Raw genomic sequence first — 121,896 nt, forward strand, 5'->3', positions numbered from 1 at the left:
TTTGATCAACCTTTGCGTACAACTCTGCCTGTGAGCACAGCAGCACCACCTACGTGGTGTGAGAGTGAATGAATAATGATATTGTACAGTTTGAGGTTCTCGAAAAGCGCTATATAAATGCAATCCATTATTATTATTACGTTCTGTTTACAGTTTTTGTTTGCAAGAGTCAGCCAATCAGAGTGGTTAGTCAATCAACAGTGGCTACCAGGGATGAACTTTGCGGTCGCATGCAGGCAGTGTGGGGTGTAACATATTCCAAAGTAACATCTTACTATAATCACATTAAATCTTTCAGTAGTGCAGTAACGGGACGTTGTTACTGTACTAAATTCAGTAATTACAATTCAGTTACAATAATGCTGAACTTGACTCTTAATAAATAAGGCATTAAATAAATGAATGTATTAAATAATAATACATTTTATTGCATACACCTGTTCAATTGTTCATTAAGACAAATACCTGATCAGCCATGGTAAAAACATGGTCAAGACTTTGAACCTCCTGAAGTTCGAACCAAGCACCAGAATTGGGATAACGGTGATTTAAGTGACTTTGAATGTTCATGGTTGTTGGTGACAGACAGGCTGGTCTGAGTATTTTAGACACTACTGATCTACTGGGATTTTTTCAGAGAATGGTCCAAAAGAGAGAAAGTATCCAATGAGCATCATTTCTGTGGACAAAAATGCTTTGTTGATGTTAGAGATCTGATAAGGAAGGCAAAAGTAGCTCAAATAACAACTCGTTACAACCAAAGTATGCAGAAGAGCATCTATGAACACACAATATGCCAAACCATCAAGAAGATGGGTAACAGCACCATAAGACCACAGACCACACTGATGCCACTCCTGTCAACGAAAAACAAGAAACTGAGGCTCACCAAAATTGGACAAAATAGGATTGAAAAGAAATTAGCTGATCTTTTGGGTCTCAATTCCTGCCACAATACTTGGATGCAAGGATATCTCCAAGTCATAAAGCTCTAATCATCTCAAGCTGGTTTAGTGAACATGACATTGAGTGCAATGTACTTAAATGATCTCCACAGTCACCAGAACTTAACCTGACAGAGCATCTGTTGTATGTGGTGAAATACAAGGCACACATCATTAACATGCAGCCAACAAATCCCCAAAAACTATATGATGCTAAAATGTCAGTATGGATCAAAATATCTGAGAAATGTTTTCAAACATCTGTTTAAATCTATGTAACAAAGAATGAAGGCAGTTCTGAAGACGAAAGAGGTCAAATCCTCTTCTGCCTTCAGAATAAGGTGGTCAGTGAATGTACAGGGTGGGCCATTTATATGGATACACCGTAATAACATGGGAATGGTTGGTGATATTAAAGTCCTGTCTGTGGCACATTAGTATTTGTGAGGGGGCAAACTCCTCAAGATGGGTGGTGACCATGGTGGCCATTTAGAAGTCGGCCATCTTGGATACAACTTTTGTTTTTTCAATAGGAAGAGGGCCATGTGACACATCAAACTTATTGGTAATGTCACAAGAAAAACAATGGTGTGCTTGGTTTCAACGTAACTTTATTCTTTCATGAGTTATTTACAAGTTTCTGACGACTTATAAAATGTGTTCAATGTGCTGCCAGTTGTGTTGGCTTGTCAATGCAACCCTATTCTCCCACTCTTCACACACTGATAGCAACACCGCAGGAGAAATGCCAGCACAGGCATCCAGTATCCGTAGTTTCAGGTGCTGCACATCTCGTATCTTCACACCATAGACAATTGCCTTCAGATGACCCCAAAGATAAAAGTCTAAGGGGGTCAGATCGGGAGACCTTGGGGGCCATTCAACTGGCCCACGACGACCAATCCACTTTCCAGGAAACTGTTCATCTAGGAATGCTCGGACCTGGCACCCATAATGTGGTGGTGCACCATCTTGCTGGAAAAACTCAGGGAACGTGTCAGCTTCAGTGCATGAAGAGGGAAACACATCATCATGTAGCAATTTCAAATATCCAGTGGCCTTGAGGTTTCCATTGATGAAGAATTGACCCACTATCGTTGTACCCCATATACCACACCAAACCATCACTTTTGTTGTTCCAACGGTCTTGGAGGGATCCATCCAATGTGGGTTAGTGTCAGACCAATAGACTACAATTTTGAACTGCTCCTCGCGTGTTAACCTCTTCGACATGTCAATGGCTGTGAAGAAAGAGAAACTTGTAAATAACTCATGAAAGAACAAAGTTACGTTGAAACCAAGCACACCATTGTTTTTCTTGTGACATTACCAATAAGTTTGATGTGTCACATGGCCCTCTTCCTATTGAAAAAACAAAAGTTGTATCCAAGATGGCCGACTTCCAAATGGCCACCATGGTCACCACCCATCTTGAGGAGTTTGCCCCCTCACATATACTAATGTGCCACAAACAGGACTTTAATATCACCAACCATTCCCATGTTATTACGGTGTATCCATATAAATGGCCCACCCTGTACATTTAATGAATGTCAATGGCTACAGAAAATAACAAAATAAATAGAAAATTACCTGGACAATAATCACAAATATTACTAATGATATAATACACACACACACACACACACACACACACACACACACACACACACACACACACACACACATATATATATATATATATATATATATATACATATATACGTATATACGTATATACGTATATATATATATATATATATATATATATATATATATATATATATATATATATATATATATATATATATATATATATATATATAAATACATATATATATACAAGTATTATAAATAGAGGAAAGTGAAAAGTCAGTCAGTCTCGTTGTCAAGTTAGCACTTTCACAAAGTTGGGTGTCCACACTGCTAGCCCACCCGGCACGGTGACAATACCCCATCAGCCTTTCACGGCTGAGGGGTAAAAGTGAAAATATCTACTATGATATCCCAAAAGCTAATGCTGTGTTTTTGCAGGTCTCGCTTTTTAACAGAAAAAAATAGAAACTGGTCATTTTTCTTTTTACTAAAATTTAAATTGGCCTCTTTTTATTGATTAAAAATTGTGGTGCTTCAGGCAGAAATTTTTCTTGGAGTAGGAAAACTGGAAAAAGTTTGAGAACCACTCTTCTAATGCAACCTGAAATTGTACTGTTTTTGTGGAAGAATGAAAAATATTTTAAAAGGCCACAAAATCTCCCATTTGAGAAGCTGTAATGAATATTTATCTAATTTGATTTGATTTGTTTTATCAGTTGACTAATCAGCTGCTTGATCTCATAAATGAACTCTGCATATGCTGTCGTGCAATCCTTACTTATTAGTGGCTTAAAGCTGATCTACTTCTCGGTGTAGTAAGTTGAATCCATTGAGTTATTTTTTTAAATGAGTTTGTGATTGATCACAAGCATGATCATCAGTATGTGTTGTTCTCAGCATTCCCTATGGATGAAATCAACTTTGTTTTGTTAGTACATTAATATCTTTCATCACCAACAGATACCAACACCTTTCCTCTCAGTGCTGTCCTGGCAACTTAACGGGAGAAAGAGGTTTATCAGCTTGTTACGTCAATCTCCATACCCCCTGCTTTGAGGTTTTTTAGCCTGTATGTGTGTGTGTGTGTGTGTGTGTGGTAGTAGTAGTGCATGTGTGCGTTTGTTTGAGCAACTGTGCGTATCAGCATACTCGTGAACAGAGTCAGTCGGCTCGCTCGCAGTCCCAGTTTCGCTCCCATTGAGTGATTGTGAGCGTTCGTTTCCTGCAGAGCAAACATGTTAGTTCGTCTGTTCTCACAGTGGGCAAACAGTGAAGGGGGCTCATGAGTGATGTTAATGGAGAGAAGATGGAGCGGGCTAAAGGGTAGATTGCGGAGGTGCAACGGAATATGATAGAGGGAATAGGGGTTTATAATCTAATGTGGAGCAAGAGTTGCGTCAGTATTTAATGCAAGTGATCACTCGCGTGTGTGTGTGTCTGTGTGTGTGTATAGGTGTGTGTAAGGGGCCACAGGGCAACCTTGGAGAGACTTCACTAATTGCGACCACTGGGTTTTACCTGAGGGTCTACTCTGGCTAATATCATTAGCTAATCTGCTGTGTGTTGTCCCCTTTGCCCTCTTCATCAGAGCAACCCACTCTAGTAACACAGCCAGCAGCATCCACATCCTTCCCCCCATCCCCCCCGCCTTACACCCCATGCCTACTTCCCAGAGCCCAGTGCAGACTGCTGAGTCCGGGCTTGTGCTGCTAGAAGGGCCCTGCATCTGGGCTCCACTGACAAAGAAGATTAATACCTCAGACACACACAGACACACAAGCGAGGGCATACTCACACACATTTCGCGCCCACGCAGCAAGGTACCCTCGTAGATCGTCACCAAATGCACACAAACACTCCAACCTCAATCTGAACTCAAAACAAAAGAGGGGTTCGGCCCAGGGTTCTCCTAACTTCCCACCACCCATACTCTCTCCTTCATCCCACCTACCTTTCTCCAGGCTGCGGACCACTCCACACTCCAAGACTATCTCCAAATTTCCCCCTCCTTAGCACCCGCTACCCCTAGACCCCACTTTAAATAGAGTCTCCGGGCCACAGAACAACAACTTTCTGCTGATGCGACTACTCCTTCATCCTTCCCATCTTTCCCCTCTTCCTCCCACTCTTATCACACACCTATGGATATGAATATTAGCTTTGAGCTTTGTTGCAAACATTATACCCATGTGGCTTTCAGCATGCTCCCGATGCCATCGGGGGCATCCATTTCCATTCAAAGCCAACAACATCCAGATTGTTCAGTGAATGAAAAGAGTAGCACAACTAGTGAAAATAACTGGAAGCTCCAAAAATAATTAAGACATTTTATAAAATAAAGAAATCTGTGATCACAGTAGGATAAATAACTAGATTTTTTTTAATGCCAATTTTAAAGCACTGATGTTGTATTAGAATAAAAAGGAAGGTTATGTTACTTACTGATATGAATATCTCGTTTAAATCCGAAGCTTCTGTTGTTTTATGTTTTGCTTCTATCCACTTCCCTCTTCATCCTGTTTTGCCTTCCTCTGATAACGAGTGTTCTCCTTTGCTCAGGTAAAGTTTCATTGTGCCGTCTCATTGTCTTTTTACATGAGCAATGTAAAAACATAAATCAGTGCTGTTGTCTTCCTGTTTTGGTTGTGCAATCGAGCCCTACTTTTCTGAGGTTTGGTAGCTGGTGGCAGATAAACCTGCATAGGTTAAAAAATAAAATAAAAAAACTTCTAAACAAGAAATCCAAACATTGATGGTGTCACTATTCTATTAACAGTCACTGTTTAATGCTAGGTTGAAGCAAAAGGAAAAAATTAGCATGTCAACTCTTAAATTCCCGCAATGTGGAGATGATGATCTCAGGGAGTAGTAAATGTGAAACTACTGACACCTATGTTAGCTAGAAAAGGTCAAAAAGGCAAAAGGGAAGTGGCGAAGTCTTAAGGAAACAGAGGAGAGGGTTATTTCCAGATGTGAATTATTTCTATACCTCATCTCTGTTCAAAGTGGAAACTCCCTGGCAATCCCCTGCCTCCTGCCAAATGTGTGGTTTGACCCATAAGAGAGTGGAGAGACGGGTGTCAAGGGGGCTAGAGGTGTTGACATAACCTTCTTCACCCACATTCACCTGTGGCAGCCTGCGGGACTCAAGCACCACACCTGCCACTGGAGTCCAGGTGTATATGTATATGTATACAGTATGTGCGACTTGGAGTTGTAGGAGGAGGAATAAAGAAAATGGGATCGAGAGAGAAAAGGAAAAAAAGAGCTAAGTGAGTGGAAAAATATTTGACCGTAACATCAGAGCTAAGGATCAGATAAAAGAGTAATCACTTAGACAAGGACGACTCTGGCACATCGCTGCACGCTTAAACGCTTCCCGGTGTCAGCACATTGGCTGCTTGTCAAAGCACAGAAAGAGAGCAACAGAGAGACTGAGATGGAAACACCGACCGAATCTACCACTGAAGCCAAAACTGTTTGGGGAAAAACACGGACAGGAAAAGGGTGAAGCGTCTCTCCTGGTGACGGTGTAAGCGCTCACTCAGCCACAGAAGGTGGTTTAAGGGGTGAGCGAAATTGAAACAACCAGCAGACACTTCCAACAGAAATTCAAACTCCTGGAGAGGAACAACAAGAAGGCTTTTAGATTAATTAAAAATGAAAAGAACTCCAAAGAGAGACGAGCTGTTTAAAGCACATGAAGCAAGGTGCTAAAAACCACATCCACCCTGGCCTGTGTATTAGGGAAGTTACAAAAAAATAACACTGCACTGTATTCCTCTTAAAATAGCTCTGACACTTTAACACAGAAAAAGCTTCATCTTCGTCTCTTTGTCACACTGTTTGTTTCTTCTTAAAATTTTGTCAGATCATCAAAAATCCTACCTTATAAATTTACATCCTTAACAACAGAGCTTTGATTTAGTGTACGAAACAATGAAACCGTAAAGTAGAAAAACAACCCGCCTGATGTTTTGCGAGTTATCAATAAGGGATTCAGTCTTTCCCTATATGTGTATCATAGTGTGATGCACTATACGATTCATGCACCAGAGAGAGGTGACACGAAAATAGCAACAAAAGTGGGTTTTAACTGATTTGATATCTGGCTTTATAGCATCCGTGAAAATATATCAAACTGTCTTTTAGACCGCGCGTGTGGGTGAGGCGGTGAAAGCAGAGGTAATATTATTCGAACAAAAATAATAAACCACTTTTACCATGTAATTTTACCATGAGCTATATTTCAATATCAGAATAAAAGGGGAACATTTGTGAACATTATAAAAATGAATAACTACAGTATGTGTCATGATCAAAGTTGTAATGTTATTTGGGATATATTGTTGGTGTATTCTTCCAGTCTCTGCACCCTGTCGGACCGGCTTTCCATGTCCTTATAAATAATTCATTTTTTAATCTGATTTACCAGAGCGATTCTCAGTGTGTTAGTCACATATTCAATAATGGCGTACCGTGAATAATCTGGCTGTGTATTTCTGTGATTTTCCCCCGTTTTCAGCGTAGGGGTGGGGAGGTCTGTCGGAGTCTGAAAGTAACTGGAAGAGGAGAGGAGAGGATCAGGTGCATCATCAGTCAACATCCCTACAAGATGACAATGAACAGATGCATGCCGTTTTTCTCCACATCCATGTTTAGGATTACTTGTCTCTCTCATCTGGAGCTTGAACATCAGTGCTGTCGCTCCTAACGCTTTCTCGTCGCCACACATCTGGAGGGCCTGGGATGGCTTTTTCAATGATTAAACAATTTCTCATCTGACAGTGAGAGGTAGGAAATTATCAAGTAAAAAAAATGAGGTTGTGTTTAAATACTATAAAACTTCTGCATGTATAGAGTGTTTTTTAAGGATCTGCATAAAAGCAGAAAATAAACACATTAACAATACAAATCAAAATCTGAAACACACATGAGACATTTTCATTCATTTCTGGTTCTGGAATTTTTTCCAGTGTTTCGTCACAAAAGCAAAACCATGGCAAACAAGACAAATGATTTATAGTGGAATAAATTGTATTGGGGAAATGGCTTCAACAATGTAAGACAAACACATGCTAAAAATCTTCTTTTTTTTTTGTGCTTCTTGAAGCAGCGCAAACTTAAAGAGTGTGACACAAACATTTTGCCCAGGGTGCTGTATCCTTTAGCCACACTGTCTGGCCACAAACACAGGCAAACATTCAAATGCAGTTAACCAAAACCTCGAAACACTGCAGAAACTGATTTTAATAAGTTTCCATATTGTAGCTATGTCTTTCAAAAAATATGTATCTAATTTACAATCATGCCAGGATTATATTTTTTTCAGCCACAGACAAGTGAGTCCCACAACAATAGAGCTGGAGGTCAATGAAAGGGTTCATACTGTGTCAGTACAAATGAAAGACAGTGCACGAGATGCCACAAAGCTGGAAAAATACGCAAAAAGAAATACTGCGTTGAAACAATGGGGCCGCAATGTTGTGCTTCTATAAGGACAGCTTAATCATAGAGCATTTCCCCTAAAGGCCGCATGATTGAATTACTGAGTTTATAGGTTTGAAGAGATACACACACACACACACACACTTACTTGTTTTAGTACTTCACTGTACTGAAACTGAGAAGACACATCTCAAACGTCGTGAATTAGTGCGTGAGTGTATGTGCACAAAAAAAAAGAAAGGGCAAAAAGTACATAATTAAGGACAGAATTAGCGAGTCCTTCCAATTCGGAAAATGCATAAACAAGACTAACAGTATATCTTTCAAATACCCAATTAGAGCACTCACTCTTTGTCCACTCAGCAAGTTTTATTCATATTCAGTGGTATTAGGTAACTAAATATGAAGCTGCGGACCAACTCCTGGAAAAGCCGTCATCTATTAACTCTTTTCTCACACAATAATTTGTAACTTAGAAGCTTAACCTCTGACCGTTCGCGGACATACACAGGGACACAGGGTTAATCATAAATATGTCTTGTGGAAGGATGTGGTGTGACAGGACTGGACAGCCAGTCCTTTCACATCTGCATGCACACCAACATTCTGAACATACAGCTCCAACTGTAAGCAGCGTGAAGCCTCAACAGTTGGCTTGACAAACCTAGAGCACCCCCTAGTGTCACTTTTCCATAATCCACAATCTCAACAAAATGCGTTTTTGATGACGGTGTTCATAACAACCATCAAATTCTGCGAGCCAAAGTGCAGCAACATAAGGATTAAGCATAAGCATTATTATAATAAGACATTTATTTTCTAAAAACTAAGAACAAAATTAATTATAAAAGAAAAACTACTCAGATCGCCACTGTCTAAGAGCAGAGCTGTGACTGGCCCACACAATATCATTTTAGATATGTGAATGAACAAACCTTTAAACTCATTTTCCCTGTATTTAATCCTAAGAGGTCAGATTGGAATGATTTTTAACATGCACTTTAACACAGCCCAACTTCTTTTTGGGCAGTAACATTTGAATAAATGAGTAGTTTTACAACACCCAAGTTGAAGCCTGACCTAAGATCTTTCTCTCAGGCTAGAAGGCAAAGATCCCACTTAGATTTTGGAGGGCTGAGTGCGATCTGAGACCTGGCTCGGCATCCAAAGAAAATCCTTGGCTAAAGCCTAATGTGCGTTTCCATCCAGACTCGTCTAAATGTTAGTGATTAAAAAGGGAGATATGAGAGCCGAGGCGTTTCTGCAATCTTGCACATCCTAATTTGGTACTAGGGGAGTTAACGCACCTGCCAGCTTCCTGCTGACGAGGGTGATTTCTCAACTGTTGTTGTTCGTGCCGTCAGTTTAAGGAAAGGTGAAGACAGTGAGATAGGGAGAGAAGTCTAGGCTGGGCAAGACAGAGCAAACACACACGCACACACAAACGGATCTCTGGCTGCTGCCAATGAGAGCCAATCCTAACATGTGAAAATGTTGACTGCTTGATGATTGATGGTAGTTATTTGTGGCTTTCTAACCCTCCTCCTTTGCCTCCACTCCCCTCCTCTTCCTCCTCTTTCTTCGTCCTCCCCCTCCTCATCATCCCCTCTCCTCCTCCTCATCTTTGCACACCCCCCCCCCCCCCCAATTCCGAAAATGTGAAGATGATTAATAATATGTAATGTTGCATAAACAGCCTTCTGTCCATCACTCCTGCATTGTCTGACATTTTTTAAAACCAGAACAGAGTTAATACTTTGTGTACTCTCTGTGTTAACCATATGTAGGTAAAATATAAACTTGCAACAAACATCCCTGAAGATATTAATAATAATCCATCAGAGTGTTATAAACATTTTTGTTCAGAAAATAAAACTTCTAGAAGCCTTCTGTGAGAAAATTTTGATTTTTCTCATTATGTACATCGATATTTAGATGTGCAAAAGACATAAAGACATGGAAATGAAAACAAATCAATGAGCAACAGAGCTGTTCTATTACTGCCACACTGCCATCTCTCCATCCATCATTGGCTAACACTGTGCATTGAAGTCAGCGTGTGTCTGAAGGAGGAAGAGGAGGAGGATAAGGAGGGAGGAAGACGAGAGGACATCGGAGGCCACAGTGCAAGCTCCTCATCCATCATCCTGTAAGACCAAACTTTAGAAGCAAAGGAAAAGGGCGAGGGGAGAGGATGAGAAGAGATGTTTTCTCAGAATGATTCTTTGCTTCCTTCCACTTTTCCTCAAGTAATCAATGAGGCAAAAGCATGCCCTCGATGTTCCAACAGCACAGGAATTCCTCCGTTTCTGTGACTCACCCTCTACAACTAACAGTCGCTGCCCCTTCTGGCCGGCCCGCTACAACGTCCTTCCTCTGGCTGGTCTACAGACAAACGGGGGAAGGGTCACAGAGAGAGAGAGAGCGAGCGAAGGAGGAGGGAGGGAGAGAGGGGGAGACAAGACAGGACAGGGCCTTTAGTCTAGAGATCATTACCTTTACATTATTAATGTATGGCCAAACCACAAAGGACATTCGCAGACAATGAGGAACAGAGTGACTGCTTCTCTGCTCTTTACACCAGAACCCATAGAGAAGGTAGATTTTAAGATTAAAGTAGGTCGTGTGCCACCCTAAATGACTTCAAAAGGCCACTCATAAACAAGTTATTCAGTGAATTTCTTTGCTACAAAATTAATTTCTTCCAAATTTTATAATCAGGGCTGACTATCAAACTTCTTCTAAACCAGAATCTGTGCATATCTTTAAATGTATATATCCAAAGGGAAATACGCTTAAGAAAACAACAATTAAAATCAAAGAATTTTTTTCCCCAAATGCAAATAAATGCATGAAAAAAACCCGCCTGTGTGTTTTTGTATGTATATGCAAGGCATAAACGCAGGTTTGGCAGACAATTTGGTGAAGCAGTGAGCATAATTAAGGAGTGTGCTGTGTGTTTCATTAAATGCTCAATATATCTTGTGTTTTCTGGATCATTTAAGCCCCATTACAGAACAGTGGCACTGCTTTAATTTCTAAAGTGCCTTTGAAAGGCATCACCTCAGGCGCTTATTTCTGCTCCGTCACACACACGTATGCACGTGCACACTTCTATATGTATACATCATGTGCACACACTTTTGCTAGCGTGCAAGAAATGGCCCTGCCCACACACCTGCATTTTTACTCACACATACAACAATTTAAAGAAAAAAATCAGACCCTTCTTATAGTTTAAAACTTTATTTGTCTCCTCTCTGCTCATTATCTGCAACCGTCCCACTGTGTATCATGCTGCATAACAGATGACAGCAGCCTTGCAGTGGCTGAGGCCACTGTCTTGGCTGCCAGAAGCATTTGACTTGCCAGCTTGGCCGGAGGATGAACTCCCGGACTAACTGCTGCCAAGGTCAGATTCTCCCCGAGTGTGTTTGTGTGAACACAGGAATACTTGTCCATTTAGCTCGAGGTGTTAATGCTGATGAAGTTTGGTTTGGTTACTGTATATGCACCGTTGTTAACATTACAGGAGAGAGAAAAAAATCCTTTTGCGCTACTGCAAATTTGAGCTCGAGTCGCTGCACGTGAAGGTATGTGAGAAGTGTCTGCTGAGCCAGCTGCAGATTGAAGGGAGGTGGAGGTAAGAGGAGTGTTGTTCAGAGCAATTGATACATTGTGAATAGAGTGGGCTTCCTGTCCGGGTTTTGTGGCTAAGGTGCTAAATGCTTCAGGAAACCAGATACACTTGCACATCCTCTAAACAGACAGAGGTCCAGGGTGGAAAGTTGGAGGGGTAAATGGAGTAAGAGCAAAAGTAGAGAAGGAGCCAGTCACTCTGAGGTTTCACTGTAGCCCTCCTGCTTCTTCTGTTAGCGCAAGATTATTCAAACTGTTGGCACTACAGCAGCCGCGATGGCAGCTTGAAGTCAAAGAAGGGTTCATTTCTCGGCGAATGCCTTTGTTGTTTGTTCGCCTTCTCCTCTCTAATGAGATGGAATGTGGCTAAATTAGCAGCTGAGAGGCAAAGCTTCATTTACAAGACAATCAAATGATCCTTTACAAAACACACTCAATATGCATTAGATGTCGGCTTTGTGAATATAGGATGGCCTCTTTATGCACTCAAATGAGGAGGGGGGGAGTATTTGGATGGTGCGCGGTGGTGAAAAATGCCAAACTGAAATCATCCATCACCATGCAATATAAAGGCCTGCAGCGCTCTGAGTGGGTGAGAGGAGTGAGATGTTTGTAGTGGCCCACTGGGTTTCCCCTCTGTGAAGGAGGGAATGCGTAAATGAACGTGTGAATGTTAAAAAATGTTCTTTTTATTAGACGAATTGCATCATTAAATCACATTATAAAAACAAAAAATGCACCATTAATTTCCTTCCCAAACAGCCGTAAGTACACGTCTCTCTGTCCCAGTGCCCATCTCTGTGTACCCCCATGGGGCGTCAATCTCAAAGCTATTCCATTCCATTATACTGATCAGTCCAGTAGGGCAGATCTATGAACACATGTTCGGGAATAGAGTTAGAAGTGAAGACAAAAGGGGGGGAAAATCAACTTTTTTAACTAATTGTGTGTAGGCTTCTTCGTCTGAAACAGACATGCCAGCAAACAGGTAGTATCTCCTTTCCACTTTTTGCCCTTCCTCCATCAGGACATGAAAGGTGGCATGAATAATAGATGAGGGAGGTGATGAGATCAATCAGAGGCTATCAGTCCAGGAGATAGGAGTGGACAGAGTAGGATGTAGATCTGCTGCGGACTAGAACAGCAGGGCTGCTGTCAGTGATAGCAGGAAGAGGCACAGATAAGCTCTGATCTGTAAAACACCAGGATGTCTTGACTAGAGAGTCCAAATATATGTGCAGAGCGGAATGAGAAACATCTCATCACGAGCCGGCATCCACACCCATCCCCGCATGCATTGACCTCCTGCACCTCTGCATCTCACATCTGTGACAATGCCACCGCTGCATGACAAATGCAAACAAAAGGTTCACCTATTCATCACTGTAGAGAGGAGGGTGGGGCTAATTATACAGCTGTGAAAATTATGACATTCTGCTGTTTGTTTGTCCTCTAAGAGATTACAATGCTGAGGATGAAGGTGTAGAGGGGAAAAAATAGCCCTACAGCTTCTCCTCCTTCATGAAGAGACACACAAAAAAGACAGACTCGCTAACACACACACACAAAATACAGTTTGCATCCGTACCACCTCGTCTTCGCTTGCGGGCGTGATTAATCCAGTGCAGCGTGAGAAGATTTTGACCCTAAACAGAAAAGTCCTGTTGAGGCTGCAAGAGGCACTGATTTATGTTGGTACCACTCCATCCACATTAATTATCCCCATGCAGGTGCAGGCCCAAATTCTTCATCCCCCCAGCTGTACCCGTATGCTGGGATGCACTGAAATACACATACACACACACACATATGAAGACTCAAATAAATAAATAAGGCAAGCGCATGCAGCCTGCCCTCATTGTGGTGCCAGGCTGTACTTATGGTGTCTGGGTGGCACAGAGAACACTGGCCGTCACAGCCGTGAAGGATTGTGCACCCAGATTTAGCACAAACGCAAATAACAAACCAACTGCAAACACGAATAGACGCACACAGAGTTTGTCCTGAAACGTGGTTTTCCTGACTCCACTTCTTCTCTGAGAAGCTTACCATGCTCCAAGAAGGCTCCACTGCAAGCTTTAAAGCGCTAAAACTGACCTTTAGCAAGTCCAATTTCCAAAGCAACAAAGTTTGTTTGAATTTATCAGTTGTGTAACTATATTCTATTGTATGGTCATGATTCTAATAGTGTGCATGGTCCAAACGGTGCTCTATAATACTACTTAGTTACAGTTATTACAGTACTCAAATTATGGAAATAATAGTGCAGCTTCAGAAACATACTAGTCACCTCTGCCACCTATTTCAGCATTATCCACTACAACGCATCTGTGATCCTCCACTCCTTTATTTCTTTCCCTTATATTGATTTTGTTCTGAAGTTATTGTCCCAGGTGTCACCAGGCTCGCAGTTACACCTGCATTTGTGTCTGCATGTGTGTCTGTGTGGTACTAGCAGCTCTACCACTGTGCTTCCCACCACTGTGTTAACAGAGCTAGTGGTGTGTGATGTGTCACTGAGAGCTCAACTCATTATGGCCTACATTAGCACCCTACCTCGCCCTGATTACTCCCCTGCTGAGCTCAAATCCACAGTACAAATGTGTTTGCGTGTGTGTGAAATCAAGACGAGGCAAAGGAAGCGAAAACGGAACACAGGGAGAAAGAGAGAGAGACCTTTTTTCACTTTAGGATGAACACTGTCTCTTCATCCCTGTGACAGCTTCCTCATTTTTCTAATACAAATGGCTGCCAGTGCTGGTCGGCATGCATCAGGAGCTTGGGAGTGGGCCCCATCACTGCTGCTCTGTCGCTCTCATTTATTACCCAGTTTGTTTGCACTCTTATCCGCGGCCTTGCCCTGCCGGCCCATCCATCAACACGCAGACACACTCAGGCACACATGTATACATGTCTACCCACCGACTGTCAGCACATAGTATTCCTGGGTAAGAAAAACACAGACGTATATGTGTACGTAATGCTTTCACATTTACATAAGCTTTTATATACTTATCGCCACACCAATGTGATTGTAAGGGAATATTACACCACACACTTACATGGCTAGATCAAATGGCGAATTCTCCCACATTTCTTTTTCCAGTAATACCACTTCATCACTGCCATCTGTTCTTTAGCTCGTTTTCTTTCCCCGCTCTCATTTTCAATACGTAAAGACTGTCTCCCAATCACAAATTCCCAAGAGAATAAGTTATGTGAAAGAGCATGGCGCTGGTCAAATCCTCTTTTATCAATATCAGTCAATACACATAATCTTACAGATTCATCAATCAATAGCTTCAAGAAAGCCCAGACACAGATCACGCTATCCCTCGGGGGATCTTTGAACATGTTTGCACAGAGGACAAGTGTGTAAATCCAACCAATCACAACAGCAACACCTTTATAATGACTGGGAGAGTGGTGGGGGCTATCTTTGTGGAAACAGAGATTTGAAGATGGCAACCCTCGTGCAAAGAAAGTGACAAGTGCGATTTAAGCATTGTTTTTTTTTAAATATGTAAAATTTACAGCTTTAAAATACTAAATAATTTTTAATCAAGCATATTTAAGGACCTTTTAAGTTTCTTCTTTCATACAATTAATCAGAAAAACATTGTCTGTGAAATTGGGAACATTTTATAAAATATTATCTTAATCTGTATATTTTTGCTCAGTTATTTGTGAAAATAAGATGCACTAAAAAACCTCTGACCAAATAAGAAACATAGTGAAGGCTTCGAAAAGTTTTATCCATTCTGAATCCATTATTTAAATCAGAAATTTAGTGTGATCCCTCCAAACCTGATTTAATCTAATTTGTTGACTTTTAAAAGTTTCCAGAGTAAATTTTGAAATTCAAGAGTAAATTTTAAAATGCTAACAACCAGACAATCCAGCTAAAATTTGTAGGCCTTGAGGAGATTAAGTCCACTTCACACTTCTAGCTATAACCTCAAAGTTGAACAGCTTCACATACAGCGTCAAAGAAATATGTTTGCAAAGGTGCTCAATATATTGCATAGTGTAAATACAGACAACGTATAATGTTCCACACTTTAATTTCCAGTGTACTGAAAATACCTAAAGTCATGATCGATCACATGACCTCCCATTGATTACAAAGCTGAGAGACGTTTATTTGGGGCACAAATAGTACACCCATACTTTATGTTAAAAAAATGTAAATAATTTTAAATAATTAAAATCGGCTTAATTTTGGCCTGTCATGAAGTTAAATTATTAAATGATTACTAAGATAAAACCTGTTGTTAGTCATTTTAACCATCAACCCAATGAATGAAGTTGCTCCCGCCTTTCACATATAAGTTGCTTGCGATGTTTGTGCTGTAGAGCCCCAGTGTATTTCACAGACTGTAGATTATTGGGTCATTTAAACACTTTGTATGAGCTATAGCTCAAATAGAAAACCCCTAAAAGAGGGAGGACTAGATCATCTGATGCGTTATTAAACAAGTATTACAAATTAAATTTTACCGAAAACCTTAAATGCACCTCCTGTTCAGGGCACTAGACAGCACTGAGACCAAAGCATAGATTTCTCATACTGTCTCAAGGTCACACCACTGCACAAAAACCCATCACCTTCCTGTTAAGTGCTACTTCACTAAAGCCATATTTTTCTTTTCCAGGGACGGATTAGCCAGAGACAATCAATAACATTAATTATGTCTAGTGGAGGTCTTACCTAAATAGACAGTTCAAGTGGGAAATGTTAAAAAAAAATAAAGGTTGATTCTTTACACTGAGTATAAAAAATTCACAGTACAAATCCTTATAAAACTTTGTGGTTTACATAACCCATTTATAACAGTGAAGTATTCGTCTTTCATATGCAAATTAAGCACAAGGGGGACTTGATGAAAAATACTGATATGCTTCATCATTAAGATATTCTCACATTCAAACCAATCACTGTGTGACCACACATACACAGTCCCCCCCTCACAGACACACAAATACAGAGCATGTTTTGGGGGCCAACTGCCAGCAAATGAAGGATCTCCTTCCCAATTCACTTGTTATTGTGCTGTCTGGGTGACAAGTATACCTATAGAGTGAGTATTTATTTCCGGAATGTTTTGTTCCGTTTTCCTGCAATGATGAATGTTTCTTTTATAAATCCATCGCCAGGCCTTTTAAACCATAAACAATATTTCTCGAGCCCAGATTCCTTGTGCAGCAGTCTTGGGGAACCTTGAGATTTCCAGGCTCTGATTTAATGGCTCGTAATTCTTGAAAGGCAATCCTTCTTCACCCTCTGACGCGCAGATGCACCATCGTTCGGGCAGCCCACCATGCTTGCCCTGTGCTCCTCTCCAGATCCCCAGGCCAGGCCAACGCCAGATAAAACTATTCAGCTGGAAACAGCACCAGGTCCCTTCCATCAGTGGCACTGGATGATCTGCTGGGGGCTGACAGGGCAGGGCTTCCCGGTAAGGTTTTTTTGCAGACTGTGTGAGGAATGCTGCTTGTGAATCTGAGATGTCTACTGTGTGCTAACGGATCGGTGAGAACAGGAAGATGAGTAGTACGGCACATGGCTAATTAAACAATATTATAAAAGGTGTCTTTTAACCCCTTGAAATCCTACTAGTGGTAACCCTTGAAGCCCTTCTCACAAACGTAGGATTTCTATCATATTCCAGACCCGATCATAGGAAAAATAGTCAGCTGTCGGAAGTCAATGATGGTGCCTGTCGATGCAGCTAGCCTCGGAAAAATCTGGAAACTATTCTAATGGTCGTTAAATCACGTCTTTATTAATATACCCTGAGGTGTCAAAACCTATCATTAAAGGTACAGAGGAGGTCGTGAAACATTGTCTTTAAGGCAGGACAGAGTTCAGACTAATAGGCTTTGCTAACCGTGTGCTTATGATGACTGAAGAAACCTCTAAATTAGAATCCAAGCTCAGACGCTCTAAATAATGGACTCCTGTTTACACTAGGACACAGTGATTGCCTATATTTAGCCAATAAACACTGAAATACTTTGTGCACCAAACAGATAATGTTGAAAATGGGCAGACGACACATGACTGAGGAAACAAAAACGTGTACTTGATTAATTCAAAAGCAATGTTGAAATTAAGTTTTAAGAATTGATTGAGCAAGTACTGCACAATAAAAGGACACCAGTGGATCAAAGGGGACCGGCGCATATGCTGCAGGCCCGGATGCGCTGTCTACACTGGCTGTCTCTCACCTTTTACCCATCCCTGTTGCTTGTCATGTGTTTCTATGGTGGATTAAGAGTTTTCATGTGCTATGCGCTGAGGTGTTTTTTTTCTGTTCAAACTGATCTCCCTGTTGGAGCTCAGTCTGGGGGGAGTTCTTTTTTCTCCTTGTCCTTCCTGATGTTGTGCATTTTTCCATTGTTCGGTTCCAGGTCGCTGCTCGTGCAGCTGACCGGCCAGCTACCTAGCCTGACCTGTCTCCCCATTGTGATGTTTGTGTATTGTATGTATGGTCGACAAGGTCAGTCTCTTAATTGCCCCTTGGGGATAAATAAAGTCTTCTGAATCTGAAACCAGGGTGGATTAAATATTAGACTGTTCGGAAGGGAAGTTGGGCAATCAGAGGGCACAAAACGGAAAAAATCATTAAAGCTTTCTTTCGCATCTGGATATAACATGAGACAATTAAGCACCAACATACAGAGAGAATATAATTTGGTGCTTCATGCTGTTTAACAAGCTTATAGCAATAATAACTAAACAAGGATCCTTGATAATGCCTGCAGACATGCAGCTCAGCTCGTCTCCACAAGTCTGTGCAGTATTTAAAAACAATAATCAATTGGTGGTTTTTAATGGCATAGGCTGTTAAAACATTAGTGAATTTCACATGACACTGAACTTTACCTTACCACTTCTCTAGACGCCTTTCATCGTGGTGGCACGTGGCAGAGGTTACGCTGATTTGAAAATATGCAATAAAAGCACCCCAGCAAGTCAACTAAGTACAAGAGGAAAAACAACAGCAAGTTAAAAAAGCAATCATTAAGCTGGTATCACTAATTGTGTTCCTTCCTCTCCTTGTGTATAATCTCTGGTTCCTTGCTTTGCCTTCATTAACAATGGATGAATTAATTAGAAACCTTCACAGGATTTCTGCACAGTGAACCCAGGAGATAAAAACATCCTATTCCTCAGACCTGCTCCTTTCCTTCTTTCTTCTTTTCCGCACTCTCTCCTCCCTCTGCTCTTAATTGTATTGTTTGCTTGTTGTGTCGATAGCAGGATTAATTTCACTATAGATCAGGATTATTGACCTTCTCGTCAATGTTATTTCATTTCTGTAAGGTGCTAATTATAGAGAACAGGGAGAAGCAAATTGCACTGTAACTTGCCTCACTTGCTTTCCAATAAAACAGAAAGAAAACAACATTAATTTCCTCTTAGCTGCTTTCCTTGGCGAGGTAAATTCAAACATTATCGCCCTATCTATGACAAATAGAGGGGACGCTGTTAGCGACTGTTTTACTTGATTGGTCAACTTTATATTCACAGCACTGTTGATTACTCTGACCTATTCCTCTCAGACAAATGCCATTCTTGTCACACTGCTCCCTTCTTGGTTCCCTCACTTCATTTTAGAGAAGGGGAGGGCACAGTTCATAAACAATTAACCGGCTGGATAAGTGATACACTCAAGCGCTAACAGACCTGAAAAACATTGTGTTAAATTCTGGTAATTGACTGGAGGGAGGTGAGCACCAGGCCACCGAGACTGAGCAGGCAGTATCTTAGAGCTGGTGCTTGGGGGGGGGGGGGGGGGGGGACACTTTTGAACCATCATAATCTCATGAAAGGTGACAAAGGACCACACTTTTTTCAAAGGGAACGTGAAAGGCAACAGTATAAATGTCTTTAAATAGGCAATTACAGCCAACAAATCAAAAAAAGATCTCCAAGTCCAGTAATTTGCCACCATTATGGTCGTTTTGTGATTGAATCTACTTCCAAAGGTCTACCCAAGTACAATGAGCCCTAAGACCCTCTTATCCACCCTTTTCTTCCCCTCTCCACCCCTCCCTTCTCCAGCAGTCCTCTAATGAACTGAAAGGTCAGAGCACTAATAAAACTATTAGCAGAAATGAATCTCTCAGATGTGTTAATGCACTTTTAATTCCTGTTAGCAAATTTCATCCCCCAGCAGTTTGCTGCCCGCTAATGAGAAATAAAACGCCCCGCTCTAGGGAAGGGGGATGGGGGAATGGGTCGATGCTCCGGCTACTCCATAGCAGACTCCATACGCACACACACAAGTCATATACACTAACACTGCACCTTACAACACCCTGGATGTGCTGGATGTTATTCACGGACCGAGGCCTGTTTTCAGCCCTGTGATTCCGCAGGGTTAATTAAAGAGCACATCTCCATCTGTTCTCATTCAGCCTCAGCTCAGTCTCTTCCCATCAAGCACGCAAGACAGTCTCACACACACACACCCAAACACACACAACTGAATCGCGTTTTGACTCTGCTGGCGCTCTTCGGCACAAAGACAAGAAACTTGACAGTACGGTGTTCACAGGGACACAGGTAAACATGCTGGGTCTTAAAGACATGATCTGAGCTCTCAGCCTTTCCTGACCTGACTAATGAGGTACAGACAGATGATGTGACCCTGATGTCAACCGCTAACAGAGCTGGAGAATATACAGCCATTGTAGACAAGATGTTCCCTGTGTTTGTGTCAATGTGTCTGTCAGCTCAGCTGCCACGTGTGACCTTTCCCAGGAAATCAAGTGGGCTTTTTTTAACAACTTTTTTCCACTTACAAGGTGCATATGCTAGTGGAAGAAATCAATTTGAGCAACTAAGTCCATTAGTAAATAATTAATGTATCACTACAACTGGAAGCAGACAAAATGTGTTAGGAAGTTGGATTTACTGAGTCAGAATGAATGAAATATATATCTGAAATATGACTACAGCACTGTACAACAGTCTTGAACCACACTCTGTCAATATTCTGTGTGACCACCTTTATTCTTCAGCAAAACTATAGTAGCAAAACTTGGTTGCACTTTCTTGTTTCTCTTGTAATAGTTTTCATGAATAGTTCTCCAGGCTTCACAAGAGTCACAAGACAAAACCTGAACTTTTTATAAGTCCCATTACACGTGGCATAAAACCATCAAAACATTTCATAAAAAGAACATCATACCAGTAGAATTAATTGAATCATAAATTCTGCTCTCTACCAAAAAATCCTGCAGGAGAATGTCGGGCCATCAGTTGAGCACACCTAGATTATGCAGCAGGACAATGAAAGACACATATGAATCTTTTCAGAATGAAATCAGCATTTAAAAACTGCATTTTATATCAACTTGATTGATCTTTGTCTAATATTAAAATATCACTGATGATCTAAAACATGTAAGTGTAACGAATATGCAAAAACTAAGAAATCAGGAAGGGGGCAAATACTTTTTCACTGCATTTGACAACAAGTAAAGTGCTTTTGGTCCCATCCCTGGCTCCTGGGGTGGCACAGTTGTTTTTTTAATTGCATAGATAAAATGAAACACATAAATTTGCAAAACAGACAATTAATTCACAAAGTGATAATTATCCTGTAACAGAGGTCAAAAACTGACCTTTCAATTTGACTGGCTGACAACTTGATTTGGTTTGTTGAAAAACTTAAAATTAAATATATCTTTTTTTCACAACCACAGAGGGGTAACTGATAAAACTGAGAGCACAAAAATGAAACGAAGAGCCCAGGGGGGAGGGGCAGAGAATTCTATTATCAAACTAAGCCTTTTAATCAATAAAGAGATAAAAGATATTTTAATCAAAGACATATTTCCTTGTTTGTATAATGCTTCTGCCGCCAACGTGCACATAATCTTTAAATGCTGAAAAGGATGCATAATGCTCTCCCAGAGAGCCACTCATCCATATAAACACAAAATAGGAGCAGTCAGCAGAAATACACACCAGCCCGGCCCGGCTCACAGACACTCCATAGACGCCAAATTACATTAGGATGGGCATATTAAGGGGAATTGCATCCTGTAAACTAGAATATTATTTCTACACACAAACATGCTGTGTATCCATACACACGCACACAAATAATTTTTCAACATCATACTCTCCCGTCCTGTGCTCACTATTAAGTAACAGATCCATATTGTTATATGTGTGTGCCTGAACATACACACGTAAACCATAAACACAAAGCATGGTGCTATTAGTGTGAGGGCTGTTTGTCGGACATGCAGGCATCCGCTGGCCGTGGCTAAAGCGTTTCAATGAGATTAGAGGGGTAACCGGAACCCTTCCAGGCCCACTGAACTGAGCTCACACCAGGATAACAAGTCCAGAGGTGGTGAGCAGGCTGGATCAGGTTCCAGGAGCTAATGGGTCAAATACTAACTGACACTTAATTGCGTGATAAAGTGTGCACATTTAGTTTTGTGTGTGTGTGTGTGTGTGTGTGTGTGTGTGTGTGGGAGGGGGGGTGTTTTCCTGTTTAATTCTCCTTTAGATTCCTGTATATGAATACTATTCTTGGTACAAACAATCTGTCTGTGTGTGAGTGTGTGTGGTCAAGAACAGTACACTCCTTGCAGTGCATCAGAGTTTGCACTTCTCCACTGGGGAAGCAAACAGCAGCTCCAGTAATGGTGATTCATGCTTTCCGTCAGGCCCCCTGACAGGCTGGGTTCGATCCCCTGCTCAGCGCGCTGTAGCGGCAGTAACAGCAGCCGAGCCAAGCGCAGGACCACGGACATCATCATAACTGCTGAGGGTGTGCTGGGCTGCTGACATATTGATCGACCCTCAGTTAGAAGATTTGATAGATTGACCCGAGACTCTTGACTTTAAACAGTAAATCGAGGAGGACAAATCAAAAAGTCTGAGAAAACAACTGAGGGAAAAGGTTAAAAGTAACAGATATAATTCAATTCATGCGTTTAAGAATGCAACTGCAAATTAACCTTTAGCCTGTTAAAAAAAGAAGAAGAAAGAAACTATATTGGTTTCTAAGAGCCCAAAGTCACCTTGACACAATTTCTAACTGCTTACTGATGACCAGTCAAAAAGTTTTCAAAAAGTACTTATACAAGCAGATAAATAAAACACTCTAAATCAGACTTCATGACTACACTACAATAATCTGCATATAGAACCACACCAGCAGTCTGCAGGCCCAATAACATATCAGACAGCCAGGCAAAGCTTAAGCCCTTTCCTCCTGTGGGTCCTGTGGGGCTCAGGGGCCAGGAAGGACCAGAGAGGCTACGAACTCACACTAACGATGGAGGAAACCGTGTCCAGTCGGCTGGAGCCTGAGATGGAACAGAAGACCCTGCACCATTGTTCTGCCAACACACTGACAGTCGGTGATTTAGGACCAGGGCTGCCCAGGAGCGTTAGGGGAGGGACAGGAGCAAGGGAGGTCAGAGAGAGGCTCCACAGGCACCCTTCAACAATCTTACCCGAATGCCTCCATCCATGAGATGGCAGAATTAATCATGGCTGACCTAGTGCGAGGCTTGGACCTGGCTCCTCTCCACCACCCCTATCCCCTCCATCGACCCCCTCTTCTCCCTGGACAAACATGACAAATCTTGTGTTTATTTACTTAAAAAGACCAGGAGAAAAAGCAAAAGGGGGGCAGATAAAAAACTGTATAAAATCAATACAGAGTTAGTAGTTCCTGCCCTGCTGCTGCTCTTTCTTGTCTGAGCAGCAGAAGAAACCTAAGCTCGGGATAATAAGGACTCCAGGAGGAAAGGGACGCAGGTGCCTTCAGCTACCTCCACATAACTGGAGGGAAATGTGGTAAAAAAAAAAATTTAAAAAAAAGCCAGCAGAGAATGAGAGCCTGGTACAAAATCCACCTAAAAATTACTTTACTACAAACATACCTAATTACCACCAAATAGGAATTTTAAAAAGCACTATTTAATTTCTCTGGATCATCTCAGGATCATCTTAAAAAATATGTAAGACAAGGCCTATGGTGTGCGCAATGTGTGTGCATAGTCAGGCATGTTGTGGTACAGCTAGTTTCTAAGTTTGAGTGCAGGCAGCAGAGGATTGAATCCACAGAGCCTCTGCTCTCGCCACATGACAGGGAGAAAACAGATAAGGCTTGCTCTCAGGGGAGAGGGAGGGTGGCCATCAAGCTAAACCCCTAAAAAGAAATAGCAGCAGTGAGTTGTCAAGGTTTCTGTCATATCCTACATCACGTCAGCCGCCCATTCCATCCCATCTCCTGGCAAGCCATGCAGACTGCTACGGCCAAGGATGAAAGTGCTTGAAAATGGGAGTCATTGTAAACCATTTTCTGCCCTGGAGCCCCACCACCAACACCGCCCCCTCACCCTCACCATCCCCTCCATCTCCACCCCTCTTCTTCCCGACTGCTCTTGAAGACAAATGGGTCCAGGGCAATGACAGAGTGCCTGATCCACAAATCACCAGCGGCCGGTCTGCTCGTCCACTGCTTCCTCTTCCCCCACTGCCTCCTCCCTGCACCCAGCCTCACCCCCTCCCCGTTCCCAGCCCCTCCATTAGTCATGTGCACGCGGGCAGCAGCCAGCAGCCATAATTAGACAAGGACAAATAGCCAGCCGCGGACACGGACGAGTCCGGCCGCTAAATAAGGGCCTGTTTCCATACTGAAAGGTGGGCGGCAAGTAGGGCCAAGGAGAGGACTGGGGTGTCAGAGAGGGAAGCAGAAAGGAGCTGGTACTGTCCAATACACCCTGTGACCATCTTGCCCTGGCCTGGCAACTCATTTATTTTCCTACAGGCCTATGAGTTGAACCTACACAGCTAACCACATACCCCAAAACTAAACCCCCGCTCCAACGCCACTGCACACCTCAACTCCATTCACAATTCAAACTGAGTTGTATTCATGGTCTTGGTTACTCTTCTCAAATGATGGTTAGTTTGGAAGGCTATCCTATAAACAGATTCATTTCATGACTGTTAAACTTTTTTCAAAGTGTTGAAAGTGTAAAATTCAAGATCAAATTGTTTTCTATACAAAACCCGAACACACCGATTCATCTGTCAAGGCAAGGGCAAGACAGAAACCTCATACAACTCTCTATCACATTCCTGTCAATGTACCACCACTACGTCACTTGTTTTTGTGGGTGGTCAAACCAACTCTAAATAAATAAATTGAGTAAGTAAAGCAATGCTGGAGCAATAAAGCGCAATAAAGAGGTTTCAGGGTACATTAGTTGTAACATTAGAAGGGTGGAATTAGCAAAAATGAGAACTCACAGAATCTGATTACACACGGCCGAAGAAACCGGCAGTCAACAAAATATAAATTACAGCCATATGAGCGTAGGGCAGGCTGAATCCACAGAGGAGTATCAGTAACAATTGCTTTGGCCAGGTCAGAGCTGCAACACACTTACTGGGCAGAAGGGGGTCGACAAAAAATGACCGCCACGCATACACACACACATGCGCACACGTACACATGCACACAGCATGCTCCACCAGAGCAAACCTTATTGATCTACCTCCTAATTTCCTAATTAGTTTTTATTGGATTTCATAATCGTCATCAGGACACATCAAAAGAAACTCAAAACCCCAGCAAGATTTTCTGCCCTCCTCAACATAATTTTTTTAAGCTGTGAAAATGAAGCCATGTATTCAATTCCAAGTCCCCAGCTGTGAGAGCGATCCTGTTTTTTTTTTCCCCCACTTTGCTACCAGAACTCCTTGGACAGCAAACACTGCACAAACACACATTTTCTCCCATGTGTAGTAACCGATGTTTAGCATTGCACATTTTCTGCATGATCTGCTGCTATTTGTCACACTGCGCTCCTCTGGTTGCCTCTCACTTGTAGGATTTGTTAAACATAGAGCTGAAAGAGGAGAAGAAAAATGTGTTCCTCACTAACACTGATAGTGGTCACTGTTCATTCAGCAGCTTGGCTTTCTTAAGTCTTTTACAGCTCATGTAACCTCACAAAACTTTTGTCATACCCCCTGGTGACTCTAAATTATTATTGGAATTTATCCCCATCACAGGAAATTTCTTTCTGCATTATAAATAACGTGAATACCACAGCTGCATGTACAAGAAAATACTAAAAGACTTCATTTTGAGCAGTGAACAGAGCAGCTGGCCAATAGTTTCTACACATTTTAATGTGCCAGACGTTATACTGAGTAGAGAAAGCAAACGGGGTTCAGAACATAAAAACATGTGGTCCTCATTCACATTTGGAACACTTGGATTCACTAGTGTCTGCTTATGAAGAACTAAACAGACACAAAGGCTTCCATGGGCTTCAACTTAACTGCATCTTTGCTACCCTATCCTCTCCAGATGATCCTTGGTCTGCAAAAATTGAAGACCAAGAGCATGAAAAAGAGGGAGTAAGAAACTATGTTCCATATAGCGCTGTTCTCTCTATTTGCAACACCCCTCTAATGCCAAAGTGTGCCAAAGTAAGAAACTGTAATAATACTAAAAACCCTCCTTTTCCAGGCTTTGCTGCACTTGCTAAATGTTCACACCCAGATGTTAAACAGCCACAACAACTAATTTTTTCTTTTTTTTTCCTCTTTGTTATGGCCCCATTTTGAGACAAAACCTCTGGCATGATGACACCAACACAGCTGCTTTGAAATGAGGGTGATGAAGATAAAGACAAGAAGAGAATGAAAGATGTTGCAGGATTGTCATTGTTATTGACAGCAGAGCACCAATAAGAGCTGATGAGGCAAACCTAAAAAGTAATCTTTGTGAAGTATATAAAGCTTTGTGTGTTGGCTCTTTTTGTGTTTGATTAAAAACAAGTCTGCTATTACTCAATGATCCCAGAATGACAAATTATTTTTTAATATTCACGATACTTTGAAACACATATTAGGGTTAGCTATTTTTTAAATCTGTGTAAATTAAACAGTTTAAACAGGGATAAATGATTTACAGTCCATAGAAAGGGCTAAGTTGAATAGTCCAGGTTGTGTTGAAATGTATCCTGTCGGATCATTCTTAAGATCTTGATGTACACTTGTAGGTAATTAAAATTAATCATTAAAAATAAAGACGTGTGTCTCATCAGATAGAGTTAAACCAGGTATCAAAGCCAGCGACATCCTGCTGGCTACATCTACCTTCTACATAGCGTTTGGTGAGGTCAAGAGAGACGTTCTCTCCCTTCTTCTGTCTAGTTGTCTCAAATAATCGACACCTTCACTCCACTCTGTACTACAATTTCTTACTGAATAGGTGAGCCCCGTCTGAAGAGCCTCTTAGTGACCCCACCGCTTCTATCACATCATCCTTTGCTCACACTGAGGTGTATAACGGGGGCACAAGAGAGCAGAACGAGCTTAAATCCCAGTGAAGATGTTTTTGGCCTTGATCACCAAGCCCATCGATCCCTGGCTGATTCCCACTCAGATACGTCTTATTTTATTAGTGGCTTCGGCCTTCTGCCGCCCCATTCCGCTGTGATCAATACCAGCATGGGGATGGCCCTTATTTTTCACTTTTAGTGCCTTAACGCTGTTTAACCGTGTCACCTGATAAACGACAGGCCTTCCCCAAACACTGATTTCCTATTGATTTCTCCCTCATTCAGCCATCCCTTCCTTCGTCACTCTCCTATTGTTTTTATCTTCAGTTATCTTCTCCCCCCAACCTCCATACCTTTAGTTGAAACTGGTCAGCTAACCACCTTTAGACTATTTCAGCCACAGAAACCCATTTTGTTAAGAGTTAGCTGAGGTTCAAGAGGGTGGATCATCTCCTTTAGAGAGCTTGTAAAAGCGTACATCATTATATCATTATGTAAGATCACAGTAATTTCAAACCATTTCTATGTGGTGCTGAAAGGTAGGTTTGTGTTTCTCATTTTACATCATTACCCACCAAACGGCCCACACACAAACAGTGGTAGAGGTCTATCTGTGTGCATGCAAGCATTAACCATGCAGGATACAGTGAGCACCATGCAACAGATGCTAAGACAACCTGGAGGGAGACAGCTCCATCCATCATCCACTGAAGTCCTGATGATCGAAGCAGGGCTTGGACGATGGAGGAGAAATCTCTGGGAGTTCCAGTAGGGCAACATAAAATCCACTTACTGGGTTTCTATTGGCTATAACTCTATAAACAGATTACATGTGTGTACAGCAGAAGGTGAAATTAATTCAGAAACAGATGAACAGCACTGATGAACAAACAAGATAAAATGAAATAAACTGCACCTGAATACTGGAGGAGACATATCATAAAAATGGAGGACTGACCCACAATCTGGCTGTCCAACCTCTATTGCCCTCTCTCTTCTCACACTGTACATTATTTATGCAAAATTAAACCTGCTCCTATTCCTGCTTAGTCTGGCTTATCCACTCAGTTACCTCTTTATTGATCTCTCATCTAAGGCACTTCTGTAAATCCAGTCCACTCCTTCCAGCCTTGCTGCCATTAATGCCATTAAATATGGGTCTCTTATCACCAGATACTTTGAAGATATCTATCTTGTTGTCTCCAGATTATAATTCTGGGTTCATTTTCTAATTCAAAGGATAATAAAATAATCTTATCTTAGTAAAACTATGTTTATTTAAAGTTTGTGTCCTGTAAAAACACATTCTTGTGATTACCTGAGTTGTTTACTACTTTACACATTTACAAACTGTTCCTTATAACAAAAGAGAAATAAGCTGAGGTTGATTGGACTTACAAACATAATGACTTTTGAAAATTACAAAATTCATGTTACTCAAATACAGGGTTGGATATGTGATCACAGATTTTGGATACACAATCATTAGATACACAAACAGGATGAATGATCTCTTTATTATTCAAGGTGATATTTAAAATGCAATAAACAGTGCAAGCAGAACACCACCAATTTGGTAACATCATGAACTTAAAATAACTGTGTAGCAGTTGGATGCCAACCACACCGTGCACACCTTTGAAGCGAAGGTGAAAACAGGTAGGAGGCGCAAAGTGGCATTTTGGTGCAAAATGTGTCTTGGACTTTAACCAGAAGCTAATCCCCATCTCACATTAATCTGCAGGTGCTTTGGTGATTTCTAACAAAATAAATCCATCCACTTTCTTCAGCTTATCCAATTCAAGGTCCCAGAGCCACTTGAGTCTCTCCCAGCTGCCCACAGGGCAAGAGGCAGGGTAGACCCTGTCCAGGTCGCTAGCCTGTCACAGGGCCAACACAGAGAGACAGACAACCGGTCACACTCACACTTATGGCCAATTCAGGATAACCTAAACCCACAAACTGCATGTTTTTGGACTGTGGGAGGAAGTTGGAGTACCTTGTAGAAAACCCACAAAGACACAGGGAAAACATGCAAACTCCACATAGAAAGGCCCCGGCCAGGTAATGGATTACAATTCAGGACCTTCTAGCTGGGAAAAAACAGTGCCACAAACGATTATTTTGATAGTCGACTAGTCACCGATTATTTTTGCGATTAGTCGACTAATCAGATCATCCATTGAACACAAAAACGTACAGCTTATTGCACCAGCAGCATCTGCTCTTATATAACTATCATTAGCTTACAGTTTTAAGTGTTTAAGGTATGTGCTAACTAAAAATAAAGACAAGATGATAGTTTATTAAATTTTAATGAAGTTTGCAGATTGTTTCGGTGAAGTTTAATAAACTCAGCCGTCTGCTCCTTGCTATCTAAAATATAACAGGACACTGGAGTATATTCTCGAGCATCTCACACTTCTGATAATCAGCTGTCTGCTTGATGTTTATTCAGCTGTGTAAAAACTATAACTTTAATCTCAGCCAAACCGATTTACTCAGGAACAAATAAAATACTGAAAAAAGCCAAACGATAACATTTTTAAGTTATCTAAGTGACTTATATATGTTTAACCTGAGTAGCGAAAAATGGCGGTGGGTTTGAAAACTATTTGCCGGGAGTCCGGTGTTCTCACGGGCTCTAGTGAGCCTTGCCCCCGGCTAGCTAACAAGCTAGTGGGTAACAGACGTCTCCGAAAACGTCGGAGCGCTTTTGAAAATATGTAGTCTTGATAAACTGAGCAGATATTTGAAGTTTACACAGCTACATTCTCGCCTGAAAATATGTTAAACGTTTATTTTGTGACCCAGAAAGAATAATAAGAGTAATATTAAAACTAACTAGCTCAGCCATGGGTTTCCATGGCTGAGCAGCTCCTGTAATGTGCCGCTGTCCCAGTACTTTTGTTGATGCAGAGTATAGTGTTAAATCTGCATCCTCTGATTTGAGAAGTGCAGTGCCATAATTAACTACTACCCACTGTGTTTTATCTCACAGTGGACAGTCATGTGCAAATACCACATAAATCAGACCAGATGATGCTGAAAAACTTTCTGATGAGTTGTTGTTGTGTCGCTTTGTACTTTTCAGGCAATTTCCAAGGAGATGCTTCTTATCGTTTGTTGAACTATCACGATGCCTCATACTCAACTTCTTGAGCCAAAAAAAACAGGTGTGCTTGAAAACATCCAGAGGATGCGTGTGCTCGGGAAATACTGCTTTGGGTGTGTCATGAAGTTTGTGCCTTTAAATTAGGGCTCTACTTGCTTTGGAATTGAATATGCATAACATAAAATTAACAATTTAATTTGAACCTTGGCTGTTACCATTACAAGCTAAAGAAATGTTCAAAGTCAAATGTTGCACTGTAAAAAAAAGTGGTCCCATTTCACATCCATGCATGAAGTTTGAATAAGTAAGCTTACAGCATCTGTTAAGGTGTCTGCTAACATCACCTGGCATCTTTCATTAGTTCCCCCCACCTTTTCACAGAAGGTTAAGTGATAAACTGGCATTTATAGCATGGCCTGCCAAGTAACACGGGTTAGAGAGCACACTGAGAAACTGACCGTGAAGTAATAACAAGCGAGCGTAGGCAAGAGATTTTCTATTAACACAAGGGGAGATGAGTTAAAAGGGTTGCTGGCTATGTGAAGACCAGTTTCTTCAACAAAACTGCCCCGCTTTAACAGCCTCCCCCCACCCCTACAGTACCACTGTGCAAACTTATCAGACTACAGCCATGAAGGAGCTTGAGCACCAGCTAGTGGTAAAGCCGTTTCACTGCCAAGACAGTCCTCACCAAACACATTAATCATGACCAGGGGAGTGTAAAATTCAATCGGCTCCTTCCATCCATTTCATGTGAAGCAGACTGAAGGCCGGCCTTGTAGTGCCTGAGAAAGGAAGGATGAAAAAAGGAGGAAAAAAGAAAAAGGAGCTCCCTGCACTTCATCAGAACCCCTACTTCATAACAAATGGAGTGTCTCTCTGGCGGAGGAGTGCCATCAGAAACACGCGTTCTCTCTATCCATTTAATTCCGGCAGTGGAGGAAGGGTCAGGGAGGGAGCAGTGGGTGCGTGTTCTGCTCTCCGCTCGCCGCTTCGCCAGTCACACAGTAAACTACCTTTTAGGAATTGTTTCTCAATAAGAAATGATCAGTCCATTTATCTGCACCAGGCGGGCCTGTCTCCTCACCCAGACCTCCAATATTTTTCGTTTGACCTGATCAGGGCTATAAACTAGACCGAGACACTTTCAATTTGTCACCCGAGGAGGCCTCTGCAAGTCCCACGCTACTGATTGCATCCTCCCTCCCAAATGTAAAAATTCCTCCTGTGCTTGAAGGCTTCTTTTTTTCGCCCATGCATACAGCTGCTTGGAAATAAAGCCTCTGATGCTATAAAAAATATTCAGAGAGATAATCGCATACATATATCCCAGAACATGTTATTTCTTCTAATGAATATGGTCAGATAAAATAGGTGCTAGTAGTTTAACAGATTATTCTTCAAGATTTTGCACGTGATTGCAAAAATTCCTATCTCTCTGCACAAGTACACTAATTACCATCTTATGTTGCACTCTTTTTAAATGCACCAACTATAGAAGCGTTCCCTTTTTTAAATAGCCTTATTATCAAGGTAATGACAGCAATGAGCATCAACCTCTAAGCGGATTAAACTTTTTAACTGTGTAAGTATCATGAAATTGTTAATGTTTAAGAACATTTACTGAGAAAAATCTTAACAGACTCAAATAACAAACAAGAATGTATTTCCCAATTTTTGGTCAAGCCACACAGTAAACAGGTAAAATAGTAACATCATCACATTTCTAATCATAAACCTAATCTTAGTACACTGCGAACCCCTCTGACAAACAAAATCTTGCAAAAGCTGTAAAAAAGCACTCATTACCAATTAAGTGGGGAAATATTAACCACAATGTTTTCTTTCAAAACACGTCTAAACTTTGAACAGGGGGTAATTACAAGTCACACATGGCTTGCTTTCCCATCAAGCGCTTTAAAACAGTTAAACATTCTTTGAATTGGATGGAACATGTCAATGATTTTTTGACAGTGCTGAAATATGGCGAGGAACGCTCAACCACATACGCACAACCTGTTCAAAACTGCTGCCTCGTCCGAGTCACATGCATGCTATTAATCACTGATACCTCCGGCTGTCAGCTAACATGTATGTGGTTATACAACACTAATGGGCAACTGAGTGGAACTGAAAAACACGTGTAGTAATGTAGCCTTTCATCTCTTACTTGTTTTTGTCCTCCACGAAGATGTCAGGTTGAGAAATTCATCATTCCCGTCAGCTGACAGTGAGACAGAAACACCATAGCTTAATGCGCCGTACCACCGAAGATCCTTAAAACAAAGAGCACACCAAATGCATAAGATGCATCAGCAGTGCCTTTGTGACAATGCGACTGAGCAAACTATGTTATAGGTGCATTGCATTGCAGTGCATTTAGTGTTTTAAAAGACACTCAAATGACCACATAACCTGGCATCACTAGATAACAACAGAAATGGCTATGAAAGAGCACAGGTGGGTTAACAGAGGCAAGAAAAACAAATAAAAGCAATCTGAATTTTAAAAAATGAATAACAGGAGGTAATGGAAATTATACAGTTGCAGTAATTTATGGAAATATTTGGTCGAATGGTCAACTAAGGGCTAAAATTCTGGCCTTTCTTCCAGCTTCTAACAATGATTAATAAATCATATTGATCATATTAAATCCCTCTTATACTAGGGAATTTAACCTTACAATGTAAAGTGGCTTGAAATGACTGTTGTTGTGCACTGGCGTTATATAACTAAGGTAAAATTGATCCATTTATAGACTGAGAAAGTATTCGCTTTAAAAAGACATGTGCAGTGTAAATGCTGGCCATCTCTGTGGAGACTGAGACATCATATGCATTATTTGAAATTCTCATTTAAAATATTGTCTTATTGTGATTATCTACACCATGGAAAGATATGTGTCTGCACCAACCCCCCCTCTTTATTTAGGCTGGCTACTGGCTGCTACAGCAAGTATGTAAGCTTTCTTCCTTGCTTTCATTTCTACTGTAAACTCCAACTCTTTCTCAGCATGCTTCATTTTGTTATCAAACCACAACCACCTGCATTAACTAATAATAAATGTGCAGCACAGGTTAGCCTCAAGACTTTAAGCAAAAAATCAGGCTTTCAACCCCAACCGAACTCACAGAAAGGTAAAAAAGAAAAGAAACTTTTACTCCTCAGGCCTGTAATTTTGGGACTCTTGTTATTGTTTGTTTAATTAGGACTCCTTCATAAAGTTTGCCCTGGCACAAGCTACCGCCTGAAAGTTAACATTATCGTCTCATCTTAAATCCGTCAGTTAACATCAGCAGCATCAGACTAAAAGCATCACTTTATGTAAGCATTGCCATAAATCTAGCCAGCTACATTACTAGCTAACAGCTTAAAGGCAAAATAGTTCAATGAGCAATAAAGCGTCCATGCTGTACACAACATCTTAACTTTATACCTTGTCTGTGTTGGGGCACAGTCTGGGGAAGCACTCAGTAGATATTCAGTAGATAATTGATGCAGTGAGTTTGGTAGAAATGCACGTAAAGATGGCGCCTGCTGCTCAGCCTGCATGTCAGGTGTGTGCCGTACACTGAAGCACCTGTAAAACGCTCACCTGCCATTCAGCTAGCCTTTGTATGCGAGACCTGGCTACCTTAAACCCATATCCCTCTTGTTCCAAGTAGCTTTCAAAAGACATACAATTATTGGTCTTAGAAGTTTGTTCTTCAAATAATTCACATTATTTGAACCCCTGGACCTTTCCACCCTCACTAGGAACTCCAAAGAGTTTTGTTATTTTTGTTTGATTGGTTTGTTGTTTGTGTGTATTGTAAAATTTTGTATGCAACACATATATCAAAAAATAAGGTTGCGACATGCTGTTTGGATTGTTTTGTAGTATCTAGTAACATGTGGCCCAAAGAGCATTTGCTGCACACTCCTAGAAGTTGGAGGAAAGCTTAAAGAAAAAAAGAGCATTTAAAAAATAAATAAATAAACCAAACAGAAAAGTCTCAGTTAAACAAAACTTACATCTGTGCCAAATGCGCTTAAATATACTCATGCAGTGTCTACATTTCCGATTGTGTACACAGATTACTGCAGCTAGGGCCCAGGCGCTCATCAGACCGCACCTCCAAATGATCCACAAAGCAAGTTGTCACAGCAAAAGCAGCCGCTTACAGCACACGCACGTACCACAAGCGGAACAAATACACATACAGACACTGATAAATGCCTCTGCACTTACTGATGAGCTTCTGAATAATTGTGCCTGGGCGGCACTGTTTGCGGTGCAATGGTGACACCCCCCGGCGGACACATGTACTGCAAGAACACCAGTTAACCTTCTAAAGCCTGAAACATTAAATAATTTATAAAATTCAAATTTTCTGAAAATAGTATTTATTGAAACTTCTGTTGAAATTTAAAAGTCTATATAAAGACATTAATTTACATATATGCTACATCAGGCTATTTTGGGGGTAATTTATTCCTTATAAATTTAATGTGACATTTATTTTGGTTTTTCGGGAAGGGACAAAAAAAATAAAAAAAACCCAATATGCTGATGATGTAAAAGTCTCAAAAAAAATTATATATCAAATATAATGCACTTGGCTTTAAAGAGTTAAGTGAGCACAGCAAATGACACTCAGCACTTTAGTGTATGACAGTAAGGCTTTATTTGATGATGGGAGGAAGAGATGGCAGGTGGCAGGTTGTATCTCAGAGGTAAGCTGTTACACGGGTCTACAGATTACTGCTTTGGCTGCATACATACTCAGTGTCTGCACAAAATAAGAGAGAACAAGTCACCTCAAATATTTTCATCTGCAACAAGTCTACGAGGTGATCTTAAATGTACAGGTCTACATCAGAGCACAACTTAGCATGCAGAGATACTTTTAATCGTAGTCATCTAATTTGAATTTGTTTGCCTACCTACTGTTTGGTGTTTTGTTTGCATCTACAGTTATAACCTAAAAAAAGAAGAAGAAAAAACAGGCATGTAGATGTAAAATTTGGTGGCAGGAGTAACTGTACTGGTTTGATGCCAGCAGAGTATAATATCAAAACCTTTATTATACAGCTCACTGAAGCTTTCAGGGCCAAACACCTCTGAAGGAAAACAAAAAGACAAACTCATGAATCCATACATGTGGAATGTAAAAACCCTTTTACTAAACAGCTGCTTAGACAATACTCATGGACACAAAAACAAACAAATGAACTTGTTAAAACCATGAAACCATAAGAAGAAGTCAGATGTTTGCTACAGTGTCTTTTGAGGCTTTGGATGCACTTTACGTCATCACAGGAACAAATGGCACTTCATTTGTTTTAGTTTCACAGCTTTTTGTTTACAATGTTTGGGTGTAATTTTCCCCCCCTTACATCTACAATTACATTTCAAAATGAAATGCAAAACACACTGTCAAAATAAACTGGCACAAAGTGGTGACAAGGCCACTATGTCTGAGCTATACTGTAGTCGAGCGGTAAGAGTGTAAAACGAGGATCCAAAAGTAATGCTATCCCTTCACAGTATCATTATTGGAGGATCTCAGGTTGACTGAACAAAATCATGAGTTTTGGTATGCTGTAGATGTGTTGGAAATATATACCACTACATTCTGTATGAAGGAAAAGAAATTTATAAGACATCAAAATTAAATCTGAGGTTAAGTAAACTAATTTAAACATAAAAGGCACCCAGTTTGTGGGGAAAGCAAAATAACTACAAACAAACAAAAACCATGCTCTTAAAGGACACGCCCTCACAGACCAGGGTCTATCATCCATCGGCAACAGGAAACAAAATATAGCACTTTTAAAAAAAAATGCAGCCTGGGACCAGGTGTGGACAGGCCTGTGGCACCGAAGCCCTTCCCTGGACCTGAGCCTGCTATGATTATATATATATACACACACATATATATGAATGAACTACATGACCGTCCCAGAATGGACACTGGGTCAGGCACAGCCTAGACTCATTTCACATTCATTAGCATTTACTCTCATAGACTGAATATACACTACAGCACAGCCAAAACCGAGACACACTCAAATGGAGCAAGTTTAAATGTTTACATCAACATTTAAATTATACCGCTGAATCCCAGTGTAGCATGGCCACATAGTGTAGATGGGGTTGTGCAGGTGGACAATAAATATACATATATATATTACATCTTTATATACAGTGAAATGGAGAAGGGGCACAGTGGTAAATTATTCTTCCTCTTTTATTGTGGTGAAGTGATGAGGAGATTTAGAGGACCCTGGATCTCTTGCTGGCCAGCGAGCCATGCTAAAAGACACAAAAAAATAAAAATAATAATAATAATAATAATAATAATAAAACAAAATCAAAAAAATACAGAAGCTGTGAGCTTGTTCACAGACTGTCTCCATACAACCCCAAATAAGTTGTTAAACTATGTAAAATGTAAATAAAAACAAAATGCAGTGATTTTCACATCTTTCTTCAAATCAGATGGAACGTAGAAATAAAAATAAAAAGTTTTTTTTCTTAAGAAAAAAAAAAGGGTTGTTTTGAATGTCATAGCACCAACATGTCTGAGAAAAGTTAGAAAGAGCCCACATTTACCACTGCGTGGCATCCCCGCTGCTTTTAACAGTATGTAACCATCTATGAGCTGAGGAGACCAGCTGATGGACTTTGGATGGATTGTTGAGTAATATGATTGTCATAGGGGAGTCATATGATTGTTGGGTTGTAGGATCTATCTTACAATATAAACTGCCTGTTGTTGTGATTTGGCGCTGTACAAATAACATTGAATAGAACTGAATTGAATAGAAGTCACTTAGATGAGAGACTAACTGTTTCTCCCACTGAAAATGCTACGTCAAGATTAACAGTTGTGTTCTACAGAATCGTTTGTTCTATGGATGATGATGAATCAAATTATTTGCAATTTTATGTTGAAGACCATTATTCTGAAACTCTACAATCTGTAGGCGCAGTCCCAGTTCACTTAATTACTTGCAAAATATTCCACCAGCCATTTCTTTTCAATACCCCCTTACTTTTCCAGCTTTTTGTTACGCCATCCCAGTTTTTTGAGACACGTTACTGCCAACAAATTCAAAATGAGCCACTGTTTAAACATTTGATACTTCCTATGTTCTCTTGTGAATAAAATATGGGTTTGCGAGATTTGCGCATCATTTTTATTTACATTTTTACACAGCATCGCAACTCTTTTGGAACTGAGATTAAAAACAAAACACAACAATTATTGCACAATATATATTTGAGATTAATAACAAATAATAAGCTGGTCAGCTTTAATTGTTTGACATACCTTGGCTTGCTTGTAAAAGTGAGGGGCCAACTCAACCAGCCAAGACGACTCAACAGCAGTCACGTCACGCATGTAGTATTTTGATGTCTGCACCACTTCATTGAAGACAACCCTGAAAGAATGCAACACAGAAATGTTTACAGCATGTTTCTCTCAAACATGTCCAAATAAAAGATGCTTTTAGAAACAGTTAGGCATTTCAGTTCTCTGCAAAGCCTTAAGATCATTACTGACACTTCAGCAGCTCAAAGAATGAACACTGACCACTTTGGAGGTTTCTCTCCGTACAGCACAGAGTTTGGGTGGATGTGAAGCTCACGATCGTCTCGTAAAGTCCTGGCAAAGGAAAAAGAATGACGGAGTGCACCAAGTGGTTTTTGTAAAAAACAAAACAAAACATGAAAACTGTTAAAACCCCTCAGGTGGGAAAACTGAGACATCTAATAAAGTGACAGACGTTTGTCCTTACCGGTAGGAACCAGAATGGTGAATGCGAGCTGCATTAGCAAAAAATCCAGAGACAATGCACTTCAAGATCACATCTGGATCACCTGTGCGAGACACACATCAAGAAGATTACGGTGAAACAGCTTAAAAACAGGAGACTTCGTGCCTAACAAGTCAGAATGTGTCTTGGACTGAATGTGTGTACTCGGCTGGTACAAGCCCAGAAAGAAAACGCATACCTTCACTGGATGTTCGCGGCACTTTAAACTTGTTCATGAGGCGCCGGAGCTGCTCTCGTACAGTCACAGCTCGCAGCAGACCCTTGTAGTTGAGAAAATGCTCCTGACACCACTGGGAGCTCTTCTGGTGCTGCCGGAAAGAAGTAAAAACACAAGGTCAGAGTTGACTTTACTCCAGGCTTTGGCAAAGTTCGTGGTCACAGTCTGAGGAATGTGCATACGTGCGCTCACAACTATACCTTAATGAATGCTTCATACACATTCAGCATGGTGAGGTGGTCTCCTTCTGCGACTGCAAACTTCCTGTGCTCGCGGGCCTGCAGGCAGAGATAACAAAAATAAATAAATAAATAGGATAATTATTTTGCTGACTTAGCATTTCTGCTAAAAATACAACATGCTCCGTCTGAGGGCCGGTTTCCACTTACAGCAGCTTTCTTCTGATTGGGTGGCACGACAAATATATTCTGAATCTGCATCATTGCTGCTATGGTAACAATCTCTTTGGAGCACCCAAAGTTTCCCGACTCTAGGAGCATCTTAGCAAACATGGGGCTGAGGGGAAACTCTGCCATCCGCACACCCATGGGATCAGTCAAACGGCCGTAATGATCCAAACCTGCCAAGAGACACAAAATTAGCGACGAGTCTGCATTTTGCATGAGGACATTTTACCTCGAAGAAGCTTGTGAGTGCAGGATTTTGAAAGCTAGTCCTATAGTTGAAGGACAAACTTTGCTTTTCCACTATTTCACATAATTTTTAAGGACCTTGTTTCTTACCTCCCAGAGCGTAGAGAAGCTCCAGTGCCTGAACCATAGTCTGAGCTGGAGGAGGCTAATAAATCATAATAAAAATAAAGGCAATTTTAAGCACAATATTTACTCTAAACGACACAATGGAGTGGTAATTAGCACTCTTAGGAGGCCATGACATCTTTAAAAACACAAACTGCATTCATTTTATAGTTGCTATGCACATTTCTCTTTCTAATAAAAATATAAACTACGATTCCTTTCACAGTGGCTGAACACATCACAGCTACTCTGTGGATTCAAAGCGAGCCACTCACAGAGAGAAAGCTGAACCGCAGCACGTTGTCAATGCCCAACGCTTTGAGCTGCAGGATGACAGGGGCCAAATTGGAGCGCTGCATCTCTGGCACAGTGGAAGCCGGCAGTTTCTCAAAGTCCTCCTCTGACAAAGGAACAGCAGCGATAAAGTGGACAGGGAGACATGCAGACAAGAAAAGACAGGGAAAGGGAGTTATAATGAACAAAAATGTAAATAAAAATATGTTCATTGCGTGTATCATATGGCTGGAGGTTCACACATACCCGTGTACAGTCGAAAGCATTTCCCAGGTCGGTTGCGTCCAGCTCTCCCCGCCCTCTGACTGGCTGAAGCCTTGGAGATGGGCGTGACCACCAGCGATTCAATGGCAGTGCAAGGATTATAGGCTCGCAGCTTCACAAACGCACAGTCAATGACAAATACAATTCCATTTATAGTGATGGAGGTCTCAGCTATATTAGTGGCCACCACAACCTGGAAGAAAAATTAAATGATATTGTGTTAATAAAGGTTTATTTGCTTGTGCTGGCTCATACGTCACCAGTCTGTACCATTTCTATCATTACAAGAAATTCATCATAACAGTAAAAGATTGTTAATATATGCCAAAAATGGCAGTTATTTCATCCATTAACTAAAAATGTTGATATGATTATCCAGCCTGACTTGCATCTTGGATTGTCCATATAAACACACAAAAACAAGATTTTTACCTTGCGAACAGAAGAGGGCACCCGCTCAAAGACCTTCATCTGATCGGCGTAAGGAAGACCAGAATACATGGGCAAAATTCTCAGGTGCTTCTTCATGCCGTACCGTGACAGAGTCCTGGCCTGATCCTGCAGCAGGGACACCACCTTCTCCACCTCCTCCTAAGGTGAAAAAGAAAACAATCGAAACCATTAAGAAACCTGGTATATGGGATGATTTGGTTTTTACTGTTTTCACACTGATGTCGAATAAAAGCTAGGTCAGTAAATGATATGGCTGCTAACCTGCCCAGTGAGAAAAGCCAGGACATCTCCATCATCCTCAGTCTCGTGAATCTTGAGCACAGTCTCCACCGTAGCTTTCACATAATCTGGGACAGGACTGAAAGCAAACCAAACATACCTCAGGAAAAACAACAACAACAACAACAACAACAAAAAGGAATATGCAAAAATAACAGACTATTTGCTCAGTTTGGATTCTGTGTGTTGCCTACCTGACGGTGTAGAAGATATCCACCGGGTAAGAGCGTCCCTCTACTGTCAGAATTCCACAGGTGTCTTTGCTCGGATCGCCGGACTCATTCAGGTTGAAGAAGTCATGGAATTTCTTCACATAATATTCGTATTTCAATTAATAAAATGGACATTAATAAAGCATTTAACCACTAGTTGATTTGTTTCACGTTTGAATGGAGGCATTATAATTGCATTAACATTAAAGAAGCCAACTACACTGCTTCCACAGCTGGCAGGCTTGGCAAAGATTTAACACATTAAACATTTAAAACTGAATTTAATGTGTGATTCACTTTAACCAAACCAAAGAAACAGTTGGTGCCCTCACTCTGACATTTGAGAAAGTTCACAACTTCCAGCGCCGTTTAGCTGAAAAACATGGCACGTGTAGATAAAAGCCTTTTTAAACTGAACGTACAGAACACATCTGATATGACATTTCAGCTGACTCGGGTAATGCTTAGCACAATCGTGGCCTGATTGTGTCTTTCTATCATCAGGGTATCGCAGATGTCAGTACAACGTGATCTGACCTGACATCAGCTTTCCCTCTGTCGGTCTTTTGTTTATCTTTTCTGTCTAATCAAGCAAATCTGCTCATCTTAATGATTCAGTCACCTTGGCATCAAGAGTGGCAGAGGCCACAATCAGCCTCAGGTCTCGTCGCTTCTTCTGAATCTGCCGAAAAATCGGAGAGAAACGGATGAAAGTCAGAGGAATGAGCCACAACTTTCTCTCCTACTTAAACAGCTGTAAATTAATGAGTGACATTAACGTAAAATTTAGATTCGTTTCAGCGGGCATTACCTTCTTTAGCAGACCAATCGCTATGTCTGTATAGAGGGTCCTCTCATGCGCCTCGTCTAGCATCAACACACTTTGGGTGAGGGTACAATGGAGAACATTAGTTGCAAAAAAGTAAACATTAATTAATACTTTATAACAAAAACAACTTTACATGTAAGAGTTAGGATTTTTAGCAGATATCTCAGTGTGAAGATCACAGGCCAGCATCATGACAACTCTGTGTCCTGGTTTTGTACATGCGGCCTCCCTAGTAACGTATTTGCCATGCAGAGAAAAGGGACTGCTTAATGGCTCTATTGCAATCATGTACCTGTACTTTTTCAGAAGTGGATCAGACATCATCTCTCGCACCAGCATGCCATCTGTTAGAAACTGAAGCACACAGGTGCAGTTAAGCACTGAAGGACATTTACAGAGAGATTCAATGAAATTTCTGCCCATGGGTTACAAAGATCCAGTGATCACAGCCACACACTTTCCTGAAAACAAGGTTTCTTATCTTTAGATTATGAGATATTTTCCCCCAAATAATGACATATTAGTGTTAGGACTTCCCCCCAAATATCAGTATTGCTGAGGCTGATCCCCAATTAGCCTCTTAAAATATTGAGAAACATTCACAATTCACATCCGATGATAAGTCTGAGTTGTTTTTCTCAAATACGACCTCTAAAACATTTTTCCCCCCCCACACAAACAGAACTGGGCTTTCCTACAACCACACATGTAAAACGCTTATCGCTGAGGCCACAAACACAACTGACAAGCAAATACCTTGATCCTCGTAGCGTGGGGATCAGAACAGTCATCGAATCTAATAGTGTAGCCCACCTCATGGCCCAGCAGGGCCCCTCTCTCCTCTGCCACACGGTTAGCTACCTATCAGCAGGAAACAAAGAGGGGCGAAAATACAGAGTTTAAGGAATGTGTGTGACCTTCGGTGTGAGCTGAACTGCTGTGAAGGGAATGACATTGGCAAACAGCGAAGGAGCCGCGCAATAAGAGGAGATCAGTGGGGTTCTTACAGAGATAGCAGCCACACGTCGAGGCTGTGTCACTCCAATCACCTTCCCCTCCGCTGCCCAGCCAGCCTCCAGCAGGTACTGATGAAAATCACATGAAAAAAGAGAAGGTAGATCCAAAAAAGGAGGGAAGTACAAAGCATGAAAAGTGGACTGTGCATAAATTACATTCTAGCTGATGTGGTCCAAACACTTGCTTTCAAAAGAGGCTCCAAAAAGCACCAAAAAACAAGGTCATGTTAAACCGCTGTGGGAGTTAATCCACATGAAAAGGTGTGAGTCACTGCAGCATGACTTTGAAGGTACCCCACCACCCCCCCTTTTTTTTTCCTGACTGCTATCATAAATGCAAGAAAACGGTTTTTTGTCATTCATCTTTTATGCCATAAATGTTGCATGGAGTAAATCACACTAACCTGAGGTATCTGTGTCGTCTTCCCACATCCAGTCTCACCAACTATGATTACAGTCTGGAAGCTCTCAACCAAGTACAAGATGTTGTTTCTGTGCTGGAGGGGCAGCAGTAACGAGAAGCACTTAATGAACAATTAAACAACAAGCACAGGGGATCACAAAATAACCCTGTAACATTAGAGCAGGTGCAAAAGCGGTTTAAAAACCTTAAAAACGGGGAGTTTCTGTCGCTGCTTCTCTATGGAGAGTGCGGTGTGGGGGTTGAAGATGATGGGGGAGCCGGTGGTCTCTGAGTTCAGCTCCCGCTCCTCTGAGATCCCCGGTGCCTCAGAGCCTGAAGCAGAGCAGATGGTGAAGGAGGAGAAGATAAGATATTTTATTTAAACGCAGGCAGGCTGAGGAAAAAGGGACTTAGGAGGATTTGATTTGGTGCAATGAACATGTCATGGCAGAGCGATAAAAGAAAGGTTTCGGCGCACACAAACTCCATCATGTGTGTTATTGTACCCTGCTCCACAGTGCGTGTGTCTGTTTTCCTCTGGAAGGTTATAGTTTGATTCCGCGCAGTTAAACCGAGCTGATCTGCGCCGGCTGCAGAAATCACGCAGCTGCCGTGAACGCCGCTGCAGCCGCACCGAGACTCGCTGGTCGACGTTAGCAGCTCACGCTAACAAATACAAACCCAAACAAACCACCAACAAGCTAATCTATCCTCTTTTATTCCTACTTACCCGGCTTCCAAAATTTCATCGTGGAGAGGGGAGCCGCCATCTTGGCTTCTACGTCACATATCCCCCCCTTTGCATAGCCGGGGGATGACGTCACAAGCTCTGTTTCCTTCGTTTTTATGAACGATGTCAGCTCGTTCAAAAACAGGTGCAAGGGGAAGTTTACGTTGACTTTTCAAGCTGTTAATTACATACGTCATAAATACTACATTTCAATATATACGCACACTGGACATTTTATTAGGTACATCTCGGTAGCACCAATTTGGAGCCCTTTTGGCTTCTGACCCGCCTTCATGGCACGGGTTCAACAAGATGAACCCCCTAAACGGGAAGGGTTGTTTAAAAACTTTGTGCTTTTTATGCTGATGCCACCATTGTTAACTTGGAAATCTAGTGTCACTTTGTGTCATTGTGAAGTCATATAATATTGTATTGAGATATTGTTTTAAAAGCTCAAACAAAGAAAGTGCTCATGTAAAGTTCGGAGATGATCCAATAGAAACTAAAGTTTTTTCCTAGCCATATGATTGGAGCAGAACTGATGATGCAGACAGCATGTTAACACAGAATTCATGCAGCGTGTGATTTTGTGAAACTTTATGGTATCATTGTGACATCGTAGGGCGTGTGATATAAAGCTCAGTTGTTCAGTTTACTTTTTGAAATTTTTTAGCTTTAGTTTTTATTAGTTTCAGTGTTAGTTCTAGTCTTTTTATTTATTAATGTATGTCCGGGGTGGGGAACTCAAGGCCTCAAGGGCATATTTGCACCGCACAAGACACTAAATAATGTGAATTGCACAACACTGGTCATTATATTCTTCATTTCCAGTTAATACTTGTACAGCTGCTGTTATTGTGTATATATATATTTATATTTCTTCATACATTCTTATATAGTTCTATACTGTGTACTGTGTATTTTGTTGTGCAGTTATTTTATTTTTTAACTTTAATTTATATATTTTATCTTATTCCTTCCTAGTTAAATTTACCCTTTTTAACTTTCATATTTATTTCCTATCTTATTCATAGCCTTTTCTTTTTAGGTCACGAGCAGTTGTCTAAGAAATTCACTGCATATCGTACTGTGTATGACTGTGTACATGACAAATAAAATTTGAATTTGAAATCAACACTGTGGCATAGCAACATTTGCACTGTCTGGGAATGATCAAGGAAAAGCTGCTGGTGACCTTTTACCACTCCACAATAGACCGTGTGTTAACATGGTGCCTCACAGTGTGAGATGCTGACTGCTCAGTAGCTCTACAGAAGGTCACCCCCAGACCGGCCCAAAAATTAATAAATCAAAAAAAAAAATCACTGGCGGCCTCTTTAACATTAAACACACGCTACCGTTACACAGAGCCCAAACATTGTAAAAGACTGCTCCCACCCTGCCTACCTGCTGTTCGACCTGCAGACACCGCAGGTAAATAAAAATTTGTGGCCATTACCTCTCGCAACTATACATACAAAACAGTCACAGTAAACACTCACAAATATTCTTCCAATGACAGTTTCAGTTTTCATTCAATCACTTTTTAAATTTAGATTCAATAAACAAGAGACCACCTCTTTGAAAATGGAGGCCAAATAAAGCCCATGTTTAATGATTCCCAAAATTTTGATCAGAAAATACAAACCTTTCAAACACCAGCTGCATATCTAATATAACAGTACCATTGCATTAACTTTGCATGAACTGCTTTTTTTTTTTTTTGAAGTTCTTCATGATAAAATACTGAAAAATGTTTAATCAAACAAGGCATAAATACAAATAAATCTGCATAATACAAGCTGGATTTAAGAAAGGGGACAATGCAGACATTTTACAGACAAGTTTAAATTAATTTCAACACAAGAACTAAGACTTTCTCATACGTAGCTTCCAGATCAAAGACATTAAATTAAAATAATTCTAACAGATCAGGTTTGACTTAAATCTGTTAATTGCATATGACCACAACATGCAAGTTTCCTCACTTTTTCCACTGAGGAACATGTATGGAGAGATAAATTTGATAGTTATCTGTTCCTGCAGCACATTGACACTAATGACACTGAGATAGGATATTAGCCAATACACGCTCTTACAACCAGCATTTATTTCAATATTAAAAGTTAGACTCCAGCTACAATTTTCACATTCGTTAAATTTGACAGCAGATCTTTAGAAATACTAAGAAATTGAAGGTTTATATCCACTTGAGGGGGGGGGATGGAGTTCTATTTCACAAGAAAACATAACTCCAGCCTTCAAAATACAGACATACATATACTGTAGCTGGTAACCATAACAGTAAGCTGTAATATGCTGTACTTTAAGGCAGCTAAGATCTTAAAAAAAAAAAAGAAAGAGACAAATATACATAAGGTAGATTGGGGGATTAACAGTGAAGCCACAGATTGAATCTTTTACTAGTACTTCTGTTCATCCGGTATGGTGGATTTTTGTCCCTGAAATAAAAGGAGACATTTAACATTCAACCGTGGACTGATTGAACCCTCTCGACTAAATGATGACACGCTGTTTTTACTGTCCTGCACCTGTCACCTGACTGGCCAGCCCGTGAGCAATAACCCACGAGAACAGTGGCCATGCTCGCTATTCGTTTCCGCTTCACCCCGAAATCGATGTTCATGTCGCTCATCAAGCTACTGTTTATAAAAATTTATACCGATTCAACCAAATGGTTTCCTGTGCCTTTAGTGTTTTAACAGACAAGTGTTGAAGGAAATGAATGAATCAAATATGCCTTCAATAGAAACTCAAAAAAAAAAAAAAAAAAAAGACAGTATTTGAACATTTTCATTGCGGTGTTCTTCCTGGATCTTCCAAAGACAATTCCCATGATGCACTGCACACTGAGAAGCCATACTTTATGTAGTAGCACTGATAATCCCATACCACTGAGTTCTTGTATCTTGACAATTTACTTTAGCAGAAATGTTCAATGTTTTTAGTGTCTTACAGATTCCTCCTCAGTCAAAATGTAGAGCTGTGTAAAAGATTATCCACACCACCTGATCAAGAGAGAGAGAAAAAGATGTGATTACACTGACAATCAAAGCGTGGGCCTCAGACCTGACAAATTTCAAACTGAGCTGAAGAAAACCATCAGATAGCCTTAAAAACACTGATGTAATACAGAACTTTTGGTACCTTCACACTGTATCATATTCATCTCTCACAAGAACATGTATTTATGTTGTAAGGTAGACCCTACAATAATACATACAGAGAAAAACCCAGCAATCACATGACCCCCTATGAGCAAGCACTTTGGCAACAAACCAAAATTTTCTGGTAATGGTTCTCAGCACATATTCTCTCTTTTTTTCCAAAACAAACTTCCTGCTGGGCTGTGAAGCTTAATACACAGAATTAAAACATAACCATCACAAATTTGGATTGAATTTTAACAGAAACTTGCTATTTGTAAACACGTTTGGATTTACTGCATATCTGGGGGAATATCACAATGAAGTTGGATGAGAATCTTTGTTTCCATATTGAAACTATTATATTTGTGATGCAGTCACCTGATTTGGACCATTTGAAAGAATGTCATGTGCTTAGCATATGAGAAACTATAAATAGCACATCATTGCCCTGCCTGCAAAACTGTGGTTTCTACACACACGTATGAATCTGCTGTCAGATGTTGGACAGGCAAATATTTTAGAGAATTCAAACAACCATCAACATCAAGCTACACTCCTGAGTGTCTGTACTCAGAGCCACAGTGCCAGATATTTAATCTAAAAAGGACCTAGTTCAATTTGTTTGTTTGTTTGGGGTTTTTGCTCTTCAAAAACAGAAAAAACATCTACAAAACCACCTTAACTACATCTCACAATGCATTTAGAGAAAAAAAAAAACAACAAAAAAACCCATTCCTATTAAGGAGCACATATTTCCCTGGATTTTCTTCCTTGGCATTTGGAAGGTTTTTGTTTGTTTGTTTTTATTTGATCAACTAACATGTCAGAGAGTAGGGTGAAAATTAATATCAAATACTATAAGAAGAAAACAATTAAAAAGCTTTAGACAAAGAGCTGAAATTTGATGGATCACCAAAATCTGTAAATGAAATAAAAACTCAGGGGAGGGGGGGGGAAAAGGGGGAGGAAAAAAAGAGAATATGGAGGTTTAAGGTGACGGTGTTTTTGGTAGTAGCAGTTTAACATCTGGTCCTCATCTAAAAATCAACCAACTGTAAACTTTTAAAGTTTCACTGCATTTCACTCAGAGGTTTCCTTTCTCCTGGGCAGTCTAGAATTGAAAAAGTACTTCTGTGTGTTCATCTGTGTTTGAGAAGCAATAAACTAAAAAGAATTTAACATAATTATGTGTAGTAGCAAAAATCCACCCTACAGGCCTGTGGAAAAAGCCTGTCGCCTTCCTCGTGTATAAAAACACACATGTTCATTTATGATGTTTTAAATTAGAATAAATATAACAAAATATTATTTTTATTAGGGCTGCTCGATTATGGCAAAAATGATAATCACGATTATTTTCACTGAAATTGAGATCACGATTATTTGACGATATTTATTTAACCCTTTAAGACCTACTATAGAACCAAGTCCACCAGAGCTTATATTATTTTTTTACATGTTGTAGTGCCATTTGTGGGAGCATTTCAAGTTGCTATACATCAATACAACTGTTATAGCCCATATTTTAATAATATGTATGCATTAAGTCCATAGTAATTACATAAATTGCAAAAAAGTGCAATAAACTACAAAAAAAATTGAAAATCGTTTTTGTTTTGTTTACATATATTTCTACTTGGAGAAGTTTAAGAGGTTTATCCCTCAAAACTTTAAATACAATAAAGTTGCAAAAAATAGTTTCCCACCACAGGAAATTTATTTTGAGTGTCTTCATAGTTTTATTTTGGAGATACAGCAATTTTTATATACTGCAGGAAAAACAAAAAACAATCCTATGATGCAGATTTGCAAAGAAAACAGCATGTGCATCATTTCACTGTGGGAAGTGTTACGAACAGCTGATCGGAACGGCAAAACGTGTTTCTGGAATATTATGTTTTTGTTCCTGCAAGCGCTTTTTATGCAATTTTTGCAAAGCTATATGTGGAACGAAACCGTGACCGAGGACAAGCTGATGGCATCAGATGTAAGTACAACTCCTCCGGTTTCATGTGCAAAACAAATTATTGCGCTAGCTTACACGGTTCAGGTTCTACAGGGATTTAACAATAGTTACGCAAAACGGAGCGTGCTGCTCTGACCGGCTTTAAAGGGTTAACAATAACTTTAAAAAAAATAATATAAAATAGTGTGCAACACCACTGAAGTTTTTTTTTTTTTTTAAACTCTCTTTTCAACCAACGGCAGTCACTCTCCAAATAACTTCTGCTTAGCTTTCTGAGCTTCCCTCGGGTCCTCTTAATCAGCGGTCTCCACCCTTTTTTGCGCCACGGACCGGTTTATGCCCGACAATATTTTCACGGACCGGCCTTTAAGGTGTCGCGGATAAATGAGGGAGGGGCTAATAATCGGCTCAGTCATTTTTAATGATCGTTGAAAGCCCAGATCGTAATCGTGATTAAAATTCAATTAATTGAGCAGCCCTAATTTTTATTATATTTATCATATCACTGTTTATAGCAAGATGACAAAGAACATCAAACTATTCACTAATGAATACATATTTATTGCTCGTCTTTGCAAGCTACATATTAATCATATAAGATAAAGTCATTAACTGCAGGCACTGTTAGTGTAATTGCTTGATGAACACTTATTTACAATAATGCATTTCAACAAATTCCAGCGACACCAAAGTGCCACTGCACTAAAGATTTAATCTTTCATCCTATTTGTAACAGTTTTGCATTTTAGTGTTACGTTCATTGGGAATGGAAGAAACACAAAAAAAATTTCAAAGATCAATAAAAACGGCACGAAAAGCCCAGACAGTGGATGCTTTTCATTGCTTTTAACACTCCGTTTCACTTCAGCTCTTTGTATGTTTGAATTTCATGAATTTCTGTGGCTGGCTGACGGATCAACAGCAGCACATACTTTGTACACTGCCTCCACTGACACAGCTCTCTAGAGGTAAATGGGCCATCCTTGAACTGCTAACATACTACAAATGTGCTACCCTTGCTTAACCCAATGTGACATCTAACATGAATTTACATGCATGTACACCAGGAACCAAAATAGCCTATTTTGAAAGTCTAAGAAGTTTTGTTATACTTCAACAGTTTATACATTTTGAAAGACATTACTAAACCCACCAGAAACAGGGCAAAAGATGTCATGAAGCCTTCTTTGGTGAGTTCCCACGTGCCCCCATACTCTTCCTCATCGATCTGCTGAAAGCTGCTGAAGTATACATACAGGACGCCAGCATTGATAATGCAGAATCTAAAAAGCGCACACAAACACACAAAGATGTTAGCTTTTCAGTGTTTCCTTTGGTACAACAGGATATGTAAAGGGTCAGTGAAAGATGTAAGGTTTAGACAAGCTGTACACAATACTTACATGGCTATTCCCAGAAACCCTTTTAGTGGTGCTACACCCCACATCACACCAAGGACAATTGCAATAATTTGTCGGAGCCAATAAATCACATCTAAGAACTCGTCCTGTGGAATAAAACAAACATTTTATTTAACAGGTCCTAAAACAGCAAAACAGCCCAAGACCATCACACCACCACCACCATGTTTGACTGTTGGTATGATGTTTATAAGAAATGCCCTGTCAGTTTTATGCCAGTTGTAACAGATTTTGTGGGGAAAAAGAAAAAAAAAATCAACTTTTGTCTAATCAGTTCAGAGAATATTTTCCCACAAGTCATGAAGATCATCACGATGCTTTTTGGCAGATGTGAGACAAGCCTTTGTGTTCTTTTTAATCAGCAGCTCTCCAATAGATGCAATTTTTGACCAGTCTTTTGTTGCGGAATCATGAACGTTGTGCTTAACTGAGGCAAGCGAGGCCAGAAGCTCTTTAGATGTTGTTCTGGGTTCTTTTGTGTCCACCTGGATGAGTCGACAAAGCACTCTTGGAATAGTTGTGTCCGGCACTCCTGGGAAAGCTCACCACTGGGCCACCACAGGTTCTCTCCATTTGTGGATAACGGCACTCACTGTGGTCCACTGGCATCCCGAAGCCTTATAAATGGCTTTGTAAACCTTTCCAGACTGTCAAGACTGACTGTCAGACTGTAGCCGGGGGGGGGGGATTATTTTTTCCACTTTAATAAATGAACTCATCTTTTAAAACCTGCATTTTGTATTTACTCGGGTTACCTTTGTCTATACAGCACTGTATGTTGACACACTCAGCTACATGTTCTGCATCCAGTACTGAGTATACCACTAAAATAAATACATTTTAGTGGTATAAATAAATTCTCTTATAGGGGCATGTCAGTGATATTATCGACCAACCAATATATCAGTCAGACTTTGAAAGGCTTACAATATTTATTAGGCAATGAAATTCGTTATGAATAACCACAAACAAGAGCAATATCTGAAAGTAGGGCTAAATCACCAAGACGATTAACTCTACTCCCTTTAGATCTGACAGCTAGCCCAGATTAATCCTTCGCAGCCATACCTCCATGACTGCCACATTACACGCTTTCACAACTTTGAGGCGACTAACAACAAGAGCACTAACATAACAAAAAAGGACAAACTGACTGACCTTCTCTTCCCAAACAGCGTTACTGTTGAAGGCTTTGCTCCATGTGGACTGCTTTACACCTCCATTCACTAGATGACTTTCTTCTTTCCGCTTTGAAATGCTCGTCATTCTTTGCGCTTTCTTTCAGCGACACACGTGGAAAAGTTACACTCCAAGCTCGGTGACACCTACAGGTAGATTTCACTATTCTTCTCCGACCGGAGGCAGAAAGTGCTGGGAAATATTTGAAGGTATTAAGAAAATCTACGCTTCGCTGAGCTGACAGGTTTCAGAAGCTAACCGTAAAAGGGAGTCTGAGCATGCGTAATATCGTTTGAACCCAGCCAGCGACGGCCAATCAGAGAGTGCGACGTTTCTGCGCCGCTATTCCTCAGAATCGCTATAAATTCCACAGCGACCTCTGATGGTGAAACTCAGAAACTGACACATATATTGGCATCTATTATATTTAGTCAGCTTCTCCATTTCTATTACAGTTAAATCTGCCATCTATATTGATAAGCTATCCAGAACTGTATATGTAATTATCTTATTATTACCTTTTGTTTATCCAAGTAAAAGTCTCACTGATTAGACGTTGGAGCACAAGAAGTATTAACTAACTTAAGCTATTATTCTGGGCTGATTCTTTCAACCATTTATTTATTATCTCCTTTGGTTTTTGAGATCTGGTTTTAGTGACTTGGTTTAGTCATTTTTATTTTCAAAGTAAATCAGAAAAGAAATCTAAATGGTAAATGGCCTGTATTTGTATAGCACTTTACTTAGTCCCTAAGGACCCCAAAGCGCTTTACACTACATTCAGTCATTCACACACTGGTGATGGCAAGCTCCATTGTAGCCACAGCTGCCTTGGGGCGCACTGACAGAGGCGAGGCTGCTGGACACTGGCGCCACCGGGCCCTCTGACCACCACCAGTAGGCAACAGGTGAAGTGTCGGAGCTGGGCGACCAGCAACCTTCCGATTACAAGATGAACTGCCAACTCTTGAGTCACGATCACCCCAGAGAGATTATAGTCCTCGTCTGACCTGGGAAAGCCTTGGAAGCCACCAGGAGGAATGGAAAATTGTAGCTGGAATACCCTGTGTAGGATACTTCAGATACGCAGAAGAAAATGGGTGGATGGATCTTTGAAACTGCAGAAGTACCCCCAGAGTACAAATACGCCTCCTTGAAAATCACTGTTGTAATGTTGACAAAAAGTCAAAAAATTCAAAGTATATAAATTACTGGCATGCAGCTATGAAGACCAAAAAGGTGTATTTTTATGTAAGCTGCATAAAAAAGGTTCCATGGTTATTTTCTTTAATCCTATGATTATTCAGAGATCTCCACATCAGAGACTTCCACAAATAGCACATGTTAGCTCATGGAGCGGCACCTAATGACTAATCAACTGATCTGTTGATCTCAATAAGCCAACCTTTCATTTGGTCTGTGAGACCGCTGCTTTTTCTTGTTTGCTGAAGAACTGTGGCAGCTCTGAAGTATATTGCAAAACTAAGGGATAGTAATAAGGACAGTGTTCTGCATGTCTTGTGGTGAGAAAACATCAAAAGCGCTTCAGTGGATGTGAGCATGTATAAAAACAGAGAAAGGTGTTTCCCTGCATGCTGTGTCAGGACTTCTCCAAGGTATCAAAATAATTACAAGAGGGGGTTTTTGGTCTTTTTTTTTCATGTGAAATCCTGGATTTTTTTCTTCTCTAGCACCAGGTTGTTATATAAATAATACATCATAAAAAATGGTCATTAAATAAAAAGTTTGGGATCTATAGTTATATATAGCCTATGCAGAGATTTCCTAAAATAGCATTTACCACAAGCAAGCTGTAAGATTTATATGTTTTGATTAAAAAATGAAATCACAGAAATAATGTGTGACTTAACGAGCTTGCAAAGAAAAGCGTCTGGACTTCTTTAGTTCTCCTGTGCATAAAGAAGTCCAGACGCTTTTCTTTGCAAGCTCCTTTGACTACGATGACCTGGATGACTGAGAACCTTCACAGACGTGTGACTTAACTGTAATAACTGATGTAATATGAGTTTTTTAGCTGACAAATTGATGAATGGATGCTTGCTTACTTCTCTCACTGGCTGCTCTGACAGTCATAGAGGTACTTCTCTATACTGTCCAGCAGAGGGCTTCATTTGTTTTGATTGAGCTTCACCCCATTGAGTTCAAGTCATATCTCATAGCAACCCCAACGTATACCATGATAACTACAGTAATCGTGATTGTTTAACCTAAACTGACTTATTCGATTAATAAATTAATCAGTGTAAAATAGTTTATTCCTCTTCTTGTTCTTTTGGCTGCTCCTTTTGCCTGCATTTCACCCTATCTCTACCGTCCTTAGGCAACACCCACACATCTTTGTGGTCTTACTCTTTTCTTCGAGCCTGGAACTCCACATCCTGCATCCTATATCCACTCTTTCTAATCAGGAAATGTCCAAGCCTTCTCCAACTTTGTCTCCGAACAGCTCAACCTGAGCTGTCCCTCTGACATATTCATCATGTCCAACCCCATTCCCTTCTCACCCCCACCTCCATCTCTTCTTCCTGCCTTGTTGTCAGTGCCACTATCTTCAAACCTACACCAAAGCAGGTCTCACTAACATACTATAAACCTTCTCTTTCACTCTTGCTGCAAACCTTCTGTCACAAATCACCCCTAGTCTTGTCTCCACCCACTCCACCCTGCCTGCACTCTCTTCTTCACCTCTCCTGTGCACTGTGTATTAGTTTGGGTGGTTGTATTTAAACTCCTTCACTTTCACTACCTCTGATCCTTGCATCATTACTGTTACACCCACCTTTATCTCATTAGCACAAGTATTCTATCTTGTTTGAATTTCATTCCTCTTTTTTCCAGAGCATACCTCCACCTCTCCAGGCTCTCCTCCACCTGCTCCTTACTCTCGCTACAGATCACAATGTTGTCTGTGAACATTATAGCAGTGTCTCACTGTCCCCATACGTGTGCTGCACCATCCTCACGTATTTCTCAGCCAGTTCTGACTCCCTCATTCAGTACCACAGCCCGTCTCTCAGCACCCTATCTTATGTTTTGTCTACATCCACAAAGGTGGTGCAGCTCCTTCTGACTTTCTCTGTACTTCCCCATCAGCACTCTCAAAGCAAGCATTGTACCTGTGGAGCTCTTTCTCAGAATGAAACCATACTGCTGCTCACTGATCACCTTCTTAACCTAGCTTCAGCAACTCTTTACCATTTCTTCATGTTGTGGCTCATCAGCTCTGTAGTTACTACAGCTCTGCGCATCACCCTTATTCTTGAAAATCTGTCTCATCACACGTCTTCTCATGCACTCCGGCATCCTCTCACACTCCAAGATTGTGTTAAACAATGTGGTCAACAAGTGCACTGCCCTCTCTCCTAAACATCTCCTCTATACGTATGTCAGCTGAACAACTAATGTAGTCACTACAAATAAAGCAGTTTGGCAAAATAATTGATTAATGTGTCTGACTAGTGACTCCAATATATTATTAATGGGTCTCTAATGTTAGCTACAGTTTATTTGTTGCACTATTGAAAACCATTAAGAGAATTTCACTTTGACTCTTTTAAGTTGACCCACTGAGCAGTGACTCATTCAGAAAGATGTGGGGGATGTGACATCGTGTTTAATTTGAAGCTTACTGAACATACATATAACAAACAGGGCCCAATGGAAAATCAGTAACACTAGAATACTATATGATGTGTTTTATCTGCTTTATCAGCTACAAATGAGTTTACACGAATGTCTTTAAAGTGATGCTCCCATGCAGCTGCTTTTTGCCGACTGGCTTTGCACTGTGGTCCATTTTGTGAGCATTTCTGACTTTGCTGGGTTTTGGTTGTCTTTCTACTTTAGTCAGTTTAGGGATTTGTGATGCGAGTTCACCAACGTGCATGGAAAGCTCTCAGGTTTAACAAAATACCCGTTACAATGCAACAGGCAGCAAAACTAAATTCTTTTAAAGTTGCCTCAAGTGCTGGGCCAGCTGAGGATGTGGTTTATGTTGCAGTTGAATTGTAACACCAATGTAGAGGATATGCTGGTCTCTGTCCTTTTATATAACAAATGTTTTCAATCCCTTGCACCAACCTCCAAACCTATGGGAACAGAGCCTTCAGTATGCTTTGCAGCACCTCATCACTTCACCAAAGCCTTTAATTTCTAGCCTTTCTGTTAATTTATATACTTTTGTTTATTTGGACTCTTTTTTTTTTAAAGCTATAAAGAGTTATTATTATTAAACTTTATTGTTAAAGTCAAAGCTGGTGGCAAAGTCAAAGTCATTATTATTATAGTCATTGTTGTGAACAAAGGAAGACTATACAGCAGCCTGACGAAAAGAAATTAGCTTTTACCTCACCTGTACTTAATAAACTGTCATTTGAGTGGTCACCCGGCAAATTTAAATATTTGTCCACTCAGCTTCAAAGCTCGCCACTCTCACAGCACAGATAACTGCCCGCTCAGTGAAATCCATAAATTGCAGGCTATGTAAACTGAGATTTGCGTAATTACAGCTAAAAGGTCACGTGGACTAAAACACGTCTAACTGTAGTGGGTGTTTAATATGTTTGAATGGAGCTTTAAGAGCAGATTCATATTTATTGTGCGTCTTTATTAACCTTTTGCCACGCACCCGTTTGGCTCTATCTCTTTAAGAGCGGCTAGCCCACCTGGGAGGGGAGAGGGGGGGGGGGGACAGGTGTGATGTGTTGTAACCGTTACCGTGCACGGTTAACGGTGCTGTGACCCTTTCAAAACCTCAAACACGGACCCCCCACCTGTGTAGATAGGATGGGATGGGGTGGGGTGGGGTGATGGTGTTGCTGGGTGAGGAAGGGGGCGTAGGGGGTCAAAGTCAGTACGGGATACGTGAGTCACTTCATACTCTGTGCTCGGCGGAGCTCGAGCTCTCACGCCAATTCCACCGTCAGTGACGTCGGCGTCACGTGTCTGCCTCTTCCCTCGGTACGTCCGTCGTATTTTCCTCCCCTTTCACTGCCTGCTGTAACACAGAGCCACTCGAAATAAACAAGCGCAAAAAAATAAGAGAGGGGCCGTTGTTGTTGTGAGAGGGAGGGGGGACCGGTCCGGCTCCAGTCACGTTTATTATTATCAGCGGCCGATTGTCAGAGGGGTCCTTACACCTATAAGTTACCATCAGAGAAGCCCAAAGCCGACCCCGTCCGTGTCTGGCTCCACTGAACCCGCACCAGTGTAAACTTTTTAATACCTGCGATGCATACGCTGAGCTCCGACGAAGCGAGGTGAGTGTGCTTCACTGATACGCATTTACTTAAGTGTTCACCTTTCCTAAACTTGTGCGCGAGCTGTCTTACCTTTACGGGCTTGTGGCTCAGCGGCGCTGGCCAGCTGCATGTCGCCTGCTTAAAATGGCGACAGCCAACCTGGGGGGGTGGTAGAGAGAGTAGTTTTTTTAAAAGCTTGGAGGGGGGCACGGCTTACCTTTTTCCCTCTCTCTCCGGTATGAATTGGTCGTAGTGTTCAAACCTATAATGCAGACAAGCCCTTTAAGTTGGGGCTCACTCCGCCTAACTTGAGCGGAAGATGAACACGCATCATTTTTCGGAAATATCTGACGCTGCTGCGCTCAGGGACCGAAACATTGCAGCGCAGACTCTTATTGTACCTCCCATTTTCGCGGAATATCGCCGATTAATCACCAAATTAGCGCCAATTAGATGTTGTCAGGGTGCACTGTAGCCCCCACCCGCTTACCCGGAAAAAATCCTGTAATATGTCCTGTAAACAATGCGCTGAATTTCCAAAATTTCTTCCAATCCGTCAATCCGTGCTATGAATGAAGTTTGGGAGTCATTTTTAAAAGTCCCAGTCACTTCCATCATATATCTACCATCTATTTAAAAAAAAATTTAATTTAGCTTGAAAAATCTATGTGTGTGGACCTTGGTTTTAAATGAAAATCACACCTTTTTCTTTTCTTCCACCAGCTGAGTTTATTGTTGTTGTTCTCTAGCAGCCACTTGTCTTATTTGTTATTTCACTGTTGTCATGAGTGAGTTTGACTGCAGGGATTAGAGCAAAGATTTCCCACACCGCTAATTTGTGTCTGATGTCCACGTGAGTCCCAGGCACGGACACTTAGCTTAATCCAGCTCACCTTTTTACACTTTTAGAAACGGGCCAGGTTTTCCACACTGCTGCTCAGATCACACGTGGATCAGCTGTGAGGGGAGCTGTAGGTGATGATTAGTATTGTTATTGTTGTTACTATCTTGCTGTATTTCTTTGTGCTGGTGTGCTGATGGCTGTAGATTTCAGTCAATAGTACACTCTACCCCCCTCCTCTTCTGCCATCATCATCACTACCACCTCCACCTCCTGGGCCCTGTTTCCCTCCCTCCTTTCTCCTCCCTTTCTCTTCCTCAGATTTAGGTTAGTAGCTGACACAGGTTGAGTGGCTTTGTGTGGAAGGATTAATCAGTACGTCGCTTATTTAAAATCCATGGTCCCTTTGCATATTTTAGACAACTTTTTAAATGCTTTACTGGCAACCCTTGTTAAGTATTAAATGTTGTGCTGATGATTTAATAAAGCTGAACAATTCTTGGAGGGTGTCAGTCTGTAGGTAATGACTTCCCATCACATCTGTGCCTGCAGACCCATGTAAGACAGTTTATTTACAGATCTCTACCAAGTATGGCCACACAAAAAAAATCAAAAACAGGAGTCATCTGCTACTGAAGAGCCTTTTCACGTTGTTGGGGAAGAGCAGAGTAAGCCACTCGCACAGCCACAGCATTCAGGTCTGGGTCAGCAGCGGCAGCAGCCTCTTGGCTCTGCTTGGTTGGTTAACAGCTTGTGATGTCAGCCATTTTAGGTTGGACAGCACAGAGGCATGGTGCTCCGCCATTTTTCTCTCCCTCCCCTCTCAGCAACCCAATTTTAACGCATGCACCGGCAGCGGCCACAGCAATGCGGCCGTGCACAACCCACACAGCCACACGCTCCCTTGACCTGAGACTCAGGATCACATGAAAATGACACTGCGCTGTCACTGAGGCTCAGAGGCGCTCTGATTGTTGCCTGCATTGTGTGCGAGCCGAAGAGGGAGTGGAAAGAAGTTGGGCTGCAGAGAACCTGTGAGCATTTCTAGTGGTGGGTTGTTCGAGAGCAGGGGTGTATGAGCGAACAAGACCCTGAAAATGATTGATGAGAGAAGGTTAGCAGCTTAAGTCGTTTTTTGTTTGTTTGTTTTGAGGCAGAACAAAACAGCGTAGGATTTTTATTTTTTTTTTGAGGGTGGGCTTGGGGAAAACGCACAGGGGCGAGAGGTTGTCATCTCCTGAAAGGATAGCATCTGGCAGATAGGCCAGGCCTGTTTATGCGCTCATGGCTGCATTGCCTACAGTGACTACAGGAGCCCTGCGTGACTTTAGGGCCCTGTAGGCTGAAACACAGGAGCCCCCAGAGCAGTAGCCCGGGCAGATGCCTGAACCAAGACTCACAGACACTGAGTTAACAGGAAGAGACGCCATCAGCTTTGGAGAGTAGTGTGCCTTGGCGACGGCGACCACACCTACCAGGGAGACATGAACACTGCGTGAGGGAGGCACTGAAATAGGAGCAGGGCAGGGACTCTCCAAATACCACTGACAGGGGCGTGTGGAACAAACAAGCCCCACTAGAGCCAGAGACTGGATGGCATAGGAGACGTGTGCGTGTTTACCCACATGCGTGTACTTCAGAGAAATGAGCTGGTAGGAGAGAGAAAGAGGGGGTAGGAGGTGGTTGCCATGGGGACAGTAACACACCAGTGGCGCTGCCGACCTGTCTCCCTGGGCCAAACTTGCTCTGAGAGGAGGAAGCGGAGGGAGGGGAAGCAGAGGGTGCAGAGGCTGTTGGAGAAAGGGAGGGGGAGTGAGGGTGAAGAAGACGAGGAAGAGCGAGGAAACTAGGAGAAAGCTGCCTGTGCTGTACACCTTTTCGTCATCCTACTGGGAGAACATTTGTTACACGCACACATCAGTGTTACACCTGCATTCTCAGCGAGGTGACGAGATGACTAGTTTAGTTTGTGTGAAGCTATACAAAGGTGTGCGTGCGAGAGAGAGCTATTATTGGTCTGTGCTCAGAGGATCCATCCCCAGCCTAGAGGAGAGTCAGGCCACCGGATGAAAGGAGGTCACGCCTTGCTGAGCCAATGATGACATTAAGAATAATACAGGTTATGAACCGTGAGGTCAAAAATAATGTCTTTGTGTGTCACTGGGAGAGCTCTCTGACTCTCACACACAGGAAAAATTGCAGCCTGACTACCTCGATAAACAAGCCTCACACAGAGGCATTTAGCCAGCCTCCCCCACACGCCACACACACACATACACACACTCACCAAGAGCTCACACGCACCCCACTCCTACCCCCCACCCCCTTTACTCTCAATCTCACAGGAAACCAACACATGCAAATGCTGACACACACATATAACAGACACGAACCCACGGTCCCCTGCATGGTCAGTCAACGCATGTGCGGCATTCAAATGAAAAGTTTTCAGCTGATGCGCTCACACCCATGAGTCAACAGAGAGCTCATCTGATCCTGGCATGAGCTGCCCATTTCGACTCGCCAATTATAGCTCGGGCTTGTGCTGTTTTGATGCTCACCTGTGTGCGGCTGTATGTGTGTGTGAAAGAGAGTGAGAGAGGCCTCTGCGTCTCTGCTGGTTGCTTTCGCATTCGCTGAGGCCCAGGGCTTATCTGGAGTTGTGTTCGCACAGATGTGGTTTTTGATTTTTCACAGGCCCATCACAGTGTGATGTGTAAAGTTGGTAGTTGCTGTCTGTCAGTCAGAGTTTGCAGCTTTTGATCAGTCGTGGAAATAGGATTACATACTTAGCAGCTCTGACATTGTGTTTTGCTGGGTGTCTTAGTGTTAGTGATTATTTTGCACATGCCTGCTGACTGCCCGGGTGTGCACGCCACATGCAGGCGCTGAAGCAGGACTCCAGGTTATGTCCGCTGGCTGAATGTTCTGGGCTTTTGCAGTGCAGCAGGGAGGGAGGAGAGGGAAGGACTGTGATTGTAGTTTGGAGCTAGAAGGGGGCTTTGAAGCGCGGGGGAAGGCAGGGTTGGGCAGGCTAGTTGGAGGGGGGTATCGGGTAGGAAAATTCCTCACTGAAACACCTCAGTGCTTCCTCAACGATAGTTAACAACTCTCCTCACCCCATACCGACTCGCCCATCCCCCACCGTCCTTTCCCATTCGCTGTCCCTCTCCTCTCGCCTGCCATCCGCACCCAGCAGAACCACGTGATTGATGGTTGAGACTGCCCACCCATAAGCCTTTGTGTCGGTCATGTGACCAGCCAGCCTTGGCAGAGTGGTGCCCCCTGATGCAGAACCCAATGGCAGGGGGAGTCGAAGGGGTGCACAACAGCCCAAGTTGGTGCACGCGGGGTGGGGGACAAGGGGCATCACGTTCCTTCCACAGTAGCAAACTTAATTTGCCTGTTAACCCCTCACATTCAGATCCAAAGAGAGGGGAGCAGTCTTACTGTTCAAAAAAATAAAATACAATAAACAAAGAAGATACTATTTGTTTTGAGTCCAGCAATGTTTTCAGAGACTGCTCAGAAAACATTTTACTATTAGCAGTACTAAGGCAGACAGCAGATGATGGGAACTTTAACTTGCTTTTGCCGCCTCTGTCTGGGTTGTCATAGGCTTCTGAGTGCAGGAGAGTCAACTCTGCATACCTGTGCTCGGTCACAGTTGGAGCCCTCGTCCTGCAATAGTTAACTGGGTTTTGAATTAGTGTACTGTGATCTTTTCTATGGCAAATCGAAGATCTGCTAATGTGTCTGTGGGCACTTTAGAAAGAGGACATTCATCATTAGCGGATTTGTCGAATGGAGACATCGAGCTTGCTGCTCACCTTGTCATAAGTGAACAGCCTCGTGCACAATGAGGCTAAGCATCTGAAGGTATACCACCCCCTCACCCCCCAGCCAAGTTTAATATGAGCATGGAGTTGTTCTGCTTGCATGCACGAAAGGGTTTAAGCTTTTGAGCGCTGAAATGTGAAAACTGGATGTGTTTGTGAAGTATCTGGGCTGGACTGGGTGAGATTTTAAGCATTTTCCTGTTGTGTTTCTCTAAGCCGCTGAACTTTGTTGAGCTTTTGCTGCTCTGCGCATGAGGTGTCATGTCAGGGCAGAGTGACTGGGAGAGTAATTGCCCTAGAGCTGTCCTCTAGTACTGCATCACTACCTCTCTGTGCAAAGGAAGGAAGGAGAGGGAAAAGACGAAGCTTTTTTTTTCTTAATGGAGACAAAGAATCTAAGAGGTGTTGTGAAGGTTTTAAGATTTGAATTCTTATATAGGTGTGATTCCTGTCTGTACAGTGTGTACCATTGTTAGGATGGAGCCATTTTTCCGCAGAACATCTGTTCATCTGAACTGCTCAACTGCCCAGATGTTACGTGCACTATATTGCTGTAGGAATTTAAATAAAGATATTCAGTTAAACTACAGAGGCCCTGGATTAAAAAAAAAAAACCAGAATGTGCCCTCTCTGTTGGGGGTGTGTCTGAAAGAGGGGAAGTGAGACCGAGTTGTGTGGGGGGAGGGGAAAGAAGGGGGTAGGACAGGAGCTCTCTCTACAAGCCATCAGTGAAGATGCAGAGTGAGCTTGTGTGTAGGCCTTCATAAGAGAGACAGCCCTGGGTTTCTCTGATCAGAGGTTTTGAGCAGCAAGATCTGTGGATTTTAAAGCGCTCGAGCTCAATCTTTCCACGAGGTGTCCTTTATTACCTGTGCTGTTGACATTTTACCTGGAAACGGTGTCAGCAATGATGTGTTTTCCTCTGCTGAGATGGACCTGGGTTTTGCTGCGCTGAGTAAGATATTTCATTTGCTCTCAGTCGCCCAACTCATTTGCACTTAAAATGTAAATTTTCTCTCTTTTGTGTGTTTGTAACTCACCAAACCACTTGACTAAACTGTTGGCTGGTGATTGACAAACTAATCAGTGTTTCACTCTCTTTTTGCAGGATTTCCCGAAAAACTCAAGTGATAACCACAAGTGGACCCACGGACAAGACCCGCCACCCCCCTTCCCCCATGCCTGGTCTATAGTCAACGAGAAACCCATATTCTTTTTCACACCTCACTCTCAGCCATTTGACCACTCCTCCCACCCCCAGCCCCATTTTTTTTTTCACACCATGGCCAGCAAAAGGAAGTCGTCCACTCCCTGTATGATACCTAGCAAGATTATTCGCCCCTTAGAGGAGGTTGAGCAGGACTCTCCTGCTCTCCGTCAGCCAAGGGTTTCTGGCAGTGACACACAGAGCCCCTTAGACCCTGGAGAGTCTTCCAAACCAGAGGCGGGGGATGCAGTCAAAGATGGTGCAGGCAGTTACACATGTAAGCCTTGTAATTTCGAAACGCATGACCTTAACTTATTTTTGGATCACGTCTACTCCGGGCACCCAGACTTCCGTGCTGACCCCAGCTTCTTTTGTGTCAGCTGTGGGGTTTCAGCACCCAAGTTTGAGGGCCTAGCATTGCACAACGCCAGGGTTCACCCCAGCACATTGAACACCACTCTGCGGCTGAGAAAGAGAGACAGGAGGCTGGTGGTGGAGCAACATCTGGTGGCTGGGCCAGAGAGCGGGAAGGACAGTGAGATTTCTATCACTAAAACCCCAATTATGCGGATGCTGAAGGGCAAATCGGAGCCTAAACGGATTGTGGTGTGTCACCCAGTCTCCGATGAGGCGTCCTCAGACCCACACACTATCTCTGCATCTAGAGAGACTGAGAGAAAAGAAACTGCCTCAGTAACAGTCGCCCATGTTCCTACGATTGTCCACAATGGAACAACTAAGGTCACACTTCCTTCAGCAATCCAGATAGTGAATGGCTCAGGAGCATTACCCATGTTAAAGACACCAATCACACAGGTAAATGTCAGTTTTTATTTCTCCTGGGTTTTTTTTAGATAAAACATGTTTAAAAAAAAAAATAAATTTTTTTATTGGAGTCACTTGTTCTGATTCTTGAATGTTTTTTTTTTCCAGGTGGTTTCAGTAGTTCAAAACAGAAACCTTCATCATTCTGCGCCAGTCACCGCCTCCTCAAATATTTCCTCCAGTTCCTCAACTTCCTCCTCAGAAAATCTCCCAAAGGTAATTCTTTCTATCCAAATCTTATGAATTTTTAAATGTAAAATCAGTGGCTGATATTCAACCTTTCTCTCTCAGGTAATGATTCCTTTGAGCAGCATCCCTACCTACAGTGCCTCCATGGATTCCTCTTCCTTCCTGAAGACCTCCTTCAGCAAATTTCCGTACCCCACGAAAGCTGAGCTCTGCTACCTGACTGTGGTCACAAAGTTCCCAGAAGAGCAGATCAAGATCTGGTTCACAGCCCAGAGACTGAAGCAAGGCATCAGCTGGTCTCCTGAAGAGATAGAGGAGGCCAGGAGGAAGATGTTCAACACCATAATTCAAACGGCACCTTCCAACTCTCACAACCAGCCACAGAGTCACCACAGCCCAGCCCAGCAAACCATCACAGTCCTGCCTGCATCGCTTGGGGCCACAGGGATCCCTCACATCCTGCAGGGGTCTCTCGTCGGCCAAGGAGGGGTAATCGTCACACAGCCGGTCATGGCAAACGGTATCCAGGTTAACAGTACTCCTGTTGCCCTAGCTGTCACACCTAAGCCCCAGGCAGCAGCGCGGCCTATGATGCAGGCCCGACCTGCAGCGGCCCTGGTGGCAGACAAAGGCGTGAGCATGGTGGTGGGGTCAGTGGGAAGCAGCAGCACAGGAACGAATATCATTAGCAGCTGTAATAGTAGTAGGAGTGGGGGAGGGGGCACTAGCAGTGCTCTTAGCAGCAGTCAAACTAGCGTGATCAACCTCAGCTTGGGAAGCAGTAGTCATAGTAATGCTAAGGCGAGCAGTGTCAATGGTAAAGACAGCAGCGGTAATGTTGACTCCAGCGATAAGGGCAACGGTGATGCAACTGGGCATGTAAATGCCAAGAACACAGATGTCAGCAATGCCAACAACACCAGCGTGCTGCAGAGTGACAACAAAGTAACCACAGAAAGCAAAAACATCACAGACATCAAAACCGTCAATGGCAACAGTTTACCGAAGAGCAAAGATGCTAATGGGAGCAGCAGCAAAAATAGTGAGACAAGCGCAGATGACGTCGACCCCTCTGCCAGTGACTCCCCACCCATGAAGATGGAGGAGGCTTCTTCCCCTGCCTCCAAGTCTTCTTCCCCATCCCCTGCATCTGCTTCGAGCAGCACGCTGGGATCCAGGATGCCCGTCAACCCCTTCCTGGATCCCAGCTTTTACAAAGGCAAAAAGTCTCAGGAGCAGCTCAATGCCCTAAAGGACAGTTTTCAGGTGTGCCAGTTTCCCGACCAGGAGGAGGTGGACCGGCTCATTGCGTTGACGGGGCTCACAGTGCGAGAAGTTCGCAAGTGGTTTAGTGACCGGCGCTACCACTTTCGCAACCTGAAAGGTACACGTGCCGGCTCAGGACCGCAGACTAAACCCGCCACCACACCCGGAACGGGCAGCAGTCCGAGTACGCCAGGAACAAGCGCCGCTGGCAGTGCCAACCCCATCGATCTGTCAGAAAGTAGCAACAACTCTGGTGCGAAAACTCCCCAACACAGCGCTGCACCCCTGAGCCCATCTGCATCATCACAGACACCCACCTCTCCCACCACACCTTCCCGCCGACTCCCCAGGCCACCGTCACCTGATTTCACAGCCATCCGCTACAAGGAGAGAGAACCCCACCAGGTGAGGCCTTACTACGCCAGCTTCCTGTGTAATATAAGTGTAATAAGCTTAGCAGGTGGCCAGGTTTCCTCACTGTTTTTTGTCGTGATTACTCAGTTCTGTGGATTTCCACATCAAAGTCTGTTTATAAATGCAGGGGAGATCAGCTTTCTATTTGTAAGAGTTTACTTTTGTGGCTCCAGATGGAGCTGCACAAAATTAGATAAATAGTGTGTCTCCGGGGGTGTAGACTTCATCTACATTAGCTGCTACTACCACAACAATCTTGAATGTGCAAGTGAAATGTAAACAGTAAAGTTCAAACCTAAAAGAGGATATGTTTTATTTTCTTTCCATGCACAGCTTATAAGATGAATAAGTGAATTAGTTTTTGGTCTTGGAAGGCTTGAAAAATTGTAAAATGAGGTATTCAGAGTTTTGTTTTGTTTTTTAAACTACAAAGATGATGTCTTTAAATATCTCACTCTGTCTGAACTGTTACAGATGCTAGTTTTATTTTTAACTTGAATAACAAAATCATTAATCAAATATCTCACACATGCCAGTTCTTTGTCTTCATTGAAAAAAAGACGATACTAATAATTAACTTGCGTTTATTATGTTAGGTTAAAGCCCTAGAGGGCAGCTTTTCCCAGAACTCAGACCCATCAGGCGAGGAAGTGGATAGACTGCGGTCTGAGACCAAGATGACCAGAAGAGAAATCCACGGCTGGTTTGCTGAGAGGAGGAAGAGAGTGGCAGCTGAGAAAAAGAAAGAGGAGGCTGAGCGGGCAATGCGAGAGGAGGAGGAGGGTGAGGATATCGGGGTTGATGGAGAAGAGAGGCAGAGAGATGAAAGTTCAGGGGAACCAAAAGTCAACCCTATTAAAATAAATCTGAAGATGCTGAAGGTGACAGAGGCCAATGGGAAAACTGAGAGCGAAGGGCTGGATAGTACGGCCGCATCCTCCCTGGGTCCTGCCTCATCTGCCACCCCCAAAACATCGCAGACCTCCACGCCAACACCCAAACCAGCTCACTCCCCCAAACCCACAGGCGTCCGAGGTAAGAAGACAGCGGACCAGCTGCATCTGCTGAAACAAGTTTACGCTCGGACCCAGTGGCCCAGCGCCACTCAGTACGATGAACTCATCTCAAGCACTGGGCTGCCCAGGCCTGAAGTGGTGCGCTGGTTCGGAGATTGCCGTTATGTGCAGAAGAATGGGCAGCTGAAGTGGCTGGAGTCGTACCAGAACATGGCTCTGGAGGAAGACCTACAGAAGGGGAACGTGCACGTCCTCCAGGCTCACCTTGACGTCCACGGAAGGCTGGAAGACTCACAGGTATCAACAGCACCAAACTTTTTTTTTATAGCTCAGTAGCTGAGAAACACAGGAACCTGAGAATCAAACGATTTCTCTGTACTATTGCTTTTATAAAAGCTGACGGCATATCCTCTAATTATACAGGCATGTCACTCCTGAAAGTCACACTAGGCTTTTAGAGTTCCACTTTCAAAATGCTTCTGTTGCATTAGATAGATATTTTGGGGATTTTAGGTGTAAATAACTGAAACCTCATATGTGATAGAAAAACCCTGACTCACTTCCTGTTATATCAATGTTAGGGGCATTCGCTATTTTAGCAAATCATCTCCTCTGGTTGGTGTGTGTGGTTTACTCATGATTAAAGTGTTATTTTCCCATCAATTCTTTCAGTGTTGACCTGCGAAGGCAAAAGTATTGCTTTATATATTTTAATTTACATGTTTTTCTGGCAACACACTTCAAACAAAATTAACCCCACTCATTTTTCTATACACTCCTGTATATAATCCAGGAAGTGGATATGGGATTATGTGCTTGATTGGAGATGTTGTGAGGTCATAAGGAAGGTTTTGGGTTGCAAACAGTGAAAATGTTGGATGCATTCAAGGGTCTGTCGGAATTTGATTGGTAGAACTGGGGTCATACCTCAGGAGGGCTCGAGCTTGTGCTTTTTAGAAGAAAAAAACATGTTGGCTAATTGATGCTTTTGTTTATTTGTTTCGTGGTCATTTTACTTTTACATGAAGTAAAATGCATTTATTCCAAACCAAGAAAAGGAAATGCAGGATACAACGGTATCATGTGATGTAATTCTGGATACAGTTCACCAACAAAGCAGTGTGTGGATTATATCTTATTTTATAAGTAAATATATGTAAATGTCTCTGAAGCCACTCTGACACATGCATTCCTTTCTATTAATCTGTCAGTGTGTCACCTAGTAGCATTTGCAAATCGATTTCAATCCACGTACGTTTTAGTGAACAACTAATCCAGCCTGTTTCTAAATTGCAATAAAAATGTATTTATTCATTCATTTTTTTAATGCATTCTTCATGTCCTGTCTGGACAGGAGTGAGACCTCTCGATCTCTCTCAGAACTCGTTCTTGGTGTCAGGAGGAACTAAAACAAAGTCATAGCTACAAGTGCACCAATTTTTTATTTTTTATTTTTTTATTTTTGCACATGTGGCTAAAATTTGATCGTGTTGCTCTCTCCATCTCTGTAAGTAGCTTTAAAGAGCTTTGACAAAAAAGTGAAAGAGATGAAAAAAATGGCATTGTGTGAACAGAAGCAAGCAGTGCTACTTGAAGAGTTTCATTATTACAACATAACATTTTTGTTCAAATTTACACTTGTGTTCACGAGTCACGTAAACTGAGCTGCAGGCTCCTGTGAACATCAGGATCTTTGATGAACATTTTCAAATTGCAAAAAATCTTCAAATTTGATCCTTTTTTTTTTTTTTTGGCCTTAATATAATTGTTGCCATTTAGCATCAGCATCTGTCTTCAGATTTTCATTGATTCCTAAATAAATATGAACTAAATATGTACATGTATATGCAACTATGATATAAAAATGATATTAAAAACTTTAGAGTTCATTGAAAATCAAATAAGACGTTTTAGACTAGTGTAAGATGTAATATTATTGCAATATATTGAGGGTATTTTCAATAACATGTCATTAAAGGAAAACTGTCTAAATTCTAAAAGAACTGGGTTGCAAACAGGTATGAGTATGAAAAGGTGAAATGTGTCATCTAAGTGTCCACTTTGCACCTCAAATAACCGTGAACCTTCCTCTTGATTCCCCTTCTGTATGCACAGTTGCAGGAACTTGCTCAGAGTAGCAGTTTGACAACAGACTTGGTGCGACACTGGTTTACCACTAAGGCGTCTTTGCAACAAACTGCCGCCGCCAGTGCCGCTGCTCATACAACAGGAACGCGACCGGTTGCACCGGGTGTGGCTGCAGAGCCACCTACAACAGGATCCTCCCCTCCGGAGTCGCAGGCAGGAGGTGGGATGGAGGAGAAAACGGAGGCATCGGTGTGCAGTGTCGCATCAGAAGCAGAGGACGCAAACGCTGACGAGACTGTGAATGCTACTAAAGGTAATCTTCATCAGCGTGAGCGTAAGCTCTCCCTGCAGGGTCTGACCAAATATCCTGATTTGAGCAATTAAACACCTAAAGAAAAGCTGCAGAACTTCTAAAAGCAGAAGCAGAAGGTGTTTCATTATGAAAATATTATTTGCGCCTCCGTAACAATTAATTTTATTCGTGGCAGGGTTTAGGTGTTAAAAGGTGATAATTAAACACACCTAAATGTTTATGATCGTCACTCAGGTGATACAGAAGCGCTAAGATAGAATATACAAACACACACATTCATCATAATTATGAGTAATGAGGCATGCTGTGGCAGGTTTGTGTTTCAAACCAGTGCGTGTGTAACTCCAGCACACTGTGTAGCAATGAAGGAAATTCAGACGTGTTTTCTGGAGCGTGTTGTCAGGGTGACAGATTTTTAATTTCTTTTTCCGCTTTTTTTTAAAATTCTTTCTTCTTCTTTTTTTAATTGCAACAGGAACTGATTGAAGAGGCCTTTTTGTGCGAGGATGGAGTTGACATCGCAGGTGGTCTTTGTTCCGGGAGCCTGACTAAAAGACGGCAGATGCGTTTGTAACAAGATCACTGGAAGGAAATGGATCTTGGAGCCACCTCCACCCACCCCTCCTTACTCCCCCCCCACCCATCTCTCCCTCTCTCTGTCTCTCCTTACCGCTTACACCCCTCGAGGTGGGCATGACACCCCACATCCCCCAAACCGCCTACATGAGATGGACGCTATAGCAGCCCCCCCGCCCCCGCCAAAATCCACCCACCCAGCCGCCCACTCCCTTCTCTCCTTCTCCAGTTTTGTCTAGATCTCCACTACAACTCTCCACTATTCTCCCCTCCGCCATTTTCCCTTCAGGAGAAAGTAGACACTGAGGTGCAGGAGTGGAGGTGGCAGTGTAGGCGTTCAGGCTGACAGCGTTTTGCTGCCATGTTTTTTCCAACTGCCTGCTGTGATGGGGGTAAAGGAAGGGGTGGGAAGGAAAAAAAGAGAGGGGTGGATGTGTGGAAGCAGAAGAAGAGGGAGAAAAAAGTGTTTGAGACTGCAAACTTGGCAGATGTTGATCAGGTGGGGGTTGGGTTTGGACTCTTATCGACTAAGCTGAGACACGATTCAGTGAAGCGTTGAGACTGTTCATTGTTTGTTTTTTTTGGGGTACGAAAAACTGCAGTTTTGCTGCAGGGTGCTTGCCTAGGCCTTAATCGTAAATCAAATCAACCTTATTTTCCCATTGTGCCGTCTTCATGCTGCTTTTTTTTTTCCTGCATCACAAACTCTGACTTCATGCTTGCAGTTTATTTTAGAAATGTGCTAGCTGCCCTGTTCACAGCAACAAATGTGAAAAGCAGCACTGACGCTCATTCAACCCGAGGTTATTTTGGAACATGTTTTTGTTCACACTTTTTGTATCTGTACATACTTTTCATTTAACATGAAATTGCTCAGCGTGGGACGACATCGGGGATTGTTTCATCCAAAGAGGGCAAGCACCCTTTAGGGTCTAAAACAAACAAACAAACAAACAAAAAAGTGACACAGTATATTAGACTACATGACATACGGTTTGTGTTGTAGCATCAAGTGCTTCTTTACCTATCGGATATGTACGTATATTTGTTTTTATGAGACTTTGTTATGAAATAAATCACACTGTAAACAAACTGTGAACTACCAGAGTTCCATAGGCTTGATGTATAATTTTTACAGATGGCATTTCAGAATAAAAGCAATGTCAGAAAGCTGTGGCTCAGTGTGTCTGTTCATAAGTAAAGTTTTCTACATGGCTTACAGCACTGAGGCAAATTAAGAGGACTAAACCTCAAATAAGAACACTGAGGCCTTATGATGAAAGATTTACCTCATAAGTAATTTTAAGTCCCTGTCGAGCTAGCTTTGTTGCAAACACTCAGCCACTTTTTTTAGGTACTGTTGTAATTGCTCATTAACACAAATCTTTAATCAGTCAATGTAAACATGGTCAAGATGACATGCTTGGGTTCAAACTGACTTTAAGTGACTTTAAAAGTAGTGTGTTGTATGGGCTAGTTTAGGGGTGTCCAACTCCAGTCCTCAAGAGCTACTGTCCTGCAGCTTTTAGATGCATCCCTACTCCAACACAGTTGAATCAAATGGTTGGATTACCTCTTCAGCATGCCATCACGTTTGGCAAAGGCCCGATAAACAATCCATTTATTTGATTCAGGTGTGTCTTAGTAGGGATGCATCTAAAAGCTCCAGGACCGTAGCTCTTGAGGACTGGAGTTGCCCATATGGAAAAGAAATAGTAAAAACTTATATGTGATTACTCATGAAAGTGGCCACTTTCAGGAGTAAATCATATAAGGATTACATGATTTACTCCTGAAAGTGGCCACTTTCTCATTACTTTCATACATTGTTTTAGTAAGTATCCAAAACATACAACTTTCATTATATAATTTTTCAAGGGATCTTATGTGTTTTCACTCTTGTATGCTTTTCATACAAGTTTCACACAAGACAGATACAAACTTTATAAGATTTATATATATCTTTTCCATATGGGTGGACACCCGCTGGCTAGTCTGAGTATATGAAAAACTGCTGATTTACTGTGATTTTTTTTCTTTCTCCGTACAACCATGTCTAGGGTCAGAAAAAGAATATCCAGAGCAGCAGTTGGGTGAAAATGCCTTTTGGTGCCAGAGGAGAATGGTTCGACTGCTTTGAGTGGGAGGCAACAGCCACAAAAGTAACCACTTGTTACAACGAGGGTATGGGGAAGAGCATCTTTGGGCGGCAGAAGACCACACTGGGTGCCAATCCTCTGAGCTAAGATTAGGAAACTGGGGCTACAATACGCACATGACTCCATCCTCCCTTTTATCAAAGGTTCAGGTTGGGAGTGATGATGTAATGAATGGTGTGAGGGATGTAGTCTTGTCACACTTTGGGTCCGTTATTACCGAGTTCAGTGCCACAGCTCAAGTATTGCTGCGGTCTATCCCAGATCTTCCAATGGCTTCTGATGGCTGATAATGCGCCATATCACAAAGCTTCTTGAACATGACAATGACTTCAGTGTACTGAAATCAGGCGCCAGCTCTCAACCCAATAATTTTCCCACAAAGAATTACACCAGTTTAGCAAGAACGCAAGTCTAACTCAATACGAGTAATAATGGATTGGATTTATATAGCGCTTTTCAAGGCACCCAAAGCGCTTTACAATACCACTATTCATTCACTCTCACATTCACACACTGGTGGAGGCAGCTACAGTTGTAGCCACAGCTGCCCTGGGGCAGACTGACAGAAGCGAGGCTGCCATATCGCCCCTCTGGCCAACACCAGTAGGCAAGTAGGGTAAAGTGTCTTGCCCAAGGACACAACGACCAGAACAGAGAGCCCAGGGATCGAATCGGCGACCTTCCGGTTACAGATGCGATTCCCAACCCCCTGAGCCACGGTCGCCCCCCTGGTGTATCTACCACAACGTGGCCTTTTGCCCTGTTTTCCAATAATGTACTTATGTTTCTTTTACAGTAGAATTGCCTTCAGATCGTTGGGTTTAAGGTATTGATAATAAACTTTCAGCACAGCAACACTTTGGTCACTTTCAGGCTGCTGTTCACACATTCTCATATTGAAACTACAGTACAGATTTCCTGTGGCGTAGTGTAGTTAGTGACACCTGTTGCAGTTACATTTTGGTCTTGGAACTGAAAAGAATTAACCTCACTGAGTCACACCAGCACATTTAAAAAAAGAAAGGCTAACAAAGATGTATAAGTAATAAGTATTTTATTTACTTTTCAGGCTTGAATATGTTTCATATGAAAGGCAAAATTAAGATGAATACTCTTCCTCTCCATATTTAGGCACATTACAGAAAGGCGGTTGTAAATGGAGCTGTCACTAACTAAACAGACAAGACTGGAGAAAAACAAAAATGCAAAACTCAAATTACAGTTAAGGGCTCTGTGCACCCACACAGGTGTTCTCGGTTATTCTGGCAGATTAGAGCTCATTACAGGTTGGCGGGAGTACGTTTTGTCTCGACAGAAGTGAACAGTACAGTCGGGGGCATGTCAGTCAAACGTGGTCTGCAGAGGCTCACACGGTGCAGAGAAGCAAAGTGACAGCACCTGTGTGGGTGTACCATGGCTGTGCAGGTGATTTATGCCCAGCGGGGCAGGTGAAAGACGTGGCTTCAATGTGATGTGTACACAGATCGAGGCACATAGACATTAGCAGACAGTTCAGCAATGAGAGCAATGCAGCATTGGAGGGTGAGCTCTTATCCATCGGAGAAATAAATGTTACACGGAGGAGCTTTGGGATTAGTATGGGGGTGCAAATGCAACATTTGTCTTTTTCTTTGAGACCTCAAGTATTCACTCCTGACCCTGCCTTTACCTCTAATCATAGCATATGGCTTAGGTGTGCCCCAGTGACTGAACACTGAGCAAGAATATTGAGCTTACATCATATAGTCACCACGTACAAGCAAAGAAAACACTGTTTCGAGTACAAACCTAGAAAGATAACACCATAAGTGCTCCTTCTGGGTTCAATGAAGGCGCAGATTACCTTTGTCATCCATGACTAAGCTACAGAAAAAAACAAAGAAAAATTCAAGCTTTAACTCTGCCTGTTCATGTCAATCTTGCTCTTACCCCAGAATCACAGGAAAGAACATCTCCCTGAACTTAATGCACAAGGGAGGTCCTGATCCACCAGCTGGACAAACGTTCACAATAATGAAATGTAGCATTCTGCATTCGCTTCGATCCATCAGTCAGTGTTTTGCACAAAGCCTCCATTTCTTTCCCTCTTGTTTTGTTTGCACATTTCATTACAAATAAAACCAAGGGCAGTGGCAATTTAATTACCTCTTAGGCAGTGTAATCCTCACTGGATTCTGGGAAGCAGCATGTAGCTATGACAAAGCTGCCCAAAAATACCACAACAGCACAAACACGAACGGTCCTTTATGTCGCTGTGGCCCAGTGATGGGTACCAGATGGCACGATTACTTTATTCCCAACACTGGCAACTCAACCCTTCTCACTCAACCACTGCTGGTCAATACAGATTTCCTTTTTAACTAAAAAACAAAACAAAACAAGAAACAAAGAATATCTAAAACTGTTTGGTTACAGTAAAACACTTTCTTAGAACCATTTGAATACATATTTGTTGTAATCAAAACACACTTTCTTTAATATGAACTGTCCCCGATCTGTGGCCATTACGCCAAGAGATAATGTGAACAAATTAAAATGCTCAGAATAAAGTGGCCAGACATAGTTTTACGACGTGAAATCTGAGTTCAAAGGAGTATCCACTGCTTCATAAATCCTGGCAACAAAGGGCTGCATAGTTAAAAGGGTAACTATTACAATCATCATAATTACAGTAATCATGGCGCACTGACAAATTTAAAACATTTACAGTGTTCCCTGTAAATTAATCTAATTAGATTATTTTTATAGTAGTTTGAGGCACACATTCATGTCCCTCATATGAAGTCTGACTGCGACTGTAAATAATAACCACTGCTGAGGGGAGTGAACAGGATAATGTTTTGGCTGTAACCCACAGCCCTGTGACTCGTCCCTCTGAGTGACAGGACATCTGTAAATATGGCCTGTAACACATTGGTAGTACAAGTAAGAAGTGGAAGGGAAAAAAAAAAAAAAAAGCACATTTCTCACAATAAGACCTTTTTTTTTTTGGCTTAACGTTTATCCCTGGTCCTGCTTCATCACACAGTGAGGTGTTGGATTCCCAGGACATGTCTCAATGTGTCACACTGGCTTGTAAATGCGTGTGAAACGCAGCAAACACGGAATGATGTGCACTTTTTGTTTTTCCTGGAATGTAGGTTAGAAATAAGTGTGTATATGTGCAGGCATAACATATGATCTGCTCTCTCACTGCTCCAAACACAAACAGGAAAAAAAAAAAAAAAACATAAAATAAAAATTTAATATCACTCCAAGTTTAGGGTAGGAGATATGCTGGAGGCACACCATTTCCTCTGCAAAAAAACCCCGAAAAAACCCCCCAAAACAAAAGAAGAGAATTTTTTTTTAAAGCAGTGAGAGCCCTCATGTTTTACACATGTACATAAAAAAAGAAATCACATTATGAATGTTTAAAGGTTTAAATAATCGTAATAATTAAAAACATAGAGACAGGAGCTCTTTGAGAGCAGGTGAGCTGGTGCTGTTCTCTGGCCAACAGCACAGCAGGAATAAATATATATGTGTATATATACATATACATATATATATATATTCATATTCGCCAAATAGAGAAGAGCAAAGAAACTTAACTGGAAACAGTTTCAAACTGATACCTTCTATAACTGTCCCCTTTCTTCATCTTAGCCTTCAAATTAAGCAGCTGTGCACACTGAAAACACGAGAGATTACAAACAGTCAGGCCAGAGCTGGAACTTTTTCAGTCTTGCTTTTTGTTCTACTGTGAATGTCGTTTCTTCTTCTTGCCCACAGCGGTCAGCTTCCTCTTAGTGACCCCCCCTCGCCCCTCTAATGTCCGAGTATGCTCCCTTCACCTTCTCGTCTGGCAAGTGGTGAAGAGAGGCTGGGCAGCAGGCAGGGAGGGGCAGAGACAGAAAGACAGTGTGGGAGAGAGAGAGAGAGAGGGGGGGGGGGGGGGGGGGGGGTTGGGCGAATGGAGGGAGAGAGAGCTGCCTGAAATGTAGGCCAAAGCGGTGGTGGGCGTTTCCATGGAAACTGTTCACAGCAGTCAGTGACATCATCGGTACGGGGGAGAGGCGACTGGGTGGTGGGGATGGGGAGGAGGAAGGGGGGGTTGCAACAGAAATGCGTCCTGATTGGCTTGGACTTAGACACGGTTCTCCACTCTGGTCCTCCGCGGGATCCTGAAGTGAAGACAAAGACAGGATAATGTCTGTAATCTTCTACACGTCCAAAACACTCTGGACAGGCATCTAACACCACAAAGAGAGACACACCACACACACACCTTCTGTTTTGCGCGTCCATGTCCAGCAGTGTCTCCTGGGACACCCTGAAGTCATCTATGGGGGACTGGTAGCGGGATTCAAAAGAGCCTTCCCTCCCTCTGTAGGCCATGGCCTGGGCTGGAGACTGAGGCAAAGGAGACATGCTGGAGGACGTTGAGGAGACTGAGCTCAGCTCCCCAAAACGCTCCCGCACTGACTGAGCTGTTGCCGACACTGATGAGGCCCCGACTGCAGCGAATGGGCTGAGAACCTCACCGTTTTCATCCTGAAATAAAAAACAAAACAAAGGAGTAAACACTAGTGGTTCTCTGTATAATCAAAGATGAGCTTAAAGTCTTGCATTTATAATTTTGTCAGGTCATTCAAGAACATAAGATGAACTATAAAGGCAAAAGTAAATGGGAAGAAAAGCTGGGGAGGGATTAAGAAATAATTTGAGGGAGGCAGCTACAGACAAAGAACATATAGGCACTTAACTCAGACAAGCAGAAGTGTTTTTTAAAAAGGACTCATTTTTCCAAATCTGTGCTTTATATTGATGCTCGAGATAAAAGCAGTAGAGTCCCCTGCAACAATGTCCACTAATAGCAAATTCTGGGACCGCTAATGAAGCATTAGCTTTAAACAAAAATAATTGCGTTCACCTTTCGTACACAGAAACATCAGTCCACTGTACTGAGAGGCCCAAGGGAGATATTTTTTCATACATGGAAGCCTTTTATGGCCCATTTGGGTGTTTTGCACCATTCACTATCTGACGAATCTCATTGCAGACCTGCCGGCTAATGTGTGACTATACATTTGGTGGTTTGTTTTTGTTTTTTTGTTTGTGGCTGCTCGTATTTCAATTGTGCGATCCCACCCGAAGCTCAGTCAGCCTGGGGTGGTGGGCTGAGTTAAACGAAGGGTTATGTTTGTATACACAGGGTGTGATGGGGTCGGGGCTCATGGTTTAAGTGTTAAAATAGTGATGCATTTCTTCTTCTTTTAATGTCACTGCCCTTACATTTTTGCACCAGTTAGTAGCTAATTGTTTTTCATACAAATCATGTAATTCAGAAACCTGTACAGTATACTATCACTACTAAGACATGAGGTACACTCACCCCTGCTTTTAAAGTAAGAATCAAAAAAAGAGGCTGTCCTGTGGTATTATTAACATACAGGAAATTAAACACAATGGAAATTAAAACCTAGGTTAGATGCAAAAAGTAAAAGCACTCTCATGTTTGTTCAGTAACTGTACAGCTACATGTTCACCTAGCTTTACATAAAGTCATGAAACAGGGTAGGAGTACGTTTACCTCGATCCAAAGGTAACGAAATCTGTGTAAAGCTCATTTGACTATTTGTTCTTCCATAAAAAAAAGTAAAATTTTTTAAAAAGCAGAAAATAAATAAAATTAAAAAAATCAAGATCTGGCTTTCACAGCACTCATTACTAATTTGTCAGCAATATGTCTGCTTGGCCTTCTTCAAGTTGTGTCTGCATGTTTTTGAGTGGTTTGTTGACAGTACAAACATTGTGGAGCTCACCCTTCCTCTGGTTATGTCCATGTGGACTAACAGAGAAGCTAACTCCAGGTCCTCGTTGTAGCTGTTCGTCAGAGGTACTGACCGGTAACCTATAAAGACAGAAGCAAAAGATTTATTTATTTATTTTTTATTAGTGGTCTGCAAAAAGATCCATCCATCCATTTTTTGCCAATTGGGGAGGCAGTCTAAGCAGGGAGGCCCACACCACCTCCTCCAGGTCTTATGGGGAGATACCCTAACTAGTCAGATATGTGAAACTCCTCAGCTGGCTCCTTTGAATATGAAAGAGTAGCGGCCTTCTCCATGGAAGATATCTGCCACACTACAGGGAGTGCAGAATTATTAGGCAAGTTGTATTTTTGAGGAATAATTTTATTATTGAACAACAACCATGTTCTCAATGAACCCAAAAACTCATTAATATCAAAGCTGAATGTTTTTAGTTTTAGCTATTTTAGGGGGATATCTGTGTGTGCAGGTGACTATTACTGTGCATAATTATTAGGCAACTTAACAAAAAACTAATATATACCCATTTCAATTATTTATTTTTACCAGTGACACCAATATAACATCTCCACATTCACAAATATACATTTCTGACATTCAAAAACAAAACAAAAACAAATCAGCGACCAATATAGCCACCTTTCTTTGCAAGGACACTCAAAAGCCTGCCATCCATGGATTCTGTCAGTGTTTTGATCTGTTCACCATCAACATTGCGTGCAGCAGCAACCACAGCCTCCCAGACACTGTTCAGAGAGGTGTACTGTTTTCCCTCCTTGTGAATCTCACATTTGATGATGGACCACAGGTTCTCAAAGGGGTTCAGATCAGGTGAACAAGGTGGCCATGTCATTAGTTTTTCTTCTTTTATACCCTTTCTTGCCAGCCACGCTGTGGAGTACTTGGACGCATGTGATGGAGCATTGTCCTGCATGGAAATCATGTTTTTCTTGAAGGATGCAGACTTCTTCCTGTACCACTGCTTGAAGAAGGTGTCTTCCAGAAACTGGCAGTAGGACTGGGAGTTGAGCTTGACTCCATCCTCAACCCGAAAAGGCCCCACAAGCTCATCTTTGATGATACCAGCCCAAACCAGTACTCCACCTCCACCTTGCTGGCGTCTGAGTCAGACTGGAGCTCTCTGCCCTTTACCAATCCAGCCACAGGCCCATCCATCTGGCCCATCAAGGCTCACTCTCATTTCATCAGTCCATAAAACCTTAGAAAAATCAGTCTTGAGATATTTCTTGGCCCAGTCTTGACGTTTCAGCTTGTGTGTCTTGTTCAGTGGTGGTCGTCTTTCAGCCTTTCTTACCTTGGCCATGTCTCTGAGTATTGCACACCTTGTGCTTTTGGGCACTCCAGTGATGTTGCAGCTCTGAAATATGGCCAAACTGGTGGCAAGTTGCATCTTGGCAGCTGCACGCTTGACTTTTCTCAGTTCATGGGCAGTTATTTTGCGCCTTGGTTTTTCCACACGCTTCTTGCGACCCTGTTGACTATTTTGAATGAAACGCTTGATTGTTCGATGATCACGCTTCAGAAGCTTTGCAATTTTGAGACTGCTGCATCCCTCTGCAAGATAGCTCACTATTTTTGACTTTTCTGAGCCTGTCAAGTCCTTCTTTTGACCCATTTTGCCAAAGGAAAGGACGTTGCCTAATAATTATCAGGGCTCTAGAGTGCGACCAATTTGGTCGCAAATGCGACCAAATTTTTCAGTGGTGCGGCTAAAAAAAAATTAATTTGGTTGCACCTGTGCGACCAACTGTTCGGGTAGCAAAAAAAAAAAAAAATATCTGCAACCTTCCCTGTGGTCAACAACAGACACACATTATGCCCCTATCGTGGACTAAACCAATCAGAGATAGTAAGGGGCGGGACCTCTCTGATTGGCCGTGCTCCAGTTGAAAGTGTAGGTGGAAGTGGGAGGTGAGTAGCTTGAATAAAGCGATATCAATTAATTAAATCCTGAATCGACTTTTAAATATAACTGTGTTTTGTCATAAACGCCAGATTCTCAGATTAAAGCTCACAAAACCATTTCAACAACAACCAAACAGCAGATGAGAGCAGGTAAACGCACTCCACACACAGACGTAAACACAGAATGGACCAACGCATCAGAATCAACTTTGTCTTTCTCGGCTTTCTCACCTGACGGCCCGTAGACGGACACGCTGTCGGAGCTTAGCGATCCTGATGCGTCCGGTCCGCGCTGTGTTTACGTCTTTTTGCGCTGAACCAAAATTCACCGAGCCAGCAGCAAAAGAAGCAGCAAACTGCGCTTCACATTTGGTCAGTGTCATCATGAATTTTGCTGTTTTGCTTCCACGACTATTAAAATCACACTTCATGCACAGCTAGCTCTCTCTCTATCTCTCTCTGTACTTCAAGAACAGTTTCCCGTCTCCAATCTCTGTTTTCTGTTTTATTCATTCGCTTATTACCCACCAGTCTACCGTTGTTTACAGCGCTGTCGGCTGCTGTCTTTTTCTTTTCTTTTTTTCACTTAAATGACCTCGGACAAGAAAGCCTATTTTTTCTGTTGTTCAATACTGAAGAAATTTAAACTTTATATGCAGAACATTGTAGAATATTTTTAAGGTTATCTGCTATAAAAAGCCAGACCAGGAAAATCTCCTTCATGTTTTTCTGTGTTTTATTCTCAGTTTCACACAAAGGCATCTGCTGTGATGCTCACAATTCTGATGAAGTCAGTACTGATAAATGATCAGAATTATAATATTTCTGACTGTCTGAGGCTAAGTTGAATCGAATCGGGACTTTGAAAACCGGAATTGAAGGGATTATAGAAATCAGTGATGATACCCAGCCCTAGTGAGCAGCCTAGGCACGACAGAAGTGGATGTAGCTGTAATAGGAAAAGAACTATTGCTAACTTTTCTGTTAAGGCCTGATCCTTCTGAAATTCATAGCCAGTGCTCTGACACGGTGTCATCAATCTTTGAATGCTGAAAAAGCACAGTGTATCCAGAAAAACACATTATATTATATCAATTATTATAAAATTTGTGTGCGCCTAACTTTTGTGCCGGCACGCCTAACTTTTTAAAGTTAGGCGTGCCGGCACGCCCATGGCAAAAAGTTAGTCTAGAGCCCGGATTATGCACACCTGATATAGGGTGTTGATGTCATTAGACCACACCCCTTCTGATTACAGAGATGCACATCACCTAATATGCTTAATTGGTAGTAGGCTTTCGAGCCTATACAGCTTGGAGTAAGACAACATGCATGAAGAGGATGATGTGGACAAAATACTCATTTGCCTAATAATTCTGCACTCCCTGTATAGAAGAAGCTAATTTCCAGTGCTTGCATTGGTCACTACCAAAGCTCATGCCTGTAAGTGAGCAGATAAATGTAGATCGACTGGTAAAACTCACTTTTACACTCAATCCCCCGCTCTACTCACCCCTCACCTCAAACAAGACCCCGAGATACTTAAAGTCAGCAACAAAACATGTAAAAACTATTTACAGACATGTTGAAGGCGTACCTGTCTTTAGCCCGTGAATGGGGAACGTAGCCTGAGCCAGGAAGTTTTGGTCGTTGAACATGTCGATCTCATACACCACAAAACGCAGAAAGGCAAAAGCAGAGTTGCACACGGTGAACTGGAATGTCTTTCTCGGCCAAGTGGGATTGAGACCATTATCAGCTACAGAAGAAAAGAAATATTGAAAATGTAAAGGGTGTATTCTCAATTCTCTAACATTTGTGCAATTATATTTCCCTTGTAACAGCAGTATAAAGACTTCTGTAATTAGCTGCTAGATAAAGGTTGCACCTCTACATTACACGGAAATAAAACCCTTTCCAGGACAAAAAAAAAAAAAAGAGAGTATGTCATTATGCCGATATACCACTTTTTAGTAATATACTGAAAAAAAAGTCGTTATAAGTATAGATTACATTTCTTAAATTTGTACTAAAGTAAATCCTGTCCTTACTCACTGATGGGAATTTTAGAGAATAAAGTATAGGTTGCAGTAAAATTTCCCAGTATCCACATCAAAGTATGTAGCAAACAAAATCTATGCATTAAACCATCAAAACATTAAAAAAAAAAAAAGTGTTTCTTCTGTCATAACGACCTGATGAGAGCTGTGCGAGTTTCAATGTTTTCCCTTTGTATTCCCACACATGGCACAGTTGTTTGTATAACTTCCTGTTTTTCCTCAGACCATACAGGAAATTACACGAGGAAAATATATCCAGTAAACAGCAACTGCTTTTTTTTTTTTCTTCCTCCCCAGTTTTGGCAGGGCCTGTCTTTACTGGCAGAGGAACTCGTGTTTAAATAAGAGCAGCTTCACCTTCAGAGTCTGTTTTTTGCTTGGCGCTGTCGTACTCCGCTCCGCACACCTCGATCTCAATCAGAGGGCAAACGATGCCACGTCCATGCTTGGGCAGATGCCGGGAGCCCAAGACCTTCAGAGGACAAAAAGCGATTACGTCTTTGGAATTTTTGTTTACATTAACATGTTGCTACACACAAACACACAATGCTTTTCCATCAGTGACATCTTATAATGTGTTTTTCTGCTCAATTGCTAACTGAGTGTTTGAACTACAGGTTGAACTCCTCCTTTAAACATGTGTAATTAAAAGCATGACTATGAGCAGTGTTTGCAGTACACCATTGGAAGCAGTCAGTGAGTCTCACAGTGAAGAAACAACAATGAGCTTCCTGACTTGATTTCTAAACAAGTTCATGAATGTTTATTCATAATTTATGAAAAGTGAGTTACCTTTAATCAAAAAATATTATTACATCTGCAACTAAAGGGGAATGTATTTACATGTAAATTGCAGCAATTGGTTGCTAGGTTTTGTAAAGTACCTCGGTTACCTCTCCGAGCTGTGTTACAATCACTGCTGCTGCTCCAGTGGGCAACTACAATCACACTGTTAACAAAACACCACCTGTCAGTTTCACCTTGTCTGTCTCCATAACCACCACCCGCTTCATTTATCCCAAAGAGATGAAGGGCAGACTCGTTTCTGCACAACTGCATCACACCCAAAAGCAGAAAAATCCAGTCCTCAGTCTACTGTACCTCAATCTCTAGACTGACTTGCTCCACACCCCGTAGTGTTTGTCTGTCAAAGGGATCAAAGTTGTCGTCCCTCATGATGGGCGGCTGAAGGACGTAGCCACTTCTTCCGTTCAGCATGAACAGGGCCTGGTTCATCTGCATGGGCTTGTCTGCAGGGAGGGAAAGAGGAAGGAATAGAAGGAAAAAAATGTAAAAAACACGTAAACAAATGAAATGTACTGTCTGTCTTCCAGCTTTGCTCTCAGAAGGGAAGAGAAGATACCTCCTGTCTGGAAGTTAAGTGCTACCAGCTGAGATCCGCAGAGCCACATGGGGAGCGGGTCATAGTTAGAAGAGTCTAATCTCTGGCCTCTGGGGTAGATCCTGGACAGCTGCAGCCGATTGTACTGCAGGAACTTCTTCCCCTTGATTTTGTTGACGTATTTCTCTGCCTTGGTTTCAGGGAAGGATGACATGTCCCGGAAACAGGCTCGCTCTGTGCCAATCTCTAAAAAAAAAAAAAAGCGACGACAAAAGAGAAATGTGACCCCATCTGCATTTGGTGTTTTTCTTTTTATTATGTGTGCAGGTGAGTGAGTGCACATAGTTCTTACTTTCTTCATCAAATGGCACAGGCCTACAGTAGATGACAAGGTCAGATAATTCCAGTGCAATCTTCTTCCTCCTTTCCATCATCTTCCCCTCTTCTATCTGGCCACAGACATGGCACAAGTATAAATATAGTAGTACCAACAGTGAGGCACATCACTGCTCAGCTTAAACCCAAAGTGTGAGTGCATTTCATGTGAAGCATATTATTTCTGTATATTTACCTTGGCCTCTGAGGTCAAGGTGACCTCACGGATCTTGAACACCCATTCCTTGAGCTCTTCTTGCGTGTTTGCAGCGATGTCGAGCGGTATGCCTATCCGCACAGGGGTATTCTGTGTCAGGGTGAAAACATAAGGCCTGCTGCCTTTCCCTTCGGTACGAACATCTGAAGAGAGAAAAAAAGAAAAAAGTTAGAAAAAGGGAACCAATAAATGGAAGTAATGACGGTTTTAAAAAAGTAAATAAATGAGGCTGGTGCTGAAATCATGGACATACTAGACTAACAGACCATAAGCAAAGGAAGAAAACATGGTGGAGAAGAACCACCTGAGAAGAGCCCAAGATGACAAATCCATAGCAATTATTGTAAACCATCTGTATCATCCAGTATTAGACAATAAGTGATAACATTCAGCAAGGAGTTATTTTTAAAGAATGAAAGGATTATATAAAACCAAATAATCCCTTTTAGAATATAGTTGGGTTTTTTTTAATTAAAACATTCATGTTTTTGTAAATGAATGCAATTACTTTCTGAGCATTTTTAGCTCATCTTTCATACTACCACTAGATGGTGCCAACGAGCCACCCAGATGGACAAACGGACTCAGGTTAACAATGCAAGGCAGCATGTGCCAGACCTAATAGGGGTGTACTGACAAGGCTGCAGGATGTCAATAACATATCAAATGCAAATCGGAGAGAAAAGCAACAGTAATAATAAAAACAGAGAAGACTTATTAAACTAAGAGGCTGATAATGGAGAAAAATAACAATAAAGAGAGTGATGACTAGGGCCGGGGCGACGTGTCGACGTAATCGATTACGCCGACGCGTCGTCACTTTCAAAACAGACATGGCGGCAGTGAGTAGCGGCAACACGAGTGAGGCAGCCGCAGTCGACTTAAATCATTCCACCCGAACACGCAGTTCTACAGTATGGGGATATTTTAACAGAAAAGGAAGCACGACGGCTATGCACTTTGCACATTTCATTTCTTGTTAAATGCTATCTCTAATATAAGATTGTACTACTACAACTTTATTTTGCAATTTTTTTATTAAAAGGTGTTGAAATGAAGAAATTTGTGTTTTCATTGAGATACATAAATTAGTAAATGTGAAATTGCTATACAAGTCAAATAATGCGGAAATAATCGATAATCAAATCAAATCAAAACAGAATCGGATTGAAAAATTAATCGGTAGATTCATCGATTAGGAAAATAATCATTTTGCCCAGCCCTAGTGATGACTGTGTCCTACAATTAAATTTATTTTTAAAAGCAGTTAGTAGGGGTTTACTGCTCTCAAGGTGACTTGCTACAGGAAGCGAAGGTGCTACTTACTAATCTGACAGGCAGACACATCAAGACTTCCTCTCAGCATATCTCCAAGAGGACTGTTTTCTGTCATCTCCTGTTGACAGAAAACAGAGCACATATGTATCTTTGTAAATGAAGACATGAATGACCTCACTGTGGTGGGAGCAGGTGTACTCATTTCTCTTTAAATAAATACAAAAAAAATGTGCTTGAGTAAGCATCTCGTTTTAAGGGTTTGATCCTCACAGTTCTATCAGGCTCGGCTGCTGACGGACTGATCTCCTCCACGTAGTTTGCCGGAAACCACATCTGCTTCTTTCCTCCACAGTCACCCTTCCACCTGAAAGAAGAAGAGGCGGGAGGGGTAAAGAGACAAGGGATGTGGTTTGTAAATATTTAGAAGCCTTTCATATTTAGAAAATGATCCCAGGACAGCTAAGAGAATTTTAAATGTGTCATTCACTAATTTACCATAGTTCTCTAATGCTAAGCACGTATTTGCAGTCTAAATTAATAATTAAGAGCTACTTCCTGAATGGATTTGATGCCACTCACTTACCATCCCCCTTCCTGTTTTTCCACATTAGAGATGATAGCATTCTTAGTGAAGGAAAGCTCATCGTCTCTCTGGGCTTTATACTCATACATGGCTCGCACCGTGCACTGAAAGACAGCACACAAGGTTACGTCATGTTCACATGTCCAAGTGTTGATGTTGCAGATCTCAGCTAACTGTCGATTTCTCCATCCTGCACTCTTACCTTAAATGTTGGCATTTGATTAGCCTCCACATAAAAGCCTGGATTCCTTCCCTCATACAGTGACCCGTAGTCTGGCTCCTATTGGGCAATACATTATGAGTTTGTTTTTCTTTTTGCTAGGCTGGTGGTGATTTCACCACAGAATGAAACTAGCATAATGCCATGAAACAATACAGCATTTTTCACTGGCCAGACGTTTCCTTTGTAGACTGTATAATGTGGTACTTACAGCAGTGCCTATCTTCTCCAGTGTGTCCTCGTTGATGGGATAGCGTAGTTTCATTTTACGGTACAAAGGGTGCTTCTCATAGTAGCTAATAAGATCTACAAGGCTGTCAAACTCTGAGGTGCCCAGCACCACGGTCTGACCCTCCTGCTGCACACGACAGTGCTTTATTTTACCCTCGGCTCTGTGAAGAAACCCAAAGAGAGAACTCTGCTAAATAACAATGATACAAGGCATTTATGTGCATGTACACTCAATATGCTGATCATCTAAGATTTAAACTGGCAACTAAGTTACCTGAATGAAATGGCAAAGGAGTTGGGCTCTGCCCTTTTCCTGACTAGAAAAGCCCCATCGCGAGGAACCCTCATCAACATGTTCTCTGCATGGCTCCTGGAGAGGTTGGCGTGGTACCACCTGCGACAAACAAAAACAAAAATGTGATGCACATCACGTAATAAATTCAGCACTTTCTCAGTAATCTTTGAAAATGCATATGTGTACTCACTCTTTGCTCTCGTGAGCATTGGTCTGAGGTACCGGCTCAGTCAGCTTCATCTCAAATTCGTTACAGCGCAGCGCCACCTGCTGGTAGTGGGTAATCAGAGCAAAGAGCGTGTCAAATACCAGGTTGTCAGTCAGGTAGAACTTTGGGCTGCCTGCCTCCTGACGAGAGTGGATGCGACAGTGCTGCACCCGCCCCGAGCGCCTGTTGCAGAGATGGGAGGCATGGAGAGAGAGAGAGAGAGAGAGAGAGAGAGAGAGAGAGATAGAGAGAGATACAATGAAAGGTCAGTTTTTCTTCCAGTTTGATAAACAAGTTAAGAACACGTGAACTCTTGTTCATCTTTAACAAACTGCCTTGTGATACCATCTCTACATTGTTCCCATAGCTTGCAGGTAAATAACAGAGACTGATCTGTCCTGCCCTCCTTTCACAAAGAGCTCATAATATCAGACAGATCACACGCCACACTGTGACTGATCTGCCAGTGCGACACTTAAATTTGGTTATATTTTAGTGGCACGTGCTAGTTTTCTACATACAAGTTAAAGTTTCCTATACTTAAAAGTGATTTCCCCTAAATTACCGTTTCCACCCTGAAATCCAATAGATGTTTTTTTAAATACAAAATATGTGTACTTACCAGAAAGACAAGGTGTAGTCTCCGACAAAAGTCTCGCTCTCCCGAACTAGGAAGGAGCCATCAGGAGCTCCAGTCTCCAGGCAGTACTCAGACAGCAGCCTCTCGGCTATCTGCCGTCCATCCCGCCCAGCACCAAGCTTTCCATGAAACCATTTCTCTGTCACATGTTGATCCATACCATAGGACACCTGGGAAGATTCAAGATGTGTTCACTTTATGTGTATCTACATACTTTATCTCTAAATAAGAGCCTCCCACAGACCTCTAAATATTAAAATTGCATCAAATTCCGAACAATGCGAACAAATGTTCACGCTCAAAAATAATTTCTGTACTTCAGCAGCAGGTCAGACCTACTAACCTCTCTGTGCTCCTCCTCATCATCGTTTCCTGGGTTACTGGAGGTCTCTTCTGAGTAGTAGATCTTACTGCTGGTCAGAACAAAAAAATGAGGGTACCACTCCTGGGATGAAGGGAGAGAAATGAGACAGATTGTTAGTTCAAATAGCTGGATCAAATATTTACAAGATCCATGTGTTACAGTGCAAAGTGGCACAAGATGATACAGAATAAGAACTTGATATCCCATGGAAAAAATGCTGATAAAGCATGTCTAAGTTATAATTGCAAGTGTAAGAGATGATAAAGGAAGACTGCAACATAATTTGTCTTAACTTGATTTTTCATGTTTTTACTGATAAACACCACATAAAGCATATGTGATACAGAAGCTAGTTTTTCTTTTCTGACCATTTCTGCCCAAAAATTCTTTCTCGTGCAGGATTCAGAAACTATTTATACACTGAACATGCTTACATGGTTAATGGGATCTTCCAGGTACAGGATGCCATTTTTAATGGAGTTGCTGATATCATTCTCTGAGTAGGGAGTGGTGGTGGACACCTCCTCATAGGCACTGCCTTCTGCGAGCTTCTTATGCTGCATCAGATAAGAGGAGAAGGACAGACAGAGTAAGGTTACTAATCCCCACCCCCCAAAAATCAAAAGATTTCTCATGACTCCAAGAGGCTCTGACCTTGATGAGGATCTTCCTCTTGAGCTGATTGGGTGAGGGCAGCCCATCTGCTGCGATATCCACTGCCTTGGTTAGAAGCATGTCTCCAAACACCTTCTTAAAGTGAGTGGCCATATTCCTCTGCTGCACAATACTACAGTGGTCCTCTATGGACAGGATGATGGGATATCTGTAAAAGGGACCACCGATTCAACCTCAGAGGAGTGGCAAATCCAAGGAAACCCCTTGTTTAACTTTGTTCTGATGTGACTTTTATTTTCTCACAGTGATGTCACTGTGGCCTGCCTACAGTGTTTCTACATTAGTGTGTGCCCGTCATCTCTTTATCTTCACCATCTCTTAGCTTGTTAATCACCACATCCCCACTGACAGTCATAAAAAGAGAAGAAAACAAAACAAAACAAGAATAGCGCGTTGTCATGCACACTCACTCAGATGTGACAAAGGCGTGCTCTTTGATGGTGGTCAAGACATCAGAAAACTTGATTTTGGTTGTAAGGGTGTGCCCATGGTAGATGACTGGCATTCCCTCAGGGCCATCCCAGCAGTCCACTGAAGAAAAAAAAAAACATAGACACATGCATGTAACATCATTTTATCTTTTATCCTTTAAGGATAAAGAAAATCAACAGATGTGTGTGAGTGACGAGACAATTGCAGGATCTGTATGTTTCAAGGCAAACAAGATCTACAACAAACAAGTCTTATTTATAGAAACCTGCCTGACAAGGGTTTGCTGAAAAGCAATATCGGGAACGGTTGCATAAGTATTTGCATGTGAGGACCTGGTTAAGGGTGTATTAGCTGGGCTTAAAAGTCGAGCTGTGAAGGATAAGAAAGTGGGTAAAAGTTAATTAGTTGGTTAAAAGTCAAGCAGTGGTGATTTACTACTCGTGGGTAAACCGTACACCTTCCAGTGTGTGTGTGTGTGTGTGTGTGTGTGTGTGTGTGTGTGTGTGTGTGTGTGTGTGTGTGTGTGTTCCTACATTCAATACAGCGACAGCCCATCCTCAGACAGCGTGCGTATGCCTCCAAGGACGATTCACTGGAAAACTGGTCTCCTGTCAGGTAGCTAAAAATAAGCACACATTGTCAAGTACGTACACAAAACACACAGCCACACAGGATTAACATGTCAGGGAGTGTCTTAACACACGAACACACTTTTTATGGTGATTACATAAATAAATCAATACAGTCATATCAAAAGGGCTCGTTCTCCTCTGTTGACCGGATAAATACTTCTTACTCATTCAGTCAGTCAATTCAAGCCTAATCAAAGCAACATGGGAAACTTTCATTCCGTTGCTCCAATGAGCATTGTTTCACATTTAGTACAGAATTACTTGCGCCGACTTTCACACACTTTTCAATGGGAGGAAAAATACATTTTCCTGCAAAATAAACGCCTGGATCTCATTCGGGAAAGAGATTGTTAAATAATACGCTTTTATCTGATGTGTGAAGCCAGTTCAAAAGACCTCTTTTTGGGCAGAGGTTTCAAGAACTCCAGCATTCCCAGGGCCCAATTAAAGCAGGCAAACCAGACACATGCATAAATGCCCTTCATGCTTACGTGTTGTGCGAAGAGGAGATCCAGTAGTGAGACAGGGGGTTGTTCATATTCTCAGGACACACTTGGTCCAGGGAGGAATCCCAGATGGTGTTCTCTTTGGAGAACAGGTATGTGAGGAACTACACAAGAGAGAATGAGGAGCAGTGAAAAGTGGGAAGAATTGCAGACCCTAGCAATATACCGACGTGGCACTGAAATGATAATGATCAGATTCTTAAAAACATCTGACCTAAATACTCAGGAATCAGGGCACCGTTGCTTAAGGCATTTAAGAAGTGGCTCAACACCTGTTTGTATGCACAGGCATGCACTAGAGCCCCCAAGGAGAGGCGAACTGCCAAGTTCTGATCCAGCCTTTGGACTGTGAGAACTGTTGAGTTTGTGTTTCCACCAAAATTATTGTTATTTTTATGTTACTGGTGAAAAGGTCTATCTTGGTTTCAATATAATTCTAAATTCCAAGATATAAAGTAAAAAAACAAAACAAATACAAAACCTAAACATTTCACTGCACGATCCCATCTATCCTGTAAGCAGGTACACCTTGCAAATATACATTTTTCTGGCACATTTCCTAATGCTTAAACAACACAAATGCTCTAAACCAACGGTCTCCAACCTTTTTTGCGCCACGGACCGGTTTATGCCCGACAATATTTTCACGGACCGGCCTTTAAGGTGTCGCGGATAAATACAACAAAATAAAAGTAGTACCGGTACCGAAAACAAAGAAGATTTATTCATAACACACGTGAAAAGACCCAGGAAAACAGAGTTAACGATAAAAACGATAACAAAAAACCCTGAAAACTATACATTTCACACCTGAGCCTCTACTCTCGCGGCCCGGTACCAAACGACTCACGGACCGGTACCGGTCCGAGGCCCGGGGGTTGGGGACCGCTGCTCTAAACCACAGGGCAGTCAACTTGTACACATGCTAACAAGTAGGAAATTACAAGATAAAGTACTAAGATAAATGTTTCATGTCAAAATAATATGAATGCTTCTAAAAAAAAAAAAACACTGTTAAATCACTGACCATGCACAACTGCCAACATGAATAAATTACAAAAACTAAGAAAAACTGAGATGGAACATCTGGGGAACATGTGGGGTTCAAAATGTCAGAATTATTGTCATAATTGCTTAATCCAGATTCTTAGATTTAACTTGTGTATTAAACACATAATGACATTGGATTCCATAATCAGCAAACAAAAACATCACATTAGAGTAGGATTTGTACATATCAGATTCCCATTAAACTTCAACTATAATAATTTCCATGTAGTGATAATATTTAAAATAAAGTATCTATTTTTTTTAACTATTCATGGGCTTTTCTTTGCACATAATCAAGGCCTGGGCACCAGTGACCTAACATCCTCTGGCACGAAGACACAGCATCACCTCCTGCAGGCTCGCTTGTCCCACTTTCCTCTTTTATTCATGATTTACGGTGACCACAAAAATCATCCTTCGCTTTCTGCAGAACTGTCATGCCGCACTATACTCAATAACCTTTTATATCTGTGTAGGAGGAGGTGCTTCAGGGCCAAGATCATGGCCAGTCATGTTAATTTCTGAGCATCTCCCTCCCACACTAACAACACAGGGGGGAAATCGGAAAACATAACCTATGAAAACATGGTACATTTTTCCGTTAGTGAGCGAAGACCCAGAAAAAAAACACAAGAACACAAGTGAGAAAAGGGGGGAAAAGAAAGAGTGAGGCATCGAGGTGCGCATACCTCGTCTTGCTGGAAATAAGGCTGCTCCACTTCCCTCAGGGGGTCTTTCAGGTAGCCGAACATAAACTCTTGCACTTTGTTGTTATCTGTGGCCCACATCTCCTGCAACAGCAAACACAAACATGCATTAGAGCATGGAAAGAAAACAAATCGGCAATAAAGTATGTAAATGTCCAACAACCGAGAGAATACCTTTTGAGACTCCAAGAGGAAGCTCTTGAAGTCCTCCAGGGAAATCCTCTGTTCTGGTCTATCAATGAACCTGATAGAAAAAGTACTGGTTAATTTCAGCAAACAACCGTGATGCAAGAGAAAACATCACTGTATGTGTGTGCGTTTTGTATGCCTACCTTTGAAGAAATGGGATTTCCATCTAAAAGATAGTAAAGAGACAAAAAACATTTAAAGTAATTAATCAAAGCGCTGCACTTTCAGTGTTAGACATCCTGTGAGGTGGGGGAGGGCACTGAGGTTATCCATTTTATCTGACCCCTGCTTGCCTGCCTTCTTATCTGTGTGTGTGTGTTTGTGTGTCCTAATGGCTTCCACCAGAGAGGTTTGGTGGGTTTTTAGCTGGTGCATATTGATCTTGAAGCCATTTGAGGACGGACAGATGGGAGATGAAGTGAGCCTTGGCAGAGCATCAGATGGGGTGCTAGGGGGATGAAAGCACAGGGACTATCTGTGGATACATAAAAAGACTGCACTTACGTTTTTCTGGGCATCAAACATGAGACTACGATAAAGCTGCGCAAACTGGCTGAAGGACACGTCTCCATTCCTCATCTCCGAGTCCTATAAAAGAAGCAGAGAATCAGAAAGAAAACTGAAATGACTGTTAACGGCAAATCATAAATCTTTAGCCTCAAACAACATCATCGTGAAAGGGAAGTTGGCGGGGAGATGGAGTGGGAAGGAGGTTTGTGATAAGAAAAGTAAGCAGCAAGAGGTTACCGGAAGTTTCTCTCGGAGGAACCTCATGTTGGGCACCCTGTAGTTGACCTGGCTCAGCATGCTCTTCAGATCCTTACAGGATATCCTAAACACGTTTTGTTGAAAAATAAAACAAACACGGATAAGCATGTGCAACATGTGCAAACACTTCTACTTGTAGATACTATTGTGAGGCAGAAATGCCATTTTGAGTTTACAGATGGGCTGAAACCTTGTAAACAGACACCCTGCATGTTCTGTTGAGTGGTTTGGGCTTCACTTCTGCTACACAGCTTGGAATTTTGGCCAGAAACGACAATACACGGCGCACACACAGTAACAAAGGCCTGTCAGGGATGTAACAGACAAACATCTCTGTACATCTCCTCTCCATTCTCTGCAGTCTGTTTCCTGCTGCAGGAAGAGTTGTTGGTGTGCGGCTGAGGGGTTAGTTCCCTTACTACACCTCAACTGAGCTCTCTCAAAGACACCTACCAGCCAGTTGCAGCAAGTCTATGTGCTCTTAGATGAAAGGGCACACAACTGGTGTAGCAAACAATTGAGTTACATCTTATAACATCCATTTCTTGTGAGGGCGATCTGATTAACTCTGCAGCTGATATCCTTTGACCGAGTTTAGTTACCTGTCTTCTCTGTTGCGATCGACTGCGTAGAACTGCTTACGTAACCACCTTAAAATTAAGGAAAAGAAAGAAAGACTTAAGCGATTTCTTGCATACAGAAAACAGATAATGCCGTCTATTTACACAAACTTTGAGTTCAGATTTACCGCTCGATCTGAAGAGGTGTTGGAGACTTCAATGTGTCAGTCACAAGCGAGGTTAACCCTTGCACCCACATGGTCATCTCTTCATCAGATGTTGCTGTAGCAAAAACAGCTGACCTAAATAACTCAATTCTGTCACAGGCTAAAAATACAAGAAGCCTATCAACAAACAAAATGTGAAGATTTGATTTATCAATGGTACTAATGATCTTATTGAGGTACAATGGTAACAGGCTACTTCTTGTCAATGTGTAAGCAGTCCTTCTCTGAGCATACCTGCCAGGCTGAGTGATTTAAGGCGAAACTCTGTGCCGTACAGAATAACAAAGCAGTGGGCCTGATCGAGCCGTGCTGCAGAGTCCTCCACATAGCGATCAAAGTCCCGAGATTTCTGTCCAGAACGGATCTCCTTGATTTCTCGAATATCAACTGTAGATACAGACAGATATGTAATAGTTAGCAAAACACAAAGCTGCAGGTTCCCAACACATGACACGGTAATATTCTGGTGTGAATATGGTGCGCAAAACTTATATGCAATGATATGTTAATAATCAAAATAACAGTATCTGGCACAAAACTGCAGACTTAGCTCCAAGCTCTCCTTGTTTTCTAATTCCATTTCATGTAGGAAACATGAAACACTTCAGTACTAACCCTAACAGTCTAACATACAAAAAATAAAAACCTTGTGCAAGTACCTGCAGCCCCTCTGACCACATAAAACAATGAAGCTGAGGCGGTGACCCAAACCACATTCAAGTATAGATCAAAAACCACCAATTAGTAAGCAATGGGGAGAGGGCAGTTTTTTTGTTGTTGTTTGGGTTGTTTTTTTTAGAAGCTACTGGTCAGGTCTAAATGATTGAGATTTCAAATATAAATATACATGACAAATATATCACAGTATGTACCTACCTGTGCTCGTAAGTGCAGGCTGTTAAGTGTGCGTGTTTAAACATTTAAACAATATATGATCATGCTAACGTTTTCACACAACGGCTTCACGGTTTATCTGTAGACATGACAAATGAGGAAAAAAAAAAAAAAGACCAGATATAATTTTATCTCAACTCCATAAACAATCATTGAGAAACTTTACAAGTGTGTGGGCTGCAAAGTAGCACAGCGGGTTCCTATCAGTGTTACATTAACTGCAGTTCAAGACCTACAGCAGGGACTCTCTTACTAAGCACACACACACACACACACACACACAGACACACACTTCTTTCAGCTCCTGCTCCTCTTCCTGCCCCTGAACCACACATCCTGTGCCTTTGTCGCCTACACACCACATCTGTGCTTGCGTATAGGTGAGCATGTGCATGTTCTTTTCTCAAGCATAAAAATGTCTTCTCACAGAATTTCACCAAACTGTGCTCTAATCATATATCATATCTCCGTTTACTTAACCCGCCACACGGGCCAGCAGACTTCCGTTTAGACTGAAGCACTTCTGACAGGCTGATCTGTTAGACAACACTTTTAGTCATTTGTGTCAAAATATTTGGAGCTTGCCTCAGACAGATGCAGGAAAGAAAGAGATAGCCAGAGCTGTAACCTTACCAAAAGAGATGAGAGGAGGTATCCTGCAAAACACTACCACACTTCCTTCTGTGCTGTGCCCTGTCTTCCAACATTTTTCATACCCAAGCAAAAGTATTGTCAGTAAAAATATGACAGCCTGATGTTTAAACTTTGGCCAATGTAAAGTTTATCCCCTTCCCCCAATTTCCTTTTTGTTTGTTGTTGTTGTTGTTTTACTTTAAATAAGCCAATGTTATGATATTGTGAAAAAGCAAACGATCAAAAAGAACATTTCTGTTTTTCATCTAAAATGTCAAACTTCTACTGTTTCACACACAATGTCAGGATGTTCTTCTTTTCCATTTTTATACAACTGAAAATACTGTGAACCAAAAATAAAATATAGGAAGAAGGCCCAACTTTCTGACATTTCACATACATTTACTAAGAAAATTAAAAGAAAGAATATCACAAATAAAACAAATCAAAAGTAACTGTCAGCTTTAGTGTTGCTATAAAGCCTAAAATATTGGATTGGATGGGTAAAGACATAAGCATGATTATTACTGAACTGCATTCAACCAGCGACTCAAAATCTTGAGATTAAGAATCGCTTCTGTGACAGTGTCCTTTTCCCAGGTAGCCCATATTTTTCAACTCTGCATGGGTTCAAATTGCACACCTTCTTGCAGTGTTTACAACTGAACCACGGTGGTGTCAAAAGTCAATACGTTCACAATTCGCTTAGAATTTCATGGCAACTGAAAACGTCACACTCGGCCACGCAGACTTAAGAGTTTTGACTGATAATCATGTTCACAATGTCAGCAAAGGACCATTGAGCAATTATTTTGCTAAATATTCTAAGTGAGAAAATATAAAGATGACTATAGAATAAATAAAAACATATGGGTATGCAATATGAACTTGACACTGTAGGATCTTTCTTGCATATGGGGCACATCCACAAATTACCTGGACTGCATATTTTATATTTTTAACCTTAAATAGCCAGAAATAAATCTGTGAGGTAAGCCCCAGATTCATCTTTTTAACTATTAAGCAGATCAATCGTGTTTATATGCACCATCCATTCTAAAGCAAGAAAAAAAACCCTGAACATTTCCAAGTGACTATGCGGCCTATGTTGTGACAATGTTTCACTGCACACTTCCACATCAGCTGATCCATGTGAGCTTCACTGACAGCATATGGGATCAACTTCAGCAGAAGACTTTTCCTCTGACAAACATCTGACAAGCCGCTAAAAGGGTTCAGTTCCCCTTTCCAACAATCTCTAAATGGAACGAGTCTGCTGTTGAGTTCTGCTTGTTTTCCAGCAACAGCCTGCTCTTTACAACGTTTTCATACAGACAATCAATCTGAAAGCAGTTTCTGATTAAGTAACAGCGTTGCTGCCTGAGGGCTAATGTCTCAGTATTTTGTTGAAAATGTTCTTACATATAAACTACGGCCAGATCCAAACGAGTAACACAAACACACACAAAAAAAGGTGGGTCAGTTAGAAATGACATCACGTCTGAGGTGTTACAGTGTATGCACGTCCTTTGCGGGAGGTATGGAAAAAGCACATCAGAAGGACGACAGTTTTCACACGTGTGTGCAAGTTAATTCCACCCGCTGGTTATGTAACTTAACATAAACAACCCAAAGACTTCTTCATTCTCAAAAAAGGATTTCCAGGCTACAGGTGAGAACATTTATTGGTACTGCTGCTGAAAAGGAACTCGTCCAATGTCGTGGTGCGTGTTAAAACAGTATGTGGTTTGAATTATTGTCAAAACTGCTCACCGACGTATCATAACAACAACGACGACAACACAGTTCTAAATCCTGTCTACACCTGAACACGCCTCACATTCCTGCACCATTCAAATTAAAAGGTTGTCAATGAATCCTTTCATTGTAGATGAATCTGCCAATTATTGCCCCGATGACAGTGTAAAATCTCAGGGCAGCAGTGGAAAATACCCATCCTAGTTTCCCCAGAGTCCAAATTTCAATATCTAATTTTGTCACGATCAGAGTCCATAGCCCAAAGATATTGAGTTAGCAGTCATATTAAGCAAACAACAATGTTTACAGTAGAAAAATCTATAAACATATTTGAGGAATTTTTGTTAAAAGACATAAATTACTATCAAAATAGATGTGGCTTCTTTTCTTGTGCTCATCTAGAATTACAGCTCTTATTCAAATGCCATGAATTTGACCGTTTCTGCATTTATGTGAACTGCCCCTCTGTGACTGAGCAGATCAATGCAACAGTAGATGTAGAAAGTAACTCGTGTCATTACAATGCAACAGTTCAGTGATATCCAGTAGAGTGCAAAACAAATATCTGTGAAAAATATCCCTAAAAGACCAAAAAACTCGAGTTATCCATGTATTCAGTGCACTGTATTGTCAGTGAGTATTATCACAATTTTTCAACTTTTGAATAGTCTGTAAATTCACTCAGTTAGCTCTCCGATTCTCTTGCAGTCTGCCATCGTCGCTTTCCGAGCTGCTTCTTCCTCAACGCAAGCCGGTTAACAACATTCATTTTAACCTCTTTTATTTGCTCAATGTCAACATGAAGAGTCAAGAAATTGTGGCTCTAGCTAAGGAATCCATTTAGATTGGCAGGATGCGCAAGAAGTTTAATTCGCATAGCCATTTTAGCGTTGCTGTAAGATTTGGAGAAAAACTAAAGGACAGACGCTTGTCAGTTTTTAAAGGTTAAAAAGAATGAAACAATAAAAAATAAAATCACATACTCTGATAATATAGGCTTAGGGGTCAGAGTACTGACTGAGGCCTCACAGGGTTAAATAAAAAAAATTGATTCTGTTGCTAGTGTATTGATAACACCATAGGAGGAAGCGGATGTGGTATACTGCAGCATCGATTTTGTCCCAAACCTAGGAGCAGTTGCAGCACGGCATCATTATGTAGTGTTTATAAAGGGGAAAAAAGTCTCATATTCAAACTCACGATGTGTCAGTCATTACTTAGCAAGTTTATATGCATTTGTCCTGGAATTAATATTACACTGCAGCTTGCATTTCTACAAGACTTTGCCCACGAGTTGAATTTCATGCTTACTGCTGACCATTTATCCTTGCGTGGTTCACACTACATGTGAGAAGTGTTTAATAAAATATGTAATGTTTATATTTAATTTTATCAGTGTCTGAGCTGTGATGTGAGATAGATATATATAGAGACACACACACATTTACATATTCTAAACCAAAAATCTGGGGGGGCTTTTCTGTAATGTTTGCAATAAACTGTTCATTATTGTCCATAATATACATAAAAACTTAATGTCCAACTATACACTTACAGATTTAGAGAAGATTTTCTCAACATTCAACTGAGCAAAAGTGGAAAGGATGTAGAACTTCTAATGAACACCACACCAGGCTTATCAAGATGCAACAAATTTACCCACAGTGGTTTTCTTCAACCAGAGATAAACTGGATGACAGAAACATTTCTACAGTATGTTATTAAATATAACCTGCTAAACAGTGCAGCTAGCCTGTGACGCTGTGTTTGAAGATGAGCAATTTAATGTTGCCCAACGCCACGGCAAAAAGGAAGGACATTAAAGATTTTTCATATCAGGACATAATAAATTACTATTTAGTCTTTACCAGGTCTTACAATTAGGTAAATAGAACTTCAGATGAATAACAAAATAAATAAACCACAATTCAGTAAGAAACTGTGAAATTAACTACATCACATGATTCAAATGCATATAGAGCTGCCTATAGCAGCAATAGCTTGTAGTAATTATTTTCTGTATGCCTTCATGAGTTTCTCATATTGTTGTGGAGGTATTTCGTCCCACGCTTCTTTACAGCGTTGCAGGCATTGATTTATGCACAGCTCTCTTAAGGTCCCACCACAGCATATCACTCAGGCTGATGTCTGGACTTTGCCTTGTCCACTATTCTGTTGTAGATTTGCTGCTTTGTTGCATGACCCAGTTTCAGCCTAGCTTTAGCTGTAGACAGATGGCTTCACTCTAGAATACTTATGGTTCATGGTTGACTCAATGACTGCAAGGTGCCCAGCTCCTGTGGCTGCAAAACAAACCCAACCCATCACCTCTCCACCACCATGCTTGACAACTGGTATGGGGTGTTTGTGCTGACATGCTGTGTTTAGTTTTCACTAGTGGTGGTGCTTTGCATTATTACCAAACATCTCCAGTTTGGTCTTACCTGTTCAAATAACATTGCCTCGGAAGTCTTGTGATTTGCTCACATGCATTTTTGCCTAAGCGGTGCTGTCATGTTCTTTTTATTAAGAAGAGGCTTCCAAACAAGCCATACTTGTTCCATCTTGTTCTTTTTTTACTGTCACAAACTTTAACACTTAAAATGCTAACTGAGGCCTGTACAGTCCGAGATGTTGCTTTTAGGTTTTTTGCAGTTTTCTGAGGATTGCAAGGTCTGCAATGAATTTGTTAGGAGATCCACACTTAAAGACTGATGGACTTTAATTTTTTTGGAAATGGCCTCATATACTTCCCTGATGTCTTTTCTCTTTGCCACTGTGTTAACACACCTGAATTCCCCAGAGCAGTAAATTCCTGAAACATCTGCTTTTGCAGAGATGCTCACACTCACTGATGATCAATTTCAGACTCACAAACAGCTAAGGCCACCACCACCATGTCTTCCATACATACACCTGCCCACCACCCCACTAATGTGAGCCATTGTCTACGTAGCACCTCATCTTTCAGGCTACTTACATACAGACTATATATACGGACCAAGTCCTTTGCAATTTGCCCTTTTAATGAGTGACTTCATCTTGCTTTGTTATTTATTACTGTTGTCCTATTGTCTATTTATATTTCCTTCACAGTTTCGATGTACATGTACAATGACAATAAAGACGTACTCTCTTCTATTCCAAATAAGTGCATCTGATTGGCAGCATTAGTCTTTCACACACTGCTTCTGCATTTTGGCTTCATTTTTGTTAAATAATGTGCTTTTATGCCTTTTTTTGCCAATTGTATTTCAGTTTCTTCAACCAGAGCTTGTAAACATAACAGGGTATGACTATGAGGTTACAAGAACTAAGTTGTTTTGGGGGTTTTTCAAACCAGGACACAAAACTCAAATAAATGGTTGAGAGTATAAAAGTATTCATTCATAAAACTCTAGAAGCGGCTCAGAGTTCATCAAAGCTTGCCAGCGAACTCACTTTCCATCTCCGTAGCTCTCTGATATTAAAATGAGTTGATGGTGCCTAATGACTCAAACATGATTTCGATTCATGTACATGTCACCTGGTATCTGTCACACACTAAACGAGGGGGTTAGAAAATGATTCGCATGATACTGCTGAGTTTTACTGAGGATGCTGTGCAGGACGTGTTGCAGCAGTCTCTTTGAAAACAAACTGTACACTCATGTAGTGACTAACAGAACTGGAGCAAACTTTTTCACTTAAAAAGACAGACTGTGAAGCCCAGGTATCCAAGCTGCATATTTATGACACGCTCAGAAGGCACGTCTGTCTACTGACAATCATTCTGCAAGACCACATCCTGCTATGTCAAGCCGCACATACATCATAGTGTGCTGTAGAGTAATATACAAGTGTGCGAGCCACAAATGAGTGCAGCCAATTATCTGATTGGAAACACGGGGCAAAAACTGAAAGGCAAATCACGTGGAGTGGTGAAAAAAAATGCACAAAATACACTTTAAGAGAGGATGGAACAAATGGGTCCACTTCTCAGCACTTTATATTTAGAAGCATACGAGACTGCCGTTTCCACAGTTAATGGACATCATTCTTTCATTGCCATTGATAAGGGGTAAATACACGGGGCCAAATCGTTCCTGAACGATTACACACTTCCAGTAAAAACCCTGGTATTCTATTTCTGAACATTAATGAGCAGCTCAGGCCAATTTCACCTCTCCAGGAGTATCAAATGGCAGCTATGAGCTCATGGGCGTATGAAACCCTTCACTAAGAAGATGATACTGATTTTACCAAAAAAAAAAACATCAAAACAAAAAACAAAAAAAGAAAAGAACACCACTAAGCCTACCCTCCTTTGTGTATGTGTGTGTGTGCTCTTTTTGTTGCATCCGGAGCAGAGTGCAGCTGTGCACAAGGCATCCTGCTACCCAAGAGACAGATGACATTACGACTCACTAAAGGCCTGTGCGTCCTCAGTTAGACACGCTGCTTTGTTGAAGATTAACCTGAATGCCAGCTTCCTGGTACTATACAGAATATTCCTATTAAAAAGGAACAAAAGAGCGCAAGGAAGCAGTGTTTCTTCTCTGCGTCGACCCTACAACTATTTGTACCTGACACGTGATTTAATTTCTTCTTCCTCTGATATTCATACCTGCTTTTTCCAAGAGAAATAAATATATTATATTGCAAGAAAATAATCCCAAACAACTGAACATTTACGCAACCTGTGGTTCAGTAAAGAAGCACTTTAAACACTGATATTACGACACACAGGCGGGGTTGCATGTTTTCTTTCTATCATACAACTTTAGCTATCAGATTGATTTATGCGCTTAAAAAGCAGCCGGTTCAGTTTTACTTCTACCGTACTGATCCCAGTTTCTCCAAACTGTCTTTAGTGTAAAAACCTTGTAAAACCAACCAACCTCTTAAACTACTCATGTATTTGCTCAGTAACTTTAATTTTTAATCCTGGCAGTACAACTTACATTTTTCACAACACAAAGGTTTTGGCATCTTTAAAGGTTAATCAGTTGCCTTGGGTTCCAATGTAGACATCAACTAAAATATCTTACACCAATAGCGACTAGTTACTTGACGCATAAAGCACTTTTAGCTGTAATGTATAAAAAAAAAATAAAAAAAAATCCCACATCTACAATATCACTGCACTACCAGTCTCTTATTGATCAGTGGAATCAGTGGAGATTTCACTGCGTCTTTGCTGTATGAATTCAATTATTTGGGGCTTTTAGATGTGACATCACATCCTAACTGACAACACTATCCAACTGTTCACAATACCATCATGTCGGCCCATCGTGCAAGTCTTTTGTGAGGCATTCAAGCATCTTAAAAAAAACGCTGCACCCATCATATTTCTGACTGCATGCCAACCAACCAGTTCTGGCACATATACCTTACAAATTTACCAGTCATCAGGAGCGCTGATATTTGTATGAGCATCTTTGCACTGACAGAATACTCACTCTCGCCCTCTATTTTATCCGTGCCCCGAGTCCAGATAATAGTCCTGGTCTCCAGCTTTACTTGAAATGTCCTTCTCTCTGGCCGCTGGGACTTCTTAGAATAAAATAGTGTCAGTACTGTCCCCAGCTCCAGGTCTCGGTACAGGTTGTTCATCTCTGTGGCGTTGTCCATCCACGGCACAGGTCCATTGGAAAAGAAGCCAGAGGTCCCAGCCATGTTCACTTCCCCTGTTTGTTATCCGTTTCCTCTCAGAACAATCTGCTCAGTACAGGCTTAGACAGGGATACCTACAGGAGGAGAAGAAGGGAGGGGAAGCCCGTGAAACAACAATTCCTCTGGGACTTCATGTGTGTCAGTGCTGCATGCACATTATAAGGCACCAAAGAGTTTGATGCTGTCAAGAGCCATGCTTTAAACGATATTGCATGAAGTGTAAATGTTTCTATCATCCAATCTTTATAAATAAATGCACACTGTAAGACACTGCTACCCATATGTTGAGATACATGTCAAATATGAACGTAGGCAGTAATAATGCTTTATAATGACCATTTATAAAATTATATTTCTAAAAACTCTTCTTTAATGTTCAGCCCCGAAACCACAAATGACTCATGTCATGTCATACACACACAATATATATATATATATATATATATATATATATATATATATATATATATATATATATATCCTAGATATTTTACGTTATCTTCCGTACTTACAAGCTAAACAAAAAATGTGGGCAAAGAATATATTTCAAAACATACCTTTGACCTTATTAACTTAAGGGTACAAGTACTGAGAGCAACGATTAGGCTACAACCTTTCAATCCCATCAGAGTGCATTATGTATCATTAAGAGTGGTGTGAATAAATGAGAGCTGCATCAGAAACCCATCGTGCAACGAGAAATCATGTTGATGTAGATAAATACAACAGAAAGGAGAAACGGGGTTTAATGTTATTTAGACTGCTTTTTCAATTAAAAAAAGAAAAAGACCAACAGGCCTGTAACTCCCTACAGGAAAAAAAGTTTCCTGTGAAAACAGTTTTAGGAATACAACTGGTGGCGAATGGCAGAAGAGTGGGGTTAACGCTGTAACAAGAACCGTCTGGCTATTTTCACGGCGTGGAAACGGGGCCGGTGTGTGCTAGCATTTCGCTGGGCGAAAACAACAAACATACCCTGCTAGACCCGTAAAAAAAACAGGGGGCTGAGGTAGCAGTAGCTGTTCTATTCATTCCTACTCCTCCTTTTCCTTTTCCGTGCGAAGAAAAATTAACTGGGAAAACAACACGTCGGAGAGGGGCTGCCGTGCTGGAACTACCTACCGCCGCAATCTCGGCCCGACCGCACATCTCCAACGGCTGGCTGCTCCTCTCTCCTCGCGTCTTTTCTCCTTCTTTTTTTTCCCACCCACACTCAGGTTTTCCGTGATTAAATCATCGCCGGGCTCTCATAAGGCGCTGCGGTCCGGACAACAACAATTCCCGTTTCCTCTTCTCGCCTCTGGCCGTCCATAGAGAGAGAGAGGCAGGCAGACACCGAAGCCCGTGGTAAGACTACGCAAGTTTGTCTGCTCTCGGATCAAGCCAGCGCAGGCCCTCTCTGGCACGTCAAGCGACCCGGAGTCTGTCACGAGGCTTCCGTCGCGGCTTTTCACAATAAAAGAAGTAATCGCGTCGCGTAAAGAGGTTGAGAATGTAGTTTAAAAAAAGATTAATTTCGTGTAACGCGCCCGTTTCTTAATTAGGGCGACCTGATGTCCCTCTTTATGTGGGACAGCGAGTTTAATTTATTCGTTTTTTGTTTTTGTTTTTTGTTTTATTCCTTGCCCCACTGTCCTACATCTTGAGACAATGTTACACATTTTGACTGGTTCATGCACATTTCTGGCTTTTGCAAAAACTTTTTAATATAGTCAGAAAAAGGTTATCCTAATGCCAGTTCAATCCACTTTTATTTATATAGTGCCAGATCACAAAAACAGTTACCTCAAGGTGCTTTGTATTGTAAAGTAATGACTACATTAATATAGCGAAAACCTCAACAATAACTCGACCTCCTTATGAGCTAGCATTTCGCACAAACTGTGTTTAGTCTGCATTTATTTTATAGCGATCTGGTCGCCCTATTCACAACAGCTGTATGAAAAACAGATACATAACACTTCACATATCTTTCACACATTTAACATATGCATGTTTATTATCATTATCAATGTTTATTATCAAAGTAGTTGTGCTTTATTTCAAATAAACAGAGGCATCACCATGAGTGTTGGCGAGCGTGTGTACTTTTGGTGTTCTATTTATGCAGTTGCTTTATCATCTGTGGTGACGGTGAAGCATGTTGTAATACTGGTTTTAAATAGGAAGCAACATCCACAGTTGAATGAGGAAGCAGAAAAAACTGCCGCTCCTTGAGGTTCCTTGAAGGAAATGGTGACCCTGTCATATTTTCAAGATATGACAGGGCTCATAGGGGAGAGCCTCTGATTGTTGGGGAGCGTTTCTAATGTTGTAGGGCCTTTACTCTCCTATACAAAACAACATGAGGTGGCTGATGTTGTGAATTGGTGCAACATAATTAAAATTAAAAAACAAGTAGTTGTCACTTGAAGATGGCTCCTAAATGGAGTCCGATTCCATACACTCTTATGGTAAAATGTTCAGCGTCACAACACAAAAAGTATATTTACAAAATAACGTTTGCAAAATACAATTTGGACAGTTTCTGTCTGTTTGGACAGTTTCAGCCCTCATAACAAACTTCAGTAGGGCAATTTATTTTTTTTAGTTAAAATCCAAAATTCCAAAGCCAAGGTTGATGTCATAGTGGTTATGTCCATCTTTGTATACAGTCTATAGTTTTAAACAGGTATTTATCACTTGTATGTTAAGTTTACATCCAAGCCATTTATTACTGATACCATCTAATTATATGCTTGTAATTTGTCTTACTGCATCATTTTGAAACATTCTTTCTTCTTGTTGTTTACCTTGGATTTCTTTGTATGTAGATGTGGAGAAGCAGAGACATCAGACAGTTTGTTTCTCTGATAGTCACACTTATTAGTGGGAAAAAGTGACTAAATAAAACCAATAACTACACTTTAAGGTCACTTACATTTCAGGTAGATAACTTAATCAGACTGATTTATGTCCTTCAAAGAAACCACTGACGCCTGTTTCCCTAATTATTCTTCAGTGTACAGTATTATCAACACCCCGATATTTTTTGTATTTGCTCAACAGAATTGTGACATTAAATTTCTCCCGCTGCCTTTAATGTCCATGTTTTATAAACCCAAGGACTAAGGGTTGTTGTTTTGACCTGATTTGCCATCTCTAAAAGTCAGTCAGTAGCCCTGTATTACAATATTCAGCTAAAATATGTGTATATGGCTGCTAATTGCTGCGAGGTAAAGCATCGTTACCTGATTTGCGTTCTAAATCCAACATCTGCAAAACTCTTTTTGAGGGCAAACGTTTTGACAAAGACATGCACTTAATTTGTAGTCAATCATGGCACTTCCGGTTTGACCCTGCTGTTCTGACTGCAAATAACGGCACAACGAGCAGTTGAAGCGGAATGGTATCGGCCTCTTAAAGACCCAGACCTTTCCTGAACACAGAGCTTACTGTGTCTCCTAAACATAGCCTTAAATAAACTTTTTTTTTTTTTTAGTTATTTTTTCCATTATAATTGTACATTTTAAAACATAAGTTGTTGACTGATTCCTGTTGATTCCCTCCACATCAGGAATCAGACAATGATTACACAGACATGTGTAATCAGACAATGAGCTTATTTTTAATGCCCACTTGAAAACTAATCAAAGCTGGCAACAAAAAGACGAAAAAGACAAGTCTGATGTTTTATTCTGAAACCTACAAAGCTCAAAACAAGCATTCAACTAACCAGGATTGCGATTGTGTGGTACAAGATCATATAGCAAGAAATATTAATGACAAAAGTTAGAATATCCATTCACATTTGCAAATGAATTCAAAGACACGTTCTGCTTTATCAGAGCAATACAAAAACAGCACGTTACAATGACAGACTTTTGAGATCTTATTTGGCAAAAATCCACCCCCCTTTTGTCAGGAGGAGCTATCCTGTATTTATTTTTTATTTTTTTTAGCTCTGGCATACAGTACATACACTGCCTTTCAGCTGCTTCAAGTAACCAAGATCCATATTACACAGAGTTCATCGTAAAACTGAGGAAACGAACACGCAAAAGTTGCATTTGAGCAATGAAAAGCCTTCTGTTATAATGCTTACAGCACACATTTTAAAAAATACTGAATCAGTCACTAAAAGAACAAAACAAAACAAAAAACAGACAAAAGTATATGTACATCCCTGAAAGAAACAGCAAACTCAGAGAGGTGATGGAAAAAAGGACGACATTCTGTGCGCTAATAGTTGTGCGAGCATAGTGCTGGGGGTTTTCTGATCTTCACACTGTCACCAGTCTGTCATTTCATTTCATCTTTCACACTAAAATTACACAAATGAAAAGTCATCACATCACCTCTCTCTCGTGTTGCGTCTCACAGTCTCCCATACAAACATTTGTTTAATTCATTATTCTATGACAATATAGATTTATTTCTCAATAAATCTGATGGCTTACAAATTTCAATACATTTTATCTCACAAAAGATAATACTAATGCGTCCGTCGCTGCTGGGTCACAGGCAGATAGCTGCAGCTACATACGCAATACTGTAGTTTTGTAAGAGAGAGATGCCCTTCGGCAGCTTGGTCAAATGGTTAAGGAGTTATTTTCCTATACATAGCTAATCCTTATGTACAGCACAATTATTCACCTGCGATCGGCTCTCGAGCAGAGGCTTACCTTCCTCCTTCACTGCCCTGCAGCAGCAACACAGTGGAAACATTTTGACATCTCCTGCAAACCATTTTCATATCAAAGGCATGGGTATAAAAGGTAAAACATTAAATAGGTTTAAAACTCATAGTCTTTATCGGCCATGTCGATCGCCCAGGCGAACTTCTCTCTCTGGGTTTTGTTGTAGATTTTCTCAATGGGAATACCGAACTTCTTGCACCTGGGATTGGAGGAAAGACAAGACAGAATGAAAAAAGAAATACTGTGTGAAATGCAACAGTGGCAGTTCGACAAATAGGTTGATAAAAGAGTGGTTTTGTTTCAGCTGATGGCTGCTGTCAGGTCTTGCGAGCTTCCGTTAACTGCAGTTTTCTTACGCTTCTGTATAATTACGGTTTCAGATCCCCTCGCTCTCTCTTTTGCTTTTTGAGTGTTTCATTTGACAAAAACAATAAAACACAATATGAACGATTTCAAGATTAAGAGATTTGACTTAATTTTTCATATATTCTCTACATATTGTTATAACTTGGCCACAAAAAGCATGCAGTGAAAGTCTGCTGTCACGTCAATACTAATACTGGATTTTATTTTTTGTTACAGTACTGGTAAATTTGCAGCAGTTTGTTGGATATCAGTAGGACATCACATCGTCTTTGGCTTGGAGACTGACTGGGCTGTTTGTCCTTGGTTTGCAGGCAATCTAAACAATGTGGCATGAAAGTGTCCATGTGACTCACTGAACAGGAAAGTCTAAGAAGAATATTAGAGAGCAAATCAGCTGCAAACAGAAAATTAGTTTCTGTTTTCTAAGAAAGGTTTTATGCACACATTCACAGAACACTGAACTACTGGTGATGGTCAAAAAATGATTCACTCTGGTTACACGGCCCTCGTGTAGGCTTCTTTTTCTACCACAAACTTATCAGTAGAAACACCTTATACCAACTGTCAAGCACGGTGGTGGAGGGGTGATGATTTGGGCTTGTTTTGACCTGGGAACTCAAGTATTCTTGAGGGAGATGTCAGGCCATCTGTCCAACAGCTAAAGCTCAGCACAAGTATGGGCAATCGCAATTCCAAGCACAGCAGCAAATCTACAAAAAATAAGAGTCGAGGTGTTGCAACAGGCCAGTCAAAGTCCAGACCTCGAGCCGAATGAAATGTGGTAGGCCCTTAAGAGAGCTGTGCAGATGCCCACAAACCTCAATGAACTAAAGCAAAACTAAAGCTGTAAAGAAATGTGTGACAAAGTTTCTTCACAACAATGTGAACGAGTCTTACAGAGAACAATTACTTTAAGTTATTGCTGCTAAAAGCGGTTGTTGGGGTCGAGTTTTTGAAAGCTTTCTTTTTCACATCATTGTGATCTGAGACGTCTGGAACAAAGGTACTTAATTGACACACAAGATTTTACAAGCCTGCTGCCTGTGGCAGGACATAAAACATATTTATCCATCCTTTTTTAAATCTGTTTATTCAATTCAGGGTCGCAGGGAGGCTGGAGTCTATCCCGGCTGTGTTGGGGTGAAAGGTACACAGTGGACAGTTTGACAGTCAATCGTTATGCTCTCATATTATTTCTAATACATAAAAACAAACACACAGCTTCTGATTTTGTAGTTTTTACATAAAAAACAATTACGGTTTATAATTGAAGGTTAAACCTTACCATGTGGATCCAATACTCTAACAAACTAACAATCACACTTCACACAGCTTTATGTGACTGTTGAGGGCAAAGTTAAAAGCATAAAATGTGGCAAGAATGGAGTAGAAGAAGAATAAAGACAGAATGAAACACTTTTGATTAGACAGCTTTGACAAAGATTACTTAATAAATATTACGATGTATATTAAGTATTTATACTTCTTCTGCAGCGCGGTACTGTTTATGTTATGGTCTCAAGGGTCTTGTGTATTATTTGGACCCTCAGTTAACATTAGTGAAAGTCAGTTTCTGTTTAATTGCTGCTGCTGCTTTTAATGTTTAAAGTTTTTGATCTTTGTGCTCAACTTCTGAGTCCTTGCTTCAGATTTATCATTTTGTTGACAGTTAATTTTGAAATTTGTAGATAAAGACTCAATAAAGACTTTCCTGGTTAAGTCATCCAAAAGCTAAAGCTGTTACTGAGATATAATAAAATGAGAGAAACCATGATTAACTAGCTAAAATTTTAATTTCCTAGCCGTTAAGCCAGTGTACCTTCACCATACCATTACTCACAAATACCATAGTTTACACCATGTTCCCATGCACCACCCTTTATTAGGATCCCCATCCCTTACGCCCTACAACCAAGAAAATCACGGAGGATTCCTGTATCCATTGTGCTTGAGGAGGAGGTTCTCCATAAATAGCTGTGGGGCATCGGTTAAGGAGGGCGGACCGCCATGTTCCCCCTCTCTATGGCCAAGTCCCTCCATTCACCCACAGACAGCACCTCATTGCCTTCCCACATGGAGGAAGGAGGGCTGTTTTGCGACGCTCCCTAGCTTTCAGAAACAAACCCCATTGTTCCTCACGCTCACACGCTTTTCTTCCTCTTATTTTCCTTTTGCAGCAGTTAGCTTTTTTGCTTGAGCTGCTCCTTTTCCTACAATGCAAAAGCATTTCCTGCCTTTCTGTCACCAAGGGTAGGTATGGACTGCACATACCCACCCACCCAGAGGCTGCCTGCCTATTTATCAGTAGGGGGGTTGCTCATAAAGTCATAGTATAAAACAACAAACAAACAAACAAACAAAAAAAGATGCTCTGATTAAATAATAATTAACAGCTAATAAACGCAGATACAGAATGTCTTCTGTGCACAATAAATACCATGCCACAGAGATGCGTGGATCCAGGTAATTAAGCTTGGAGGTTCCCAGAGCAATTTGTTTGTTCTCCTCTCTGTCTGTGGCTTGCACCTGGAGTTTCATCAGCTGCTCCTCTATCCTCTGTACAGCTTTACGCTTCATCTCCACAGCCCTTACAAAGAAAAACAAACACAGGGCAGAGAGAAGGAAGAAGACAGATACACAAGATGCAAAGGAAAACAAAGACGGGGGTGTACGAAGGCGGGGAGACAGAGAGAGACGAGGAATTATAACGACAGACTTTAAATGCCCTGGACACCATTTAAACTTCGTTGCTGAGGAGCAAAGATGTTTAAGTAATTAAGTAATTGATCAAACTCTCTTGTACTCATTAGCGGTGCTAATGTTTTCTTACTTTTTGCTCTTGTCATCATGGGAAGCCTTGTGATCAGCTTTGGCAGCCTTCAGCTGCTTCCTGGCTGCTGATAGTTGATTTTGTTTCTCATCGATCTACAATCACAACAAATGCACACAGAGTGAAGTCTAAAAGCTGCACCACCAAAAGAGTGGATAGCTTTACCTTTAATGGGTACAAAAAAAATGCCTGTTTACTGAGAACAAATTCTAATGGAGGAATAACAAAACCAGAAACAATCGTAACACAGACGTTTACCTTGTTCTGAAGATTTTGCATGGACTTCTCAAATGTTTTGGGCGGAGCTCTCTGGTGGTTGCAAAGAATGGCCACGGCCCGGTTGGCTCGGTTGTACGATAGGATCTTTGCTGGGATGCTGTCATCAGCTGTTGATCCAAAAACAACATAAGAGGAAAAGTTTAGAATGATTTAAATTTAAAATGACCCAAACTTTGCTGTGTAAAGGGTTTAGCCAATTTGCTAAATTGCTGCTAACCTGCTGTTACTATAATTCTATCACATAATGTAATAAAGTAGTTATTTTTGAATGGAAAGGCCCAAAAAGGCATTAAGTGTACAATGCTCATGTGAACAGTTATTATTAGTCATTCCTTCTTCCTTTTTCACCTTTCCTCTGCGCTGTTGCTCTCCCAGGTTTAATGAACAGACACGCGTATAATGACATCTGTCTGTACAGTACAAGTAGACTGGTATACAGCTTAAAAGTACAGGCTTAAAGTTACCTGTGTGAGAGGAGCAGGAGTCAGTACTTTTGTTTACATGGTGGAAACAATACTTTAATACCTGCACTGTCATGAATATAAACTCCAGAGTCCAGGTGTCACAAACAGTGACTGTAGAAAACAAAATCACTTCTACAGTCACTGGTCACAACACAGCACAGAAGCCACCAGTTACAGCTTCACATACACTCCCAGGTCACTTTATTATGCAAACTTGTTCAGCTGCTTGCAAATATCTAATAAGCCATGGCAGCAGCTCAGTACATTTAGGAATGCAGATACGGTCAAGTTCAAAGTGAGCGTCAGAACGAGAAAGAAAAGTGATTTAAATGTCTTTGAACCTGGCGTGCTGGTTGGTGCCAGGCTGGTCTGAGTATCTCAGAAACAGCTGATTTGCTGGGATTTTCCCATACAACTATCTCTAATGGTACAGAGAACTGTATAAAAAAGAAAAAATATCCAGTGAGCAGCACTTCTCTAGGAAAACATGCCTTGTTCATGTCAGAAATCAGAGAAGAATAATCTGAATGCTTCGAGCTGACAGGAAGGAAACAGTAAAAGTTAAAGAACCAATTGTTATACCCAAGGTATGCAGAAGAGCACCTCTAAAAGCACAACACATTTAACACTGAAGAAGACGGGCTACAGCAGCAGAAGATGACACCGGTGCCACATCAGTCAGCAAAGAACACGAACATGAGTCTACAATTTGCACGAGCTCACCCAAACTGCACAACAGAAGATTGGCTCATCTGATGAGATTTGAGTTCATTCTGTAGAGTCAGAATTTGATGTACATGAAAACACTGATTCATCCTGTCTTATAATAGTTCAGACTGCTGCTGCTGGTGTAATGTTGTGGGATATGCTTTCTTGGCAGACTTCGGGCCCCTTAATACCAGCTGAGCCTGCCTGAGTATTGTTGCTGAATCCATCTAACCCCGCTCCTGTCAGGATAAAACACCATGTCACAAAGCTCAGATCATCTCAGTCTGGTTTCTTGAACATAACAAGAAGTTCACTGTACTCAAACAACCTCCACAGTCACCAGATCTCAAACCAATAGAGAAACTTTGGAATGAGGTAGAATGGGAGATTTGAGTTATGGATGTGTGGCTGACAAATCTGCAACAACTGATGCCGTCATATGAATGTGGACCAAAATCTCTGAGGAATGTTTCCAGCACCTTGTTGAATCTATATCATGAAGAATTAAGGCAGTTGTGAAGGCCAAACCTGAGAGTAGCAAAGAGTACCTAATGAATTGAGACTAGCACTAACTTATTTAATGATGACAATGAGTTGCTATAAGACTACATGAAACCATTTTCACTCACAACAGGTCAGCTCCTTGAGCTGCTGTTGCAGGGTGATGGAGGCGTTATAGGTACGGAAAACTTTGGCTGTAAGTCCATCCATCAGCTCCTGTAGGTGCTTATTTAGAATAGATGTCTGCAGGAAACACAGAAAAGAAGAGGGAACAACAGTTAAGGAGGGCAGGTGAATCAGAATTATACAAAGTAGTTAAAGTAAACAGTTAACGTGAAGGCAGGTATTCTTGTGTGTTTCTCACATTCAGTCTGTCAAAGAGGTCGTCTTCAGGCTGTTTGTTTTCCAGGAACAACTGGAGGTTTTTAAAGACCTGACAGGAAACAAGAACGAAGATGTACTCAGCCTCAAATCAGTCACTTACATTTAACTCTTAAAACTGTGGCCATGGATGCACTGACACATTGTTACCAGCAGAGGGTGTGGGTTTATTTGTGCCCATGATGACAAGTGCAGGTGGTTTATAGACTGCAGGTTAGTGTGCTTTGTGTGAGTGCTTTTTAACTGGTACTTCAGAGGAAATGCAGCCAAACAGACAGGACCCAGACGTGCTGAAGAATTTGCAATTAAAAACGCGCGCGTGTGTGTGTGTGTGTGTGTGTGTGTGTGTCGTTTGTACACTCTGTTAATGGCAGGAAACAGACCACCCTGTGAGGCAGAGCTGACGGAAAACTATTTCTTTCTGATCACCTGCCTGTACAAACATCCTCCATAGATTAGAACATTTTTATCTCATCAACACTAAATTCCACATCTGTCATTACACAACCAATATCTGCCACAGCACCTCTTTCTTCCCTCATTAACTCCTCCCCTTCTCATTTCCTTCCTTACCCTCTTCTCCACGGGTATTTTGTTGTAGTAGCGGATGGAGTCTTTTCCTAAAAAGTCAAACTCCACAACGTACTCCTGGTCGTCCAGCTTGGGGTACAGTTTGATGTGTTCCACTCGCAGCGAGCAGCAGCCAACGGTGTCCGCCGTCTCGCCTTCCTCCTTTTCGTTACCTGCCCTCAGAGCCAGCTATGAGAAAAACACCAAACATCACAAACATAAGCAAAACTTCAGAGCAGAACATTTGGTCAGGATTTATGTAGGCCCTGTGATGAACTGCTGAGCTGTTCGGCATGTAACCCGCCCCCGGCCCAGTGACAGTTGGGATAAACTCCATGTCACCCATGTGACTCTGAACAGCATGACTTGTTAAGAAATCTTAGACTTAGTTTACCAGTGGAACTAAAGAAGGACCTATGATTTGTGCGACAGTAAATGTCATTTGCTGACACAGACTGGGTAATGTGTTAGAAATGAAAGGATACCACATTGTTTGATGGAAATTAACATTTTCAGCCTACAGAAGGCTGAATTTAAAGACATCCCAAAAACCACAAAGATGCTGGTCTTCTATGGCAAATGCCAATCAGGCTCCACAGTTTCATGCAGTGAGCACAGAGCCCAGCTCACCCTGCCCCTTGCACAAAGGAGCAGATACTGGTCCTACTGATGGGTTAAGGACTTTCTACGGTCAGCAAACCTTCTGGTAATGACACGTATTGATGTGCCATCCTGGAGGAGCTGGACTACCTGTGAAACCTCTGTAGGGTGCAGGTGTTGCCTCATGCTACCAGTAGTGACACTGACCCCAGCCAAAGAGGGAGGAAGAAGAGGGGAAGCCGTCTAAGATAAGATTTAATTGCTGGGATTTTTATAGATGGAGATGATATGACGTATGATAGGGAACTAGCCAAAGAAGCAATGTTGAAAAAGTGAAAAGTAGATTGAAGTTGGAAGGAAATTCATTCTAATTTGGTGGGGTTTATATCTCAAGCACAGACATCAGGACTGCCTCTGCACGTGGGCCCACGGCCCTGGATGTCTGGAGTGAGAGATGAGACGAGGAGTCAGCAATGGCCTTATGGTGGCCTGGAATATGTTCAGCTCGGAATAGGAACTGGTGAGTGACTGACAGCTGTGGAGGACAACACATTAAAGGGATGATGGACGGAAATGAGAACGTAGTGCTTGGAGGCATAGGGAATGCACGAGATGTGAAAATTCAGCTGAATTATCTACAATAGTTCACGTCACTTTACAGCGATTTCCCTTTTCAACCTACTACTTCCACTAGTTCTACTTCTACTACTTAAATCAAAGCTGCTGTACGTTCTTGTCTATAATCTACTTTATCTATTTTATCACTTGGTGCAGTCACCATAATTTTATTGTATTCTTATTTACCTTGTCTATGAAGTACAGCGCCACAGCTCTCTGTCTGATCCTCATCTCTTTTGACTTCCAGTCCTCTCTGTACTGAGCACGGATGCGATCCACACACTTCTTTAAACGCCGGGCAGTTTCATATTTCTGCCAGTCCTTCTCCCCCTGCACACACACACACACACACACACACGTACGTCCCATCATTGGGAAAATGGTAGAAAAAAAAGGTTACTGGGGGAAAAGGCGGCGAAAGCGCGGGTACCTTGATCCTGGAGCTCGGGTTTAACATGATGTACTTGATGGAGCCCTGGATGTTCTCTGTCCAAGATGCTAACCAGGTTACTTTGTTGTCATGTCGAACCTCCTTCCATTTTGTCCCTGGGGGAGGTTTGGGGTGCTTGGAGTCCCTACATAAAAAGAGCCAGAGTTACCAAACAGGTGCAAAACATGCTGGCACATTTCCACTGATCTATGTTTGGAGCTGTTCCCACGGTGGAGCTTTGTGCTGATTTAAAAGCGTTCCTCAGAGGTACCAAAAATTAAATAACTGATCTTTTTTCTGCAGTGTAAACACCACAGCTATGAGACAATAGTGCAAAGAGAACATAAAATCCCACCTTCCAGTATGCGGGGGTGAACATGTCCTCCCTGGCTTGTGTTATTGTTTGCACAGATACAGTTTACACTGACAGGAAGACCACCTTTGACATGGTGCCAGAAGCGCATGTGTGTGTCAGTGATACATCGGCCATACTGTATATGCGACAGGCAGCACGTACAATCTTTTACCCAGTGTTTTTTCTTTGATGGCAACTGACCGCTACAATTTAGCTTTCCCATAAACTCTCCCACACATCCCGCCTCCAAAGCAAAAACAACATCATTTCCACAGTCTGTAAATAAATACGGTAATCACAAAATCAAAAGACAGAAGCACAGATTAACAGAAAACAAGGCAGACAGGTGGTAAAACAAGGTGATCGGTGTGGGGTAAATGCCTGTGACCTCCTGACCAAACACTTCATCAATACTCAAAGCCTCATCAGTTGCTGCTTATTATATCCTTTCACATGCACACATCCTCTTATTTTATCCCTTTAACAACAACAGTCTCATCATCTTTCACATGTCCTCACCTAAAATGGTTTTACAGGGCCACCTTGTGGTAAATCTCATAACCAAACACGATAACAACAACTTGTGTCCAGATTTTATGTTTCTGCTATGCTTCGCCTCTGAAACAGGAACGGTTAAAGATCAGGGCAGCTGAGGTGGCGATAACGGTGACAAAGAGATTTCCTACTTGCTACAGTTAATAATGATGTCTTCGGGTCTGATGCGCCGCTTCAGCATGCCCATCTTTGGATGGTCCCCCCGTCCTCGGAAAAGGCCCGGCGGCTCGATGCGGAAATTTCCGATCCTCTCCTTGTGGTTGTCCATGATGCAGAAACCATACTCCTGAAGGAGCCGTTCATTTTCCTCTTTGATTTTCTACAAGATGTATGAAGATATATTGAGAAATCCCAGAGTTCTCGAGGTTGGAAGAGTGCACCTAACTGCAATACCTGTTTCTCCTCTTTAGACATCTGTTTCCGAGCTTCTGACTGGGCCTTGAAGTACTCGCTCATCTCACTGAAGTCACATTTATTCAGGTCAGTAATCACAGACTTCTCCTCTGATGTCATTTCCTAAAATAAAACAGAAGACATGTGAAGCCCCATTTAAATACTTGGAAATTCACACTATCTGCAGAGCCATGTCCATTTTCCTCACCTTCCTCCAGTCTTTAAAGAAGTTCTTCCTAAAGATGTCCTTCGTGGTATACTCATGATCCAACATTTTGGCAAAAAATGTTGCAACCTCTTCAGCAGGAGCACTCAGCTTCATAGGCTTACCTACAAATACAGGAAATTACATTATTTTAATAAAAGATAATAATAAGTACACAAAAATAAGTTTTCTTTAATACAAACTGACTCACCACCATAGTAAAATTTAACTTTGCCTGGCAAGGGTTCGTATGGAGGCGCAAACACTGGACCTTTATGTTCCAGGAAGCGCCATTTGGAGCCGTCGGTATATCTTTCCTCCTCCCACCTAATCATGACAAACAACAACACAACACAACCGATGAGAGAGAAAAAACTGCACTTTATCTAAATAAGTGGTTTGTAATTTCCTGAGGAAAAGATCAATTTGTGTCTATAATTAACTCACCATTTCCACTTCTCTTCTTCTTCTTTTTTCACTTTCTTCCCGTCTGTTCCTTTTTTGTCTTTTATCTTCTTTTTGTGCTTTATACCCTAAAAAATGGATTCAATTAAATAGATCTACAAGGAGATACACAGCAGATGCCCCAACCCGGAAAATATTTTTGTCATTACAGTGTATTAACATGTAATAAACCTCATCTTCCTCGTCTTCGTCGTACTCATGTTTCCTCTTTTTGGCCTTTTTGTCGTGTTCCAACTTGACTTTTTTGGGCTTGTATTCATATCTGTAGAAAATTACACCACTACATGAACAACCAAAGCTGAACTGCAACTACAAGCGTATTGGATTCATTTGAATGACACCTACTCTTCATCATCATACTCTTGTCTGGAGCTCTTGTTGTGTTGGGGTGAGGGGTAGAAGCCATTGTCTTCCTCAGGTTCACTCTTAATGCCAGCAGGGCTCCTGTCTCTAATTGGCACGTCAAAGACATTGAACAGCATTTTAGTAAATGACAACAAAGCAATAACTGCTCTTTAGTATAATTATTTTAAAAGCAAATAACGGCTGATTCATGAGTACTTTTACTGCATGATAACTGCAAAGGTCTTTAGCCATCTGTCATTTCTTGTTATTTTGCTAGAAAAACAGGAAATGGGTGCAGTGATGGACTGAAACGTGCAGGCACAAATGACACTGCAGACTATAAGTCAAAAACAGAGTTTGTGCAATTCTAAAATGAAAGTCAATATTTGGTATGACCACATTTATAAAGTCTCTTAGGCAAGCCTGTAATTTCTTTAAATCTTCAGGAATCGTTCTCCAGGCTTCTAGAAGGACATTCAAAGCTCTTCGTTGGATGTTGGCTAATCCATGACTGACCGTGTTTCTTTCTGCATTTTCTATTTTTTTTCTTTCAACTATATTAGTAGTGTGTTTTGGAATAAATAGCAAGCTGAAAAATAAAGGATTTGCCAGACACTTTTCAAATGATATTCCAGGTTCAATCAAAATCTGTCACGTTACTGTGTTCATAATTTTATCAATTTTGGCAAGTGCCATTTTTATGCTTGAATCATGCATACATCAGTGTTAAGTGTCTTAAAAAAACAAACAAAAAAAACATTCCTCTGAAAATGGTCAGGTACAAGGACTGGACTGAAAATAAGTAAAAACACAAAACAAAAACAAAAAATCAGCCAATGTTCAAAGTAAAACTTTGAAAAACCTTCGGATATAATGGAGAACTGTTGTTCAAGAGCATTTTACCACTAGAAGTAATAGATAAAGAAATGAAATGTGCTTCAGGACTTGTGCAGAGTCTGTAGCTGCAACAAAGCGATCATGTTTACCTCACATATCCATTTTCCTTCTCCCTTTTAGGCTTCTCTAAATGAGATGATTGAATCTGAGAAATGAGAAAATATAGAAAACCATGTTAAAACGTATGCCACACCTTTGCCAACTTTAAAAACTAATTTTAAACTTTAGCATATAGTCAGAGTTAACTGAAAACCAGAGGGGCTCTGGTTGCTTGTCAGTGTTTGTTTCTAATGAGGCCAATCTCTCTGGAGGATTTTAGAAACGTTAAAAAAAACAGGACCAAAAACAATTTGTCACAAAAAATAACGACTCACAATCTTTACTCCAAACACATATAAAGCTTTTCATTTAAAAGCATACCGACGACCCATAAACAAACCTTCTCTTCTCTCCTCTTGTCTTTGTCCCTGTCTTTGTGTTTTTGTCTGTGTTTGTCTGAGCTGCTGTCGCTGTGCTTCAGTCGCTCTTTGTCTTTGTCTCTGTGTTTCTTCTCAGAGTGCTCCTTATGCTCACTAGAACACAGAAGACACAAAAGGCAGAGATCAAGCGTAAAAGGTCAGACGAGGTCTGGATGTGCAGACACAGAAGATGCCATCACAAAAAAACCCAAAAAAACAACCACCGGCAACGTACGCTTATCGTTTTTAATCACACAAAGACAGAGACGCGGGCTGTCAACAATAACGGACAAAGTAATGACAGCTACTTATGACACACAAAAAGAAACCATAACAAATCCACAATGGTTCCAAGATTGAAAGATTTCATTAAGAAACTTAATTTGACGTTGCTGTATTTATTTTAGTTAAATCAGCAGTCACTTATTGAGTCTTTCATATTACTGTGTTTGATACTGACAAAATGAAATTTGGATTTTGTCAGGATCCTCCTCATTTAAAATGTTCCCATAACACCGCAAAAGTGAATACATACCATTACAAAGACTTAACTCTGAAAACCGATTATTTCAAGAGAGTAAGGGAACAGCCAAACATAAAGGCAGGTGTGAATGATGTTTAGCAGATCACCAAATAACTGAGACAAAGAAACAGACATCTTACCTGTTGCTGTGCTTGAATTTCTCTCGCTCCTTGTCTTTTTTGTGATCTTTGTGTCTGTGTTCCTTGTCTTTGTGCTTGTCTTTATGTTTGTGTGTGTCTACAGTACAAGGGAGAAATCAACTTGTTGAGAAGCATTTAAAGATATCAGAACAAAAACTTTTTAAATGATTCTTTCACAATTAGCTGTTTGCAATTTGCATGATTTGTCAGGATGTGTCACCTCCAAGGCAACATTCACTTACCAACACTTTATTAGGTACACTTATTCAATTGCTTGTTAATGCAAATATCCAATCAGCCATTCACATGAAAGCATTTATTATGTATTCAGGCAGCATCAAAAAGGTGAGGAAAGGTGAAGTGATTTTTGATGTGGTGTGGTTGATGGTGCCAGATATCCCAGACATTTCAGAAACTGCTGATTTACTGGGATCTTCCCATACAACCATCTCTAGGTTTACAGAGAATGGTCCAAAAATATTTACAGAGAGCGGCAGTTATCTGGGAGAAATCGTCTTGTTGATGCCACAGATCAGAGTAGAATGGCCAAAGTGCCTATAGGAAAGGAACAGTAAGTCAAATAACCAATTGTTACAACCAAAATGTGCAGAAGAGCATCTCTCAGCAGCAGAAGACCACACTGGGTGCCACTCCTGTCAGCTAAGAACAGGCTAAAATTTGCACAGGCTCACCACAATCACCAGATCACAAGTCAAAAGAGCACACTATGGGATGCATGGCTGGATGGATATGCAACTTACAAATCTCCAGCATCTATGATGCCATCATGTCGACATGGGCCAAACTCTCTGAGGAACGTTTCCAGCACGTCGTTGAATCTATACCACTAGAAATTAAAGTAGCTCTGAAGGCAGGCCACAGCCTGCGCAAAGTGTACCTAATAAAGCGGCAGCTGAATGTACATGCCTTGGTAAAGCTGCAACAAATCTACTGAGAAGTGACATCTTAAGGACGAACTGTGCAACAAACGTCCGTTCCCTTACTTCTGGTTCCAAATCTCGGAGAAACACTTTGTCAACAAACATGCAAACACACAAAACAAAAATCTCTTAATGCATGCAGAGATAATTGCAATGAGACAATAAGAGACACAAATCTCCAAAAGAAGAACTTGGCTGGTGAGGACTGGGGGGGGGGGGGGGGGGGGGGGCTAAGTATGTTTCATACCCACCCAGCAAAACATCATTCCTCCACGGGTATTTTCCACATAGATCAATTTTGTTTTCATACACTCCTGCTGCCAGCCAAACGACTAGCCCGTAATGATTCTGCATGTTCTCCTAATATTAAAATGCTTCCTGCTGAGTAAAATCCCCCCAAAGGTAGACCTGAAACAGTCTGATCATCACCTTGTGACTCTCTGTTGTCATGGCAGTTTAATAACCACATAATCAGCTTTTGTAATATATACCACATTTTAATAAGAAACTAATTTCCCTCAGACAGCTTTGCTTTGCATCAAATAAAGCATTTAAACAAAAAAGGCTGCTCCCAACTTAAGTGTAATTTAAGTATAATTTGTGCCAAAAAAATAAAAAAATGTGGATGTTTTTAATAATGCCGTGCAACTTTTTTCAGTGTGCGAGAGGGCTTGAAGTTTGGTGTGAGTATTCCTCGTTAACAGTGCAGATAAATATCTCTTAAGGAAGGATGGAGGCAGAGCACAGGTGGTGGTGAGATAGGGGCAGGGAGAGGCGATAAGCTCCCAGCTCTCGCCTCCATATCACGGCAGACAGTTGGCTCTGTGCTCGGCGCCCTGCCTGCTTCATACAGAAAAAGAAAATGGCGCAGAGACTAAGTCCTCAGCCCCAATTCGGCCACTTTCGGCTCCAAAATTCGCTGCGATTCCACGCACGTATCGCCAGTCTAAAGCATGCAAAATTTACACGACGCCAGGCCCTTTCGGAATACCCCGTCAGATTAAAAAAACGAGACTGGCAAGGGTGCATTTCAGACCCTCTTTTTGAACAATAGCCGCAAGAGAGTGGAGGAGAAGGGACTTAGTCTCTGGGACGCCATTTCTGTCCTTTAAAAAAACTAACAGTAGACAGATTCCAGCTGGAAATCAAGAGTCAGAATGAACAAGAAAATCCTCATTAGAGGTCCTACCGCTTCCTTTAGATCCGGAATTGACCTGAAAATTGTGAAAAAATGTTTTTAATATTTCAATTTTAAAAACGCCGGTAAGCTCGCTTATTCAAGTTTCAATAGGAATATACGCTGAGCCTAGGAATGTGCGTATTTCTGCACCACAAAGACCCGAGAGAGCACAAAAATGTAAAAGTTTTCTCCTAAAATAAACAGAGCAGCCTAACTTGCAGCGACAGCTAACGTTAATTTGCGCTCATTTCATATCCTGATGGTTAATACTTGTGTTATGTCTGTTATTGCTGAGAGAATTGATCCAAAACTGTACAGAAGACACTAATTATCGGCCAAAAGCTACCTGGGAGTCTCCGCGTCCGTGGTCTCCGCTCATGGTCAAGTTGTTTTTGTTTGTTACGCAGGTAAAGTTAAGAGTAGACAGCTGTTAAAGGATGCAGCCGCACAGGATGCGAGGCTCGGGGAACCCTCACTGACAGCCTGGAATGGAGTCCCGATGTTTACCGACTGCGCATGCGCAACCCAACCTGGAAGAAGGCTGTGCATGGTCCTTACCTGAACCGCTATCATAACACCATTTTTACCGGGTTGGTGAGGACACTGGACATAAAAGATCGGAAAACTGGAAATTGTGTTGGAGCCCAAAGATTTTGAACTTTTAGCTGTTTCACAAGTTTTTACAGCTTTTCCTGTTGGGCTTCAATTTGATAAATATGTGTGTAAACTTACGGAAAAAAGTTATGTTAGCTCAGTGTGAACATTTGTTGTTATTTTATAGCATATTTCTATAGTACATATTGGAAAAACCAAACCAAAACAACAACAAAAAACCCCACACTTTGTTATGTTAAGTCCAAAATTGATGTCATGTCCAGTGGCCACATTGAAGTCTTTTGATCCTCGGGCCCCATGTTTGACATCTATGAACAAACATTGAAAATGTGACGTCATTCAGGGGTAAAAGCGCAAAGGATTCTGGGAACGAGTGGCAAGTGGTACTAGCGCACGCAGGCTTTCACATGAAAACAGTCACACAGCGATAAAAAGAAACACAAAAAATGGCAAGAATTTGTTGTATTATTAACTGCAATAGCCGGTCGCATGACAGCCACGGGAAGCCGACGGTAAAGAGATCGGTTTTTATCGGATTACGTCGTGGAAGAGAAATTGTTTAACCCTTGTATGGTGTTCGGGTCTGTGAGACCCGTTTTCAGTTTTTTTCAAAAGAAAAATTAAACAATTAATTATTTTTTCAACCTGAAATTCATTGGCTTTGGCTTATTTTCTGTGAAGAACATAAATCTGGACTAATTTTCAATGACCTCATACTGTACCTCCCCCCACGCATTTACATTACATACAAGGTGTTCGGGTCCACTGGACCCAGGTCTAATAAAAGTGTTGAAAGCGCAGGTCCTGTGTTCCCACACTCTGTCCTCCTCCTTTCTGGTGCTGCTGATAGTGTTTTCTTCCCCTCCTGCTCCCGCACAAAGTTGCAACATTGTTGAAAATTCAACTATCAACACCGTCTGCTCTGACATTCCCACACATTTTACCCTCTTTCTTGAGGGATCCAAATTTTATTTTCTCATACCCTGTCCCACCTGCAAATTAGGGGCATAATACTATAAATAAGACTTTGCCAGTGTGGTTCTTTATCACAA

At 41.4% G+C, this 121,896-nt stretch overlaps 5 protein-coding genes and 1 long non-coding RNA gene across 8 annotated transcripts; 1 reads left to right on the forward strand and 5 right to left on the reverse strand.

Annotated features, from left to right (window-relative positions):
* Nucleotides 1-10,297: 10,297 nt before the first annotated feature.
* LOC113013260 (uncharacterized) lies at nt 10,298-33,665 on the reverse strand. The gene is made up of 3 exons (XR_003270807.2): nt 33,527-33,665; nt 32,261-32,366; nt 10,298-10,373 (listed from the first exon to the last, which is right to left on the reverse strand). It is a non-coding gene; the product is annotated as an uncharacterized LOC113013260 (long non-coding RNA).
* A 2,041-nt stretch (nt 33,666-35,706) lies between these two features.
* dhx35 (DEAH-box helicase 35) lies at nt 35,707-43,525 on the reverse strand. Its single transcript, XM_026154704.2, has 21 exons — nt 43,373-43,525; nt 42,848-42,975; nt 42,644-42,736; nt 42,231-42,308; nt 41,980-42,084; nt 41,516-41,577; nt 41,206-41,275; nt 41,017-41,076; nt 40,377-40,489; nt 40,165-40,261; nt 39,883-40,041; nt 39,433-39,643; nt 39,168-39,292; nt 38,878-38,932; nt 38,524-38,714; nt 38,335-38,412; nt 38,096-38,225; nt 37,879-37,960; nt 37,674-37,745; nt 37,410-37,521; nt 35,707-36,388 (listed from the first exon to the last, which is right to left on the reverse strand). The coding sequence occupies exons 1-21, from the start codon at nt 43,410-43,412 to the stop codon at nt 36,350-36,352; spliced, it is 2,100 nt and encodes a 699-aa protein (XP_026010489.1). The 5' UTR covers nt 43,413-43,525; the 3' UTR covers nt 35,707-36,349.
* A 1,427-nt stretch (nt 43,526-44,952) lies between these two features.
* Nucleotides 44,953-51,398, reverse strand: rab5if (RAB5 interacting factor). Its single transcript, XM_026153666.2, has 4 exons — nt 51,088-51,398; nt 49,912-50,015; nt 49,662-49,791; nt 44,953-46,401 (listed from the first exon to the last, which is right to left on the reverse strand). The coding sequence occupies exons 1-4, from the start codon at nt 51,193-51,195 to the stop codon at nt 46,360-46,362; spliced, it is 384 nt and encodes a 127-aa protein (XP_026009451.1). The 5' UTR covers nt 51,196-51,398; the 3' UTR covers nt 44,953-46,359.
* A 4,671-nt stretch (nt 51,399-56,069) lies between these two features.
* On the forward strand, nt 56,070-70,113 carry zhx3b (zinc fingers and homeoboxes 3b). Of its 3 annotated transcripts, none has more exons than XM_080295204.1 (7): nt 56,070-56,387; nt 62,158-63,072; nt 63,190-63,297; nt 63,373-64,941; nt 65,547-66,263; nt 68,082-68,367; nt 68,843-70,113. In XM_080295204.1, exons 2-7 carry the CDS (start codon nt 62,332-62,334, stop codon nt 68,851-68,853), a joined length of 3,432 nt encoding a protein of 1,143 aa, XP_080151330.1. In that variant the 5' UTR covers nt 56,070-56,387; nt 62,158-62,331; the 3' UTR covers nt 68,854-70,113. The 3 variants fall into 3 exon arrangements, with proteins under 3 accessions (XP_080151330.1, XP_080151331.1, XP_080151332.1); XM_080295205.1 differs by lacking the exon at nt 56,070-56,387 and adding an exon at nt 61,767-62,004; XM_080295206.1 differs by lacking the exon at nt 56,070-56,387 and adding an exon at nt 61,777-62,054.
* Nucleotides 70,114-74,829: 4,716 nt separating this feature from the next.
* plcg1 (phospholipase C, gamma 1) lies at nt 74,830-102,731 on the reverse strand. The gene is made up of 33 exons (XM_026153710.2): nt 102,469-102,731; nt 101,133-101,420; nt 92,638-92,790; nt 92,365-92,458; nt 92,219-92,266; nt 91,596-91,680; nt 91,353-91,436; nt 90,992-91,014; nt 90,834-90,903; nt 90,642-90,743; nt 88,888-89,006; nt 88,298-88,383; nt 87,743-87,863; nt 87,312-87,480; nt 87,092-87,214; nt 86,637-86,738; nt 86,276-86,463; nt 85,636-85,836; nt 85,425-85,544; nt 85,131-85,311; nt 84,902-84,979; nt 84,700-84,803; nt 84,387-84,480; nt 84,165-84,234; nt 82,818-82,981; nt 82,599-82,695; nt 82,268-82,492; nt 82,006-82,154; nt 81,262-81,376; nt 80,442-80,603; nt 76,910-76,998; nt 75,373-75,638; nt 74,830-75,268 (listed from the first exon to the last, which is right to left on the reverse strand). The coding sequence occupies exons 2-33, from the start codon at nt 101,347-101,349 to the stop codon at nt 75,232-75,234; spliced, it is 3,936 nt and encodes a 1,311-aa protein (XP_026009495.1). The 5' UTR covers nt 101,350-101,420; nt 102,469-102,731; the 3' UTR covers nt 74,830-75,231.
* Nucleotides 102,732-105,004: 2,273 nt separating this feature from the next.
* On the reverse strand, nt 105,005-120,812 carry top1b (DNA topoisomerase Ib). Its single transcript, XM_026154477.2, has 21 exons — nt 120,576-120,812; nt 120,239-120,263; nt 118,109-118,205; nt 117,427-117,559; nt 117,077-117,132; nt 116,091-116,195; nt 115,917-116,007; nt 115,728-115,813; nt 115,492-115,607; nt 115,284-115,405; nt 115,076-115,198; nt 114,814-115,001; nt 113,773-113,917; nt 113,529-113,672; nt 112,128-112,313; nt 111,538-111,606; nt 111,302-111,416; nt 109,480-109,607; nt 109,222-109,316; nt 108,829-108,978; nt 105,005-106,224 (listed from the first exon to the last, which is right to left on the reverse strand). Exons 1-21 carry the CDS (start codon nt 120,606-120,608, stop codon nt 106,122-106,124), a joined length of 2,310 nt encoding a protein of 769 aa, XP_026010262.1. The 5' UTR covers nt 120,609-120,812; the 3' UTR covers nt 105,005-106,121.
* Nucleotides 120,813-121,896: the final 1,084 nt, after the last annotated feature.

The sequence above is a fragment of the Astatotilapia calliptera genome, chromosome 20 (assembly GCF_964374335.1).
Source record: "Astatotilapia calliptera chromosome 20, fAstCal68.1, whole genome shotgun sequence".
Classification (NCBI taxonomy): Eukaryota; Metazoa; Chordata; class Actinopteri; order Cichliformes; family Cichlidae; genus Astatotilapia; species Astatotilapia calliptera.

Excerpts from the sequence above, each read along its gene's own strand:
- dhx35 (XM_026154704.2), bottom strand. The coding sequence starts at position 43,412 with ATGGCGGCTCCCCTCTCCACGATGAAATTTTGGAAGCCGG. Across the intron at positions 42,737-42,847 it reads AGAAACTCCCCGTTTTTAAG|CACAGAAACAACATCTTGTA; the intron begins GTTTTTAAACCG and ends CTGCCCCTCCAG. Across the intron at positions 41,276-41,515 it reads CCACTTCTGAAAAAGTACAG|TGTGTTGATGCTAGACGAGG; the intron begins GTACATGATTGC and ends CCTCACCCAAAG.
- rab5if (XM_026153666.2), bottom strand. The coding sequence starts at position 51,195 with ATGACGAGCATTTCAAAGCGGAAAGAAGAAAGTCATCTAGTGAATGGA. Across the intron at positions 50,016-51,087 it reads ACGCTGTTTGGGAAGAGAAG|GACGAGTTCTTAGATGTGAT; the intron begins GTCAGTCAGTTT and ends TTTATTCCACAG. Across the intron at positions 46,402-49,661 it reads CATCTTTTGCCCTGTTTCTG|GTGGTGTGGATAATCTTTTA; the intron begins GTGGGTTTAGTA and ends TCTCTTGATCAG.
- zhx3b (XM_080295204.1), top strand. The coding sequence starts at position 62,332 with ATGGCCAGCAAAAGGAAGTCGTCCACTCCCTGTATGATACCTAGCAAG. Across the intron at positions 63,073-63,189 it reads TAAAGACACCAATCACACAG|GTGGTTTCAGTAGTTCAAAA; the intron begins GTAAATGTCAGT and ends TTTTTTTTCCAG. Across the intron at positions 66,264-68,081 it reads GAAGGCTGGAAGACTCACAG|TTGCAGGAACTTGCTCAGAG; the intron begins GTATCAACAGCA and ends CTGTATGCACAG.
- plcg1 (XM_026153710.2), bottom strand. The coding sequence starts at position 101,349 with ATGGCTGGGACCTCTGGCTTCTTTTCCAATGGACCTGTGCCGTGGATG. Across the intron at positions 88,384-88,887 it reads ATCTCCTCTTCGCACAACAC|CTACCTGACAGGAGACCAGT; the intron begins GTAAGCATGAAG and ends GCTTATTTTTAG. Across the intron at positions 82,982-84,164 it reads TGTGTCTGCCTGTCAGATTA|ATGTTCGTACCGAAGGGAAA; the intron begins GTAAGTAGCACC and ends TTCTCTCTTCAG.
- top1b (XM_026154477.2), bottom strand. The coding sequence starts at position 120,608 with ATGAGCGGAGACCACGGACGCGGAGACTCCCAG. Across the intron at positions 115,406-115,491 it reads AGTTAAATTTTACTATGGTG|GTAAGCCTATGAAGCTGAGT; the intron begins GTGAGTCAGTTT and ends CTGTATTTGTAG. Across the intron at positions 111,417-111,537 it reads ACCTCTTTGACAGACTGAAT|ACATCTATTCTAAATAAGCA; the intron begins GTGAGAAACACA and ends TGTTTCCTGCAG.